Below are 144,179 nucleotides of genomic sequence, written 5' to 3' on the forward strand. Positions count from 1 at the left end.
CCCTTTATTTCCTCTTTCTGGAAAAAGCATTCTTTTAAATAAGATCTGTTAGAACTTCTGCTGCACTTTATGTTTCAAGCTCTCTATCTTACCTTCCATCTCTTTCTCTGTACATCTGTGTTTCTCCTTTAGTTCATAATCCAGTTTGCCAATGATGTCTCTAACTCTTATCTATATAACTTTCTTCTGAGTTTCTAATTTTGTTGACTGTATTTCAAATTACCTTTGGTACTATTTAGGTTTTTTTTTTCTTTTAATCTGCCTAGTATGTCAAGGGAGAGTTTCATCCTCTTCTTTTGTCATCTTTTCCTGTGGCTTTGCTCCTAATTGTTTATGGGAACAAAAGTGCATCTTTATGGTATATATCTGACCCATTCTTAAATTCTAAGAAAATTTGATTTCTTGCTTACTAAGCTTGTTGTTTGTCATGAATGACTTAAATGTTATGAAATGCTCTTTCTGTGTAAATTAAGATGGTTTTGATCTTAATTAAAACAGGAGGGCTTCCATATGACTTTTCATATATTTAAATGGAGGTGACATTGAATTAGAATATCACTTTTGGGGAAACTCATATTAAATTGACGGATAGAGGCATTAAAAGCTGATTGCTGTTAGATCCAAGACAGATGAGACATTATGTGCCCCTTGATGGAAGAACAGCCTACCTCCTCTGAAGTAGCTTTGGGAAAAAAGTCTGTCTAAATTTGGCTTAGCAATTTAGAGGAAGTACGTAGGATAGAGGATGAAATGAAACTATGCTATGGGGATGCACTTACAGAAATCTGGATTATATAAAATTCTCAAGGACAAACAACTATGTTTCTTCAAATAAAATGTAAGGAGAAAGAGTGCATATGAAAGATGGAGAAGGGGAGAAAGAAAGAGCAGAAGAACCAGCAAGAGAGGGCAAGTGAGCACAGAGATTAAAAGAAAAAGAAAGTATCTATCAATTGATAGCAACATGTGGACTTCAACTGCCTCCTGATTCAAATAAACAATTTGTGCCAAAAAAAAAAAAAATTGGCATTTTTGGGTAGGTGGGAGGTAGGGAGGTTCAGGAGAGAGAGGACATATGTATACCTATGGCTGATTCATGTTGATGTATGGCTGAAACCAACACAATATTGTAAGACAATTATCCTTCAATTAAAAATAAATTTAAGTTTTAAACAGTGACATTTATGAAACATTTGAACTTTTGAATATTTGGGGCATATTTGACATTAAGGAACTTTTATTCATTTTTCTGTCTACTAATAGTGTTGTGGCTATCTTAAAAATACTTATTCTTTAGAAGTAACATTGAGATATGGGAATTTGAAATTCATCAGTAAAATTATATGATATATGTTGTTGTTGTTCAGTTGCTCAGTCATGTCCATCATTTTGTAACCCCATGGGCTGCAGCACACCAGGTTTCTCTGTCCTTCACCGTCTTCCAGAGCCTGCTCAAACTCACGTCCATTGAGTTGGTGATGCCATGTCCATTGAGCCGGTGATACCATCCAGCCATCTCGTCCTCTGTCATCCCCTTCTCCTTCTGCCTTCAATCTTTCCCAGCATCAGGGCCTTTTCCAATGAGTTGGCTCTTACATCAGGTGGCCAAAGTATTGGAGCTTCAGCTTTAGCATCAGTCCTTCCAGTGAATAGTTAGGGATGATTTCCTTTAGGATTAACTGGTTTGACTTCCTTGTTGTCCAAGGGACTCTCAAGAGTCTTCTCCAAGACTATAACATGATATATGTGAAATGCTTCAAAAGAGCATGGGAGGAGGGTAGTGGCGGGGAGAATAGAAGAAACAAAGTGGCTGAGGCTATGAGATGTTAATTCTTGAAGATGGGTGATGGATAAGATTCATTACTGGTTTTTAAATTTTTTTTATTTTTGCATATATTTGGAATTGGCTTTCTTATTACTTGCCACTTAGGCCTGGTAATCTTGATTCTTATTGGGGAGTGGAATTTGCAAACTAAAGTGAGGTCAAAAAGAGTATTAATGAGTACATAGCTCATCCTGATGTGTAGACTTTCTAAGTTTGAATCATCTATGAAACTAAGGCCATGGTTTCCAAACACTGACAATTTCCCTAAATGAAATCATCAAATGCTTTTTTTTTTTTATGGTGAAGAAATGTGCTCTGCTATAAAATGTCTATGAAATCAAGCCCATATCCCTTTTTCAGTTATATGCTGAATTCTAAAATACTTTTATGTTTTACGGTTTGTTCTTTTTCAAAAGTTTTTTCAAAATACTCATTAGGTATAAGCATGTGCCAGGTTTTTGAGAATGGCAACTAAATCACCCCACAATTTATAGAAGGCTACAGTGTGCAGATTTTATTTTCTTGAGCTTCAAAATCACTGTGAACAGTGACTGCAGCCAGGAAATTTAAAAATGCTTGCCCCTTAGAAGAAAAGCTATGACAAACCTAGATAGCATATTAAAAATCAGAGACATTACTTTGCTGACAAAGGTCCATCTAGTCAAAGCTATAGTTTTTCCAGTAGTCATGTATGGATGTGAGAGTTGGACTATAAAGAAGGCTGTGTGCTGAAGAATTGATGCCTTCTAATTGTGGTGCTAGAAAAGACTCTTAAGAGTCCCTTGGACAGCAAGGAAATCAAACCAGTCAATCCTAAAGGAAATCAATCCTGAATATTCATTGGAATGACTGATGCTGAAGCTGAAGCTCTAATACTTTGACTACCTAATGCATAGAGCCAACTCATTGGAAAAGACCCTGATGCTGTGACAGATTGAGGGCAGGAGGAGAAGGGGGCAACAGATAATGAAATGGTTGGATGGCATCACTGACTCAACAGACATGAATTTGAGCAAACTCTTGGAGATGGTGAAGGACAGGAAAGCCTGACGTGCTGCAGTCCATGGGGTCACGAAGAGTCAGATATGACTGAGCGACTGAAAACAACAATGTCCTGGGGAAGACATACTACATGACAAGATGAAAAACCTCCAAAAGATACAAATAATCACCAAAGCAACAGAATAAATGTTATATGAGTTTTTTTGCCAACTAAAAATTTGAAACCCAAAATTCCTAATTTCTGCCATCTGAGGTATTTTTCAGCTATAATATACCCTGATTATTCCCTACCTCCCTAAGATAACAAGGGGGCATTAGTTGGGAAAAATAGGAGAGAATGGGAAAAAGGACTCTGTTAACGTTAATTTAGGCACCAACATAAGATCTCTACGTTCATTCCTTCTCTTGGAATATGTGGACTTTTCCTTATCATGGATTGAACAGTTAACAGGTAGTGGGACTCCAGGCTCACAGCCACCCACAGGCAGATCCCACTTTCCCTTTGGGGTTATTTATTAGGGCTATGTTCATAAAGTGTGTGAGAGGCTGAGAAATTATGATTTATCTACAATAACTGTACACACTCATCTTTCTTCTTCAATCTGTTAGTTGTTGATGAGTCACTCAGTCGTGTCTGACTCTTTGTGACCCCATGGACTATAGCATGCCAGGCTTCCTTGTCCTTCACCATCTCTCGGAGTTTGCTCAAACTCATGTCCATTGAGTCGGTGATGCCATCCAACCATCTCGTCCTCAGTCTGGTAGAGAAACAGTCTTTTAACGCTTGTACTAAATCATATAGAACACATTTGGCAGCAGTTTTATAGTTTGGTTTGCTGTATTCCCCTTTAGTTTGTCTATTGAAGGGCATGTTTTTGTAAAAGGGAGAAATAAGCTTTGCTCTTAATTGAATATTTAGGATCTTGCTCATCAGTGATAAATGAAATGAACAAGGTTGGTATATAACCATGTTTTGATGAGTGATTGATTACTTATATTTTCTGAGAGATGGACAGATACCTGCAGTGATAGAGTAGACAATGAATCAGATCTGACTAGTTCCTAGGAAGAAGGTTGTCAAAGGTAAATGGAGAAGTTGAGGAGATAAATGACATTTTGATGAATGATTGACTTCATGTACATGAAGACACATGGAGTCATTCAGAAAGTAAACTTTCTTTTTTTATGAAAACTGCTTTTAAAATCCCGTCAAAAGATTGAAAGAAAGTAGGTTTTAACATCATAGTTAAAACAGGGGAAAAAAGTGTCATAGGATTATCTAAGAAAATGCAGTTACCAGACCCAAGATTCAAACCAGGCAGTACATTTAATTATTGATTGAACACCTATTATGTAAGTAAGTTTCTTTTCCATAGTTCCTGGTTTTCCAGTGTATCTAGTTTGGAGAGTAGAAGTTGTACAAAAGTAAAATTACTCCAATAAATGGTCTGTGAGAAATATGGACCAGGTGGTTTGGGAGTACAAACAAGAAAATATTTACTGTGAGTTGGTCTGACCAGGTTCTTGGAAAGAAGTGATTTGAACTGGAAATGGATGGATGACTGAAATTTCAATAGGCAGAAATAGCATAGGTTTATACATTTACTTGACAATTATACATGGTAACTTTTATGTGTCAGTTGTTATGCTAAATAGACAATGAATCAATTATAATAACAGTGTGACAAAGTACTGTAATAGAACAAGGTATTTGTGGAACACAGAGGAAAGACAGATAGCAAATGAGCCAAATTGGAGTAAAGAGGACTGTCTTCCAGGTGGAGGGACAGCGGTTACAAAGGGCCAGCGGCAAGAAGGGGCCTACCCAGGCTGCTTGGAGCTGCGAGCCCAAGAACTGCTCTGCTCACTATGGTGGCCCTTGGTCACATGCAGCTGCTGAACACTTGAAATGGAGCAAATACGACTAAGAAACCAGATTTTTATTTAATTTTAATTAACTTAAGCTTAAAAATTGATATCTGTTTCAATATATTTGGAACAAATAACAACTTGATTATGTGAATCTGCTTTTTCAAAGTAAACGTTATTACATTTAAATAAAGAGTAAATATGTCTTATGACAATTTAGCATCTGAATTGAGGTGGACTGTTGGTGTACAGTACAGGCCAGATTCCAAAGATTTTGTTTGGAAAAGAATGTATAAAATTTCATAACTTTTTAATATTAACTGTATGTTGACATAATATTTTGGATATTTTAGACTACTTAAATTAATTTTACCTGTTTCTTTGTACTTTAAAAAAAATTTTATTTTGTATTGGGTATAGCTGATTAACAATGTTGTGTTAGTTCCAGGTATACAGCAAAGTGATTCAGTTATACATATACATGTATCTATTCTTTTTCAGAGTCTTTCCCCATTTAGGTTATTACAAAGTATTGAGCAGAGTTCTCTGCTATACAGAGGTACTTATTGGATATCTATTTTAAATACAACAGTGTGTACATGTCGATCTCAAACCCCCAGTGTATCCCTCCCTTCTACCTTTTCCCCTCTGGTAACCATAGTTTCTTTCTCTGAGTCTGTAAGTCTGTTTCTGTTTTATAAATAAGTTCGTTTGTGTCATTTTTTTTTTTAGATTCCACATGTAAGCAATACCATAGGATACTTGTCTTTCCTTTGTCTGACTTACTTTAGTTAATATGATAATCTCCAGATCCATCCATGTTGCTGCAAGTAGCATTATTTCATTTTTTTAATGACTGAGTAATATTCTGTTGTACATACATACCACATCATCTTTATCCATTCCTCTGTCAGTGGACATTTAGGTTTCTTCCATGTCTTGGCCATTGTAAACAGTGCTGCAGTAAGCACTGGGGTGCCTGTATCCTTTCACACAATGTTCTTCTCTAGATATATGCCTTGGAGTGGGATTGCTGGATCATATGGTAGGTTCCCTGGTGGCTCAGTGGTAAAGAGTCTGCCTGCAGTGCAGGAGTGGCAGGAGACTTAGGTTCGATGGCATGGCAACCTGCTCCAGTATTCTTGCCTGGAGAATCCCATGGACAGAGGATCCCAGTGGGCTATAGTCCATAGGGTTGCAAAGAGTCAGATATAACTGAAGCGACTTATAGCATAAAGCACACATGGTAGCTCTATTTTTAGTTTCTTAAGAAACCTCCATACTGTTCTCCATGGTGACTGTACCAATTTACATCCCCACTAACAGTGTAGAAGGATTCTCTTTTCTTCACATCCTCTCCAGCATTGGTGACATCTGTTCTGACTGGTGTGAGGTGATGTCTCATTGTGGTTTTGCTTTGCATGTGATATCTCACTGTGGTTTTGATTTGCATCTCTCATGAAATTAAAAGACGCTTACTCCTTGGAAGGAAAGTTATGACCAACCTAGATAGCATATTCAAAAGCAGAGACATTACTTTGCCAACAAAGGTCCATCTAGTCAAGGCTATGGTTTTTCCTGTGGTCATGTATGGATGTGAGAGTTGGACTGTGAAGAAGGCTGAGCACCAAAAAATTGATGCTTTTGAATTGTGGTGTTGGAGAAGACTCTTGAGAGTCCCTTGGACTGTAAGGAGATCCCACCAGTCCATTCTGAAGGAGATCAGCCCTGGGATTTCTTTGGAGGGAATGATGCTGAAGCTGAAACTCCACCACTTTGGCGAAGAGTTGACTCATTGGAAAAGACTTTGATGCTGGGAGGGATTGGGGGCAGGAGGAGAAGGGGACGCCAGAGGATGAGATGGCTGGATGGCATCACTGACTCGATGAACGTGAGTCTGGGTGAACTCTGGGAGCTGGTGATGGACAGGGAGGCCTGGCGTGCTGCGATTCATGGGGTCGCAGAGTCGGACACGACTGAGCAACTGAACTGAACTGAATCATTAGCAGTGTTGAGCATCTTTTCACATACCTCTTGCCCATCTGTATGTCCTCTTGGAGAAATGTCTACTTAGGTCTTCTGCCTATTTTTTTAATGCATTTTTTTTTAAACTTTGAGCTACATGAGCTGTTTGTAAATTTTGGAGATTAATCCCCTGTTGGTCGCATTGTTTGTAAGTATTTTCTCCCATTTTGCGAGTTCATTTTCTTTTCATTTTGTTTGCATTCCTTTACTGTGCAAAAGCTTCTGAGTTTAATTGGGTCCTTTTTGTTTATTTTTGTTTTAATTTCTATTACTTTAGGAGATGGGATGAAAAAGATATTGCTGTGATTTATGTTAAAGAGTATTCTATCTATGTTTTCCTCTTAAGAGTTTTGTAGTATCAGGTGTAACACTTAGGTCTTTAATCCGTTTTGGATTTATTTTTAGGTATGGTGTTAAAGAATGTTCTGATTTTATTTTATTTTATTTTTTATAGGTAGCTTTCCAGTTTTCCTGGCACCACTTATTGAAGAGACTGACTTTTCTGTATTGTATAGACTTGTCCCCTTTTGTCATATATTAACTGACCCTATGTGTGAGGGTTTCTATCCTGGGCTTTATATCCTGTTCCACTGATTTATATTTGTGTTTTTGTGCCAATACCATACTGTTTTGATGACTGTTGCTTTGTAGTATAGTCTAAAGTCAGGGAACCTGATTCCTCCAACTCCATATTTCTTTATCAAGATTGCTTTGGGCATTTGGGGTCTTTTGTGTCTCCATACAAATTTAAAATCTTTTTGTTCTAGTTCTGTGAAAAATGCGATTGGTAATTTGATAGGGATTGCTCTGAATCTGTGATTCCCTTGGATAGTATAATCATTTTGACAACATTGATTCTTCCAGTTCAAGAACATGGTATATTTTTCCATCTGTGTCACCTTTGATTTCTTTCATCTTATAGTTTTTGCCTTGGATAGTATAATCATTTTGACAACATTGATTCTTCCAGTCCAAGAACATGGTATATTTTTCCATTTGTGTCACCTTTGATTTCTTTCATCTTATAGTTTTCAGATTATAGGTCTTTTGCCTCCTCAGATAGGTTTATTCCTAGGTATTTTATTCTTTTTGATGCCGTGGTAAATGGGGTTATTTCTTTAATTTCTCTTTCTGATCTTTCATTGTTAGTGTGTAAAAATATCCACAGATATTTTAAAACAGATTTCTATGTATTAGTTTCATATCCTGCAACTTTATAGAATTCATTGATGAGCTCTAGTAGTTTCCTGGTAGCATTTTTAGGATTTTCTGTGTATAATATCATGTCACTGCAAACAGTGACAGTTTTAGGTCTTCTTTTCCCATTATTTGGATTCCCATTGTTTCTTTTTCTTCTTTCACTGCTGTAACTAGGAATTCCAAAACTATGCTGAATAAAGTTGGTGAGAGTCAACATTCTTGTCTCATTCCTGATGTCAGAGGAAATGTTTCAGCTTTTCCTGGTTGAGTATGATGTTAGCTGTAGGTTTGTCATATGTAGCATTTGTGAGGTATGGTCCCTCTATGCCTAACTTCTGGAAAGTTTTTGTCTGTATTACAAATGAGTGTTGAATTTTGTCAAAAGCACTTTCTGTATCTATTTAGATGATCATATGATTTTTATTCTTCAATTTTTAAAAATTAATTTTATTGGATTATATTTGCTTTATAATGTTTGCGGTGAAACAAAGTGAATTAGTCATATGTATACATATGTCTGATGCTGTAAAGAGCAATATTGCATAGGAACCTGGAATGTCAGGTCCATGAATCAAGGCAAAATGGAAGTGGTCAAATAAGAGATGGCAAGAGTGAATGTCGACATTCTAGGAATCAGCGAACTGAAATGGACTGGAATGGGTGAATTTAACTCAGATATAATTATCTACTACTGCGGGCAGGAATCCCTCAGAAGAAATGGAGTGCCCATCATGGTCAACAAAAGAGTCCGAAATGCAGTCCTTGGATGCAATCTCAAAAACGACAGAATGATCTCTGTTCATTTCCAAGGCAAACCATTCAGTATCACAGTAATCCAAGTCTATGCCCCAACCAGTAATGCTGAAGAAGCTGAAGTTGAACGGTTCTATGAAGACCTACAAGACCTTTTAGAACTAACACCCGAAAAAGATGTCCTTTTCATTATAGGGGACTAGAATGCAAAAGTAGGAAGTCAAGAAACACCTGGAGTAACAGGCAAATTTGGCCTTGGAATATGGAATGAAGCAGGGCAAAGACTAATAGAGTTTTGCCAAGAAAATGCACTGGTCATAACAAACACACTCTTCCAACAACACAAGAGAAGACTCTATACATGGACATCACCAGATGGTCAACACCAAAATCAGATTGATTATATTCTTTGCAGCCAAAGATGGAGAAGCTCTATACAGTCAGCAAAAACAAGACCAGGAGCTGACTGTGGCTCAGACCATGAACTCCTTATTGCCAAATTCAGACTTAAATTGAAGAAAGTAGGGAAAACCACTAGACCATTCAGGTATGACCTAAATCAAATCCCTTATGATTATACACTGGAAGTGAGAAATAGATTTAAGGGCCTAGATCTGATAGATAGAGTGCCTGATGAACTATGGAATGAGGTTCGTGACATTGTATAGGAGACAGGGATCAAGACCATCCCCATGGAAAAGAAATGCAAAAAAGCAAAATGGCTGTCTGGGGAGGCCTTACAAATAGCTGTGAAAAGAAGAGAAGTGAAAAGCAAAGGAGAAAAGGAAAGATATAAACATCTGAATGCAGAGTTCCAAAGAATAGCAAGAAGAGAATAAGAAAGCCTTCCTCAGCGATCAATGCAAAGAAATAGAGGAAAACAACAGAATGGGAAAGACTAGAGATCTCTTCAAGAAAATCAGAGATACCAAAGGAATATTTCATGCAAAGATGGGCTCGATAAAGGACAGAAATCGTGTGGACGTAACAGAAGCAGAAGATATTAAGAAGAGCTGGCAGGAATACACAGAAGAACTGTACAAAAAATATCTTCATGACCCAGATAACCATGATGGTGTGATCACTCATCTAGAGCCAGACATCCTGGAATGTAAAGTCAAGTGGGCCTTAGAAAGCATCACTATGAACAAAGCTAGTGGAGGTGATAGAATTCCAGTTGAGCAATTCCAAATCCTGAAAGATGATGCTGTGAAAGTGCTGCACTCAGTATGCCAGCAAATTTGGAAAACTCAGCAGTGGCCACAGGACTGGAAAAGGTCAGTTTTCATTCCAATCCCAAAGAAAGGCAATGCCATAGAATGCTCAAACTACCACACAATTGCACTCATCTCACATGCTAGTAAAGTAATGCTCAAAATTCTCCAAGCCAGGCTTCAGCAATATGTGAACCGTGAACTTGCTGATGTTCAAGCTGGTTTTAGAAAAGGCAGAGGAACCAGAGATCAAATTGCCAACATCTACTGGATCATCAAAAAAGCAAGATAGTTCCAGAAAACCATCTATTTCTGCTTTATTGACTATGCCAAAGCCTTTGACTGTGTGGATCCCAATAAACTGTGGAAAATTCTGAAAGAGATGGGAATACCAGACCACCTGATCTGCCTATGAGAAATCTGTATGCAGGTCAGGAAGCACCAGTTAGAACTGGACATGGAACAACAGACTGGTTCCAAATAGGAAAAGGAGTATGTCAAGACTGTATATTGTCACCCTGCTTATTTAACTTATATGCAGAATACGTCATGAGAAACGCTGGACTGGATGAAACACAAGCTGGAATCAAGATTGCCGGGAGAAATATCAATAACCTCAGATATGCAGATGCCACCACCGTTATGGCAGAAAGTGAAGAGGAACTAAAAAGCCTCTTGATGAAAGTGCAAGTGGAAAGTGAAAAAGTTGGTTTAAAGCTCAACATTCAGAAAATGAAGATCATGACATCCTGTCCCATCACTTTATGGGAAGTAGATGGGGAAACAGTGGAAACAGGGTCAGACTTTATTTTTGGGGGCTCCAAAATCACTGCAGATGGTGATTGCAGCCATGAAATTAAAAGATGCTTACTCCTTGGAAGGAAAGTTATGACCAACCTAGATAGCATATTCAAAAGCAGAGACATTACTTTGCCAACAGAGGTCCGTCTAGTCAAGGCTATGGTTTTTCCAGTGGTCATGTATGGATGTGAGAGTTGGACTGTGAAGAAGGCTGAGTGCCAAAGAATTGATGCTTTTGAATTGTGGTGTTGGAGAAGACTCTTGAGAGTCCCTTGGACTGCAAGGAGAGCCAACCAGTCCATTCTGAAGGAGATCAGCCCTGGGATTTCTTTGGAGGGAATGATGCTAAAGCTGAAACTCCAGTACTTTGGCCACCTCATGTGAAGAGTTGACTCATTGGCAAAGACTCTGATGCTGGGAGGGATTGGGGGCAGGAGGAGAAGGGGACGCCAGAGGATGAGATGGCTGGATGGCATCACTGACTCGATGGACTTGAGTCTGGGTGAACTCCGGGAGTTGGTGATGGACAGGGAGGCCTGGCATGCTGCGATTCATGGGGTCGCAAAGAGTCAGACACGACTGAGCAACTGAACTGACTGACTATGTAGACAATTGTGTTAGTCAAGTACTTAGGGAAATTTGTTGGACTTATGAACAAATTGGACTTACACACTCACTCTTGAAATGGCACTCATTCATATGTACTTGTACTGACTTTTGAGTTTTGATGTTCTTTCTTTAGTTGCTTTAGGTGTAAGGTTAGGTTGGCTGTTTGGGATTTTTGTTTCCTGAGGTACGATTATATTGCTATTCACTTCCCTCTTAGAATGGCTTTTGATGCTATTTGGATCATTGTGCTTTCATTTTCATTTGTCTCTGTGTTTTTTCATTTCCTCTTGGATTTCTTCAGTGATCTTTAGTAGCATATTGTTAAGCCTCCATGTGCTTTTGTTTTTAACAGGCTTGTTTTTTTTTCCTTGTAGCTGATTTCTAATCTCACAGATACTAAGATTAAAAGATGCTCAGTCAGAAAAGATGCTTGATATGATTTCAAATTTATTAAATTGACCAAGGCTCTCTTTGTGGCCTAGCATGTGATCAATCCTGGAAAGTATTCCAGGTACACTTGAGAAGAATATATATTCTGTTACTTTTGGATGGAATGCTCTATAAATATCAATTAGGTCTCTCTGGTCTAATGTGTCACTTAAGGCATGTGTTTCCTTACGAGTTTTCTGTCTGGATGATCTGTCCATTGATGAAAGTGGGGTATTAAAGCCTGCCACTATTATTGTGTTACTGTTGCTCTCTCCTTTTATAGCTGTTAGTATTTTCCTTACATATTGAGGTGCTCCTATGTTGGGTGCATAAATATTTACAGTTGTTTTATCTTCTTTGATTGATCTCTTGATCATCATGTAGGGTCCTTCTTTGTCTCTTGTCACAGTCTGTATTTGAATGTCTGTTTTGTCTGATATGAGTATTACAACTTCAGGTTCTTCTGATTTTCATTTGCATGGAATACCTTTTCTGTCCCCTCTCTCTCAGTCTGTATGTGCCTCTAGATCTGAAGTGGGTCCCTTGTTGACAGAATATATATGAGTCTTGTTTTTGTATCCATTCAGCCAGTTGTCTTTTGGTAGGAGCATTTGATTCATTTACATTTAGTGTAACTTCAATATGTGTGTTCTTACTGCCAATTTGTTGTTTTGAATTTGTTTTTATAGGCCTTTTTTATGCCCTTCTTCTTTATTCTCTTGTGATTGGACTATCTTTAGTGTTGTGTCTGAATTCCTTTTTCTTTTTTGTGTGTATATCCATTGTAGATTTTCAGCTTGTGGTAAACCATGAGATTTTGAGATAGCAGTCTATATATATAAATAGGATTAAGTTGCTGGTCTTTTAATTCCAAATACATTTCCAATTTCCTGTGTTTGTGCTCTCTTCTCACAATTGCTGGTTTTGATATCATATTTGTCTGCAGATTATTTCCTGTCTTTATTGTATGTTTGCCTTTACCAGTGAGCTTTTCCATTTGTAAGGTTGTTTCTAGTTGTGGCCTTTTATGCTTAGAGAAGTTCCTTTAATACTTGTTGCAGAGCTTGTTTGGTGGTGCTAAATTTTTGTAGATTTTGCTTGTCTGTAAAGCTTTTGATTTCTCTTTCAAATATGAATGAGAGCCTTGTTGGCTAGAGTATTCTTGACTGTACATTCTTCCCTTTCATCACTTTAAATATATTGTGCTACTCCCTTTTGGCCTGCAGATTTTCTCCTGATTCTTATGGGAGTTCTCTCATATTTTTTGTTGCTTTTCCCTTGTTGTTTTAATATTTTTTGTCTTTAGTTTTTGTCAGTTTGATTACTGTATGTCTCAGCATGTTCTTCCGAGTTCCTTCTTGGGACTCTGTGCTTCCTGGACTTGAGTGACTGTTTCCTTTCCCATGTTGGGGAAGTTCTCTATTATCTCTTCAAATATTTTCTGAGGGCCTTTCTCTCTGTCTTCTGCTTCTGGGACTCCTAAATGTGAATGTTGGTGCATTTATACTATTGTCCCAGAGGTCTCTTAGACTGTCTTCAGTTCTTTTCATTCTTTTTCTTTACCCTGTTCTATGGCAGTGATTTCCACCATTCTGTCTTCCAGCTCATTTACCAGTTCTTCTGCCTCAGTTATTGTTATTGGCTCCTTCTGCCATAGTTTTAATTTCAGTTATTGTACTGATTCATCTCTGTTTGTTCTTTAGTTCATATTGGTCTTTGTTTAAACATCTCTTATGTCTTTTTAATCTGTGCCTCAATTCTTCTTCTGAGATCTTGGATCATCTTTACTATCACTACTCTGACTTTTTTTCCTAAGCAATTTGTCTATGTCCACTTAGTTGTTCTTCCAGGGTTTTATCTTGCTCCTTCATCTGGGACATATTTCTCTGCTGTCTCATTTTGTCTTTCGTGATTGTGGATTCTGTTCTGCAGGCTTCAGTGTTGTAGTTGTTTCTCTTGCTGTCTGTCCCCTGGTGAATGAGGCTGTCTTGTGCAGCCTTCCTGGTGGAAGGGACTGGTTCCTGCCCACTGATGGGTAGAGTTGGGTCTTGTCCATCTGGTCGCAGCACCATGTCAGGGAATGTGATTATTGGTCATGTCAGTCAGCTGTGTGCTCAGGAAGACTTTAAACAGTCTGTCTGCTGATGGGTTGGACTGTGTTCCCACTCTGGTTGTTTGGCCTGAGGCATCCCATCACTGGAGCCTACAGGCTGTTGGGTGGGACCAAGTCTTCGTGAGAAAAACGCAGCTTCCAAGAGGACTCATGCCAGTGAGTATTCCCCAGAACTACCACCACAGTGTTTTTGTACCTGCAGTGAGCCATAGCCACCCTCCAATTCTGCAGGAGATCCTCTAGTACTCGCAGCTAAGTCTGCCCCAGCCTCTTAGGAGGTTGCTGCTTTTTCTCCTGGGTCTTGGTATACGTGAGACCCTATGTGCATCCTTCGAGAGTATAGTTTCTGTTTCCTCCAGTCCTGTGAAATTCCTGTGATCAAACCTCACTGGCCTGCAAAGCAGATTCTTTGGGGGCTACTCCTCCTGTTGCCAGACCCCCAGGCTGGGAAGCCTGACATGGTGGCCCAGAACTTTCTCTCCTGTGGGAGAACTTCTGTGGTATAACTATTTCCCAAGTGTATCCCATACACCCTGTGTGTACAAGATGTAATTTTATCATGATTGTGTCCCTTCTACCATCTTGTCGTGGCTTCTTTTCTGACTTTGGATGTAGGCTGTCTCTTTTGGTAGGTTTCAGTGTTTGTTTGCTTTTTTTGTCAGTGGGGTTCAGCAGTTAGTTGTGATTTTGGTGTTTCCATAAGAAGAGGTGACCTGGCTTCCTTCTACTCTACCTTCTTGTGTCCTCTCAAAAAGGACTTTTTTTTTCAGAACTGGAGAACTGGAGGCAGTGAACTGGCTGCTGGCTGACTGCTGGCCATCTGCACTTACAGTGCCAGACTCTGTCTCTTCCACTCTGATGTAGGATGGTGGGAAAGGAAGGCAGGAGGCAGCTGCTGCTGCCAAACAGCTCCTCCACTATCTTTTTACTTTTTAAATGTGGCTTCTAGAAGATTTAAAATTAAATATTGGTGCACATTATATTTCTATAGGCTAGCTCTGATCTAGAGTGCCATGAGGTGTGGGAGGTGAGAGAAGAGGCTGTAGTAGGCCAGAAAATGTTAGAACATGCAGGGCTTGTGATAAGGAAGGGGAAACTGTACATTTAAAAGTATTGGCTGAAAGCCTTCTAAGTGCCAGACAGACACTGTTCTGGTCATTTGGAATATGTATCAATGAATGACAGGATTCCTGCAGAGTTTACATTTTTGAGAAGGCAGTAGGGGGAGGGTATCAGCAAACAACAAAAACAAATAAGCAAACACAAATACTAGCATATGTTGGGAACATTGAGAGCTATGGAGAAAAAAGAAAAGTTGAGCCAGGAATGCTGGGGGTGTGTAGGGGAGTGAGGATCTTTGCTTTCTGTTAAGATATGATGGTTGAGGTTGACCTATCGAGGTTTATTTTGAGCAGAGAATTGAAGGAGCTGCAAGCCTGAGCCACATGTTTATCCGGGGTAACTTTTCAGGAAGAGGGACACAAAGCAAATACTTAAGGAGGAGAAGGCCTGGTGTGTTATAGGAAAAGTAAGGTTGGTGGTATGGAGCAGAGTGAGTTTTGAGGATAGTTAGAAAGGAATTCAGGGAGATAAGGGAAAGGTACAGGTCTCATGGAGAAGAGTAGAAGCTGGAAGACCAGTTAGAAGATTATTTCAGTAGTCAGATAAAAATTAGAGCAGCTCAGATCAGGGTAGAAACAGTAGATGCTGTGAGGAATAGTTTCCAGATGTGTTTTGATGGCAGAGTGAATAAAGTTTTCCTGGTGTGAATATGGCTTTTGAAGTGGCATGGATGACTCCATGTTTTTGGTCTGAGTAACTGGAAGGAAGGAACTGCCAACTGTGCAGGGAGGGCAGATTTGGGATGCAGATGAGAAATGGTCCCCAAAGTATGAGTGAAGATAGAAAAATCCAAAGATTGAGCCCTAAGGCAGGTAATGTTGAAAGATTAGGGAGGAGGAACAGCGGAGACTGAGTAGCAGCTATCGACATAGAAGAAAAATCAAGTGTGATGTCCCTGAAAGCCACGTGAAGAAAGTTTATCAAATAGCAGGAATGGATAAATGTATCAAATGCTGCTGATAGGAAAAGGATGAAGTTGGAGAGTTGACCTAGATTTACTAGAGATGACTTTGAGAATAATTTCGGTGGTATTGGAAGTGGGTTGCTGGCAAAATTTGATTTGGAGTGAGCTGAACAAAGAATGAAGACAAGTTGGAGACAGTGAAAATATATAACTCTTCAAGAGGTCATATTTCAATGAAAGTCAAAGCATTAAGACAATCAGTAAACAGAATTGTGGTCAAGAAGTATTTTTTTTTAATGGGAGAAAGAATAGCATATTTGTGCACTGAGGTGCAATGATCCAGTAATGAGAGATGGTTTGATTTTTAGAGAGGGTCAAGTGTCAGAGTGACATCTTTGACTAGGTAAGAGTTACAAGATCCAGTAAGTGGATGAGCAGGGAAAAACATCTATGATAGCAGTTTTCAAAGTGTGGCTTCAGTGTCACCTGGAACTTATATTAGAAATGTAAATTATCAGGCCCTATCTCAGATGTCTTGAATCAGAAACTCTGAACCCTATCTTATATCTATACTACTCACAAAAATTAAATTGAAATGAATTGAAGACCTAAATGTAAGACCTGAAACCATAAAACTGCTAGAATAAAACTTGGGAAAAATACTTATTGACATGGGTCTTGGCAGTGATTTTTTGAATATGACACTGAAATCACAAGCAACAATACAACGGTAAACAGATGGGACTACGCCAATTTAAAAGCTTCTGAATGCCAAAAAGAAACAGTCAACAAAATGTACGAGCAGTTTACAGAATGACAGAAGATATTTGCAAATCATGTATCTGACAAGAGGTTAACATTCAAAATATATAAAAAACCCCATACAACTGAATAGCAAAATAATAATCATCTAATTGAAAAATTGGCAATGGACCTGAATAGACATTTTTCTAAGATATTCAGATGACCAAAAGGTCATGAAAAGGTGCTCAACATTAGGGTACTGCAATCAAGACCACAATGAGATTACATGTCAGCCATTCCATCAGAATGTCTATCCTCCAAAAAAACAAAAAACAGATAACAGATGCTTGTCAGGATGTAGAGAAAAGAGAACCTTTGTGCAAGGCTGGTGGGAATGTAGATTGGTACAGCCACTATGGGAAACACTGGATGTTTGCAAGAATAAACAAAATCACTATGTTGAAGAGCTCTCTGCACCCCCATGTCCTTTTTTTTGCAGCATTATTCACAACAGCTGAGACATGGAAACAAACTGTGTACTCACTGAGGGATGAACAAAGAAAATGTGGTATATATAGAAACAATGGAATATGCTACAGCCGTAAAGCGCAGGAAATTCTGCCATTTGTAACAACACTGATGGACCTTGAGGGCATTATGCTAAGTGAAGTAAGTCAGAGAAAGACATATACTGTTTAGTCTCATTTACATGTGGAATCTAAAATAGAACACTAAACTCATAGAAACAGATCAGATTTGAGGTTGCCAGAAGTAGGCTGTAGAGGATAGGGGAATTATGTGGATGTGGTTAAATGTATAAACTCCCAGTTATAAAATAAGTAAGTACTGGGGATGTAATATATAACATGATAACTATAGTTAATAGTGCTTTATGGCATATTTGAAAGATGCTATGGGCTCCAAAATCACTGCAGATGGTGACTGCAGCCATGAAATTAAAAGACATTTACTCCTTGGAAGAAAAGTTACAACCAACCTAGATAGCATATTCAAAAGCAGAGACATTACTTTGCCAACAGAGGTCTGTCTAGTCAAGGTTATGGTTTTTCCAGTGGTCATGTATGGATGTGAGAGTTGGACTGTAAAGAAAGCTGAGTGCCGAAGAATTGATGCTTTTGAACTGTGGTGTTGGAGAAGACTCTTGAGAGTCCCTTGGACTGCAGGGAGATCCAACCAGTCCATTCTGAAGGAGATCAGCCCTGGGATTTCTTTGGAGGGAATGATGCTGAAGCTGAAACTCCAGTACTTTGGCCACCTCGTGTGAAGAGTTGACTCATTGGTAAAGACTCTGATGCTGGGAGGGATTGGGGGCAGGAGGAGAAGGGGACGACAGAGGATGAGATGGCTGGATGGCATCACTAACTCGATGGACGTGAGTCTGAGTGAACTCCGGGAGTTGGTGATGGACATGGAGGCCTGGCATGCTGCGATTCATGGGGTCACAAAGAGTCGGACACGACTGAGCGACTGAACTGAACTGAACTGAGCTGAAGGGAGCAGGTCCTAAAAGTTCTCACGAGGAAAAATTTTTTTTCTGTAACTATGGTGATTTTCTGTAACTAAGGTGATTGATGCTGAAGCTAAAGCTCCAATACTTTGGCCACCTGATGCCAAGAACTGACTCACTGGGAAAGACCCTGATGCTGGGAAAGATTGAAGGCAGGAGAAGGGGATGACAGAGGATGAGATGGCTGGATGGCATCACCGACTCGATGGACATGAGTTTGAGCAAGCTCTGGTAGATGGTGAAGGACAGGGAATCTTGGCATGCTGCAGTCCATGGGGTCACAAAGAGTCGGACACAACTGACCAACTGAATGGAACTGAATTGATGAGGTGATGGATGCTAACTAAACTTAACTGCAGTAATGTTTGCAATATATACATATGCCATTGTGCTGTAGATTTAAACTTACAGTATCAAATGTAATTTTATTTCAGGAACACTGGAAAAGAAAATGAACTAAAGATGTTCAGGCAAAAGATCTCTTGGGAGGACAGATAGACCGCCATCAAATATTAGAACTGTGCTGTGTGGAAGAGATTAGATGACGCCCAAACAGTTCCAGAGAAGGATAAATGAAAGTTACAGGTAGATTAATTTCAAAATTTAAGAGAAAGAATTTTTTCTAAGTATCCTTTGTCCACCAGTGGAATGGGTTATGTTGGGAGCACCAGTCAACAAGCTCAGTAGAGGCTGGAAGACACAAAGATAGAAAGGGGGACTGAGACACCAGGACAGAAATTTGTGTATAATTTAAGATGGCTGCAAAGCCCAGATTACGATGTCCCAGACTGAGGACTTTTAAAAAAGAAACTCTAGGGTGGCGCCATGTAGTCTGTTTTAAGAAGCCCTCCAGGTGCTGCTGATATGTATATTGTCAGAAATAACAAGAGAGGAGAAAAGAGTTTGGGGAATGGTAAAGGGGGGTATGCCTGGAAGTTCTCTGCTGAGGCTTCAGTTTTGTCAGTGAATAAGGAACTGAAGTTACCTGCTGAAAGTTGACATGGAGGGGAAGGTTCAAGAAGAGCCGATGAAGGTTTTATGTAGGAAAAATAAGATCAGATTTTCACTTACACAAATATAGATTGATCTTGTGATAATAAGTTCAAGGAACAAAGGATCTCATAAATAAAAAGATGTTTCATGATTTTATGGAGGCTTACTCAATAGTGAGATAGATTAGTCTATAACTGAATGACAGCCTTTTAAATATTTGAAATGCTCACATAAGATTTTCTCTTAAATGGTTAGACATACTCAGTTGCTTCCACCATTACATATGTGGGCGTTGTTTTCCCAGTTCCTGTACTTTTCTGCTGGTCCTTTTTGGTCAGAGTTCCCCTGAAAGTATTGTGCCCAGAACTGGACACACTGACCTGGACATGACCTAACAGAAATCAATGTCAGGCTAAAGAGATTCTTTTATATAAACTGCTACAAAGCAAGGTCTCTATTCTCCATTCCTCAAAACGTATAAGCATCTACTGATGCTTATGGTAAAAAGTCCAAACAGTACAGAAAGGTATGAGGTAGATAGTAGGTCTCTTGATTCATACCTCAGAGGTGGTCACTCAGCTTCTTTCCAGAAACTTTGTGGCCATAAAACATAAATATGCTATTCACAAACTGCTTTATTTCACATAATTTTCTGATTTCTACTTTTGTCATAGACATTGTTCTATACTGATGTATGAAGACACTGATTTGAATTAATGCATCTTATTTAAACTTCCCCACACCAGTGAGAATTTTAGCCGTTCTTAACTTTTGACCTGTTATGAACAAATCCAGGATGCACTGAAGCTAATCTGCAAAGTATTTTCAGTTCTCAAATGTAACCCTACTATTCCAGCCTTCTCCACTCTTTGGTTAACACTCTGCCTATGAACTATTCTAGTTATCTACTCCTCAAAATCATGAAAAACAATGCAAAATAAAAATAAGCAGCTCACAATGCCAGTAAAATATTTTTATGTAGATGCGGATGTACTAATTAGTAATTCAGCACTCTTCTAAGGGGCTGAGTTGCTAAGCTAGAACTTTTCTAATATTCCTATCATTCTCTGGAGAAACTCTGACATACTCAGAGCTCATCACAGTGTTTACTTATTGTTGTAGCTAAGAAAAGGAGTGAAGAACCATGGAATTAAGAAGTATTCCAGGGAGAAATGGTCAGCAAAGTCCTCAAGGATGAGCTATGAGGAAAATTATATTGTTGGTTTTGCTTAAGGAGTGAATGATGGCAACAAAGTAAGTGAACTGTATACTTCATTTGAGAAGTTAAAAATGTTGCAATAAAACACTACTGAATCAAGAAAATAACTTCTATAATTTGGAAAGCAAAAGTAGGAAGTCAAGAAATACCTGGAGTAACAGGCAAATTTGGCCTTGGAGTACAGAATGAAGTAGGGCAAAGGCTAAGAGAGTTTTGCCAAGGGAATGCATTGGTCATAGCAAACACCCTCTTCCAACAACACAAGAGATGACTCTACACATGGACATCACCAGATGGTCAATACTGAAATCTGATTGATTATATTCTTTGCAGCTGAAAATGGAGAAGCTATATACAGTCAGCAAAAACAAGACGGGGAGCTGACTGTGGCTCAGATCATGAACTCCTTATTGCCAAATTCAGACTTAAATTGAAGAAAGTAGAGAAAACCACTAGACCATTCAGGTATAACCTAAATCAAATCCCTTACGATTATACAGTGCAAGTGACAAATAGATTCAAGGGATTAGGTCTGATAAAGTGCCTGAAGAACTATGGATGGAGGCTCGTAACATTGTGTAGGAGGCGATGATCAAGACCATCCCCAAGAAAAAGAAATGCAAAAAGGCAAAATGGTTGTCTGACAAGGCCTTTGAGAAAAAAAGTGAAAGGCAAAGAAGAAAAGGAAAGAAAGACTTACCCATTTGAATTCAGAGTTCCAAAGAATAGCAAGGAGAGATAAGAAAGCCTTCCTCAGTGATCAATGTAAAGACATAGAGGAAAACAACAGAATGGGAAAGACTAGAGATCTCTTCAAGAAAATTAGAGATACCAAGGGAACATTTCATGCAAAGATGGGCACAGTAAAGGACAGAAATGGTATGGACCTAACAGAAGCAGAAGAAATTAAGAAGAGGTGGCAAGAATACACAGAAGAATATACAAAAAAGATCTTCATGACCCAGATAACCATGATGGTGTGATCACTTACCTAGAGCCAGACATCCTGGAATGAAAAGTCAAGTGGCCTTAGGAAGCATCACTACAAACAAAGCTAGTGGAGGTGATGGAATTCCAGTTGAGCTATTTCTTTTTTTTTTTCAGCAATATGTGAACTGTGAACCTGAGATCAATCACCAACATCCACTGGGTCCTCAAAAAAGCTAGAGTTCCAGAAATACATCTACTTCTGCTTTATTGACTATGCCAAAGCCTTTGACTATGTGGATCACAATAAACTCTGGAAAATTCTTAAATAGATGGGAATACCAGACCACCTGACCTGCTTCCTGAGAAATCTGTATGCAGGTCAAGAAGCAAGTTAGAACTGGACATGGAACAACAGACTGGTAAGGAGTACGTCAAGGCTGTATATTGTCACCCTGCTTATTTAACTTATATGCAGAATACATCATGAGAAATGCTGGGCTGGATGAAGCACAGGCTGGAATCAAGTTTGCTGGAAGAAATATCAACAACCTCACATATGTAGATGACACCACCCTAATGGCAGAAAGCAAAGAAGAACTAAAGATAGCCTCTTGATGAAAGTGAAAGTGGAGAGTGAAAAAGTTGGCTTAAAGCTCAACATTCAGAAAACTGAGATCATGGCATCTGGTCCCATCACTTCATGGGAAATAGATGGGGAAACAGTGGAAACAGTGTCAGACTTTATTTTGTTGGGCTCCAGAATCACTGTAGATGGTGACTGCAGCCATGAAATTAAAAGACGCTTGCTCCTTGGAAGGAAAGTTATGACCAACTTAGCATATTCAAAAGCAGAGACATTACTTTGCCAACAAAGGTCCGTCTAGTCAAGGGTATGGTTTTTCCAGTAGTCATGTATGGATGTAACAGTTGGACTGTAAAAAAAGCTGACTGTGGAAGAATTCATGTTTTGAACTGTAGTGTTGGAGAAGATTCTTGAGAGTCCCGTGGACTGCAAGAAGATCCAACCAGTCCATCCTAAAGGAAATCAGTCCTGAATATTCATTTGAAGGACTGGTGCTGAAGCTGGAACTCCAATCCTTTGGCCATGTGATGCAAAGAACTGACTCATTTGAAAAGAGCCTGATGCTGGAAAAGATTTAAGGTGGGAGGAGAAGGGGATGACAGAGGATGAGATGGTTGGATGGCATCACTGACTCAATGGACATGAGTTTGAGTAAACTCCGGGAGTTGGTGATGGACAGGGAGACCTGGCGTGCTGCAGTCCATGGGGTCACAAAGAGTCGGACACAACTGAATGATTGAACTGAACTGAACGGAATTTGGAAACCACCGTACTTTTGAAGGAACAAGAATAATGCCTACATTTCGGCCTTGACATCCTCAGATGTCTACCAAGAAAGAAGGATAGTAAGGCATAGCATATATTACAGGGTAGTGAAAACAATCATGGTGTACAGAGCCAGAGAACCCTGGGTTCAGATTCATCACGTCCTCTGTGGCTGTCTCATGCACAGAGCTGAAATGCTGCATCAGAGTCCAAGAGCCATACTTACATGTAACCCAGACAGCTCTGTATTAACGCTGAAGGGTAACTGGTTTATTATTTACAGTTAGCAGCTCATTATCTTGAAGACAATTCCTTAGACATAAACACATTCATTCTACATTCTCTTTAAACAGCCAAGAGATATACATTACTAAAGGACTGAGTAACAGACTACAGTGAGGAGTAATTCTGAGGGAAAAATGATCTCTCTCTGATAAGAAAACAAACCACATTCCTTTAAAATTAAGAATAAAAAACAGTAAGAAGCTTCCACTTTTTTATTTAAAAAAACTCAACTCATGTAAAATAATTCATCAAATCATGAAAAGGTGTAGAAACAAAAAGTCAAATACCAGTTTTAAAAATATCTCACACACTATAATGTGTGTATATGGTCTCTTAAATAATTTAAGATTAGCTCCATATTAAACACTCAGCTTTTCTCACATTGTTGCAAATCCAAATACTGTTCTAACCATACAGTCATTAATGGCCTTTTTAACAATATAAAGATGGAACTCAAACAGAACTCCTCTTAGCAGTGCCATTTTAACTTCTGTTGCATTACCAAAAACAGTGGGTTTTCAAGAACTGGATCTTTCTAATCCCATTTTTATTTCTAAAACTTCACTATTCGATTATATTCATTGTAGAAAAATGTGAAGAAATGGAAAAAATAAAATAAAAAATTATCCAGTATCCCTCTTCCCAAATACAATAACAGAAGACTGCATATATTTCTTTCTATTCTTTGTACATAACTATGTAGAATTTTAAAACAAAATCAGTATTGTAAAATGCTTACATATCCTCATTCCATATTATACAGCAACAATGTCTTTTGTACATTATGTGAAGCTATGATGTTCAGTTGGCTGCTTCACAGTCTAATTAAGAGCTTGACCATGATTTACCTCCATTTGTTAGATATTCAGATTGTTTTGAATATTTGCTATGATAACTATGTTATACATCCTTCTTTATTCATAATTATTTATATGTATCTCTGATAATTCCTTAAAGATAAATTCCTAGGAGTTTAACCAGCACAAAGAGTATTTTTTAAGCCTTTGATACATTTTACCAAACTGCCCTCAAAAAAGACTATACCAACTTACAGTCACACCAGTAAATAGTCTAAGAGCTTTTCTTCTTCAAATTCCTTGGCAGCACAGGAATATTACTGACTACCTTTATTGTTACAAATTTAATAGGGGAATGGTGAAAGGTGTCTTCTTTTTTTTCTTTTCTGGAAGTGTAATTTGCTTTCCTTCAATTATTTGAAGCAGTCCAAGTCTTTGAGAAGGCATCTCTGATGAGTGCAATGTCTTATCACTTCTTCCTTGGGGAGCAAGGGCATGAAAGCTGCATATCTTTTCTGTTTTCTCAAGCAGGAATTCCCAAAAGGACTGGAATTTCGAAGTCTCCTGGGCAGCCATGCTGTTTTAATGTCTTGGTAACAAAACAGAAAACTGGGCCATTTTCTGAAAGGAAGTAGGCACAGATTATGATTAATCAAACAATTAGTACAGGCAGGGAATTCTCATGCTTGGGGGCATGATAATCACCTGGAGTGCTTATTTTCACTTTGATTTTTATAGAGTGAGGACTCATGGGATATATACTTGATAAACTCTCCAGAAAATTCTCATGTTCACTGAAAGTTTAATAATCACTAACCACATATGGAGTTTTGGGCATAAATCTTTTTTAACTGTTCGTTCTTTATTCTCCTTTCATGTAAAGTGAGGTTTAGAATGTTTATCTCAGAGGACTGTTCTGATTCTCACTTATCTCCACCCCTGCCCCTTTACATCCACTGGGACATATTTTTACACCAACCCCTAGCCTTTGTCTTATTCCACTGAAAAATGTCATTGAAATTTTAATATGCGAGTATCTCCAAATAGACTAGGAGCTTCTCCATAACAGCGTCTTACATATCTGTGTAAACCATAGCTTGACATATAGTTGGTGCTCACTAAGTGATTCTGAAATGAATTAGTGAATTAATGATACACACTTCAGTATTCAGAGAGCTGAAAATACTGCCTTGGAATAAGGGATTATTAGTGTGGTATTCCTTATATGTTACAGAATGGAGGCTATGATTCTCAATTTTGTCAAGAGTAGCAATTCTTCATTTTCTCTCTTCTACACATATTAACCCGTTTAAAAAAAATGCCGTTTTACACACACTTTCAGAAGCTTCACAGAAGGAATAGAGAACACCAATCTACTATCCAAATATTTTTACTTAAAAATGAAGCTGAAATAATAAATTTATTCCTTGACAAATTATCTTTGAAAGTTCAAGGGGCTATGGTCAAATTGGCTTAGTAAAATTCTGACCAAGGATCAGAAACCTTAAAAAAACAAAAAACCAAAAAAAACCCAAACCCCAAAAAAACCCAAACCCCAAACCTCACCATCCCATCCAGCAGGTAACAGCCTCAGCAGTACCAAAAGAATGAATCACATTTCCTGCCAGTCAACAGTGTGTTTGTTTTGATAAGCCAAAGTCATACTGTTCAATCGCATTACACTCATTACGTTTCACCAACTGTTTCTAGTTTAAAGTGACATTCTCCAATTCCTAGAACTGATTTTCTGTTCCCTTTTTCTTCATCCATATAAAAAGAGTTGCCTATATTTCAATTATGATGAAATAATTCATGAGGGAAAGGACCTATCATTAAAGAACATTTATCTCCTGAGTAGATAGGCTGAAACCAACAGATGTGTTTCCTGTTCCTTATGGATTTAAAATCTAGTAGGGAAGACAGTACTCTTGCCTGGAAAATCCCATGGACGGAGGAGCCTGGTGGGCTGCAGTCCATGGGGTCACAAAGAGTCGGACACAACTGAGCGACTTCACTTTCTCTTTTCACTTTCATGAATTGGAGAAGGAAATGGCAACCCACTCCGGTGTTCTTGCCTGGAGAATCCCAGGGATGAGGGAGCCTGGTGGGCTGCCGTCTATGGGGTCGCACAGAGTCGGACAAGACTGAAGCGACTTAGCAGCAGCAGCAGCAGGGAAGACAGAGTACAAAATGCCAGTATTCCTGGTTTTGCCAGTCCTCAAGGCTGAGAGACATTTTACACTGGTTTTCTGGAGCCTGCTTGTACCAGCTTTGTAAAAACTCATTATGTATATCACTTCCCAGCTTACCGGTGGCTTCATGTTGATAGCTTGAAATGGGCTGTGCAAGAGCATTTTATACTATGGCAGTCAGCAAACTACAAATCATGGCTCCTCCATGCCCAGCAGTCGGCAGTCATTTACTACCACAGTATTGTCATCACACTAAAACAATGGCTGTCATTCCAGGGTTCCTCGGTGGTTATTCAGGTTGAGAGGGGCTTTTATCAACTTTTCAAATCCTCTCTCAACTCTAACACCTAAGAGTAGAGATGTATTCTAGGAGACCTTTGGATATGCTGGCTACCCTCTTTGGATACTAGGTGAATGTAACATCTGATCAATTTCAGCCAACCCCTTATCTAAGGTGGTTAATCAAGAGACACAAGAGGTCCAGATAAAAACCACACATCTGAGCTCAGCAATCAGTTCAAATCATATTCTGGGAATTAATACTAGAGTTGAAAAGCTACCAATCTGCAACCCTCCACATGTTTATTACTATCTTAATTTGTCTGATGCAACATTAACTATAAGTAAACAGTCCCTGGCACCATTTTGGTATTGTATGCCAGTGTTTTGGCTTTAAAGGCTGCCAGTACTTAGCATAGATCTGCCCACGGACCGAGGAGCCTGGTGGGCTGCAGTCCATGGAGTCGCTAAGAGTCGAACACAACTGAGCGATTTCACTTTCACTTCTCACTTTCATGCACTGGAGAAGGAAATGGCAACCCACTCCAGTGTTCTTGCCTGGAGAATCCCAGGGACGGGGGAGCCTGGTGGGCTGCCGTCTATGGGGTCGCACAGAGTCGGACACGACTGAAGTGACTTAGCAGCAGCAGCCAAAGAGAAAACAGCCTTGTCTGCAGTATAATACGTGTACAGAGCAAACACTACCAATCTTCTGAAGTAAAATTTACGGATACACTGCAAAGCAGGACAGTGTCAAGAACCTGATAGACTAGATAATAAAACTCCTTCACCTCAACTTTTAGTGCTCTTGCATTACCAGCCAGAATATATCTCTCTTCCATTTATGGTTAGTATGCTAGTAAATGACATGAAAATATGTAGAAAACATCTAGTCTAGTATAAAATGCATGAACAGATGGACCAAGGGTCCAATGCAAATTAGAGAAACGGGCAGCTGAGAGTCTATGGAAGTGTCTGCTTGTAGATGGAGAGGATACTTACCTTCATGTTATGGAGGGTTTCTGACCATTCCATGGATCCTATCTGAGGTATGGTAGTGAGAAGTAAGCTTTTGGCTTTATTGGCATTTTCTTTCAGGGTCTTTAAGACCCGGTCCACTGAAACCTAGAAAAACAACAGCACAGGACATTACCAGCAATTTAAAATTCCACTGCTTTTCACAGAACATTTTTTTCTGAGTTCCTACTTGATCTGTTGAAGTCAGTTTACTCCCAAGAACTTGAACCCAAGTTCTGCATTTATTAGGGGAGAGGTCATAGAGAAATCCAATGACATCTCTGAAAAGCACAACTAGTTTTCAACATGGTGTCTGAGAAACCTTTTCAGTTGTATAATGTGTTGGCATGGCCTAGAAAGCTTGTGGCTCTTCTCATGTCCACAGAATGGATTCCAGTTTTAAAACTGTTGCTATACTGGATAAATCAGAAGATAAGAACACTTCCCTTTAGAGAAGTCTTTAATAAAAATAATGGAATCAAAGCATCACCATTTTTATAGTCCCAGTGAATTAATGGATGGGCTGTTAACATCACAAAACCAGAAACCCAAACCAAACAAACAGTCCACTTTCATGAGCTTCCTTGTGGATTATGATGTCAGAATTAGATCAAATCTCTGGATCCTGCTGCCAATTTACAGAAAATATAGAACACTGCGAAATTGGATAAACCATCCTAAGGAGATGATTTCAGTAATCAGACTGTGGGAAACTCTATAGGACAAATGACCTGGTTTCTTTTAAGAACACCTGGAAGCAAAAAATCACTTACGCTACTTGAGATAACTAGAAAATTGAACTTTGCCTGGATATATTAAGGAATTATTGTTGGACTGTGATAACAGCAATGTGGTTATGTTAGATGTCTCCTAAAATGTTCACAGATAAGTTCATGGATCAGCATGTAGATGAAACATGGTTGGCTTAAAATTGTTATGTTTATGACTGAAGTTGCATTCACGGAAGCTTACCCCATTGCTTCTGTGTATGACTGAAACTGCTTCCTAAGGAAGCTGAAGGAAGTTAAGTATAAGACAGATGACCAGAAAGAGTACTTGTCATGCTTAACTATGCTTAGAAGAAACCCAAGATTCAGGGGCACCATGATTATACCTTCCTATTCCTTCCTAGACCCCTCCCACAATATGGAGATGTGTTTACAACAAAATGATAAGCACCGTAGCAGAGAGGAGTGCCATCACTGTGGGAGGGATCACAGCAGAAGGAGGCAGCCAGCTGGGTGCCTGCCAGGTAGGCAACGTCAACTGCAGCGTCGTGAAACAACCAAGAGATTTGCCTTATATTTTACTCTTTTCCTCATTCTTTGTGGCTGCTATTTCTATACAGATTCTGACCTCCTTTTCCTCTGTGTTTTTGCTGCTGTGCTCCACCCAGAAAGTCCTTTCTGCTTTCTCACAATAAATTCTCACTCAACATCCAGCTTAAATCTCCAGAGTTTTCTTCGGAAACTACATCCCTCCACCATTCCATCACACCTATCATCTGACTACGACCCTCTTAGGGGCCAGTACTATACTGTGCGTGCTAAGTCACTTCAGTCGTGTCCAACTCTGTGCGACCCTATGGACTGTGGTCCACCAGGCTCCACTGTCTGTGGGATTCTCCAGGCCAGAATATTGGAGTGGGTTGCCATACCCTCCTCCAGGGGACATTCTTGACCAAGGAATCGAACCTGTGTCTCATATCTCCTGCATTGGCAGGCGGGTTCTTTATCATTAGTGCCACCTGGGAAGCCCTAGTACTATACTATTGGCTCCGTATTTATCATGTTTAATTCTTCCAGTAATCCTACAAGGTCAGAAATGTAATTAACACCCCCCACTCATGTGGAAGGGTTAAAGAAGTCACCCAATATTACAAGTAAAAAGAACAATGGGAATTTGAAGAAGGGGTTAGGCAACTCTAGAACCTTTTTCTGTGCCAGGCTGCACATCTGGTTTAAAGCACAATGACACACATAGCTGACTGAGATGATGCCATCTTTGTCTATGCTTTCCTTGTGGGATTTAACATTATTTGCTTTCATGCCTTACCACTTACACAGAGCTTAGTTTTTTTGCTTTTAACTGAAGTAGCTCCAGTTGACTGTTTTCCAAACCTCATGTGGCCTACTAAATGAAAGCACCATTAGCTCTGCAAAGGAGACAAATGTTATGAAACCACGCAGAAAGCCACAGGCAGGAAGCAGTCTACTCTCGGGGAGTGGCAGAGGCTGGAGTCTCCTATTAATTGGAAGCAACTTCTCAACATCATGAGGCAGAGCTGCCACTGAGGTGACCAAAGCTGCCAAGTCAGAGACTACATTGGGTCAGGATTTGCAAATCTCTTAACTAACAAACATCCTCAAAGAATCTGTGTTCATCCATGACCTAAACTCCATACCCATGGATGGAGAGGCAGCTAGAATATCTTAGCCTGTTTTACATGCAACTGGATGGTGAAACAAGCAGCTCTGAGATGGTGCTACAGTCCCCCTAGAGAAGATGTCACCTCCCCTAAATGTCTCCAGAACAGCCACTGCCATACTCCTTCCTTCAAAATTTCTTGGCTGCAGTTTTGTCCTTTTCTCTTTTTAAGATGAGATAAATGACAAGACAAATGATCTGGTTTCTTCAAGTAAAATGCAAGCAATGAAAAGGGAGGAGAATATTAGGTTAAAGATTTAAGAGGCTTATCATTCAAATACAATGTGTGGATTATAAGGGATCCTGATTTGAACAGTTAAAAATGATGAGACAGGAGGGAAAATGTGACAAGTCTGGACATTTGATTTTAAAGAATTAATATCACTAATTTTTTTGTACAACAGTGATGGTGTGGTTTTAAAAAAATTATTTTTAAAAGAGAGGTCTTTTAGAAAAATTTACTTCAAAATCATAAGGGTAGGGGGCAGAAAACTGAATAGGGGCATATAAGTAAGTCAAGAGTTGGCACGGCTGATGATTGTGGAAAGCTGGGTGATGGGCACCTGGGGTGTTCATTACACTAAACTCTACTTTTGTAGATGTTTTGAAGTTTTCCACAAAGGACATATTTGTTTTGGAAGCCTGACCTCAGTGGCCCATTATCCTCAAATACCAGCTGGATCTTGATGTTTTTTTCTGCTTCAAAACCCTCACTGACCTCCCATCTGAAATCCTTACATAGTCTACACGGCCCTGCCTCCCTCTTCCCCCTCCTCACCTCTCCAGCATGGCCCTCTTTCCCATCACACTTAAGCCAGGCTTCCTGGATGTCAAGTATTTGGTTGGGCCCATTCGATACGTACTTCTGTATCCTACCACATTATTTCTATATAACCCCGAGCCTTCTCACACTGGTTTGTTTGACCTCTACCCAGTTCCTTCAAAACCCAAAATGTTAGCTCCTTATGGACTTGTCTGTCTGCTATTGTATTTTTATACCAAGCACAGTACCCATCCATGGCAGGTTAGACATGAATACAGAATCCTCTTACCAGGAAAGGTACATTAATAGGTTTCCCCGCTACATAATAAACAGGAGCATAAAGAACTTATAACCAAGAGTCTTTATCTGTAATGTAAGAGCTGAGTCTCAGTAAGATTCCCAACACACCTACATGTTTGCAATGTACTCTTCCCTGTTGATCCTTGCCTAAGTGTCCTTTCATTCTCTATGAAGATTTTGTTCTTCCAATGGGAACTACAGAAAAAAAATCTGGTAACACCTAATGATAATGTATCAAAAGCTGACTTTAAAACTTGGTATAAAGGCACTTTCTGGAACTAATGTAATAGAAACAAAAAGTTAAGACACTCTGTCACTGGCTCTCATGGCACTTGGAAACCCAGGCCATACATGTACCAAAGAGAATTCCACCTACCGCTTCCTCATGCTCCTTCCAGCAATCATAATCTGTCGCCATGGCGATACTTGCGTAGCAAATTCCCGCCTCCTTAGCAAGAACCACCTCTGGAACTGTGGTCATGTTGATAACATCTGCCCCCCAGGTCTGGAACATGATGCTTTCTGCCCGGGAGCTGAAACGAGGTCCCTCAATGGTGATCATTGTCCCTTTTGAGTGGCACCGGAGTCCTAACTTCTTAGCAGTCTCTATGAGGACCTAGAACAGAAAGAACCAAACTCAAAACATACAAACAGAAGCTAAGCTTTATTTTTTCTTCCCTGCTACTTTAAAAGATTCTTACTATAAATACCCAGTACCTGCAGGCCCTCAAAGAGAACCTGGGTGATCACAGAAGGGAGTTTCCTAGCTCCCCATCTATTTACATAACGCTCTGTCCCACCCAACCTCTAGCTCACAGCAATAAGAGCAAATACTGGGCTTTTTCTTTACACCAGGCATTTGTTTACATGCTTTAATCTCACTTTTTAGCTGCTTTAATAGATTATCATGGACTGAATGTGGGCTTGAGTCTGAGCTCTTAACCTTCAAAGCAACACAAGGCGCCCTCCTCATCCACGTCTCAGAGATGTGCAGAGTGAAGTTTCCAAGCTCCTGAGAAACCGATTCTCATTGTTCTTCTATATAAAACCTGAGGGCTTTTGTGAAAGCTTTTCTGGAGTAGAAGGTACTTTCATAATCTCTTTGCCTGCTGCCTCTCTAAAGACATACAATAAAAAACAGAATGCAGCTATGCTGATTTCTTCTATCCAGAGATAAACTTATCTTGGCACCCTTTAGAGGCAAGGCCATATATGAGTTTAGAAACATTATTTAAAAGTTTGATCACTTTTTCTAGTGTCTAATAATGTATATTTAATCTAATTTCATTTTTCTCTTACTCTGTGCTTAAACATTCCTGTTTAATTGAAAAAAAGTCCTTTAAACTATTAAAGTACTGACAAGAATTCACTTCCCTATGTCCTAGTTTTTTCATCAGTGATATGGGAGTAATAATATAACTCATAGATACTGTGAAGATTAAATGAGCTAAGGAATACACTTCCACTTCCCTGGTGACTCAGATAGTAAAGAATGCCTGCAGTGCAGAAGAAGCAGGTTCAATTCCTGGCTTAGGAAGATCCCCTGGAGAAGGAAATGGCAACCAACTCCAGTATTCTTGTCTGAAGAATCCCATGGACAGAGGAGCCTGGTGGGCTACAGTCATTGGGACTGCAAAGAGCTGGACACGACTGGGCAACACTTCCAACGAATAAATGGCAAGGAGTGCCCAACACAATATATAAGTGCTTAACTGGTCTTCTAATTATTTTTTTTTAATCCTTTTGGCTGCACTGGGTCTGGATTGCTGTGCACAGGCTTCCTCTAAATGCAGTGCCTGGGCTTCTCATTGAGGTGGGTTCTCTTGTTATGGCCCACAGGCTCTAGGACGTGCAGGCTTCGGTAGTTGCAGCCCACCAGCTCTAGAGCGCGGGCTCGCTCATTGTGGTGCAGAGCCTTAGCTGCACCGCGACACGTGGAATCCTCCCGGGCCAGGGATCGAACCCATGTTCCCTGCATTGGCAGGTAGATTATTAACCACTGGACCACCACGGAAGTCCTCTTCAAATTATTAACACTGGCAGCTTTTACACATTTCCCAAGTAATTGGTCAAAGTTCCTAGGTTACTGTATACAAAATGGAGTGACTCAAAGTCAATAGAAAGCTCCAATTTAGGCCAAAGTCTTGCCTGCACATGTCTGAAACACACAGGCAAATTAACCTATTTCCTTAAAAATAACATTGTCCTATGGCAATAGAAGAAAGAATTTTAGTAAGAGCCTTGGCAACTCTAAATTTAGAACCATGACAAGCCCTAGCCAATGACTAGTTGATGCTCCATCATGTTTATTTGGAGAAGGCAATGGCACCACACTCCAGTACTCTTGCCTGGAAAATCCCACGGACGGAGGAGCCTGGTAGGCTGCAGTCCATGGGGTCGCTAGGAGTCGGACACAACTGAGCGACTTCACTTTCACTTTTCACTTTCATGCATTGGAGAAGGAAATGGTAACCCACTCCAGTGTTCTTGCCTGGAGAATCCCAGGGACAGGGGAGCCAGGTGGGCTGCCGTCTCTGGGGTCACAGAGAGTCGGACACGACTGAAGCGACTTAGCAGCAGCAGCAGCATGTTTATTTATCCTGTACATGCTGAAAATAAGACTATGCTAAATCAAAACTGTTTCCTAAGGAGCAGAAGTTATAAATAATAAGCCTTATTAAATCACTCCTTCCCCTGCTGTCCCCACCCCCTTTCAAAATTAAGGTATAACCAGCCCAGTCCTGTCTTCATTAAATGTCTTTAAAAGTCCCAAATAACTGAGCTGTCTGTCTTGGCCAAACTTCAGAGTGCTTCTAAAGATGTGTGAAGGAAGATCACAAGTCTCGAAAGCCAGTGGCATATGGCATGTAAGTCTTCACTATCACCCTGGGGTGGGTGCCACGCTGGGGAGGAGGAAGTGGAGGCTATGGGCATGGCCCAGCCAGTGGCAGACCCTGAGGGCTTGCCACCCGAAGCAGCACTTGGCACTCTCACACAAACAGATAATGCCATTGTAAGGTGCCAGAAATACAGCTCCAGCCTGAGAGGTCTTTTTAATGTGTCAGGACTTTTTGAAGAAATTTGTTTCAGATTACTTTTTGACTAGAAGTGACAGTTTTCTGAATAGGTAATACTTGCACATGGTACAAAATGTAAACAGCACAAAGGTTCTTATTCTGTGACAAGTATTTCTTCTGCCTGTGTACAAGGGCTTCAGTTTCCCCATGGGAAATCACTGTTCCTAGTTCTTTGGTCAGCTTTCCAGAAACACGCTACTGCTACTGCTAAGTCACTTCAGTTGTGTCCGACTCTGTGCGACCCCATAGACAGCAGCCCACACACATAAATATTTTCATATTTATCTCTTTTATATACACATGCGTGAGCGCTCAGAGGCTCAGTCATGTCTGACTCTTTGCGACCCTATGAACTGTAGCCTGCCAGGCTCCTTTGTCCATGAGATTTCCCAGGCAAGAATACTGGATTGGGTTGCCATTTCCTCCTCCAGGGGATCTTCTGGACCCAGGGATTGAACCCATGTCTCCTGCATTGCAAGTGGATTCTTTACCACTGAGACACCAGGGAAGCCCATTATATACACACACACACATATTTAACGCAAATGATAAGATACAGTACAACCATTATGTACCTTGCTTGCCACTGGACAATTCATCTTGACAATCTGTCGTCAGTACACAAAAGATCACAAGGATACTGAAAGTTTAAGTGATGATTACCGAGGGGCAACACCATCTACTCTTTACATTTTTGGATAGTATTTTTAAAATCCCTTTTAGGGTATATAAGAATAAAATAATATTGTGAAGGCCTCTTCCCTCCTCCCCATTTTCTTAAACTGCCTTCCCTAGCACTCTTAATCTTTATGTGAGGGTCCTTAGCTTGGCTAGACTAATAATAGCTGAATTAATTCAGTCTCAAAAGAGGCCAAACTGTATTTATTACTGGAAACTATCACTCAGCCACCACATTTACATGTACTCTGAATACCTCATTAGCACTTCCCTTACACACCTCTACTCCTAGTACCCAAATCTCTGGGGCAATACCTCAGATTTACTATTAACATGCATATTCTCTCACTAGTCTATTTCTTCCAAGCTTCTCCCAATCTGAAGTGGACAAAAATGTTATTATACACTTCTAAGTTCTCTTGGAGAGCACATGTATTTTGTGGACAGATCTGTGTTTCAGAGGTTAAGACCAACATCATTCTGATATATTCTGCTGATAACTACCCAGGAACATATACAGTTGAGCCTTGAACAACACAGGTTTGAACTGTGTGGTGTACTCTTACATGTTTTTTCACAATAGATTCATGCTACAATGCTGTTCACTCTGTGGGTTGGCTGAATCCTTGGATGCAGAACTGCCAGATATGGAGGGCCAACTGTAAATTTATACTCATATTTTCAACTGCATGATGGGTCAGTGCCTCTAACCACGCCCCACGTTGTTCAAGGCTCAAATGTATATCTAAACGCCTACTTAAAAATGTGCTTTCACAGAAGTCACAAAGCATAAACATGCAGTGATATATCTGAAATAGCTCCCTTCAACGCCTGGCTTTGGACTAGATTTCTGAGACCAGGGTGTGGTTATTTAGGGCACTCTAGCTGCACCCCACTCCAGTACTCTTGCCTGGAGAATCCCAAGGATGGAGGAGCCTGGTAGGCTGCAGTCCATGGGATTGCTAAGAGTCGGACACGACTGAGCGACTTCACTTTCACTTTTCACTTTCATGCATTGGAGAAGGAAATGGCAACCCACTCCAGTGTTCTTGCCTGGAGAATCCCAGGGACAGGGGAGCCTGGTGGGCTGCCGTCTCTGGGGTCGCAGAGTCGGACACGACTGAAGCGACTTAGCAGCAGCAGCAGCAGCTTTGCCTGTAAAGAGGCTAGTTTTACATGATTATGCAAGGTTGAACATAAATCTGTGTTTCACATCACATGTTAAAATTATCTGAATGAGTAACATGTTTAGTTATTTGTATTGTCTAAGTAAGATTTTACTAGGCAGTTTGCTTCTGACAGTACTTTCGACCTACTAGGTGGCATCTGACTTTCAAATTTTGGGGTTATAAGAAAAGTACCATGGATGGACTTGTGAACCATGGTAGCCAGTTTTATTCTCTGAAAGCTAAGGCTAGGATTTCTTTCTTTATACCACCACTGGCTTTTGTAAGGGTTGCCTCTACAGTCCTGAGATCTTACTATAATCCTGGAGAGGAAAGGAGGCTGGACAGGAAAAGTCAAACTCAGCTCAAAGGCAAATGATGCCAATCTATTTATAGATTATTAATCATTTAATTCATAAAAGCAGTTACCAGTCACTAGATGTCTTATAACTGACAGGCATCATTCAAAGCACTTTATAAGTTACTCTTTTATCCTTCACAGTCCTGTGAGGTATCAATATGTTATCATTACTTTATTTTATAAATGAGGAAACCAGAGTCCAAGGTTCTGATCCAGAAACAAGCAACAATTAAGTTGAAGAATAAAGACCTGATCCTAAGAAATCTGGTTCCAGAGTGTATACTCCAAATTATGCTGTCTAAATTATTTTAAAAGGTATCCAGATATCCTGACACTAAAATCAAAACTTACTAAAAAAAAAAAAAGGCAGGTTGCAAATTTGAGCGATTCAGCTTATAGATGACTGAGAGTAGTGGAGGGATTATTAACAAAGGGAAACAACTCTTCCTAAAACCTTACATAAGCATCAAACTAGAGAGCGGAAGAGAGACCACATGCTTAGCCAACTAATTTGTCTGTAGATGCCACCCCAAGCCCTCATAATTTATTCTGGCGCACCTTCCAGAAAGATTACGAACCTCTCTTGTTTTAGGGCAGAATGGCTCAGCCATTGGAATATGGCACACTCCTCTGGCACAGGAATGATTTCCATCATAGAAGGTCTGAAGCCTTCTGGTAGTCCTACAAAATAAAGTAAAAAAGATTATTTTTTTAAAAAGTTACCTCTCCACCCTTTAGAGCTGGTAATCAGTTGTATCTAGGTCAGTATCTTGGTCCTCACTCTAGAATCAATAGTTCTGGATAAGCTGAAAGAAACTGTTTAAAAAAGAGAGAGAGCTTCTTGATAGTACTTGGCTTTTCTGGCTCTGAGTTGGTAGCAACCTGCTTCCCAACAGGAGTTAAAGTATCTGAGGTCTGGTGACTGTGACAGGATAACCACACTGAACAGTAGGTGAAAGTCAACTGTGGGCTCAGGAGGCCAGGTGAAACACTTAAGAAGTCAACTATGAACATTTTCCATCATCTCAGATATAGAGGATTGTATAGTGAACCGCTTATATATATTTAGATTCAACAATTTCCTAAATTTCGTCAAACCTACTTCATTTATTGCAAATCCCAGACTTTGTCACTTTATCCCTACTTCAGATGGACCAAAATATATGGATTATTTTCCATGGCAATGTCATTATCACAACTGAGAAAAATGACAATTCCCAAGTATTATCTAATACATAGACCATCTGCCAATTTCCCTGGCGTCCTCAAAAAATAAAAAATCTTTTTTCTTTTTTTAAAAACTGTTGCTTGGTTAGTTTCATATTCCAAACAAGGTCTAACATCTAAATTTTGCACTTGACTGCCCTGTCACTAAATTGAGAGTAACTCCTGCCCTCCACCCTCAACCTTATTTTTTCATGCCTTTGATCCATTGAAGACAGCAGCCATTCATCCAGCTCTGTATTTCGAAACACCTGTCTCTGCTGTCTTGCTTAAACTTGTGCGTCTGCCTGCCAGAATTAATTCTGAAGTCTCATGAAAGTTCTAAAGTTAACGTTCTGATAAAACATTTTTGAGTCCATAAGAGAGTCCAAAATTAACGCAGTGCCAAGTCACCCAGCTACTTCTCTCTCAAAGTTTTCAGAATAAAGCACTTTTTATATCCATTGCACTGTTCTAAACTTGAACTCATGAGTAATATAGGAAAGAGAGAGTCCTCATTTTCCTAGAGAGGGGAGAGCAGGGTAGCAACAGGGCATGGGAAACCAACAGCTGAAGGAACATCACTTCATTTCTACTTCTACCGGGAAGGTAGAGAACAGCATGGAGAAACATTCTGGTTCAGTTTACCCAGCTGGCATGTCCACCTCTCACAGTTAACCTGTCACTTCCTCCCCATCACACATTCAACAGTGATACCAGCTGGCATCAAAGCCACCTCTCTCAGAGATTAGGCCTCAGAGCTTGGGAGGAATGAAATCAAAGTTCATGTTCCTCTCAACCCCCTTATCACATGAGTCTTAAGGGAAAGGCTAAATTAACCCCAAGCAATTCCAGATGGGGTTGAAGAACAGGTCAAATGACTCTTCCAGCCTATATAAACAGAGGCTGTTTTCTTTTTGTAAAACTTACTAATAAAATGGTGCCACGTATTCCAGCTTTGGCTTGGTTTCAGCCTTCAGTGAGTCAAATATTAGCAATAATCCTATTTATAACCATGATTAAGTGTGAAAACAGGGCCACAGAACCCAGCAGGGGCTATGTCCCAGCAGACATCTATGCAGTAACACCCCATCTTATCTATTCTGTCCCTCTTTCTCTCCGTCCCTTCTTCGCCTAATTAGTCCTCTCTCTGTTCTGAACATTTACCTTAAGACATCATTATTGGGCTTCCCAGATGGCTCAGTGGTAAAGAATCCTTCTGCCAATGCAGAAGATGCATGAGATGCAGGTTCGATCCCTGGCTTGGCAAGATCCCCTGGAGAAGGAAATGGCAACCCACTCCAGTATTCTTGCCTGGGAAATACCATGGACAGAGGAGCCTGGCAGGCTACAGTCCACAGGGTCGCAAACGAGTCAGACCTGACTTGGTGACTAAGCAACAATAACGTATTATTCTTCAGCTCAGTTCACTTCAGTCACTCAGTCATGTCCGACTCTTTGCAACCCTATGACCACAGCACGCCAGGCCTCCCTGTCCATCACCAACTCCCAGAGTCCACCCAAACCCATGTCCATCGAATCGGTGATGCCATCCAACCATCTCATCCTCTGTCATCCCCTTCTCCTCCTGCCCTTAATCTTTCTCAGCATCAGGGTCTTTTCAAATGAGTCAGCTCTTCGCATCAGGGTCTTTTCAAATGAGTCAGCTCTTCGCATCAGGTGGCCAAAGTACTGGAGTTTCAGCTTCAGTCCTTCCAATGAACACCCCAGGACTGATCTCCTTTAGGATGGACTGGTTGGATCTCCTTGCAGTCCAAGGGTCTCTCAAGAGTCTTCTCCAACACCATAGTTCAAAAGCATCAATTCTTTGGCTCTCAGCTTTCCTTATAGTCCAACTCTCACACCCTTACATGACTATTGGAACAACCATAGCCTTGACTAGATGGACCTTTGTTGGCAAAGTAATGTCTCTGCTTTTTAATACGCTGTTTAGGTTGGTCGTAACTTTCCTTCCAAGGAGTAATTCTTTATGTTATGCTATAAACACGTGATGTTAACTGCCTACAGTTTAACATTTTACATTTTTCTCTTTAAACAAAGCTCCCCAACTTCCACCTGTACAGTTTATAGCAAAACCACTATATCTTTTTGATTCTTCATTTTCCAGTTATAAAATGTATTGTTCACCACCCATTTGTAAGAGTGCTACGAGGATTAAGTCAGCCCTGAGGCCCAGCTTCCCCACAGCAGCTCAGAACTGAGGTCTGAGCTGGAGGCTGAATCAGGAGTCAGCACCAAGGAGAAGCTGTAGTTGGTGCTCAGAACACCCAGCCTTGCAGGAGGGGTAGCCCCAGGAAGGCCCAGGGACTTTAATACCCATGTGTCTAATAGTTTCAGGGTTATACTGTTAAGATCCCAGGAAGGAAAATGCTGATAAGAAACATCTCTTCACACAGCCTGCCCTGTAGTCATGGTGTTCTACATAACTCAGATAGCAATACATTCAAGTAATGATCTGAATTTAAATTACTGTCAATACTCCGATACTGCATAAAATGAGGCATGATTATGCTGAGTGAAATTCAGATCAAGAACAATGAGGTATGCAATCACAAGTGAAGGTACTGAAGGACACACCCAAGGGAAATTCTAAAATGAAAATACATGTAATTTTAATATCTCCTATCCTCCTGAGAACTTTAAATAGAAGTCAGAGGTTCTACAAGTCTGCAAGAAGCAAGGGACATCCCCGGGGGGACTGTGACCTGATTGAGCCTGTGTTGATGGGCCTCCCCTGCCTGTTCACTCCTAATTTCTAGTCAAAAAAGAAAAGCTCTTCTGTAGACAGGATAGTGGCTCATCCTCAGTTTTGTACACGGATTTCAATCTTGTTACTGATTTTTCATGTGTCCTTGAGCAAATTACTTAACCTCTGTGAGTTCTTTCTTCATAAGGTATTAATAACATACACTTACACCCTTGTTTAAATATGAAAACATGGTCACAGAAATCTCCAGTAGTGACATCCCAACAGGCAGATGCAATAACTCCCCCATTTTTTTATGTCAAGTATGTGAGTTTGGGGATAAACAATAGTTGTTACAAAGCACTACTACTATTGCCCTGAGGATCAGTGGGGGAACAGACAAAGCATCCAGCACACAGATTCACACAAGTCACATTACAGATGGATGCAGGCGCAGCAGAAGCAAGCATATGGAGCCCATCAATGGAAGACACCTGCAGATTTCTCTAGATCTGGAGCGGTGCCCACGTGAGCATCTTTTCCTGATAAAGAGGGGCCCTAATGGGATATCTTTTTCCTTCCATCAAGAGATAGAACTGAAATACATTCCTGGGCCATAGGAAAAAAATTAGCCTTAGACCACGTCAGACTGGCTGGATCCATGGGGAAGCAGTGTTCTAGACTGTGGGTGAGAAGAACAGGAAGGATCACCAAGTTGCTAGAAGCAACCTAGACCAAGGATGACAGTTTGGGGGCAGTGGCTCCATCCTACCAACCTGTAACAGTGGCATGTGGTAGTAAGCAGAATAATGCCTCCCACCATACCCCTGAATATCCATACCCTAATGCCCAGAACATATGTTGTCTTCCATTGTAGATGGAAGGGGGCCAGGAGCCAAGAATGCAGGTGACAAAGAACAAGGAAAGGGATTCTCCTGAGCTTCCAGAAAGGAATTCAGCCCTTGATTTCAGCCCACTGAGACCCATGTTATACTCATACCCTGCAGAATTAGCTAATAATGTTGTGTTGTTTAAGCCACTGCATTTGTGGGAATTTGTTACAGCAGCAAAAGGAAGCTAATACACGTGCTCATATGGTTTAACCTGGTTAACACAGTGTAATTTCTCTGGTAGGAAAGATCTGATGCCAAAAGTCTTTCTCCAACTCTTGCTTCAACTGGTGAACCCTCCTAGCGGAGCAAAGGGACTGCTAATTCTCACTCCCAACCCCACCATCATCCTGGGACACGAACTGGAAATACACTTCAGGGACTGCCCAACTGGCTGGCTTTACTACTCCCTGGCTAGCTGTGTGCCTGCAGGAAAGTCAGCCTGACCTCTGTCTACCTCAGTCTCTTATCGGTCTTCTCATATTTAAAATGGGGACATGAAGAGGAAATACGGTCAGTGTGAAGACAGAGAGCACATGAAGCAAGTGCTCAGCCCAAGTCATCACTGCCCGTCGAAATCTGCTTCTGCACTTCTCATCTGCCAACCTCTGAGGGTGACTTGTACGTGGGCCTCAAGTCAAGGGTACCCCCCAAAAGGGATATGTGATAATAAAAGTTAGAAAACAAACAACTGCTATGGAGGAGTGAAGGAGACAAAATTATGGTGTGTATTGGCAAGGGAAATGAGTTCAAGGCCATCGAGGAGAGAACACCAGGCACTTTCAGACACAGCAGGGAACAAAACGCAGAGAAAGAATGACTGGTAGGTTCTTTCAGGATCAAGACCCTTGAATCTGCACACAAAGATTGCTATCTGTTAATAGTTTTCCTTTGAAGAAATGCTGAGTTGCAGACAAGTTGAGAGAAAACACTTGTCCCACAGCAGAAACACCTGTCACACACCTGCACACTTCCAAGGTAGTTCTGGAGCACAGGACGTGTCCATAAGCCTCAGCACACAGGGATACTAGGCAGTTAATTTACCAGCAAGGTGGTGCCAAGGCCTCCTTATGAAGAGCTTGGTTTCAGGGAAATGACTGCACCCACATCTCTTAAGGTCTATCCAGTCTGTCTCAGGAGAACCCCTAATTGAAAAACACATCCTTTGGTGCAGTTACTCATAAGATTACAAACTGCAAAAGGGGGAAGGCTGGTTGGAAAGGCGTGTGTACTTAAAACTTCAGTTATGTGGCAGACTGCCTTTTATGATTCTAACCATCTCTACCAGTAATACATACATGTATGTTAATTACCCAGGACCTAACAGCATCGCATAGATGGGAACAACTCAGTATTCCGCCCCCCCTTCATAAATATCCAGAAATAACTTCATGTTCCAAAGACCAGAGATGACCAAATAATAAACATTAATGCTTCACTGGGGAAAGGAACATGAGCAAGGATGCAAAGTACAAAAGCAGTGAAGAAGCCACCACAAAGGTGACGGGACAGTTTTCAGTTTATGTCAAAGATTTTACCATCAGTGACAAAAGGAACGAGGAAAAATTACATCAAATTACAGTAACAGATTTCAGGGCAAGCCCTCCCAGAGGCAACAGATGTTTGGGCTTGGTTTCCAGCTCTCTTGTGACTGTGTCTTTCTTTCTATTTCCAGGGAGTAGTAATGGAAACCAGGGAGTCGAGCTGAGAGAAGCAAAAATGTTAAGAAACATTAATAACCCAGATGAGGACAGTGGTGATGGACAACAGGGTGGATTCAGGGCACATACGGGCACGACTTGGGAGACCAACTGCACACAGGGGTGACAGATCCTCAGCAGTGACCACGGTGGATGGCAGTGCCATGGTATTACCAACGCAGCAACTTACCAAGCGGAGAGGAGGGAGCTCAGGATAGGGGGAGGTGTGGCTTAGAAGACAACCAAGGGGGATAATTCAGTCTTTTTAAAAACAGCTTTTTATTGGAGTATAGTTGCTTTACCATGCTGTGTTAGTTTCTGCTGTACAGTGAAGTGCTGAGTTATACATAACATGCCCTCTTTTTTGGACTTCCTTCCCATTCAGGTTGCCACAGAGGACTGAGTTAAGAGCTACCAGCGCTGTACAGCAGGTTCTCATTAGTTACCTGGTTTACACAGAGTAGTGAATATATGTCAGTCCCAACTTCCCAGTTCATCCCACTTCTCCTTTCCCACCTTGGTGTCCATACCTTTTCTCTCTGTGTCTATTTCTGCTTTGTAAATAGGTTCATCTGTACCAATTTCTAGAGTCCATATATGTATTAATATACAATATTATACACTTGATCTGATAACATACACATGAATTACAAAGTGTGAGATGTCTCTGGGACCTTGTCCTGTATCTGGGAGCCAGTGTGGATCTCAAGGGGGAGGACAGATCTGGGAAGTCCACAGATCAGGAGTGGCTGAGGTCAGTCTTTGGCGATGAACTCAAATTCAGATCCCATAGGCCCCACTTATTAGCAAATGACCAGTATTTCTAAGCTTAAGTAACGTCAATTTAAACAGAAGAAGTGATCCTTTTATGCAGTGGTGGTTTAGTTGCTAAGTCGTGTCTGACTCTTGCGACCCCATGGACTGTAGCCCACCAGGCTCCTCTGTCCATGGGATTTTCCAGGCAAGAATACTGGAGTGGATTGCCATTTCCTTCTCCAGGGGATCTTCCCGACCCAGGAATCGAACCCAGGTCTCCTGCATTGCAGGCAGATTCTTTATCAACTGAGCTATAAACAGGGTTAATTGATTTGTGGCACTTGGTGGAAACTCAAACACTGGGAGCTTATTAGCATTTTTAAACAAGAGTAAGGATAGAAGGTGAGAAGGTAGGTTGCAGAACAAGGAAAGGAGTTAACCTCACACAGGGAATAAAGGCCCCCACTTCAAGGACAATAGCATGATGACAAACAGGGATGCAAGTAACTGGTGAAAGGGAGGGTGAAGGAAGATGACGTGTTTGTGCTTAATAACATCTGTTTTCTTGTAAAGAGGCAACTGTCTCAACCAAGAGCGAAGGATATGAGCAGGAAGCTGTGAGAGAACAGAAAGGTTTTAAAATAACTGCTGACAGGAATGGGAGCAAAGGTTTGCTGTATAATTCTTTATCATAAACCTCCATTTCTATTGGTGAGAACCCACCCCTGCCCAAGAGGCGGAAGGACTCATGAACTGACATCAGTACACATCTTAACCTCCCCAGGCTGACCTCCCAAGGGTGGGGAGGAAGAACTTTGCACTGTGACACCGTCGGGGAAGCCCAAGGCTGGGCTGTGTCTTTGGGAGAGGGAAATAAACTGACATAATCCCTTACCACTGTTACAGCGGGACTTTCCTGATGAGTAAGTCTGCATCACCAGCCAACGCTTGTCCCAACCCCCAACCTCTCCTGACTCTAGCGAGAAAAGAATTCTCTTAAGAGGGTGGACATCAGAACTCTTAGGAATCAATCCAGCACCCTCACTTAGCAGATGAGGACACTAAGTGACACAGGAATTTGGGGGCAGAGCCAGGAAACAATTTTGGATGTCCTCACTTCCAAGCCAGGACTTCTACCGCATTCTTTTAATAGAACCTAACCGGGGGCTGCAGGCCAGTGTGTTAACAGCGTTTTGCAAAAAACACCTGGCATTAGGAATTACTTCCTGCCTTTTTTTAATCTTAATTTTTTGGTCATACTTTTCTCATTATTAAAAAAACAAACAAAAAAACACCCCTTAAGAGGCCACTATTAAAAAGACAGAATCTTATTCTTACCCTTATGGATGTTACCCAGCCTCACCTTGAGATATTTCTGGTAGAAACAGAAGCAATTTAAGAGATCCAACTAGTTTGCATTTTTTTAAAACCTAATATAATGTGGGCATCTTTCCAAACACTCTTCAGAGCCAGTTGTTCCTTTAATAAATGTGTAAGTTGAATTCCCTTCAATGATAATAATCAGGATTGATGGTGAAGAGGAGAAAGGTCATTTGTGGAAACTTCTAGAACCCCCTGCCCATGTGCGTCTTCCATGGCATGGACAGTTACTAGTTTGGAGTGAAAGGCCATATAATCAGCTCACCCCCCACCCCAAAGACAAATGAATTTGTGGAAGTACCTAACTGGTCCACAGTGGCAGGGATGGGCAACAGAAGGAAAACAGGAAGAGACAACAAAATGCCTCATGCTTTGAAAAAAGCAGCTAGTGGGAAACAGTGTTGCTTGCTCTGTAATGGCAAAAATCTCATCAGAGATCAGCTCTACACTCCATTTATAACGTATCATTAAAGTCAGGCTTTAAAAGTGGGGTAGGATGTGAGGGATGGTTATGTCTTTACCTGCAAGGCTGAAAAGCAAAAACGAAACAAAAGCCAAGTAAATGCATAGTCATGCCTCTAAATTTCTAAGTCTCATCTCAGAATTTGGTTAGTCTTATATGGAGCCATCACCAAACCTCAGGCAGGGAGGACCCAGCTCTATACAACAAGTATCACTGATCCTGCTGGGTTCAAAGGAGGGGAGCACTTCTATCAGCAGGAAGGGAGGGAAGCAGAACCAATGAACAAACAAAGCCAGCTGACTGTCCCAACTGCTTGCTGGGTGGTGGCAAATAGACATGGGAGAGCACCAGACCATAAGGATGCAGGCAGGTATAAAGCACAACAGAGAAACAATTTGAAAAGCGTAGTGAAAACCTGAGAGTAGCTGAGCTCTTAGACTGCTGTCTCAGTTTCCTGAGCAAAGCCAGATTCTGGGGAGGGGAATGGACTAGGATTTTCTATGAAATCTTTTCTCTCCCTCGCTCAGAGAGTCCTGCTTCCCCAGCAGTGATACTGTGAGAACCAGGTGTGCCCTGCTCAGGCACAGACTTGTACCACAGAAGTACCCCAGATTATGAATCTTGGGAGCGTGTCGCTTATAAGATCCTTTTAAAGTAGAAATAGCCTCACAGCTTTCTCTTAAGACAGATGAAAGGTCAGCCACATTCTGTCCACAGTTCATACGGACTGTTAAATGATGGTCAAGAAGCAAAACAAGCCCCATGCTTAACCATGTTTTATCCTGAATTGCCAAATGACTCATGACTCTGTTAGTGGAGGCCTCCACCAGGCAGAAGAAAGGGATTAACCAAACCAGTGCATCAGGAGGCCCAAGGCGCTGAGGACATTTACTGTGGGTGGGCCTCTTACAGGTCCCTGGAATGAGTTACTATTTTTGGTTTGTGAAGAATATTGCACATGTGAGCCAGGATGAGGGAAGAGTCACTGGGAAACCTGTCACTGTGTAACAGACATGGGAAAATGACAAAAGGACTCCTCCTTTCAGCTTTAAGTGCTAGATCCATGTCCGTTTTCCTTTATGCAGCAGCCCTAATCACAAATGAATAATTACTTTCACTTTGCGCGTTAGCAAAGGTTATTTCCTTCCATGTCTGAGAAACAGAAGGACTAAGAGGACACACCCCAAAATACTGCAACCACTCCTCTCCCCACCTGTCTGTTGTTCTGATTTCTCCAGGTCAGCCACACCCAGGATTCCCCTTTTCTCATGCCCAGGCTTTCAAGTTTTCACAGGCTGGAAGGTAGCATGAGCAATCCCAATGATTTTTAGAAGAGAATGATCTTATTTTCTTAAAAGAGCCTTCAGCCTGTCAGATACCTTTCAAGGATATTTTTCATTTTTAGCTTATAAAAATCTGATGATTTTAAAAAGCAACCATAAAAATCAAAGCTGCCTGTCACTCTTAAATGTTAATGACCTCTAAGGTATGCACAGCATAGGTGAGAGGCCAGGTTGATGTCTTTTTTCCCTATGCTAAGCACCAAGGGCAGAGAAAGCAAGAGGTTCCAGTTCTGTCACCTATTAAAAAAAGAATAGCCACACTCTTCCCTTTTGATTCTTTATCATGAATGTATGTCCGAGATTAAAACAATCCTTCTAGCCTTTGAAGACACTTTAGGACGAGGACATTGTTTCTTAGATGATGTGCTGGCAAAGTTATAGCAGTAGGCAAATATGTGTTTCCAGATCAATCCCTGGAGAAGAACCCATGGATCGTTCAAGGAAAAGGAGCTTAAGTGATAGAATTCAACTTGTAATTCCGAAGAGAGGACCAAAGCCCACATGGGTAAAATGATCTGCCTGAGGCCAAACAGAGCCAGGATGAATCCTTCTAGTCCAGGGCTCCTGCCCCCACAGCACTAATCCACTGTGCAGCTTGGCAGGATGTTGCAATTCTACTCAACATGTTGAGGCTGTGGTTATAGCTGTGGGCACTCAGTCTACAAACAGCACAGCCTCCAGCTCACTGTTCCTCCCTGATGACAGGAGTAAGTGGAGGTGCCTGCCTCAACACACCAGGATTTACTCCGTTAAAGTAATAAAGTACTATCAGTAAAACACATATAGGCCATTTCCACAAGGTAAAAAGTTCTGATTCTCCTATCCTATAAGACATTCTCAAGCCTGGTTAATAGAAACCACACAGCTCAGCCAGCAGCAGTAATACTTTCAAGATGCTCTCCAAGAGAAATATAATGCAAGTCACATATGTAATTTAAAATTTTCTAGCAGTCACATTAAAAAAGTATAAGAGAAATAGGTAAAATTAGCTTTATATCTTATGTAACTTAATATATAAAAAGTGTTACTGTTATATAATCAATATAAAATTTGAGATTGCATTCTAAATGATTCTTAGGGGATTCTTCCTTTTAACAGATCTTTTCTTCTGTCTTTACCAAGTGATGTTAACTAGTAGACATACTCCAGCCCAGACTCACAGTAAAGGTGTTTATGGGCAGGTAACACAAACTAGATTCCATTAAAGGCACTCTCTAAGTCGAGAGTAAGGAGGCAGGTTAATGGACATGGTACACAGAAGCAGATACCAGAAGACTTTAAGGTCACACAGCTAAGTGCCAAGGCAGGAAGAAACCAGGTCTGATGGCAACACTCTTTCTATCCTCTTTGTGTCCCAAATGCTCTCATGGGAGCCAGTATGTGAAACACCTACATTTACTACGTGAGAAAAAGGTCTGGGAAATACAACAGTGTATAGTTACACCACTTAAGTAACAAATTAATCCCAGGCTTAGTAACCAAGCCAAACTTTTCTTTCCAGTATCATATATAATACTTTATAAATCCGCATCATTCTAGAGCTTTGTGTATTGCATTATTAAAAAACCACATTACACCCATTTTCTTAAGTCATTACCCCCAAACACTCGTCTTTGACAGCCATAGAGATTTTTATCAAGATACCCCCTAAACACAGACTCCAGCCTCCCTCTCCCTTCGAACAATCATGTTCACGCACTCACTCAGGAACTACTGACTGAACAACCACAGGCCAGGTAGTGTGGTGGGTGTTGGGCATAAAGTGGCAAACAGGAGATATGGGGTCTGTAACCTTCACAGTTTACATTCTAGAGGGCAAACTGTAAAACATGTAGTGTCAGATGCAGAAAAATGACTGGAAAAAATCAAAGGGGCAGGTAATGATTTTACTCTGTCCTCACACTGAACCACATGAAACTGCTGGGATTCAGCCATTAACTTACAGAACAAACAGTTGCATTTGGTTCAAGCTAGGAGCTTCATTTCATCAGGAAACATTTGAGAATGTTCCTGATGGACTAGGGATCATTTTAAATCCGTGAAAACAGAAGACACAGAATAGGACTGAATAAACTTTCCTCCTCCTGTAACAGATGCGGTAGGAGAGGCATTGGGTATAGCGAGCAGGAAGAGCAGGACAGACAGAGGTGACGGTCTGGGTGACTGGGTGGGGGACTCCTATAGGAGCTACCGGGTGGTTTATTCTCTGTGGTACTTCTCCCCATCTCAAGTAGCAGAGTGCAGTTACCCATCTCCATCGAGTGCATTCCAGTAGGCGGTTACTCCCACCAGGAATGGGAGGTGAAGGCAGTATGTGGATGGGATCCCTAGGAGACCATCCACTCTCTCTCGTCATTTCTTCTCCTACTTCTAAATGCAAAGCCCAGGATATTGGCAGTCCATCCTCGTTTAATATTTTAGTAAAGGAACATTATATATTCCTTGTGCAATTCAGTAACAAAAAAATCCCCTAGTTCATGAACAAACTATTGATCTTAACATCAGAAAAAGACAACCAGACATTACATGCCTCCTGATATGACACAGAAAGATTCTTGCCAAGAATTCGAACCTGGTTCTGATCAGGCCTCCAGAATTAAGCACTGTTTTAGAAGGTAAATGCATGGGACAGAGGAACACACTAAATGACACTTGAGGATGCAATCAGTAAGATCTAGCATGTGGGGAAGACTAAAGGACAAAAAAACAGAAAAACAGGCTTCTTTGGATCTTCATTTGAACAAATCAACTATAAAAAAGTTTGTGAGACAACAGGGAAAAAAATATTGCCTAGATACCTAATTCTAAAGAAATACGAAGTAATTTGTTTTTCAAAGGTTCTTATCTTTAAAAGTTACAAACTGATAAATGTTGAAGCTGGGAATTAGGAACTTGAGAGTTCACGAGGATTATTCTGTTTTGTTTCTGTAGGCCTGTGCCACCTCTCCCCGAGGTCCCCACACTATCCCCCGGGGCTAGGAATGACCTTACAGGAGCCCGAAGCATCTTAGGTGACTGCTCACCTGTCAATGAACTGATCAATAATGATGATGTCGCCAGGCTGAATCTCTTCCTTCAAGGAACCGCAAGCTGTGGTCACTATGACGTGTGTGCAGCCCTCCTCCTTCAGAGCCCAGATGTTCGCCTGATAGTTGACTTTCGAAGGCATGATGGTGTGCTGCCTCCCATGCCTAAGGAAGGACAGTAGACACAGGAGAGGAGTGAGCAGGGCATTTTCACACTCCTGGAAAAGAAAACTCATTTCCAGCAGTGCCTTCCAGCCCTTTTCACCAAAGTGCTTTCCTTGGCAGAGGAAGAACGCAAACAGGTCAGGCAATTACCGGCCGACTTTAAACTATCTGGTTTTAAAGTGTGGACTCACTTTACTCTCCATATTGACTTTCCTATTGAGAGTAGGTAACAGCTAACTTAGAATTCACTCCCCGGGAAGACATGCCATATCTATCCTGTGGGGTACCAATACCCCAGAATCCGAGGCATCTGGTCTCCCCTAAGCCACAACACAGAAAACAAGAGGTGCCAATGAAGAAACACACAGAAATAGAAACTCCAGTTTAATCTATTCTTTTCTGCCTGATCACCCAAATAAATTTAAATTTTGAAACATTTAAAATACCAGATTTCCCAGTTGTTTGACATCAGCAGGTATGGTCCAGGAAGGGGTCACCTCACACACCACCACTGTTATGGGCTGAATTATGTCCCCTCCAAATTCTTAGACTGTATTTGGAGACAGGCTGTTTAATGAGGTAATTAAGTTAAAATGAGGTCATTAGGGTGGGTCCTAATCCAACACAAATGGTGTTCTTATAAAAGGAAATCTGGACAGACACACACAGAGAAGAACATGTGAAGATTCCTGGAGAAGACAGTCCTCTACAAGCAAAGAGAGGGCCCTGGAACAGAGCCTTCCCTCCTAACCTCAGAAGGAACCAATCCTGATGATCCCTTGGTCTCGGACCTCTGGCCTCCAGAACTGTAAGGAACAAATTCCCATTTCACTCAGCCTGTGGCTTCTTATTGTGGCAGCCCCAGGAAACTTCATACAGCCACTAATGATTTCCTGTCACACTTCACACAAAATCCAAACACCTTACCATGGCCCTCAGGTCATCTGGGCCCAGCCCACAAATGGCCGCTTCAGCCCTCGCCTTTCTCCTGCCCCGCCTGCTTGGCCTTGCTGGCCTGGCTGCTCAGCTGTACTCATGGCTGCTCAGGCTTGGCCCCCACGTCACCTCCCCAGAGGCGTGCTTTCCATGACCACGGCATCTACAACACATCACTACCCGTAACCTTATTTTTCTTCCTGGCACCTACTGGCCACTCAGACTATATATTTCCTTCTCAACACCCATCTTCCCACTAGCATCAGTGCTGAGAGGGTGAGCTCCTTATCTGTATTCTCTGCTGGTACCTAGAACTGGACTTGCCATGAGGAGTTCATTCATTGGACAAAAAACAGTACTCACACACACAATCTTTCCCCACTCTCTCTCTCTCACATCCACCCACACCCACCCACCCAGTGTGGGTGTGCCAGTGTTTCCAGTGCCACCCACCCAGTGTTTCCAGTGTGCCAGGAAACAGCCAGTGAAGGGAACCCAATTTCTAAAATTATTTTTTAAAAACTCACACCTTGTATATTTACAAGCAGTATTTCAGAGTTAAAATTATCCCGAGCTGCTTGAAAAACTACAGACATCACGGGTAATATTAGATTACAACAAGGCTAAGTCTCAGGAGACCAGTGGTCTTCACACATAATAACGAAATAAGCAGCCTCTCAAGGAAGTGACTGACACACAAAAATCTTGCTGTGTACCATAACGATTTAAAGCTTGGGCTTTGAAGTAAAACTGCTTGGGTTTAAATCCTACCTCTGTCACTTACTAGCTGTGTGACCTCAAAGTCACTCAGCTCTCTCAGCCCCGATTTTTTTGGTGGTGGTGGGGGGGGTGGATTTGTTAAAACAGATAATAAAAACCAGTACCACAGGGTTGTTAGTATCTCTTATATCATTCCATATTTATATTTTGAAATAACTTTATCTCTTCTGATCACTAACAACAGAATTAAGACTATCAAAATAATTTGTACGTTAACTGCAGATAAGCATAGCATATCAGGGTTTTTACCCCAAGGTCAAAAATGGCCTCTTAGTAGGTGGAAGTCCATGAATGCCCAGAAAGTACAGCCGCCCCTCCTTATCCACAGGAAATGCATTACAAGACCCCCTGTGGCTGCTATGCAGGTTTTTCCTACAACAGGTGGATACGCTGGATAAAGAGTGATTCCTGGTCCAAGCAGATGGAGCAGGATGGCACAGAAATGAAAACTTATGAATTCTTTCTAGATTTTCCATTTAATATTTTTGGACCACAGCTGACTATGGGTAACTGAAATCTCCAATGAGAGTGGACTACTACTCTACATGCATTTTTCTAAGGCTGGTCTCCAAATCTCTGATTAGATTTTCAACAGAAGTTCAAACATCAAAAGGAGTTATGAACCACTACACAGAGTGGTTCACAATTTGACACACTTCAGATCAGCTGGTAGGAGTATAAAACCTTCACCATGGGGCTACAACACCAACCACTTTCTCTTAAAAGTCTGGAAGAAATTAAGTGTTTCTCCAGCAATGACCACAGATTAACAACAAGGTTGCCTGAAACCAACCCTGTGTGACCATCTAAAACTAAAGTTTAGTTTCACTGGTTTCAGCAAAGCCACTTCTGTTTCAAGTGTGGCACAGACCTTAGGGTGGGCTTCATTTTCATGCTCTGAATAATTCCTTCCTTCTCGACTGTGGATGGACCTGAGATGCTTCTAACCAATAGAACACAGACACACAGGAGCTGGAAGTCACTCCCATGATCAGGCCCCTCCTTCCAGCATGCACCAGAGACCTCTCATTGGCTTTGCAGAAGCAAGTTACTGTCTCCTGAAATGGCCATGGGGAGGGCCACAGTGCAGGGAACATGGACAGCCTCTAGGAGTGACAGCCTCAGTCCTTCAACCCCGAGGAACTTAGTTCTGCCGATTACTATGTGAGCTTGAGCATGGACCCAGAGCTCCGGATAAAAACAAGCACTTAAATATACCCATGTGACCTTGTATGACCCTGAAGAAGACACAGATGAGCTGTGGCCACACTCTGGTTACTTGGAAACTGTGGGATAATGTATGCTGTTTTAGGCTGCTAAATCTGTGCTCATTTGTTATGCAGCAATAGAAAGCTAATATATGCAGTCTCACTAATTTCTAACCGTGAAAAATGACTTGTTCCTTTCTTTACGGAAGCGCATGAGCCTTGTCCAGGGAACAAGGGTATAGACACCATAGAGAACTCAACTTCAGGGACCTGAAACCCTCTCCCAAAGATCCAGAACTATTATTAAACAAAGGGTCACGAATAAAACAGTTTTTCTTGATCTTGATAAAAGACAAAAAAGAACAGAAGAAAACATTGCTTCTTACTGCTAGAACTGAAAGCAGAGCTTCAAGTTTAGTCAAATCATCACATCAGTTATTAGATTCTTCTAAGCATTTTCCCAACCTAAGTGTGTATGGGCAAGATCTTTAATCTCCTAAGTCAGTAAAACCTACCCCCAAACCATAAGCAATAAAGAGGACTCAGATGTTATGGCTCCACCAACACATTAAAAACTCATACCTGCACCAATACTCTTTTCAGAATTTAAGTTAAACTGTCCTTTAGTAGTAACATTCAAAAGATTGAAATACCTTACCTTGCAAGGAGGACGCAATCAACATTCTTTATCTTCCCCAAAACTAAGGCATCAGAAGGCTGCACATAATGAAAAATGGTTACAAGTCAGTGATTTGAAAATACATAGAGCAACCAAAAAAAGCTGCCCTTTCAATTGCTCACCTACAGGATTCATAGAAACTTGAGGTCTGAAGATATATTTTAAAGACATAAAAGAGTCTAGATTTGATGGTTCAACTTAATCACTCAGTATTACTGAGCCCTCTCTACTAGCACAGAGACATGTAAGACTTAGAAGGGTGCGTGGGTAGGTACCCTTTAGTAAGATCTATTTGTAGCAAGCACCCCTGGGGACTCTGATGCCAGACTGATCATACACAGATGTGTCAAGGGTTTTTGGCAGATTCAAGAACAGGTGTGTGAGAGTGAAATGCAAAGGAGTAGGAGGCCACTCTCGGGCAATTTATGAGCTCAGCACTGGGAGCATTCACTGTGTTAACTAGGTTTCAGATAAAGGTCTGAGAACCTAGGAGGTGAAGAAAACATGTCAGTGAGTTGACAGCAGGACTTGGGAGGATGAGAGATCAAATCTAAGGACCTGGCTGAAAAGAGGGATTTGGGTTGGGACTGCTGGGTGCAGGGATCTTTGTAGGAGGATCAGAGGAACCACAGGTTTGGAAGTACCCCCATGGAATTAGGAGAAGACAGACACCCTCCCCCTGGCTGGATGACGCATGGTCTGGGAAAACTAAACAGCCTCCTTTTAATAGACAAGGAGGAATGTTTTACTTCCAATTCTGTTCCGCAGTTGTGTTCTCAGTCCCCCCCAAAATCTCCCCTTGAGCCAGGGTTTACTAAGAAAAGACCATTTGATATTTCTTCCCATTTGTTAAAGACTGTGGCATGACCAACAGGCCCCAAATTAGAAGCTGATTTGAATGCATTGATCTAGAGGGTACAGTTCCTGTGTTTGAAATGAGCATCTGGCTTCTAGGGATATAATTAAGAAATTTTTTGTACGTATTTAAAAGCTATGTTCTTGGTAGTCAAGTACAAGGCATCCTTAGGGACACCGTCTCAGTTGGCAGAACTCCTGGCCCCTCTGTGCCTGGGGCAGGCAGCCCTGTGCTGCCAAGACAAAAGCAATTAAAATTTTTTTTGTAACTTAAAAAAATCAAGCTAGCAAGGAAAAAGAAAAAAGCTAGTATGTCTCCATAAATGGATACCTTGCCAAATGGAGTATCCACATATTTTTCGGTTCTTCCTTCTAAGATTTCTGGATCATCCAGGCCTGTTCCACCAATTATTCCAATCTAAAAGAGACAATAAAAAGATACCACATTTGATCATTTTTCAGTAGAAACAAATTCATCATTTTAAGCAAATTCATTTATCCATACTTATATGCTCTTCTCCATTCCTGCTAAGCCCTAAATTATTTTTAAAAATCTGAGCATTACTGAAAAGCAGTCATTTATTCAACAAGTATTCGAAAGCCTTCTGTATTTGAGAAATAACCAAAGCATGAGTCAGCTTTTTGGACTAAATCACATTTTTACTGACTATCTGAATAACAAATTAGCATAGAAAAGTACTTTAGTTTAAGTTATAAAACCAAACATAAAGATAAATAAATATGGTTGGAGAAAGTACTTTCTAACCAATTTTATTATCTTTATTGAATAAGTAATGGAATAAATGTTCAAAAGACAACTAGGATAGAAAATAGTTGGTATTTCCATTTGGTAAGGATTTCTCATTACCCCACTTGTAAAGAAATGAGAGATTTTCTTTCCTATGCCACTAAAATCAGAGCTGTAAGGGATCACAGAGGAATACAGAAATTTAAATTTAGCCTCATGTATATTTATGAAATTCAACTATCATTCATACATATGTAAATAAAAGTAATTCGAAGGCCATAGTCCTAAATTAATTTTAAGTGTTATATTACATTTTCCAGAGATTAACTTTATTGTGCTTATCCTCAGGGATTAATTTGAATTAAAAAAACCTGACATTACCCTCTAGAGTTAATCTAATTTGATGATTAAGACACATGAACAAAAACAATTACAAAGATAACTGATTAACTGTAAACTAAAAATTAAATAGCTAAAATCATTAGCAAGCCTTCCCTGGGCTGATACTTCCTAAAGGAAAAATATTAAATTGTCAGCAATAAGCTACAGAGATGACTCATGACTAGAAACCTAATGAAAAGTCACCTGAGCATTTTTTTTTCAATGAATAGCTTTAAATCTATTGTCACCTGAGTAAAATTTCTATTCAACGAAAGAAAGTAGCTCCTTGAGAAAAAAATTTTCCAAGTTAAGAATTAACTGAATATCTAAATAATTTTCAGATAGGGTTACACAAGTTGAATTATACTAATATGTGGGAAAGCATTTACCCTACTAGTTCTAGTCCCTAGAAAAAGACATCAGCACGGTAAGAAAAAGCACAATTGAGTAAGATTTTTACAAAGAACTTTAAAATTTTTACAAAATCAGGTTATATGACAGCACTTTGAAAGCATTCCCAATCAGGTGGCTAAACCAGTTTTTGAGGTTGCTGCCACCTTGTGGCACATTGTTGAAACCACAACAGGTTAAATACTGTATAGCAATTCAACATTTTCTGCTTTGTTAATCATAGGTGAAGACTAACCAGTACAGTATTGCAGCTTTCAAATCAGTGGAAGTGTTCATTCACTTAAGTCAGTGGGTTTAAGTCATTCTAGTTCAGTAGAAAATTTTAAAATCACACTGTTTTATGAAATTCTAATCCTTCCTCCAGTTGGCATCTCCATTTTATCATTTTATGTACTGCCAAAGCATCGCAGATCATAGCTGGGATGGGTAGGGGATGTAATGAACTGTTCAGCCCATGTCATCACCTAGACCGCCAAATTCAGTTGATGACTCTGAAATCACTCTCAGCCTACTTTTGGGGATTCTACTACGGATGCAAACTTTGGGTGCTTTTTTTTTTTTGGTTTCTTTTTAATTTTAAAAAAAATACTACCACTTTGACTTGACTGTTTCCTCGGGTCAAGACATCTCCCATTCTGGATTTAACAGTGGACTCACTCGTACATACAAAACAAACCTAACTTGGCTGTGAAACCACTCTCTGTTTAGGCAAGCTAGCCCAGGACCACAGCAGTGAATAAGAAATGCCAGTTGGGGTCTTGCTCAAGTTCAGTGCCCTGGAGCTCACCCTCAGCTGCCCTAAGCTTCAGCCCATACCACTCTGGCTGCATAGTGACCATGCACTAGGTAGCTATTAACTCAGCCCCGGTGGGCAAGATTTAGTTGCTGTTCGATTGCAAAGCTGTGTCCAAATATTTGCAACACCATGAACTACAGCATACCAGGCTCCTCTGTCCTCCACTGTCTCCTGGAATTTGCTCAAATTCATGCCCATTGACTTGATGATGCCATCCAACCGTCTCATCCTCTGCCACCCCTTTCTCCTCCTGCCCTCAATCTTTCCCAGCATCAAGGTGTTTTCCAACAAGTTGGCTCTTTGCATCAGGTGGCCAAAGTATTGGAGCGTCAGCATCAGTCCTTCCAGTGAATATTTAGTGTTGATTTCCTTTAGGATTGACTGGTTTGATATCCTTTCAGTCTAAGGGACTCTCAAGTCTTCTCCAGCATAATTTGAAAGCATCAATTCTTCGAAGCTTAGTCTTTTATGGACTGTCATATCTGTACATGACTACTGGAAAAGCTATAGCTTTGACTATAGAGACCTTTGTTGGCAAAGTGATATCTTTGCTTTTTAATACACTGTCTAGGTTGGTCATAGCTTTCCTTCCAAGGAGCAAACATCTTTTAATTTCATTTATTTAGTATTGGATGTGAAAACAAGAGCTGTTACAACTCAGAAAGGCCAGGATATGGTCTTTAGTACTAGAATTATCCGCAGGAGAGCCTGTCCAGTCAAAATGGCTTCAGTGGTTTATGAAAACCCATTATCTTATAAGGGATACAGAACAAGTGTAGCAACTGAGCCAAACCAGGGAACTGAATCACTCACCTTTTTCTTGCTGCCTATGGAGGCCAGCAGTGAAAAGATGTGGCAAAGTCGCCACCTGTTGGTTCCACGGTAAAGTACAACTAAGGGATGAAACTCCCAAGCACCAGTGGCATAATTCTATCATTCCCAGTTCAGTTCAGTTCAGTCATGTCCTGTCCAACTATTTGCGACCCCATGGACTGCAGCATGCCAGGCTTCCCTGTCCGTCACCAGCTCCCGGAGCTTACTCAAACTCATGTTCATCAAGTCACTGATGCCATCCAACCATCTCATCCTCTGTCGTCCCCTTCTCCTGCCTTCAACTTTTTCCAACATCAGGGTCTTTTCAAATGAGTTGGTTCTTCACACCAGGTGGCCAAAGTATTGGAGTGTCAGCTTAAGCATTAGTCCTTCCAATGAATACTCAGAACTGATTTCCTTTAGTATTGACTGGTTGGATATCCTTGCAGTCCAAAGGACTCTTAAGAGTCTTCTCCAATACCACAGTTCAAAAGCATCAATTCTTCAGCATTCAGTATTCTTTATAGTCCAACTCTCACATCCAAACATGACTACTAAAAAAACCATGGCTTTGACTAGATGGACCTTTGTTGGTAAATGTCTCTTCTTTTTAATATGCTGTCTAGGTTGGTCATAACTTTCCTTCCAAGGAGTATGTGTCTTTTAATTTCATGGCTGCAGTCACCATCTGCAGTGATTTTGGAGCCCAAAAAATTAAAGTCTGCCACTGTTTCCCCATCTATTTACCATGAAGTGATGGGACCAGATACCATGATTTTGTTTTCTGAATGTTGAGCTTTAAGCCAACTTTTTCACTCTCCTCTTTCACTTTCATCAAGAGGCTCTTTAGTTCTTCTTCACTTTCTGCCATAAGGGTGGTGTCATCTGCATATCTGAGGTTATTGATATTTCTCCCGGCAGTCTTGATCCCAGCTTGTGCTTCATCCAGCCCGGCATTTCTCATGATGTACTCTGCTTATAAGTTAAATAAGCAGGGTGATGATATACAACCTTGACATAATCCCTTCCCGATTTGGAACCAGTCTGTTGTTTCACGTCCAGTTCTAACTGTTGCTTCTTGACCTACATACAGATTTCTTAGGAGGAAGGTCAGGTGATCTGGTATTCCTGTCTCTTTCAGAATTTTCCAGTTTGTTGTGATCCACACAGTCAAAGACTTTGGCATAGTCAATAAAGCAGAAATAGATGTTTTTCTGGAACTCTCTTGCTTTTTCAAAGACACAGGGGATGTTGGCAATCTGATCTCTGGTTCCTCTGCCTTTTCTAAATCCAACTTGAACATCTGGAAGTTCATAGTTCACGTACTGCTGAAGCCTGGCTTGGAGAATTTTTAATATTACTTTGCTAGCATGTGAGATGAGTGCAATTGTGCAGTAGTTTGAGCATTCTTTGGCATTGCCTTTGTTTGGGATTGGAATGAAAACTGACTTTTTCCTGTCCTGTGGCCACTGCTGAGTTTTCCAAATTTGCTAGCATATTGAGTGCAGCACTTTCACAGCATCATCTTTGAGGATTTGAAATAGCTCAACTGGAATTCCATCACCTCCACTAGCTTTGTTCACAGTGATGCTTCCTAAGGCCTACTTGACTTCACATTCCAGGATGTCTGGCTCTAGGTGAGTGATCACACCATCATGGTTATCTGGGTCATGAAGATCTTTTTCTATAGTTCTTCTGTGCATTCTTGCCACCTCTTAATCTCTTCTGTTAGGTCCATACCATTTCTGTCCTTTATTGTGCTCATCTTTGCATGAAATGTTCCCTTAGTTCTCTCTCATTTTCTTGAAGAGATCTCTATCTTTCCCATTCTATTGTTTTTCTCTACTTATTTGCACTGATCCCTGAGAAAGGCTTTCTTATCTCTCCTTGGTATTCTTCAGAACTCTGCATTCAAATGGGTGTATCCTTCCTTTTCTTCTTTGCCTTTCGCTTCTTTTCTCAGCTATTTGTAAGGCCTTGTCAGACAACCATTTTGCCTTTTTGCATTTCTTTTTTTTGTGGATGGTCTTGATCACTGCCTCCTGTATAATGTCACAACCCTCCATCCATAGTTCTTCAGGCACATCTGTCTATCAGATCTAATCCCCTGAATCTATTTGTCACTTCCCTACAATCCCTGTAATCATAAGGGATTTGATTTAGGTCATACCTGCATAGTCTAGTAATTTTCCCTACTTTCTTCAATTTCAGTCTGAATTTGCAATAAGGAGTTCATGATCTGAGCCACAGTCAGCTCCTGGTCTTGTGTTTTGCTGACTGTATAGAGCTTCTCCATCTTTGGCTGCAAAGAATATAATCAACCTGATTTCAGTACTGACAATCTGGTGATGTCCATGTGTAGAGTCTTCTCTTGTGTTGTTGGAAGAGGGTGTTTGTCATTCCCCTCCAGTCTCTAAATTCAAATGGTCAACACAGTATCTGCCTTGATAAAGGAGCTGTGTCTTCTCATTTACACATCATAGGCACTGTGCTAAGTGCTTCAGTGGCCTTACTTCATTTACTTTCCACGGTCATCCTGTAAAATAGGCTCTATAGTGTTAATACCCATTTTACCAAAGAGCAAACAGAAACACAAAAATTAAGAAATTTTTTTCAAAGAGCAAAGCTGGGATAGGAACCCAGGTTTTCATACTAAACCACTATGATGTATTACCTCCCAATATACCCTGGAATCCATAATAACACCCTACCCTATTAGAACCAATGCAACGAACACGAACTTGAGCAAACTCTGGGAGATGGTAAGGGCCAGGGAGGCCTGGTGTACTGCAGTCCATGGGGTCGCAAAGAGTTGGACATGACTGCAACTGAACAACAACAACAATTAGAAACCTGTCTTCATGTTAGGAAGAAACTGATGCTCGGTTCAAGTTCTGGACTACAGTCACAGAAGCATGGAAATGCAACTCTGGGCACCTGAGTGAACCACCTCAGAACGGAGGGGGCAGTCCATCCACGACCTCATGCATATTTATCAGGTCTTCAAGGTATGGCATGCATCCAAGCAACCCTAGAATGCTCAGGAGAAGCGTTCAAGGTCTGAGATGGAATTTCTGTGCCAGTTCTGCCCAGCCAGGATTTCTTCACTACACAAGATAAAGTTCGGAAATAAGAATCCCCTGGTCATTTAAGGCCACTGCTAGATTTTAACATTAAGTTGATTCTGCCCACATTTTTTTTTTCCACTTGCAGTCCAAGTCAGACTCTTCAAAAACAAGAGAGGGCTTCACTTCTTCTGAGACTGTGAAAGCATTCTATCTAAATGCTGGCTTAGCTGGCAAGAATGGTTATTTCCAATGATGCCAGAAGGGTTCATGCTAACCCCTACTCTGTGTGCAACTCTACTGGCAACTGATTTCACATACCTCACTTGCTTTCAACAACCACTCACCATCACTTTGAAGCCTGGAAATATTACATGGAGGAAGCTAGAACTCCATGAAGGCACTCTCAAAAATACCATAACCCTAAGCAGGTGAGACTAGCCCCTGCCAGGGAGATGGGCTGCCTCTGAGTTCGTCAAGCCCATGATGAGGAAAGAGCCAAAGCTCCAGCTGGCGGCAACCCCTGCTCTGAGCACTGCAGTCCTTCAGCTTTGGTCACCACTGACAGGTCTGAAAGTACAGCAGACAAAAGTCCTCCTCTTAATGGGCTGACCTCGCTGTGAGGCCTTCTAGCCAGAGTCTTGCAAAATCTTGGAAGGTCAGCTGTATGGGGAGTGTGGCCAAATGTCTCAGTCTGGGAGCGTGGCCAAATGTCTCAGTCTGGGAGCCCGTCCAGAACATGCAATATGGTCCATGGTGAGAGCCAGCTGCTCCATCTCTGACAAGAGGCCCTTCTCTGTAAGCCACCCTAGTAGGTGATGGTTATGGATGCCATTGTGTTTTACAGATCCACATGTTGAAGTTCTAACTCCTAACCCCTCAGAATTTGACTATTTAAAAAATTTCTGAAGTACAGTTATGCTACAATATTTGTTTCAGGTGTATAGCATTGTTGCTGTCCAGTCGCTAAGTCATGCCTGACTCTTTGCCACCTCACGGACTCCAGCACTCCAGGCTTTCCTGTCCTTCACTATTGCCTGAAGTTTACTCAGATTCATGTCCATCGAGTTGGTGAAGCTATCTAACCATCTCTTCTTCTGCTGCCTCCCTCTCCTTTTGTGTTCAGGCTTTTCTAGCATCAGGGTCTTTCCCAATGAGTTGGCTGTTCACATCAGGTGACCAAAGTGTTGGAGTTCCAGCTAAGTGATTCAATTTTTGTAATGATACGCAGGCGGCTGCGACAGCGCACAAGCGTGGCTGAGAGGAGCTACCCCACGTCCGAGATCAGGGGCAGAAGCCGGGAGGACCCCATGCCCAAGGGGTGGCAGCCAAGAGGAGCTACCCCACATCCAAGGTCAGGGGCGGCGGCTGAGAGTGCCAGGCTGCGACGGCACAGGAATGGCCAAAAGGAGCTACCCCACGTCCAAGCTCAGGGGTGGTGGCTGAGAGTGCCAGGCTGCGACAGCCCCGGAGCAGCCGAGAGGAGCTACCTCCGGCCTGAGGCCAGGGGTGGCGGCCGGGAGGAGCAACCCCACATCCTAGGAGTGGTGGCTGCTCGGGTGCAGGAGTACCTAGAGGAGCTATTCCACATTCAAGGTCAGGAGGGGTGGCCGTGAGGAGCTACCCCTCGTCCAAGGTAAGGAGCAGCAGCTGTGCTTTGCTGGAGCAGCCATGAAGAGATACCCCACGTCCAACGTAAGAGAAACCCAAGTAAGACGGTAGGTGTTGCAAGAGGGCATCAGAGGGCAGAAACACTGAAACCATAATAGACAGAATAGACAGAAAACTAGTCAATCTAATCACACTAGGACCACAGCCTTGTCTAACTCAATGAAACTAAGCCATGCCCTATGGGGCCACCCAAGACTGGTGGGTCATGGTGGAGAGGTCTGACAGAATGTGGTCCACTGGAGAAGGGAATGGGAAACCACTTCAGTATTCTTGCCTTGAGAACCCTATGAACAGTATGAAAAGGCAAAATGATAGGATACTAAAAAAGGAACTGCCCAGGTCGGTAGGTGCCCAGTATGCTACTGGAAATCAGTGGAGAAATAACTCCAGAAAGAATGAAGGGATGGAGCCAAAGCAAAAAGAATACCCAGCTGTGGATGTGACTGGTGACAGAAGCAAGGTCTGATGCTGTAAAGGGCAATATTGCATAGGAACCTGGAATGTTAGGTCCATGAAGCAAGGCAAATTGGAAGTGGTCATCCAGGAGATGGCAAGAATGAATGTCAACATTCTAGGAATCAGTGAACTAAAATGGACTGGAATGGGTGAAATTAACTCAGATGACCATTATATCTACTACTGCGGGCAGGAATCCCTCAGAAGAAATGGAGTAGCCACATGGTCAACAAAAGAGTCCGAAATGCAGTACTTTGATGCAATCTCAAAAACAACAGAATGATCTCTGTTTGTTTCCAAGGCAAACCATTCAATATCACGGTTATCCAAGTCTATGCCCCGACCAGTAACGCTAAAGAAGCTGAAGTTGAATGGTTCTATGAAGACCTATAAGACTTTTTAGAATTAACACCCAAAAAATATGTCCTTTTCATTATAGGGGACTGGAATGCAAAAGTAGGAAGTCAAGAAACACCTGGAGTAACAGGCAAATTTGGCCTTGAAATACGGAATGAAGCAGGGCAAAGACTAATAGAGTTTTGCGAAGAGAATGCACTTGTCATAGCAAACACCCTCTTCCAACAACACAAGAGAAGACTCTACACATGGACATCACCAGATGGTCAACACCAAAATAAGACTGATTATATTCTTTGCAACCAAAGATGGAAAAGCTCTATACAGTCAGCAAAAACAAGACCGGGAGCTGACTGTGGCTCAGATCATGAACTCCTTATTGCCAAATTCAGACTTAAATTGAAGAAAGTAGGGAAAACCACTAGACCATTCAGGTATGACCTAAATCAAATCCCTTATGATTATACAGTGGAAGTGAGAAATAGATTTAAGGGACTAGATCTGATAGACAGAGTGCCTGATAAACTATGGACAGAGGTTGGTCACATTGTACAGGAGACAGGGATCAAGACCATCCCCATGGAAAAGAAATGCAAAAAAGCAAAATGGCTGTCTGGGGAGGCCTTACAAATAGCTGTGCAAAGAAGAGAAGCGAAAAGCAAAGGAAAAAAGGAAAGATATAAGCATCTGAATGCAGAGTTCCAAAGAATAGCAAGGAGAGATAAGAAAGCCTTCCTCAGCGATCAATGCAAAGAAATAGAGGAAAACAACAGAATGGGAAAGACTAGAGATCTCTTCAAGAAAATTAGAGATACCAAGGGAATATTTCATGCAAAGATGGGCTCGATAAAGGACAAAAATCGTATGGACCTAACAGAAGCGGAAGAGATTAAGAAGAGGTGGCAAGAATACACAGAACTGTACAAAAAAGATCTTCACGACTCAGATAATCACGATGGTGTGATCACTCACCTAGAGCCAGACATCCTGGAATGTAAAGTCAAGTGGGCCTTAGGAAGCATCACTGCAAACAAAGGTAGTGGAGGTGATGGAACTCCAGTTGAGCTATTTCAAATCCTCAAAGATGATGCTGTGAAAGTGCTGCACTCAATATGCCAGCAAATTTGGAAAACTCAGCAGTGGCCACAGGACTGGAAAAGGGTCAGTTTTCATTCCAATCCCAAAGAAAGGCAATGCCAAAGAATGCTCAAACTACCACTCAATTGCACTCATCTCACACGCTAGTAAAGTAATGCTCAAAATTCTCCAAGAGAGGCTTCAGCAGTACGTGAACCACGAACTTCCAGATGTTCAAGCTGGTTTTAGAAAAGGCAGAGGAACCAGAGATCAAATTGCCAACATCCGCTGGATCATCATAAAAGCAAGAGAGTTCCAGAAAAACACCTATTTCTGCTTTATTGACTATGCCAAAGCCTTTGACTGTGTGGATCACAATAAACTGTGGGAAATTCTGAAAGAGATGGGAATACCAGACCACCTGACCTGCCTCTTGAGAAACCTATACGCAGGTCAGGAAGCAACAGTTAGAACTGGACATGGAACAACAGACTGGTTCCAAATAGGACAAGGAGTACGTCAAGGCTGTATATTGTCACCCTGCTTATTTAACTTATATGCAGAGTACATCATGAGAAACACTGGGCTGGAAGAAGCACAAGCTGGAATCAAGATTGCTGGGAGAAATATCAATAACCTCAGATACGCAGATGACACCACCCTTATGGCAGAAAGTGAAGAGGAACTAAAAGGCCTCTTGATGAAAGTGAAAGTGGAGAGTGAAAAAGTTGGCTTAAAGCTCAACATTCAGAAAACGAGATCATGGCATCTGGTCCCATCACTTCATGGGAAATACATGGGGAAACAGTGGAAACAGTGTCAGACTTTATTTTTCTGGGCTCCAAAATCACTGCAGATGGTGACTGCAGCCATGAAATTAAAAGACACTTACTCCTTGGAAGGAAAGTTATGACCAACCTAGATAGCATGTTCAAAAGCAGAGACATTACTTTGTCAACAAAAGTCTGTCTAGTCAAGGCTATGGTTTTTCCAGTGGTCATGTATGGATGTGAGAGTTGGATTGTGAAGAAAGCTGAGCGCTGAAGAATTGATGCTTTTGAACTGTGGTGTTGGAGAAGACTCTTGAGAGTCCCTTAGACTGCAAGGAGATCCAACCAGTCCATTCTGAAGGAGATCAGCCCTGGGATTTCTTTGGAAGGAATGATGCTGAAGCTGAAACTCCAGTACCTTGGCCACCTCATGCGAAGAGTTGACTCATTGGAAAAGTCTCTGATGCTGGGAGGGATTGGGGGCAGGAGGAGAAGGGACAACAGAGGATGAGATGGCTGGATGACATCACTGACTCGATGGACATGAGTCTGAGTGAACTCGGGAGTTGGTGATGGACAGGGAGGCCTGGCATGCTGCAATTCATGGGGTTGCAAAAAGTCGGACACGACTGAGCGACTGAACTGAACTGAATGATACTCTATTCAAAGTTCTTACAAAATATTGGCTCTATTTTCCTGTGTTGTATATCCTTGTTGGTTTTTAATTTTATATATAGTAGTCTGTATCCCTTAATTCTATACTCCTATCTTACCCCACCCTCTTCCTTCTCCCCAATGGTAATCACTAGCTTGTTCTCTGAGTTTGTTTTTTTTTTGTTATAGACATTTGTTCATAGATTCCACATACAAGTGATAAAGAGTATTTGTCTTTGAGTTATTTCACTAAGCCTAATACTTTCTAGGTCCATGCACACTGTTGCAAATGGCAGAATTTCATTCTTTTTTGTAATGGCTAATATTCTATTGTGCACACACACACACACACCATTTCTTTATCCATTCATCTGCTGATGAGTACTTAGGTTGCTCCCATGAACATGATATTTGTAGACCCTTCATTTATTTATTTTTGGCTGTGTGAGTCTTCATTGTTGCATGTGGGCTTTTCTGTAGTTGCGGTGAGCAGGGGCTACTACTTTTCACTGTGGCCCGTGGGCTTTACTGCAGTAGCTTCTCTTGTTGGGGAGCATGGGCTGTAGGCGTGAAGACTCAGCAGTCGTGGCTCTCGAGCTCTAGAGTGCAGGCTCAGCAGCTGTGGTGCAGGTGCTTAGTTGCTGCACATGTGGAATCTTCCCAAACCAGGGATCAAACCCATGTCCCCTACACTGGTAGGCATGTTCTTAACCACTGGCCCACCAGGGCAGTCCTGTCGATTTTTTGATGATAGCCATTTTGACAGGTATGAAGTGATCTCATTGTGGTTTTGATTTGTATTTCTTTGATGATTAGTGACATTGAGCAGAATTTGACTATTTTTGGAGAATGGTCTTTGAACAAGTAACATTAACTGAGGTCTTGGGGTGGGGGCGCTAATCCAAAATAACTGCAGGGTCAGAGCATCATGGTTTTAATTTAACCCAGCTCTCCTTGCAAAGTCAAGGTATTATTCTAATGGGTCAAAGTGTTAGTCACTCAGCCCTGTCCAACTCTTTGTGACACCATGGACTATAGTCTGCCATGCTCCTCTGTCCATGGAATTTTCCAGGCAAGGATGCTGGAGTGGGTTGCCAGTCCCTTCTCCAGGGGATCTTTCTAACCCAGAGATCAAAAAAAAAATGCAATCTGCATTGCAGGCAGATTCTTAGCCACCAGGTAAGCCCAGCCTTTCCTTAATCTGTACAACTGTGAGAATCAAATGAAATAATGCATGTATATCTGTCACTGTTCCTATACACCTTCTCACTTCCAGCAAAAGTAAAATAAAAAAAGCTTTCCTTAATGCAACAACAACAAGCCCCTTATCTCTGTCTTTCTCTGCTACTCAGAACACAACCCTGGCTGTGTCGTCTCCTCACCAGGTGGTCTGTGCCTCAGGGGTGCCCAACCAAGTGCGGAGGCTCTCCCGGGAGGTGCCTGGGAACCCACAGGGATATTTCTGGCCGTCACCATGACTGGGGGGAGTGCTACCAGCATTTTGTGGGGAGAAGGGACCCAGGATGTGTTTGTTTTATGTCCAACAGTGCTCATGACAGTTCTACTAAGGGAGGAACCGTCCTGTCCTTGGGTCTCTAGGCAAAAAACAAAGGCTCGTTGTCATCTGGTTTCCAGTTGGGGTCTGTGGGTTGTCTACCAGTTTTTAAGGTCACTCAAGGACTTTTCAGTGTAAGGTCTACACTCAGCCAGCAAAAAGGAGAGTTTCAAAGGCCTGTTCTCCACAGTCTACATTCCATAACTTGCCCATCATCCCCCTTACTACCATTTACAGCCCACTACCCGACTATGATGGGACCACATCCCCTCCTTGTCATAGCAGTCATGTAAACACGATAGATTTTTAATCTCTCAGAGTAAAAGCTGGGCAGCTACCTAAGGGAGCCATGGCCCATTAAAGGAGCCCCTCAGAATGGTAAAGACTGGTTCAAACCTTCTACATGGTTAAGCATGCCACCCGCCCATGCCTGGTGCTGTAGGATATGGTATCTCTGAGGTCCTCTCAGACAATGGCTGCTATTAATTCTGTGGGAGAGTGTCCAGAAGGCACTTGGGAGGCTGCTTGCGTATGGACACACTTTGTAACCCCTCTTCTTTAAAGCTGCATGATCTTTCTCAACACAGTAAAACAGGGCACAGGGACCACACGTGTCAGAGTTCAGAAATGGCTCACAGCATCTAACTGGTGGAATATCTACACCAGTTCAATCACTGTCTAGGTCCAACTGTGTAATTCTGGACTCTTCAGGTGAACTTTCTGGGCCTCTGAAAAAAGAGGTATGTGTGGTTATTGGTCTTAAGAAACACTCTAGCTCTACATTTTATGAGCTGGGGCTAGGATATGGTTTTCATTAGCTTATTTTGCTCAGGACATTAGCATCTCATGTTCTTTATATAGGATGTTGCCTCAACAGTCTGGCAGAAATGGTGTAGGAATGAAGGAATTGCAACAGCAAAGTTTTCACCTGTTCTGATTCCAAAGAGAAATCAGCAGGCAGGCCCAGCACTATTTGTACCTATTAATTTTATATTCAGCAGCTGGTCAAGAACAAATATATATCATTCAATATTTATATCAGAGTTTTAATCACAGTGCCCATTCTTCACTTAAATACACTGCACTGATTTTACAGGGAAACTGCGTGGTAGGGAGAATGCCAAACGAGGTTAAAGTGATCCTGTTTTAAATATCACCCCTCTCTATCTTTAACATCACTTTAAGTGTATTCCTGTAAGAGAAAGGCAATAGTTTCTTGCTTGCCCACTGAAAGCTGCAACCTAATTTAATTTTTGGAAAAAAGACAATCAAAATTAATCTCAACCCTCTCACTTGAAAGCGCTACCACTGAATAAGTTTCAGCCATGTGCTAAAAGACAATACAATTCTAATGTCCCAGCAAACCCTACAGTAAGGTTCCCATTTTACTGAAATGAAGAAGAGCTTCATAAAAATTCTGCTTTGTTCTCGATGCCTGATAAGGAAGAGGCAGTCTACAAATACTTGTTTAATGCAAGATTTTTTCAAAATGGAAAAAGGAATTTAGTATCTTAAGTGTGACTGCAACTCTGTCCACCCCACCCCCTTTTCATCTAGTGTCTCTGATAGCTGCAAGGGCTACTAAGGTAATCACTCTGGCTGAGTACACACTGACCACTGATTTGCTTTCTCCAGGGGAACTGAAAACTGATTCCACAAAACATGGAATCATAGACCTTCCTATCTCATCAGCCAAGAATGTCTAAAGCCAGACAAGTTAACTGACCTCTTAACTGGTTAGGCCTGAAAGCAATGTTAACTTTGATCATTAATTTACTTCTGTGGACTGTAATTCTACATTCTCCCCCCACCCCTGGCAACCGGGACCAACAGGAAGAAGTGCTTAAAAGCCCCTGGGAAACTCGTTGCAAACCTTGAAACTAGGGCCTTCCTCTGGTCAAAGCTCCCACAGCACAATGATCCCTTATATGTTGACTCCTGAGGACCGAGGGCACAAGGAAACTGATCTCCACCTTTCAAGGTTCCCCACAAAGCAGTTTGGGCTTCCCTGGTGGCTCAATGGTGTAAGAATTCGCTGCCAAGGGGGAGTCGGGGGTTTTATCCCTGGGTCGGGAAGATCCCATGGAGAAGGAAATGGCAACCCACTCCAGTATTCTTGCCTGGGAAATCCCACGGATAGAAGAGCCTGGTGGGCTATGGCGGTCCATGCGGTCCCAAAGAGTCCCACACGACTTAGCGACTAAACAACAGCAAAGCAGGTTAAAGCCAGAGGCCTCCAAACAGGGAGCGGCCCAGTACTGCTATACTCCATTTCCGTGTTGTAAAAACTCTCAAGAGTCCCCAAAGCGGAGAAGGCCTACGTTTATAACACAAAAAGCCGGAAGCTTGCAAAAGAGCAAGTATGCAGTTTTCTCACGTGGGCCGCGGGCAGAGGGCCAAGTCAGAGCGGAAGCGTTTAAGTCGGGCAGGGCTCAGGGCTCGAGGAGACCCTCAGGGGTTGTAGGTGCCCACCCACGTGGTACACGCAGCCCCAGCCTGACCCATCTGCTCAGAAAGGTACTTGCAGTACCGATTCGCGGCTCCTCTCCGAAGGGCGTGCCTTCGCCCTGCGTGAGCAGCTGAGACCAAAGGCAGGGCAATGGCAATGGTTTCCTGTCCCTCGCTCGCCGCTCCGGGCTAAAGAGCCGCAGACCCTCCCCGCCGCGGCGGGGGCGCCCCGGCTAGGCGCACGGCCCAGAGGCGCTGTCCCTCCGGACGGGAGAGACAGCGTACAGGTCAGGGAGCATCGCAGCAGCCAGGACGACTAATCTCACCTTCACGGCAGCGGGAGTGGCACCTGAGGACATGTCTGGCGAGGAAGGAGCGGAGGCCACGCTCTGAATGCAGGCGGGGAACAGAGCAGCTGCGCGGGTGCTGGCGCGCGGCGCGGGACTGAGCAGGGAGGTCCCGGGGTCGACGGTGGCTCCTCCTCTTCCTCCCGGGGACAGCTGGATTGGCTGCTGGCGTGGGCTCTCCCCCGCCTCTCCTCTCAATTCCAGATGCCCGCCTCCCGCCTCTTTTGCGACCTTTTCGGCTCTCTGTTGATTTCCCCGCACCCCGCCCTACCCCGAGGTGTAGCTAACGGGTTCATGATAGTGATAATAATGGGGACCGTTGATTGACAGCTTATGCTGTTCCAGACTTTGTGCTTTGCACTCTCATCGGCTCCGTTAACTTTCACAAGAACCCGACAAGGAAGAGCAGCGCTTCTGGCGCCGTCTCGTATCCATGGCAAGCTCGGCCTCATCTGTAGAGCCAGGCCCATCTTGTTCCAAAAGTTCTCGGGGTCGGGGGAGGGAGAATCGTGGCGATGAGGGGACAGACTCTTCGCTGAGGCTGCCTCCAGCTGCGAATGCGGGGCGGGGTGCGGTTGACTCGTCTCATCCCCGCGACTCAACCGGCGGTTTGCTCCTTTCTGTTAAGTCGTTGGAGACAGAGCAGAGGTGCGGTTGGCTGGCCCAAGACTCTGGGATGACAGAAAAAACAGAGTAACGTGCTGTTGGATAATGATAACCTTTCTGACCTACAAACTCTGGCTATGGGGCAGGTTTTCCAGGGGATAAAACATTCCTTAACTTCCAGCCTGGGTCCACAGGGCCAGGGCTAACTTCAACCCTAACTACCCCAATCAAAGTCCAATTCAACTAGATTCAGAATCCAGATTTCTGTCTTCATCACTCAACACTAGTTGGGCACCCCCTACCCCCACCCGCCCTTTCACTTTGCACCAGCCCTCCATTGGGATAATCCAATTTAAACTCTGGATGGATTGAATTCTCTTCAACAAAATGCTGGGTGACAGTGATATTCTGATAGACAGAAATGTTGCAAAGATTTTACTCTGGGGGTGTGAGAATGGCTGTGGAGGGGTGAACTTCCTTTTTTCCCTACAGCAGTAAAACACTGAAACCCCACACAAGTATAATTTCATTCAGACATCACTGGGTGCTTCCCATATCCTGTTTACTTAAAACAGTAAAAATTTTCACTCATTATTTGCTCAAGATTTAAATTTTCTTGCAGTGTAAAGTTTTCTTCTGTTTCTTTTACATTATAAAATGAAATGGCAAAGTGAAAGACTGGAGTGTTCCTTTGAAAGGGCAGGAGGCTGGGAGTTCCTCCTGAATGTGGTTTCCTAGGAGCTTGTCTGCTGATTGTCCTGTTGATAGCTCACTACTCAGAGGGGAACCATTGCAGGGACACAGAGACCTTGGGTTATATGGTGCCTCACAGTTAGGGAATCTTGACCAACTTAGGTGCTCTGATGTAAGATAACTACCACCAGAGTTTGAACCCTTATCAATAAGAAACAATAAAACACAGTTACAGCCCTTAGGTAAGAGGTCTGCAAGCCTTGCCTACAAAGAGGCAAAAAGTAAGGAGTGTGTGAAGTTAAAAAACACAGACAATATCTAACTGAATGAGCCTGGCTGTATTCCAGTACAACCTTATGGACACTTAAATTTGAATTTCATATACTTTTCACCTGTGACAAAATATTCTGTAGATATTTTCAGTTCAGTTCAGTTCAGTCGCTCAGTTGTGTCCGACTCTTTGCGACCCCATGAATTATTTACCCAGTCACTTAAGATTGTAAAAATTATCCTTAGTTTGAAGCTATGCAAAAACAGATGGAAAGCTGGGTCAGCGGTGGAGAACCTGTCCTGTTGCTGATAGCCCACTACTCATAGGGGAAAAACATAGATAATATCTAATTGAGTGAACTTCTCTCCTCCCAGAAGCAGATGACCTTTGGGCTGACTTGTCAGACAATGCTTTGATAGGCAGGCAATAATCTTTTTGGCTTATTTCCAAGTTTGGATAATTTTTTTTCTTAACAAGGCCCAGAATCAAGGTAGGCCAAAATTTCTGATTGTCAATGGTCTCTCCCTTTATGATTGGTATAGAGAATCTGGAACAAGATAAGGTGTCTATAACCTTTTTGGCCCTGCTGTTCTTGCCCTGTAAATTCCCTCTATTTATTTGTACCTTATCGTTCTGAAGACAATTCTAAAAAAGTACCCAGGCCACCTTACAACAGTTATGATTAAGGTACTATATAGATATTTCAGTGGTTTAGTTGCTAAGTAGTATCTGACTGTTTTGTGACCACATGGACTGTAGCCCACCAGGCTTCTCTGTCCATAGGATTTCCCAGGCAAGATTACTGGAGAGTGTTGCCATTTCTTCCTCCAGGGGGTTTTCCCTACTCAGGGATTGAGTCTGAGTCTCCTGCATTGCAGGCAGATTCTTTTACTGCTGAGCCACTAAAGAAGCCCCAGAAATCCCATATTTAATAAAAATGGAGTGTCCAGCAATAACATGTAATTTGTATCTTTGATTGAGGGAGGTATCATATGATTTGAAATGAGATAATAAGGGTCAGTTTTGACCAGCTATTTTGAACCTGATGTGCTCGAGATAGTTGGAGATTCCCTTATTAATTGTCTTATTTCATCCAATCAATTTCTACTTCTTTATTTTTTTCCGTTACTTATTTCTACCATGAGTTCATTTCGCCCTAAAATGCCTAGAAATAGCTTCCATTCAAGTCATCTTGTCTCTTCTTCCATGTTCACTTCAAATTGTGTCTGTCCTTTCATTTCTGGAGATCCCACCAAAGGTGAACTGTTACGTATTATTTGGATTTGTTGAAGGAAAATCTTGACCACTCTCCCTAGAGCAGTGCTGCACAGGAGGAATGTATTCAGGTTAACAGAATAGCTATCCATCCTGGAATTCCAAAATCCTCACATCCTCTGAGGTAGTTATTATTGTTTCTATTGTAAGAAAAGGAATATCAAGATGAATTCCTAAAGCCTATTCACCTCCCCTGGTGAAGCAAAGAGTATTCAATGTTGTCATAAAGAGACATGGAACAGACTTAGAGAATGAACTTATGGTTACCAGTGTGGAAGGGTAGGGGAGAGTAAGAGTTTGGGATTGACATGTGCACTCTACTGTATTTTAAATACATAACTAAAAAGGACCTACTTTAAAAATAAATACATTTTAAACAAGATAAAAATGACATTACATGAAAATGCTTCAAAATAAAAATATGTGCCATAGAGTATCTATGTAACTAAATCATTCTCTGTATCTTCTTCTTATTGTGAAACACAGGCATCACGAATTCTCCAAAAAAAAAAAAAAAAAAAATAGAAGGAAAGAAAAGAGAAAGAGACACAGACATTTCTGTGCTCTGGAAGAAAAAGGACCAGAATGTTTTAAGTGCTCAACTATATTTTAACATACAGTTGTGATGTAATATGCTCTGTTCAGTAAGTCAGTATCTGAACTATGACAAATGTTACATGCTGAATGTTTGTGTCCTTCCAATATTCGTATGTTGAAATCCTAACCCCTCTCCATGTGATGGTATTAAGAGGTGAGACCTTTGGGAGATGATTAGGTCATGGAGGGGGGTATCTCATGAATGGAATTCATTCTCTTATAAAAGAGACCCCAGAGAGCTTCCTTACCTTTTCTGCCCTGTAAGAGAACAATCACCTATGAACTAGGAAGCAGACCCTTACTAGACGCCAAATCTGTCAGAACTTTGAGCTTAGACTTGCCAGCCTCCCGAACTGTGAAATATGCTTGCTGTTTGAGCCCCCCAATATGTGGTATTTTTGTAATAGCAACCTGTGGTATCTTCTTTTCATTCTGCTTTTAAAACATGAGGCACACCTGTGGGCAATGGAGAAAAATTAAAATATAGGAAATAACTTATGTTTCCTTATTTCCCTGCTAAATCCATGTGCTGTCTGGAAATAATATCTTAAAACTAAATTGAGAATGGGGTCATGTTTTTCTTCTGCAAATCTTTATGAACAACAATAAGAACAGCTAATATTTCTTGAAAATTACAAATTCTTCATTTAACCCTTACAAACACCTTGGATGCTGTTATAATCCCCATTGTAGAGCTGAGGAGACTGAGAAAAGCTGACTCACCTTCACCCCTCTTTTTCTGCTTATTTACCTTTTTCAAAAGCTTCCTTGTCTATTTGGGCCTTCACTCTTCTCTCTCCCACCCCCACCTGCCATCTAAAAGTCCATCAAATCTATCACTGTTGATAAATTTTAAATGTCCAGTGGCAGTTTTTAATGTCACCTTTCCTAGGGATCTGGGAATTTTACAGAGATTAAAACAAACTAAGATAATAAATTTCTAGGTGGAATGTGATGTTAGAGAAGGCACAAGGGTATGGTGTTATTATGCCAATTATCACATAAGGCTCAGTACATTTAAGAAGTTTTCTCAAATTTATATAACTAGGTAATTGGGATTCAGTCCTCAATCTAACTGCAAAGTCTAAATTCTTAACAACTGTATTATCCTTCCCACCATGTGCTGGGCCTTAAGCTAAGAGCTGAAGAGAGAAAGATGTATAACTTTATCCCCTCTCAGCCCTTAACGAACTGCCATCTGGTGAGAGGAGTCAGAAAGAGAAGTCAGATATTCTAATACATTGTGGTGAGGGTGAGGGTAGAGACTGCCACTAGGTACTATGAAAGGACGGAGCAGAGCACATTTCCTGGTCTTCCTGGAGAAAGTTAAAACATCAGACAGAAAACTTGTTCCAAAAGGAACATCCTTGTGTTAAACTCATCTAGCTCCTTACTAAAAAGTTTTATGCTTGTAATGGATTAAAGAGGGTGCAGCAAGTTGTCATGACTGGATTTCTTCATGTTCACGGTGCCTACCTACACTCTGCTTTTCCCTCTCCCGCTCCTTACCTGTCCTCCCCTTCCATTCTCTCTTTCTCATCCTCATATTATTACTAAGCCCAGGCATCACAGATTTTGTACAACTGATTTGATGAGTTCTCAGTTCAGTTTCGGAGAAGGCAATGGCACCCCACTCCAGTACTCTTGCCTGGAAAATCCCATGGATGGAGGAGCCTGGTGGGCTGCAGTCCATGCTAAGGGTCGGACACGACTGAGCGACTTCACTTTCACTTTTCACTTTCATGCATTGGAGAAGGAAATGGCAACCCACTCCAGTGTTCTTGCCTGGAGAATCCCAGGGACGGGGGAGCCTGGTGGGCTGCGGTGGGGTCGCACAGAGTCGGACACGACTGAAGTGACTTAGCAGCAGCAGTTCAGTTTAGTTCAGTTGTTCAGTCGTGTCCGACTCTGTGCTACCCCATGACCGCAGCACACCAGGCCTCCCTGTCCATCACCAACTCCCGGAGTTTACTCAAACTCATGTCCATTGAGTCGGTGAAGCCATCCAACCATCTCATCCTCTGTCGTCCCCTTCTCCTCCTGCCTTCAATCTTTGATGGGTTCTAGGGACGTGTAAAAACAGATTTCATGTAATTTTGCCTTGAAATTCTTCTTTGTTCTCTCCTTGTCACATTGGTCAGTTTTGTGTCTCAGTCACCTGCAGACAGCATGGTTTGTAGGTGCATAGGATGGCTTACGTTCTTTAATTTAATGAAAAACTGAGTGAACAGCTATGTGAGTGAATGAATAGAGGAACGAATGCGTTAATTACGTTTGGTTTCAGCGAGAATTAAAGTTCAGAAACGCTAAGGAATTTGAACAGCAGGGGGCAGCAAACGTTAGCTTTTTTGTTGTTGCTTTTAACCCTGCAAGTCAACATTGTCTAACGCTTGAGTCATATTAGCTTCATATGAGAAAGAGAGTGTGATAATTTAAAGGTTAAACAACTGTCCTCAGCTTCCATTGCTTGTATAGAACAAGGAGCCTTTTTTTTTTTTTCAGAGTTCTTTCCTCAAAAATCTCAAAACTGTTCATATGGAGTTATATGTATCAGTGGCCAGCAGATGGCAGCACTTTTCATGGGTCAGGAATATAGAACACTATTTTGTGGGGGGAAAGGATACAGAGGGTATGAAAACTTTATTTTAAAAATTACCGAAGTAAAAATACTAACTAGAGGATTAGACTTTCTATGTCACAAATATCTAGATTAAAGGAAGGTAGAATTTTAACCATGAGTACATTGTTCATTTTGAAGCAAGGTGATAACAAAAATGTTTTAAAATGTCAAGTTTGAGCCTTACAAAAGGTGAGCTGTAATTGATGGCAATCATTTGGATTTTCCTGCGTACTTCAACAATGTTCCCTTATCAGATTTTTCAATGATCACTTCACAGATGTTAGCCAAGAAAAAGACACTTGCACACAGACACAATGCTTTTAGATTACTGATTAATAGCACTAAATGACTCCCTAAGTTGTCCTTGGCTACATTATTTGAGTGTCAACAGAGTACCTCAAAGTCTCTTACATATTATCAGGTCTTCACCTTTTCTAAACATTTAACTGCTTTAGTTGGACATTTATAATCAGATTAAAAACAGTAACAACATCTATAGTTTGAGTACTTGAGCTGCAAAGGAAAATGCAGACCTACTGGTTTTTGAGACTGACAGCACTTACCCTGAAACTCACACAGGCCTGCGAAACTTCCATGTGGGTAAAAGAGCAGAGGCCAGTCTAGCACTTAGTTTCTTTTTAGATTTTCCATTCCTTAGCTGTGCAGAAAAATAATAACTGCTTGAATGGGAATACAAAGCATTTCATTGCGTTTCTGTATATAATGAAAAGTCCCTTTCTTTGGCTCTTTGATTTCCCACATGAAACTCAAACTTGGATTTTACTGTAATAACAAAGAGCACTAGAAAAAACAGAAGGGCATATTTGCTTAAATTGCTATTTGCACCAAATGAAACTCCCTAATGGGGTTATCACTAGGTCAAGCTGCACTCTGTTTTTCACCAAGGCTGAATCAAGGGCAGATGAATTCAGAAACCTGGGTAGGTTTAGATTCTTTAAACATTATTTTAGTGAAGTTTTGCCTTCTTGACAAAATAGTCTTTCAGCTTTTCTATTTGATTAGCAACTGAAAGATACATTAGAAAAGCATTAGAAGTACTAAAGAGTGATCCTGTATTAGAAAATGACTGTTAGATACAATTTTATTTCCAAAGAATAATGCTGCTCCATGTAGTCTAATGTGGTCTAACATCTAGACCATGCTTCTAGATTAGTGTCTAGAAGTGTCTAGATTAGTGTCCAATTCCAGACTATTCGGTGTTGAATCTTCTTGCACTCTGTGCTTCAGTTTCCTCATCTGTCAAATGAGGAGGATATTACTAGTCTGGTGTGAAAGTTCAGGTTAATACTTGCAAGGCATCAGGAACATGGTTAAATACTGAGTGTGCTAGTGATGATGGTGAGGTACCAGGCCCTGCATTGAGAGAGAAATTGATAAAATACTGCTCCTGTCTTTGGGGAGTTTAGAGTCTCTTAGGAGGAGTCAGATAAATAAAAAAGAGCAATACATCACAGATGTAAGGGAGAAGATACATGGAGTTTGGACAGAAGGGTACAAGGGACAGTGTGGTGAATATGGTCTGAGTCAGGGTCAAAGGGTATCTTGAGGAAAGGCCCTTGAGCTGAATCATGAAATATGACTTATATGTTCACAGGCAAGAAGGGGCTGGTGAACATGGGACTGAAGGCTGGGCATTTACAGAGCTGCCTTTCTCAGAACGTGACCTGAGCACAGGGTATGCGCTTAAGGGGTGAGTGAGAGGTGATGCCCTACAGGCAGCAGATGTCAGAGTCCAGCCTTGCAAAGAGGGCCGTGTGGCCTGAATTTGAAATTAGATTGATTTTGTTTGGCTCATTCAGTGTTTTCCTTAAATCAGGGACATTTAAAATTTAGCATGTTTTACATGGGAAAACAGGGATTCCGGGCTTTCCAGAAAATCTAGAGGATCTGGCAATACTGCTGAAGTTCCAGCACAGCGACATGGGTGACATGTGCACCGCCCAGCTTGCGCCGGGTCTCTCCGGCTTCAGCACGGTCATCAACCTCCTGTCCATCAGCAGTTGCGTCTTTGATCTCTATGTTATATACACTAAGAAGTTCTGACTCTCTTCTGGAGGGCGTGCAGAGCATTACAGTGTTTTAAGTAGGAGATTCTGTGTGATCTAATTGCATTTTCATGTGGAGGATAAAGCAAACATTTTATCACGAGAAGTGACTGGATACACAACAGGGCAATGGAATATCATTGGCTTTTACTATATGATTTTATTAGTAAATCAATTCCATTCTTTGAAAAGCATGACTTTTAATCTTGTTATGGAGGAGTGATCAATCTTCCAGTCACCTCTGTGTTATTTTAATTTTTAAAGGTAGGCCGAAGTCCAGGATTTTAAGAGGAGAACTCAGTCTAGTTTGACAGCTCCTTTAAGGATCAATAGATGGTCCCCTCAGAATTGATAGTGAGATAAAATCATATCTTAGGACATCTGGAAAGGGCTAAAGGGAATGCATACATTTCAGCAGGGGAGGTGGATGGTACAAAACAACAGTTATGGAGAAGCAGCAAAGTATTTCTAGCAGAGGGGTTTTGCTATCTAAAAGGCACTCTTACTATAAAGACAACTTCTCATCTTCAAATAATCCATGATTTTCTGGGGGAAAGGCACCTGAGTTAAATTGAGGTGATCAGATCAGATCAGTCGCTCAGTCGTGTCTGACTCTTTGCGACCCCATGAATCACAGCACGCCAGGCCTCCCTGTCCATCACCAACTCCTGGAGTTCACTGAGACTCACGTCCATTGAGTCAGTGATGCCATCCAGCCATCTCATCCTCTGTCATCCCCTTCTCCTCTCCATTGAGTCGGACTGATGTGATAGACATGAGTTTGAGTAGGCTCCAAAAGTTGGTGATGGACAGGGAGGCCTGGCATGCTGCAGTCCATGGGGTGGCAAAGAGTCGGACACGACTGAGGGACCGAAGTGAACTGAACTGATGAGTCCCCTATGAGAAGCAATCTCAGACTCATTCTGTTTACAGGTTCCCCCCTTTCATTGCGAGATGCCCCTGGGATAGTCTTTGAAATCTAACTGGACTGAAGATTGGTGAACATATCTAGGTCCAAGGATACCTTCTTCCTTTTCAGGCCCTAATCGGCAGTCACACTGATTGCTGCTTAACAGGCCCAGTCTGTGGCAGACTGAAATTATGATTCTGTATGTTCTGGAGGCAGGAGGTGAAGAAGTAGGGTGAGCCTTCCAAAGTTGAAAAGAGTAGGGAGGTGAGGGGGCCATAAATGATGGTTAGCTGAGAGTACTAGGTGTTATAACACAAATCTCTTTAAGTATCCGTGGCTTAAATCAATAAGAAATGAAGTCATTTATTTCAAAGTGATCTGAGAGGGAGATCATTAAGAAAGTAGAGCTTTCTGGTCATTAAGAAAGTAGAGCTTACACGTGTCCACCCCTGACACAACATGAACTTTGGATCCAGGCCTCTGGAGACCACCTAGAATTCCTTATTCCTTAGAGATCACAGCCTAGCAACCTATCTGCTGCCAGCAAGTGACTGAATGCCTGCCAGCACCAATCACAGCTCTGTAAAGATAACCTGTGTAATTTCTCTTTGTTGCCTTTTAAGCTCCCAATGTTTTCTTCCCTCCACCAGAGCACATTGGAGTTGCCATTCAAATTGGTGCCTCCTATAATGCCATTTATAGGATTGTAAAGAAACTCTTTTTCTTATTTGTAGATAAAAATAAAGAACATTTGAAAAGAATATTGATTCTTAGGAGTGAGCTAGAGAACAGGGCTAGTTTGGAGTGATGAATCAGTATTCCGGGTCTGCTGAAAATGCTTCCACAATCCCGTAGTCTCGTGCTATGCCAGAGACACCAGCGGACTGTTCCTCTAAAATGAATCTAAACTGCACGTGTGTGCTGGAGGACACTCAGATTACCTTTGTTTTTGAGGGAAAGCAAAAGAAGATTGCTATGATATTGGGCAAAAATGCTCAAGGCGAGGTTTCCTACAGGCTTTTTATTTTTGAAAGAGGGAAAAGAAATCCAATTGTTTTAATATAATCTTAAAAAATTTTATTGAAGTATAGTTGATTTACAATGTTGTATTAATTTCTGTACAGCAAAGTGACTCAGTGATACATATATATATATATATATATATATATATATATTGTTTTTCGCATTCTTTTCCACTATGATTTGTCACAGGACATTGAATATAGTCCCTGGTGCCATACAGTAGGACCTTGCTGTTTATCCATCCTATATGTAATAGGAACTCGCATTCCTTCCCTCTCCTACCCTCCTCCACCACTGGCAACAAGTCTCTCTATCTGTGAGTCTGTTTCTGTTCTGTAGATATGTTGATTTGTACCATATTTTAGATTCCACGTATAAGTGATATCATATGGTATTGTTATCTTTTTTTCTAGCCTGTGCCTTTGCATTTCTTCATTTGCCCCCAGGAAGCATGATTTTCTATGATTTGACTGTAGTTTTTTCAACAGCTGGATGGTAACAGTACTCACCACATGGATGAGCACCTATCAGCGTTACCTTTATTTCAGTATGGAGATAGGGCTGATTGTCCCCTAGAACTGCTAAGTTGCTTCAGTTGTGTCTGACTCTGTGCGACCCCATAGACGGCAGCCCACCAGGCTCGCCTGTCCCTGGGATCCTCCAGGCAAGAACACTGGAGTGGGTTGCCATTTCCTCCTCCAATGCATGAAAGTGAAAAGTGAAAGTGAAGTCTCTCAGTCATGTCCCACTCTTAGCGACCCCATGGACTGCAGCCTACCAGGCTCCTCTGTCCATGGGATTTTCCAGGCAAGAGTACTGGAGTGGGGTGCCATTGCCTTCTCCCCCCTAGAGCTGACGGTATTAACTCTCCCTGAATCAGTTATAGTGGAGACTGGTTTATTAGGAATGATAGCAGGAATGGAGAAACAAGGAATGCTCCTTGGTTTCCAAGTTCCTTTTAAATAAATAATTCTTAGGAGTTAGAGAAATCCCCATGGCAAAGAATTAAAGAGATCTATTTTCCATACCTTTAGCTTTATCTGAGTAGAATAGTTTGCATAAAAACCCTTCTTTGTTAATCATTTAAGCAACATCTCAACCATAGTATAAAGCAGCTTGAAAAAGAAAATAGTTCATTGTTATGTCATCATGAGGCCAGATTGGCAGGGGTTGAATTCTGACTCTCTGCCTTCTGACCTCATGGTAGCTGAGTGACCATGAGAAAAGTTATTTAACATTAAACCTCTTTGGACTCCCATTTCCTCATCTGTAAAATGGAGATATTAATAATACCTACTTAATTGGGAGGTTTGAGGATTACATTAGATAAAACACGTAGCGTACTTAGAGCAGATCTTAGCCCAAGTAAGTGCTTAGTAAATATTAGCTGCTACTATTATTCATTTTGAAATAGTTATATTAAAAATGTTAGTTCCTTTTAATCTTAATCCAAATTCCACATATTTATTGAGTGTAATCTCAGGGCGTATATAAGTTTAAACTTCTCATTTTTTGTTGATCTACAGAAGTACTTTTTCATGTGGCTAAATAGACTTTGTAAACTTATTTAATTATAATAATTATTAATTATAATTTCTATAATGATAATGAATATAACTCCATGACATTGTTCCACTGTCATATACTACTGCAGTCCCTTATGTGGGGTGCATTTCAACATCCTCATTGAATGCCTGAAACCATGGACAGTACTGAACTCTATATATACTATGTTTTTTTTCTCTGCTGCTGCTGCTAAGTCGCTTCAGTCGTGTCCGACTCTGTGCGACCCCATAGACGGCAGCCCACCAGGCTCCCCCGTCCCTGGGATTCTCCAGGCAAGAACACTGGAGTGGGTTGCCATTTCCTTCTCCAATGCTTGAAAGTGAAAAGTGAAAATGAAGTCGCTCAGTCGTGTCGGACTCTTAGCGACCCCATGGACTGCAGCCCACCAGGCTCCTCCATCCATGGGATTTTCCAGGCAAGAGTACTGGAGTGGGGTACCATTGCCTTCTCCGGTTTTTTCTCTATATATGTATATATTGTATGATCAAGTTTAGTTTATAAACTTGGCACAGTAAGAGATTAACAATACTAATAATAAACTAGAACAATGATAACAATATACTATAATGGATGTTATGTAAATGTAGTCTCTCTCTCTTAAAAATATCTTACAATATAAACTTAATGTCTTTTCCATCCTGTGGTGCATGCCTGCATGCTGAGTCGCATCTGACTCTTTGTGACCCCATGGGCTGCAGCCTGCCAGGCTCCTCTGTCCATGGAATTTCCCAGGCAAGAATACTGGATCAAGTTGCCATTTCCTTCTCCAGAGGATCTTCCTGACCCAGGGTTTAAACCCACATCTATCTCCTAGCGTCTCCTGCATTGGCAGGCAGATTCCTTACCACTGAGTCACCAGCATTTTCTATCCTAACTAAGCATTTATCACACAATGTGACCATAACTTTTGTAATCTGAGGTACAATAGCAAAACCAGCATGAATTTCTTTTTCTTTCTTAAAATTTCACAGAGAGATTAGTTCTGACTTAGATTTTAGCAACCTCTTCATACATTTTTTTTCTTTCCTTAGTAAGTCAAGAACTTTAACCTTTTCACTTACGGTAATCTTCCTACAGCTTCACTTTGGCATATTCGAATTGCCAGCATCACTACTCCTGTGCTTTGGTGTCATTATTAAGTAAAATAAGGGTGACTTAAGCATGAGCACTGCGACAGTGCGATAGTTGATCTGATAACTGAGATGGCTGCTAGGTGAGTAAGAGGCAGGATAGCTGGACAAAGGGATGACCCACACCCTGGATGGGACAGTGAGATGGCGCAACCTTTCTTCTTGCTACTCAGAATGGTGTGCAATTTAAAAACTTATGAATTATTTCTGAAATTTTCCATTTAATACTTTTCAACTATGGTTGACCATAGGTAACTGAAAGTGAAACCATAAATAAGACGGGTTTTTCTGTAGAGCAGTCAGTCTACGGATTTCATATAACTTTCATAGTACTCTAACTATAACTATCCCTTTGTTATAATTTATATGGATTGTTCCTATTATGATTTTACAATTGAAAATATTCAGTGGACATCTTGGAAAATTTTGTATCCACTCTATTGATTTCTTTTTTTAACTGAAGAGCTAGAATTATTAAATATAAAGGTAGGAATGTTAAAACAATAACACTTCAATATAAGTTTTTAAAATGGTTACCCTAAATTACAATATTATAAGTTCTGTGCAAATATTTTATACCACACTTTCACTAGCATATGTATTTTTATTAATCTAGTTTGGCTCATTTGTTAAGTATAAACTAGTATTTTGATTGTCATCTTAAGTTTATTTCCTTTACAATTTATATCTCTTTGTGAAGTTGTCATTCATATCTTTTGATTATTTAACTATTGAGGTTATTTTTCTTATTAACTCTTTTTCCTATTTAATGAAAATATTTTTCCTTTCAATTGTTTTGTGATTTGCATAGTTATGATTTTATAAATTTTGTATATTTGAATATTTTCCTTTGTATTTTTTTTTGCACTTGGGTTGCATAAATTTAGGATGGTCTTGTTCTATTTTCCTTATTTTTTTCCTCTCATAATAAATCTTTATTTTAATATATAGCATAAAAAGGATTTTTTAAAAATAATATACTAGCAAATCACATATTAGATTACACTTGGTACCTGGATTTTTGAAATATATCATTATAAATGAGGAAGAAATACAACAGGGTTCTACCACAAAAACTGAGATCAGACGGCAGATTTTTTGAGCAGAGATTCTCTCCTCTTTGCTTTTGCTTTGTGTTAGATTGCCCAGAGTCCAAACAACAAATTCCAAAGAAAGGGAAAACCTGTGCCCCAAATAGAACAAAAAGTTTTGAGCTAAAGACTATGTTGAGGTCTCATTTTCTCCTTGGGTTAGCTGATCTAATTTATCTTTTCGTGAAATGAATCTTAAGCTCACACACTGTTCACGCTTCTAAATTAAGGGATGCTAATGTACTTAGTGCAAGCTAGAAATATTGATTTCTTAATGTAATACTTAACCATATATATTGTGGCACCAGTTCCTGGCAGAAACTATTTTAATTTAATTATTTTAACAAGTGAAAAATAAAAGTGCTCTTTGTGGTTAGAAATGTAAGTGTACTTAGCAGTGGGTCCAGCCTGGTAAGATTACAATCTAGAATTGCTAACAAAATATCGTGCCTCACTTGTTTACTTAACTCTAGATGCAATAAAATCTTGTCTTTAGCTTTTTAAGCAGTTCATTTCAGTACATCAAACATTTATTAAGCACTTCCTTTGTAGCCAGCACTGTGCTAGGTGCTAAGGGTAAAAAGTTAATAAAAAAAGATTCTGCTAGGGCAATTTAAAGCCTAGTTGTAAACAGACACATAAATAGATAATACAACAGGACTCATTAAGTTCTGAGATTCAGGCCATTTGACTGCTCATGTCAAAGATTTTAAGGAAAGCTCATAGCTTACACTTGTGGGACTATTCTACAGCTTTTGACACTGCTCTCAGTCCAACTTCAGAGGGTTTGAGATTCACAGATTCCCACTCCACCTACCCAGTTCCTCCACTTGCTTCATCACCACATGCTACCTAAGCAACCTATCCCAAGAAGGAAGTGATCCTTAGAATTAATTTTCCACATTTCCCTGAGAGACCATGGGACTAATCACTACAATTCAAGCCTCTCAGATTAATATAGGGACTCTCATCCATACATTTCTGAATATCCCTTTACCTGACCTACTCTCTCATTCCATCCCAAACTGCAGTCTTTGCCAGGCAGCCTTTGGAACTCAGGGCTTGAACCTCTTTTACCTTCACACTCTTTTCTAAATTGTTTTTTCTGAATTCTTGTCTCAGACTATTCTCTGGATACATCACCTTCTAAGACCTGACTCTCCCAGTTTCATCCAGCTTACCTGCTGCCCTTTTAAAGGATGGTTGTTTTGCTTCCATGCCCCACATTTCCAGATCAGAGGGAGGAATAGAATAATAGTTATTCTCCTTGTTTCTCATCATTGCTTCTCTTTCAGAAACCCCAGTTCCCTTGAGATTGTTAGAGTGCTTTCATTTCCTATCTACTCAGTCATTCTGCTTCATGCATGAAAGATTTTAGCAGCTGGCTTACTGTGTTTCCCTTCACCACTACTCCTGAAATTGAGTTCCCTAAAACCAAGTTCCCCTGCCAAGTTTATGATTAACATCTCTATTGGAAACTTTATTCCCTTTTTTGTCTCACCCCTGTTCCCCTCCGGATTGAAGAGTATCAAAGAGAAGCGGGGGTTAAAACCAAGTAGGACCCTATGAAGTTGTCTCAGGTAAAAAAGCCCCCCATGTTCTCCATTTCTTGTTTGTAGAGAAAGGCATTACTCTTCTAGATTTTCCCTGAGGTTGCAAAGAACAGACTCAAGCAGTTACCAATTATGGAAGATGGGGATTGCAGAAAGGAAAAGCAGTCAAGCAAGAAAAGTAACGACAATGGTTCAGATAAAATATTCCTTCTCAAGGAATATACGTAACAATCTGTCACGTACCTTTGAGTTGTTTAACTAAGACCTTCTGGGGGAGGATGCTTATTACATGCTGACCGCAAGCAAGCAGACCCCAGACTGATTAGAACCAGAAGGCGGATGATTACGATTCCTAAATCATCACCCTGTTACCTCACCATTAGCCAATCAGAAGAAGGTCCACAGGCTGCAACACTCACCCCAAGTGATGCCTTTAAAACCCTCCCCTGAAATCCACCAGGGAGTTTGGATCTCCTGAGCATGAACTACCTTGTTTTTGTTGCTTGGCATGCTGTAAATGAGCACTGTACTTTCCTTTATTACAACCAGTGCAGTAGATTAATTAGTCAAGATGGAATTCAAGTACTCGAGGTTTTTTTTTGTTTGTTTTTAACTCTCAGGTTGATCTGAATGAACAGAAACGATTCAGAACCACTTACTTGGGAGATCAATTCTAGTTCTTTGACCTTGTCACTCCAATATCTCTTCCTCCCTTCCACCCCCACCCCCAACTGTGTTCACCTACTCCCACAGTCATAGCCTAGATTTTATGATTATCAGTAACCTCCAAATTCTTCTTTTCCATCATCCCACTTTCTGATATCCAGAGCATCTCTTCCTGTGTCCTCAAGAACCCTACCACTCCAATAATTCATGGGTCCACCCCATACCTCTTCTCTGTCCAGTTCTCCCCTTTGTCCTTCTTTAATTACCCATCTTAGATTCCACAGATGTCACCATAACTGCCTTTCATGTACTGTCAATTCTTTCGTTCTTCCCTGTCTCCATTGTGCTTCTTTGGCAAAACCCAAACCCAAACTCTGTTTACTTGACACTTTCATTTAAGCAGCTAAGTAAAATGGAGGAAAAACACATTTGCTTTTTGGGTATTGCCACAGATCTCAAAACTGTAGGACAGATAATTTTGCTAGAATCCTCTCAACAGTTTCCTGTCCACTTTTTCAAATGAGCGCTTTATATCTTCTCATTTGTCAAAGCTCCAACATTCCTTCCCAGTCCTCACTCTCAGGTGATAATCTTGACTTTTAAAAATTTCACTAAGAAAATAAAAACAAGAACAAGAGAATTGCTTCCTTTCCCCTTTACCAAATCTACCAGCCTCCTTGATCCTACCCTTATGCTCTTCCCTCTAGATACCAAGGACGAGCAGGTCCAGCTCTTCTGAAGGACAGTCCCTCCACTCTTGCTGTACCCTGTGAACATCCACCCCCACCCCCCTAGTATTGGATCATTCTCATCATCATACAAATAGACCTCTGACCTCAATAAAATAAAATGACCCTCCTAGACTTATGATCAAACTCTGGTTCCAGCAGCTTTTCTGGGCTTTGCTTTATGACAAGACTTCTCAAGAGGTTTCTGTATTTAGCACACACATCAGTTCAGTTCAGTTGCTCAGTTGTGTCAGACTCTTTGCGAACCCATGAATCGAAGCATGCCAGGCCTCCCTGTCCATCACCAACTCTCGGAGTTCACTGAGACTCACATCCATCGAGTCAGTGATGCCATCCAGACATCTCATCCCCTGTCATCCTCTTCTCCTGCCCCCAATCCCTCCCAGCATCAGAGTCTTTTCAGTGAGTCAACTCTTCGCATGAGGTGGCCAAAGTACTGGAGTTTCACACATCAAGTTAAATAATTACTGAATTACACAATCAAATACCTGGTTTATTCTCTCAAACATTACTTCTCTTCTATCAACAAGTCTGGTCTGCTGTACTTTCAAACATACCTTGAATCTGACAATTCTCATCATATTCATCTGTCATGTTGGTCCAAGTTATTATTATAACTGGCTGTGACATCAATTAAATTCCTAATTTGCCTTCCTATTTTTGTTACTGCATTCCTCCAATCATTTGCCATACAGCAGCAGATTATATTTTCAAAATATAAATGTTCCTTAAAATCCACTTAAAACTGTCTTTTGGCTTGCTATTACATTTTGAACACTTGCTATTGCACTTTCAAGAAATTAATCCTTATCACATATTACAAGGCCCTCTGTAATCTGGCTCCTGAATCACCCTCCTGACTTCATCTTAACCAGCTTCCCTTTGCTTAGTCTACTGAGTCAAGCAAGCTGCTTTTGTTTTCCAGAATGCACCAGGCTTGTTCTCTTTCATGTCTTTGTCCTTGTTGCTTACTCTGCTGAGAATGCTAATCCCCTAGATCTTTACATGGCTCTCCTCCATTTAATAGAAGGGGTACCTCTAATGAAAATATATACTCAGATCTCTCTTCCTAAAATGAATCCAAGCCTACCCAGTCATATTCCATTCTCTTCATTTCCTCCTGAACTTAAATATTTGTTCACTTTTTAATTATTGTTTCTCTTGCTAGAAAGCAAGCCTCCTGAGGTTAGAAAACTTACATCTTGTTTGTACTGGCATTCCCCATGCTTAGAAACAGAGCCTAGGATTTAGGAGATTCTCAATGAGAGTTTGTTCAAAGAATGTATGAAAGGCACAAATCGTCAATGAAACTGACTGAAGTATTCATGCAAAGAGTTACCCTATTGATATTATTTTATTATGCATTAAAACTAGACACATAACTATTCATGTGTTCCTATACCATCTAAAACCATCTTGCCTACCTTTGAATACTATTGCAGTTACCACACTTTGATTAGCACTATTTTCAACACTGTGAACATATGATCTCTGCTGACTTTGACTAGCTCAACCAGGGGTGAATACCTGGCTAAAGAATCACCACTCTATTGTTTGATAACTGACCAACAAGTTGTCCTGGTTTGAAAATCTGGCCAAAAGGAGCATTACCACTTAATTAGGTTGAAGCCTGCTTCTGGGTAGAACAGAATAGCTGGCAGCAGACAATAATTACTGTCTCATTTATAATATTATAAAATTTAAAATATCTTAAATGACCAACATTAGAGGATTGACTAAATATGTAGTATAGAATGTTATACAATCATTAAAATGATGCAAATAAAGAACTTTGAAAGATATCCTTCTTATATAGTATGTATTGTTGAGTGAAAGAAAGAGAGAGCAAAGCTGTTTACGCAGTATTTATTAATCCTCCCCCAACCCATATAAGCTTCCCAGGTGGTGCTAATGGTAAAGAATCCTCCTGCCAATGCAGAAGATGCAAGAGATACGGGTTTGATCTCTGGGTCTGGAAGATCCCCTGGAGTAGGAAATGGCAACCCACTCCAGTATTCTTGCCTGGAAAATTCCATGGGCAGGGGACCTGGTGAGCTATAGTCCATGGGGCCACAAAGAGCCAGACACGACTGAGTACATACACACACCCACCCTACCCATATATGTATACTCATAGTAAAAGAAAAAGAAATATACCAAAAATGGAATAGGAATATTTTTCCTGGATGGTGCCAATGAAGTGTATAGGAATATACCCATTATATACATTATTTTTGTTATAGTTTTATAAATTTTTTTCCCATTAATGTAATTAGAATAAACAAATGTTACTTTGAAACCTTGTCACAAAAAGGACACTCTAAGAGTTAAGGCGTTCTTTGAAATTATATTTAAACTTTTGTATTATAGGTTCATTGTATATTAAACTATGTGAATAAAATATTACCTACGATTACAATATTACCTATCATTACCTATGATGGATTAGAGTATATTGTGTATGTTATCGGAGAAGGCAATGGCACCCCACTCCAGTACTCTTGCCTGGAAAATCCCATGGATGGAGGAGCCTGGTGGGCTACAGTCCATGGGGTCGCTGAGATTCGGACACGACTGAGCGGCTTCATTTTCACTTTTCACTTTCATGCACTGGAGAAGGAAATGGCAACCCACTCCAGTGTTCTTGCCTTGAGAATCCCAGGGACAGGGGAGCCTGGTAGGCTGCAGTCCATGGGGTCGCACAGAGTCGGACACAACTGAAGCGACTTAGCAGCAGCAGCAGCAGCAGTATATGTTATGTCTACACACATGTGTGTGTGCACACACATACGCACTCACATAACTTCACTGTTTAGTCAGTTCCTTAGCAGCTCTTGAACTGTTGCTTCAGTTCAAATTCTGAAATGCGATATTATGATAATCCCTTTAAATGATTGCCAAACATTTGCTTTTGATTCTAAAGCAGGTACAATAAATAAATAACAATAAATACAATAAATACAATAAATAACCCTAGATGCAAGACTTCTTTTAATTCATGAGAATTAAAAAGTTAAAGTCCAATTCTTTTAAGATCAAACTATGGAATAATGAAAACTTCATTTTAGCATTATTATTCATTTTATAATTTCAAATATATCCCTGGTTAGATTATAATGACCTCCTCTTCAACCCCTAAAATGCTGCATGCATGCTCAGTATAAAACTGAGCTATTACACAGTAAATCTCAAAGAGTAATTTACTATACTCCAAATATTAGGGCCTAGGACTGATAGTTTGAAATAGCAGCTTAAAGTCAATAGAAGTGAGTGATAAAATGGATTTTGAGTTGAGAAATAAAAATAATGGGCTTAGTTTAGTTTGTATTTAATTAGAAGTTCTATAGTTTGTTTTGTTTCCCTTGCAGCTCAGTTGGTAAAGAATCTACCTGCAATGCAGGAGTCGTGGGTTCGATTCCTGGGTCAGGAAGATCCTCTGGAGAAGGAAATGGGAACCCATTCCAGTATGCTTGCCTGGAGAATCCCATGGACAGAGGACCCTGGCAGGCTATAGTCCATGGGGTCCCAAGAGTTGAACACGATTTAGCAACTAAACCACCACCATAGCTTTTTAAAAATTCAATCATTAATTCTTTTATTTATTTGGCAAATATTTATAGAGCATCTGTTGTGCCAAATGGTGCAATTACAGTGGTGAGAGAGATGAATCCAACCTTCTTAAAACAGACTGTGGTTTGTCAATTGATTGCACTATTTTTTTGTGAATTAGAACACGTATTAGGAAGTTAGAGTGGAGTTAAACATTAAATTTGAGGTGGTGTTATAGGCGCTCAAGGAATCCTTTCTTATAAAGGAAGTTTTAAACTTCTAAACCCTGTAGACCTAGAGCACCCTGGCAGGAGGTGGGATCCATTTTTCTTGCTTGCTTAGCTGAAAGCTGATTGTACAGTTAGATTTGACATGCCTGAAATTCTATACTTATATTTTCTAAGATACTTCACAGGAATGAGAGGAAAACCAAGAACTTGCCAATTTGTGAGAAAATTCTTTAGATGGTGTGCTCCTGATAACCCCGAATGGCTTGGCTCCAAGTTATTATTTGTTTACTGACAAATGGTCAAAGTGGACAGATGGTCAGATGTCCACCAACTATTCTGAACCAACAAACAAATTTCTATGGCGGATGCTGGGCGAAGGACAGAGAGAAGGGGAGAGATGAAGGACAAATTATAAGAAAACAAGTTCTGATTTTGGACTCCTACTATGTGCCAGAAGTATTACATGTGTTATGACTAATCTTTACAAGAACTCAACAGCACAGATATTACCATAATTTAAAGATAAGGAACCTTAAGCCACAAAACACACAAGGACCTACTCAGGGTTACTTCACAACTACATGGTAGATCTATGGTTAAAATTCAGGCCTTTCAAACTCCAAAGCTGGCACTATTTTTAAAACCCTCAATGCTAGTAGCAGGATGCCTACACAGGTAGAAAATGGGACAGTAACTATAAAAGAAGGTGTGGATGAATTGTAACTATGCTAAAAATGCAAGGATTAAGGCTGCTAGCAAATAAAACCTATCGTATACCTGTTTAATTTGATTTATTGCTGGAAACTCATAGTTATTCTAACTGCAGTTTGCTTTTTTCTTTTTTTAAACACTTCGCTACCCCTCTCCTTCCAGGAGTTGGTTCACTAGGAAGCCCAACGTTTTCTGTGGATATGGGCCAGTGTGGTAGATTGAATTTTTGGTCTCAATTCTTCCTTCTCCCATGAGATACTTATATCATTTCCTCCCTTGCCTTTCCCTCATGTGTGTGAACTGTGTTCTTCCTAGTCTCTGACTTTGGGCCTGGACTTGTAACTTGCTTTAGTAATCAGATGTGGGTGACATAGCAGAGACCAGAAATGTGCCTGAATGGTCCTGTTTGCCTTCTTATGCCCTGGTGCTCCACCGTGAGAGGAACATGGCCTCGACAGCTGTTTCTCCATGAGCCTAGCCCCAGAACAAAGATACTTGAGACAGACTTGAACTGAATCTACAGCCAAGAGCCAAGGCTAGCCCACCCACAGCCTGAAAGAAAGCCTGGATTAGCCAAACCATGTTATGCACAGATCCATAAATGTAAGGATAAATGCTTATTGCTGTAAGTCACTGAGTTTTAAGGCTCATTTGTTATGTAGCAATATCATGCAGCTAGGTGACTAATACAGCCACAACGTGTACATAAAATAATTGGAGATACATAAGATGAAAAATAGTCTTCTTGAGTCATCATAGACAAAGTCAGAAATGAAAGGCTGTGATTAAGGGACTTGAATACATGGCCCAAGCACATGAGAACTTGTTCAGGAGTGTTTGTTTGCTGGACCTGGGGACAGCTTGAAGATGAGGGGTAGAGAAAGCCCCACCGGTGTGAAAGCTTTGCCCCAGGCAGACTCCGAAGCTTAGCCCTACTGCTGCTGCTAAGTCGCTTCAGTCGTGTCCGACTCTGTGTGACCCTATAGACGGCAGCCCACCAGGCTCCCCCGTCCCTGGGATTTTCCAGGCAAGAACACTGGAGTGGGTTGCCATTTCCTTCTCCAATGCATGAAAGTGAAAAGTGAAAGTGAAGTCGCTCAGTCATGTCTGACTCTCAGCGACCCCATGGACTGCAGCCCACCAGGCCCCTCCGTCCATGGAATTTTCCAGGCAAGAGTACTGAAGTGGGGTGCCATTAGCCACCTAAATGACGCCCTATCAGTGGATAGAAACAGGATAAGGAACAAAAGATTAAAGCAATTGTTGTTTTGGCTCTCTGCTCTGCAGCCTAACAAATGAAATTAATAAATTGCTAAACATAGTTTTTATGTTACTAGCTGACTTCATACCATTAAGCACATTTCATTTCCCTAGAGAATGTCATTTTAAGCCAAAAAGGGTTTAGGCACCATTAGATATATCAGTATGTACTCTGCTGATGAAATAAGCTATAGATTAAAGTCCCTGGAACAAAGTGCTGAAAATGAAGGTGCTTGAGGCATTTTTTTGTCTCAGTATAGATCATTGCCTGGTGAAGGATTTACCACAGAAATATGTTATTCAGAGTTATGCAGGTGAGGATTTACTGTGATATTTAATAAAAACACACATAGGACTTATCATGAAATATGCTCCTGTGATGTGTCTGACACCCCTAAGGAATTTGGCACAAACACTGAAGTTCTGTTATATACCAGAGATACTAATATGAACTGGTTGATTTCAAGAGATACAACTATTTGCTTTATATAGTCAACAACAGAAAATGGCATTTTATCTGTTAAAAACATCCATATGCTCTTCCCAGTTTTAAGCCATTTTCTGATAGATTTAAAACATTTTCTGATAGATTTCTTTGCTTGGCTGACTCTCTTCTACTTACTTTCTTTAAAGTTCTTGGACTTCTTACATGGAAATTTTACCAGTTCTGGGAAGATGCTTTTGTCGCTTAGTTACATGAAATATTCATCCCATGATTGTGAAATGAGATTTTTTGGAAAAAATTCCGTTATTATATACAGGCCAGTTTTATAGTTTTAAAAGCCATGTGCTATATGACAAGTGCAATCAATCATAGCTTCACACCCATTTTTAGGTTAAGGAGTAGCTGAAATAATAATGTCATTAAAGAAAATAAACAGACATTTCACTTTCTTCATATCCCAAACTATGAGACTGTCTCATTACCAAGTGTGTGTCCATTGAGATAATTAACTCTCCTTACTTGGGACCCAATATTTCTCACTTTAAATTCAGAGAAATAATAGTACCTGTTTGTATAGTTTCCTATTGCTGCTGTACAAATTATCACAAATGTAGTGGCTTGAAACAACACACAGTTATCTTTCAGTTTCGTCAGTGAGAAGCCTGATGTGGGTCTCACTGGACTGAAATCAAGATGTTGGCAGAGATGTATGCCTTCTGGAGGCCCCACGGGACAGTATATTTCTTGCCTTTTTCAGCTTCTAGAGGCTGTCCACATTCTTCATGTGGTGATGCCCTTCCATCTTCAGAGACAGCAATGGCCATTTAAGTCTTTCTCACATTGTATCACTCTTGACACTGACTCTCCTGCCTCTGCCTTCCACATTTATGAACTCTTGTGATTACCTCCGGAGAAGGCAATGGCACCCCACTCCAGTACTCTTGCCTGGAAAATCCCATGGATGGAGGAGCCTGGTAGGCTGCAGTCCATGGGGTCACTAAGAGTCGGACACGACTGAGCGATTTCACTTTCACTTTTCACTTTCATGCATTGGAGAAGGAAATGGCAACCCACTCCAGTGTTCTTGCCTGGAGAATCCCAGGGACGGGGGAGCCTGGTGGGCTGCCGTCTATGGGGTCGCACAGAGTTGGACACAACTGAAGGGACTTAGCAGCAGTAGTAGCAGTGATTACCTCGAGGCTACTCAGATAACCCATAATATTCTCCCTGTTTTAAATATGCTACTTTACTTCTCCTTGGCATTATAATGTAATGTTTTCTTAGATTTTGGGGATTAAGGTGTGGACGTCTTTTGTAGAACATTATTCTGCCTACCACGCTCCTCTTTTTTGTTTGTTTAAATTAATTAATTTATTTTATTTGGAGGCTAATTACTTTACAATATTGTAGTAGTTTTTGCCATACATTGACATGAATCAGCCATGGGTGTACATGCGTTCCCATCCTGGACCCCCTGCCACCTCCCTCCCCATCCCATCCCTCAGGGTTGTCCCAGTGCACTGACTTTGAGTGCTCTGATTCATGCATCGAACTTGGACAGGCGATCTATTTCACATATGGTAATTTACATGTTTCAGTGCTATTCTCTCAAATCATCCCACCCTCACCTTCTCCCAGAAGTCTGTTCTTTACACCTGTGTCTCTTTTGCTGTCTCACATACAGTGTCATCATTACCATCTTTCCACACCCCTCTTTTATGGTTGCTGTGAGAACTAAATGAGACAATACATGTATAAATCTGGCCCATACAAATATTTAATACATGTTAGTTATTATTATTGTTACTTTGTATATGTAAGGTTTTCCGGGTGTTACCTCAGACTGAATGCTCACTAACCACAAATACTACCACAAATATTCTTCATATTCAGATAAATATTCCTTGGGATTGGACTTTGAAATCTTAAGCAGGCTCTGCTGTTAAGCAATTGTGAACCCCCATGTTTACCTGGTGCTTAAAAGAAGGAATCAGGTAATTGAGAAATGCTATGATTTTCAGGATATGACTTTCATTGATAGGACAATCATACATACATAACAGAACATTTTTCAATGCCCATATGACCAGAAAGTAGACTGATACTCAGTCTAGGCTGGTGTTTCATAGCATGGGAGATAGGGAATTTTTCAAGTCATTAGTGTGGCTTCAAATGGCCAATTTGGTTTTGATCAGGGCCCTTGCCAGTGGTTAAAGAGGGTAGAGCCCACTCATACTGAAGGGTAGATGTCTTGTGACTGGCTTCAGCCAACAGCAGCCCCAGGCCTAGGTAGGCAAATGGAATTCATCAGTTCAGTTCAGTTCAGTCGCTCAGTCATGTCTGACTCTTTGCGACCCCATAAATCACAGCACGCCAGGCCTCCCTGTTCATTGCCAACTCCTGGAGTTCACTCAAACTCACGTCCATCGAGTCAGTGATGCCATCCGGCCATCTCATCCTCCTTCGTCCCCTTCTCCTCCTGCCCCCAATCCCTCCTAGCATCAGAGCATGGAATTCATAGTAGTAAATTAAAATAGGAGTTCAGTACTGATCTGTAAAACAAATCAGCCAGATGCTGGGCAAAGAAAGTGGCATGGTGGTTAATACTGGTTGACTAACTACTCTGTGTAAGGAAATAAGATGAATTATAGACTGAATCAGTGAATGAGTCTGAAACTACAAATATCTAACTGCTTTGGCCAGCTTTGGCTTAGGGAGTGTGTGCAGACATAGCTTTACTTGCTGGTTTCAGGACACATATGACCAAACTCAGGGAAGGCCAGTGAGTAACATGTCTCTGGATTCCAGATAATAGTTTAGCATTAGTTGTTAAATTAACAGATAATTATTGAACTCTGTGTATGGATATGTATATTTTGAGAGGGTCTAAGGTAAACATTGGAAAAGACTCTAATGCTGGGAGAGATTGGGGGCAGGAGGAGAAGGGGACGACAGAGGATGAGATGGCTGGATGGCATCACTGACTCGATGGACGTGAGTCTGAGTGAACTCCGGGAGTTGGTGATGGACAGGGAGGCCTGGTGTGCTGCGGTTCATGGGGTCGCAAAGAGTCGGACATGACTGAGCGCCTGAACTGAACTGCACTGCACTGAAGGTAAACATAGTAGGAAGAGTACAGGTTTCATTTATAGACAAACTTATACTTAAATGCAAGTCACAAACTTCTGTGAGCCATATAAAATTCTACATGTAGTAGAAACTTGATAAATGATAGATGTATACAAATTTGGCAACAGAGAATAAAGTTCATCGTTTTACTTTCCCAACTCCTTTATCCAGGAACCAAAACTTTGTCCTTATGGAGAGGTGAGCACTGTTTTTTAAAGAAATTAAATAGTTTATTCTTGACTGTGCTGGGTCTCCATTGCTGTGCGGGCTTTTCACTAGTTTGTGGCAAGCAGGGGCTACCGTCTAGTTCCCGCGCGCAGGCTTCTCATCGCGATGGCTTCTCTTGCTGCGGAGCACGGCGGGCTCCAGGGCACACGTGGACTCAGTAGATGTGGTTCATGGGTTTCAGTAGTTGCAGTGCTCAGGCTTAGTTGCCCTGCAGCACATGGGATCTTAGTTCCCTGACCAGGGATTGAACCCATGTCCCCTGCATTGGAAGGTGGATTCTTAACCACTCTACCCCCAGGAAATTTCCAGAGCTTTTATTTTTTACTTACTTTATAGTACAGTTGAAATGTTTAAGCATCTCTGTACAAATACTCAACTGTACTATCCTTGGAGACATGCTATGAGTTGGGAAACTGTTTCTGTAAAGGGACAGATAATAAGCAATTAAGGCTTTGTGGGCCACTTATGGGTTTTGTTTTCTTCTGCTACTGCCACTCCTGCCTCTGCTTCTGCTTCCTCTTCTTCCTTAACCCATCAAGAGTGTAAAAACCGTTTTTGTCTTGAAGATCATAAAAAACAAGCCCTAGACTGTAGTTTGATAACCCTCACTCAGAGTTAAGTTTTATTCTAGTAGACAGTTAAATTATAGACAGAACATTTTGAACTTACAGGGTTTGGTTCAACAATTTGCTTAATCAGGCCTGTTTTAGTTTTGTCCTTAGTTCAAGAAAAAATCCCTTAGTCCTGGAATGTCATATTTATTTTCAATGTGTGACTTTCTGGAATTCAGTGGAAAACCCCCAAAGTTTACCTAGCCCCTCCAATTTGATTGGACGTGAACTCTAAATTGCCTCTCTGCAGCAGGTAGCAGCTAAAATATTCGGTTAGTTCTTTTGGGCTTTCAGTCTTTCAGTCATTTTCCCTCTTACTTCCTTGCGCATGCAGCTGGGGGGACAGGCAAGGATTTAAGGGGCCATCTGTACGCAACTTTTAAGACATCCTTTTCTATGACGTCATCTTTTCTTAGAGGAAGGTACTTAATTTCAATTCTCAGGTCACTAAAGCTGCAGATTTTTTTTTTTTTTTGACTCTATATTTCAAATACCACAGAGACCAGAGAGAGCCTCAGGGGAAAAGCTACATAAACCCAATGTGATCCCATAATTTCAAGGGTCACATCACCTCCCGTTTCTGCTGCTCTTGGCCACTCTCCATTGCTTTTAAAGTTTTTTGTGCAGAGTTTATAATTGTTTCCTGAGGAACTGTTAGTCTGATATAAGGTGTCCTGCCATTGTCAGGCAGGAAGTCTCTGGGATCACGATATTTGAAATTCCATTAGAACCCTTCAAAAAAGAAATAAAAGCTATCTACTGAAAGGAGCACGGAAAAGTGATGAAGGAGTTTAGACAGAGTGTGACCTGGTCTGATCTGTGTTTCAGATAAACCTGTCTGGTGGAAGTATAGATGATGGATTTGAAACAAAAGAAAGAACCTGAACAAGGGGGAACCCACTTAGGAAAATGTTGCAATCATTTAGGTGGGAGACATCAAGGGCTAGAGGTGATTCTAGAGAACAAAAGATTAATTTGAAAAATATTTAAGAAATACAATTGGTTGAAATCAAGAGACCTAGTAATTGTCAGTGGTGAGGTCTAGCATGCTTCCCAGACTTTTATTTTGGTGCCTGACAGCAAGTGGGAAGTATCTCTGAAACAGGGAACACAGGACGATAAGCAGACTGAAGGGCAGAAGAGAGAAGGATTTTGTTATTATTGACGCACATACATACTCAGGATAGGCTTCCAGACCCTTTACTATTGTAGCTGTGTAATGATTATTTTTTCATAATGTTCATGGGGTTCTCACAGCAAGAATACTGATGTGGTTTGCCATTCCTTTCTCCAGTGGACCACGTTTTGTCAGAACTTTCCACCATGACCTGTCCGTCTTGGTTGGCTCTACACCTCACGGCTCATAGTTTCATTGAGTTAGACAAGGCTGTGGTCCATGTGATCAGATTGGTTAGTTTTCTGTGATTGTGGTTTTCAGTCTTTCTGCCCTCTGATGGATAAGGATAAGAGGCTATGGAAGCTTCCTGATGGGAAAGACTGACTGAGGGGGAAATTGGGTCTTGTTCTGATGGGCAGGGCCATGGTCAGTAAATGTTTAATCCAATTTTCTGTTGGTGGGCGGGGCTGTGTTCCCTCCCTGTTGTTTGACCTGAGGCCAAACTATGGTGGAGGTAAAGATAATGACAACCTCCTTCAAAAGGACCCATGCATGCACTGCTGCACTCAGTGCCCCAGACCCTGCAGCAGGCCACTGCCGACCCACGCCTCCACTGGAGACTCCTGGACACTCATGGACAAGTCTGAGTCAGTCTCTTGAGGGGTCACTACTCCTTTCTCCTGGGCCCTGGTGTGCATAGGTTTTGTTTGTGCCCTCCAAGACTCTGTTTCCCCAGTCCTGTGTAAGTTCTGGCAGCTCTGTGGTGGGGTTATTCCAAAAGGGCTTATGCCACACAAGGTCTGCTGCACCCAGAGCCCCTGCCCCTATGGCAGGCCGTTGCTGACCCGTACCTCTGTAGAAGACACTCAAACACTCAAAGGCAGGCGCGGCTCAGTCTCTGTGGGATCTCCTGATGTGCACAAGGTTTTGTTTGTGCCCTCTGAGCATCTCTGGCAGGTATGGGGTTTGATTCTAAATGTGATTTCACCCCTCCTACCATCTTGCTGGGCTTCTCTTTTGCCCTTGGATGTGGGGTATCTTTTTTTGATGGGAATCCAACATTCTCCTGTAGAGGATTGTTCAGCTGCTGCCAAGTCGCTTCAGTCATGTCCGACTCTGTGTGATCCCATAGATGGCAGCCCACCAGGCTCCCCCATCCCTGGGATTCTCCAGGCAAGAACACTGGAGTGGGTTGCCATTTCCTTCTCCAATGCATGAAAGTGAAAAGTGAAAGTGAAGTCGCTCAGTCATGTCCGACCCTCAGCGACCCCATGGACTGCAGCCTACCAGGCTCCTCCATCCATGGGATTTTCCAGGCAAGAGTACTGGAGTGGGGTGCCATTGCCTTCTCCTGGTTGTTCAGAAGCAAGTTGTAATTTTGGAGTTCTCGCAGGAGAATATGAGCACACCTCGTTCTACTCCGCCATTGTTCTGGACGCTGGAAGTCCAAGAACTAGTTGCTGTCAGGATTGGTGTTTGGTGAGGAATTTCTTCCTGGGCTTGCAGACAACAATTTTCTCATTTGTCCTTAAATGACCTTCCCTCTATGCTGGGGAGGATGAGCGGGGAGTGGAGTGAAGAAAGAGAGCATGAAAAGGTGAAAAGATAGGACACTGAAAGATGAACGTATGCTACTGGAGAACAGTGAAGAAATAACTCCAGAAAGAATACAGGGATGGAGCCAAAACAAAAACAACACCCAGTTGTGGATGTGACTGGTGATGGAAGTAAAGTCCAATGCTGTAAAGAACAATATTGCATAGGAACCTGGAATGTTAGGTCCATGAATCAAGGTAAATTGGAAGTGGTCAAACAGGGGATGGCAAAAGTGACTATCAACATTTTAGGAAACAGTAAATTAAAATGGACTGAAATGGGTGAATTTAACTCAGATAACCATTATATCTATTACTGTGGGCAAGAATCCCTTAGAAGAAATGGAGTAGCCCTCACAGTCAACAAAAGAGTCTGAAATGCAGTTCTTGGCTGCAATCTAAAAAATGACAGAATGATCTCTGTTCGTTTCCAAGGTAAACCATTCAATATCACAGTAATCCAACTCTATGCCCCAACCAGTAATGCTGAAGAAGCTGAAGTTGAACAGTTCTATGAAGACCTACAAGACCTTCTAAAACTAACACCCCAAAAGATGTCCTTTTCATTATAGGGGACCGGAATGCAAAAGTAGGAAGTCAAGAAATACCTGGAAATAAGCAAATTTGGCCTTGGAGTACGAAATGAAGCAGAACAAAGGCTAACAGAGTTTTGCCAAGAGAACACACTGGTCATAGCAAACACCCTCTTCCAACAACACAAAGGAGGACTCTATACATGGACATCACCAGATGGTCAGTACCAAAATCAGATTGATTATATTATTTGCAGTGAAAGACAGAGAAGCTCTATACAGTCAGCAAAAAACAAGACTGGGAGCTGACTGTGACTCAAATAATGAACTCCTTATTGCAAAATTCAGTCTGAAATTGAAGAAAGTAGAGAAAACCACTAGACCATTCAGGTATGACCTAAATCAAATCCGTTATGATTATACAGTGGAAGTGACAAATAGATTTAAGGGATTAGATCTAATAGACAGAGTGCCTGAAGAACTATGGATGGAGGTTTGTGACATTGTATATAAGGTGGTGATCAACCATCCCTAAGAAAAAGAAACACTAAAAGCCAAAATGGTTGTCTGAGGAGGCCTTACAAATAGCTGAGAAAAGAAGAGAAGTGAAAGGCAAAGGAGAAAAGAAAAGATATACCCATTTGAATGCAGAGTTCCAAAGAATAGCAAGCCTTCCTCAGTGATCAATGCAAAGAAATAGAAGAAAACAATAGAATGGGAAAGACTAGAGATCTCTTCAAGAAAATGAGAGATACCAAAGGAACATTTTATGCAAAGATGGGCTCAATAAAGGACAGAAATGGTATGGACCTAACAGAACCAGAAGATATTAAGAAGAGGTGGCAAGAATACACAGAAGAACTATATAAAAAAGATCTTCATGACCCGGATAACCACGATGGTGTGATCACTCACCTAGAGCCAGACATCCTGGAATGTGAAGTCAAGTGGACCTTAGGAAGCATCACTGTGAACAAAGCTAGTGGAAGTGATGGAATTCCAGTTGAGCTATTTCAAATCCTAAAAGACGCTGCTGCTAAAGTGCTGCACTCAATATGCCAGCAAATTTGGAAAACTCAGCAGTGGCCACAGGACTGGAAAAGGTCAGTTTTCATTCCAATCCCAAAGAAAGGCAATGCCAAAGAATGCTCAAACTACCACACAATTTCAATCATCCCACATGCTAGCAAAGTAATGCTTAAAATTCTGCAAGCCAGGCTTTAACAGTACATGAACCGTGAACTTCCATATGTTCAAGCTGGTTTTAGAAAAGGCAGAGGAACCAGAGATCAAATTGCCAACATTCGTTGGATCATCAAAAAGGCAAGAGAGTTTCAGAAAAACATCTACTTCTGCTTTATTGACTATACGAAAGCCTTTGACTGTGTGGATCACAACAAACTAGAAAATTCTGAAAGAGATGGGAATACCAGACCACCTTACCTGCCTCCTGAGAAATCTGTATGCAGGTCAAGAAGCAACAGTTAGAACTGGACATGGAAGAATAGACTGGTTCCAAATTGGGAAAGGAGTACATCAAAGCTGTATATCATCACCCTGCTTATTTAACTTTTATGCAGAGAATATCATGTGAAATGCCAGGCTGGATGAAGCACAAGCTGGAATCAGTGTTGCTGGGAGAAATATCAATAACCTCAGATATGGAGATCACACCACCCTTATGGCAGAAAGCAAAGAAGAATGAAAGAGCCTCTTGAGGAAAGTGAAAGAGGAGAGTGAAAAAGTTGGCTTAAAACTAAGAATTCAGAAACCTACTATCATGGCCTCCAGTCCCATCACTTCAAGGCATATAGGTGGGGACGCAATGGAAATAGGGAGAGACTTTATTTTGGGGGGCATCAAAATCACTGCAGATGGTGACTGCAGCCATGACATTAAAAGACATTTGCTCCTTGAAGGAAAAGTTATGACCAACCTAGACAGAATATTAAAAAACAGAGACATTACTTTACCAACAAAGGTCCATTTAGTCAAAGCTATGGTTTTTCCAGTAGTCATGTATGGATGTGAGAGTTGGACTATAAAGTAAGCTGAGCACATAAGAGTTGATGCTTTTGAACTGTGGTGTTGGAGAAGACTCTTTTTGGACTGCAAGGAGATCCAACCAGTCAATCCTAAATGAAATCAGTCCTGGATATTCATTGGAAGGACCGATGCTGAAGCTGAAACTGCAATCCTTTGGCCACCTGATGCAAAGAACTGACTCATTGGAAAAGATCCTGGTGCTGGAAAGATTGAAGGCGGGAACATACGGGGATGACAGAGGATGACATGGCTGGATGGCATCACTGACTCAATGGATATGAGTTTGAGTAAGCTCCTTGGAGTTGGTGATGGACAGGGATGCCTGGCATGCTGTGGGTCGCAAAGAGTCAGACAGAACTGAGAGATTGAACTGAACTGAATTGAATGACTATTTTGGGGGGAAAAGTTAGAAAAATCTCAGTATTTCACAATGATATGTTGATTACTAGGACTTCATTGCATTCCTCTCTATTAATGTTGGGTTTCTAAAATATATTCCCAGTATGTTGATACTGAGAAGGACAAAATTCCAATGTTTATTTTCAGCATTTTTATTTCACTCTTTCTATAACATTCATGATACTTATAGGAACTGTTGGTAGACTGCTTTCAGCATCTTTTTCTCATCAGTAATATCTGTGGCTATAAACCATGAAATTAATGTTTTTAAAAGAATCATATATAAATATCAAATATTCTCTGTGCCTTGAATATATTAATATTCTGTATTCCTTTGATAATCTTTTAAAATGGAATATAACTTGGAATTCATTAAGATTTTTTTCAATTGTTTTTATGTAAAGAATATATTAATTCTTCATCTGTTATAGAATATATAATGTCATGTAGATAATATACTTTATTGCTTTATTCAAACTATTTTGCATCAAAATTATCCCAATTTACAGTTTCTCAAATTATTCTAAGTAGATCAATATTTACATAGAAGTATTTTATAATGTTAAAATTGTGAATATTGATTTTTCCCTACATGTAGGGGTGGCTAATTGAAGTCTGAATTTGATGATGGTTGGTTTACAGATAGTACTGTGGATTTAACTCAGAGCTCGAAATGACTTGAAAAATGAAATTTTCTCTTAGCACCAAATGACTAGGAGATATATACCTATAGAATCATTGAACAAAAAAGATTCTGAATCTTTTAAACTGTTTTTAGACTTTGATGAATACAGAGCTTTATGCTTAAATTCCTCAAATCATATTTTTGAGTTCAGTAATAACTTCACTTGCAAGCTATCATCTTGATTCTTCCTTATCCTTTTCCCATTTTTCTTCTCCCTTCCCTTCCCCTCCAACCAGTTTATTTGACTTTGTAAAATATCTCCAGACTCCATTCATTTCTCTTTCTCATGCCACTCTGTGAGTGTGTGTGTGTGTGTGCTAAGTTGCTTCAGTCGTGTTCGACTCTTAGGGACCCCATGGACTGTAGCCCGCCAGGCTCCTCTGACCATTCATTCTCCAGGCAAGAATACTGGCGTGGGTTGCCATGCCCTCCTCCAGGGGCTCTTCCTGATCCAGGGATTGAACCTGCATCTCTTTCGTCTCCTGCACTAGCAGCTTTACTGCTGGCACCTCCTGGCCAGCCCTCCCTCTGTCATTTTCCAAATCTGAATCATCATGACCTTTCACAGCCTCTTGCCTGGTCTCCTACATCCTAACTTGCCCCTAGTCTGTTGACCACATTGTTGCCATTGATGTGTTTTTTTTTTTTTTTTCCTAAAATAAAAATCCCTTCAATAACTTCCTGTATCCCTTGGGGGGAAATTCTTTAACCCGGCTTGCAGTTTTCTCCTCTCTCTCAGCCTTGGGTTTCAACTTCATCTAATGTCGCTCCACCCTCTCCTCTGAATTCCAATCATTCTGAACTTCTGTCAGCTCCACGTCTTCACTGTGCTTTCATTTGCCCAAACAAATGCTTTGGAGAATGTTCCAAGCATCCTTCCATCCCTACTCCTTTCCCAACGTCAACTCACCCACCCTTTGGTAACTTCTTATCTAGCACTTCTTTCAGAAGACTCTTTTTCTTGACTTTTACTTGACACCAGACTGCCTGAATTTCCTCTGTCATAACGCACATCAGTCTTTGTCCTAACTTCTTGTTCAGTTAGCTGCCTTGATTCTATGTTGCAAGCTGCATGGGAACTATGACAATGACATTCCGGTTTTAGTTGCCAGGTATTTAGTGGATTCTCAACAAATACTTATACAAAAACAGTCTATTCTAAAACCTCTTAAAAATAAGACAACTATTAACTATGATACTAAAGTTAAACCTTTAAAGTCAAGCATTAGATCCTTAGATTGAAATCGAACCCTCATTTGTACCAATCTTAGACTTCTGAATTCCTCTGGCTTTAGTGGGAAAAGGGGAGTTTGACATCCCACAATCAGTTTCTGTTTTAATTATATCCAAAGGTGCTAAGAAACTTGGGGAAAGTTTGTTGAGTAAATTGGGGTGTGTAGACTATGTTCCTCATTAAATAATTAATCAACACCTTTCAAAAATGTTCATTGAGGACTAAGAGCTGGTTAAGAAGCCAAGTTATGATACACTAATCTGAGATTCAGATCAAGAATGTGTCTTACAATGTTTTATGTCAACTATATCTCAATAAATCTGTAAAAAATAATAAATAATAATAATAAAACAATCCTACTTAGAATTCAACACTAACGGCACCTTGAGGACAGTGCTTGAGTGAGAGCAGGGTTGATTAATTCTGAAAGCTACAGCGGTGTCCCAACGCTTCCACCGTTATCTGGTGATCCAGGCAAGAAGGCTTAGAGCATTTGACACTAGTCAGATGAAAGTGTCACCTCTACTTCTTGCATAAGGACTTATAGAAGAGTAATTCAGAACAGAAACAGAAATAACAAGAACAATAGAAATGTGGTTGATGAAGCTCTGATGGCTGAGATGGAAAGCTTGGATTTGCAGCTCTGAATTTGAACAAATGCAAAGTGTACAAAACTGTCCACCTTGAATGTATTGTCCTGTTACCTGAAAGTGACTACTGTGGAATAGTGCAGTGTGAGGGTGTTGGAAAAAAATCAACAAGTCTTAGAAATATAAATTTAGGACAGGAGAAAGACAAACCCAGACTCAGTACTGGCACAGCTGTTTAGGTATATCACCTATAATCTGGTGAATAAGAATTGGAGTTACCATTAGAGTATATTGCAGTTATATGTTATGCTATTTGTGATTTATTTTATATTTGTATGTTTCAGAGAATCTTAGAATAACTTAAAAGGCTATATCAAAAGATTTCCAATTGTCTGGGAGAAAATTAAAAACTCCAGTCTTTAAGTTATTGTTTCAGTGCAACTCATTATTTCTGAAACTTTCTGATGTTGATGGATTGTTTTCTTTCAGGTGTTTAAATGGATAGTATATCAAGTATTTCAAATAAATGGACAGGTTCAGTATCTGCCCTCCAAAACCTATTTTCTATAAAATGTAAAAATAAGAACAGATCTTGAAAACTAGACATGGAAATAAAAGTTTCAAGCAATAGCCATGGTCCTCACTCTTTCCTTCTCTCCCTCCATCACTGTTTTCTTATTCCTTCACTATCTCTCTGATAGGTATTGGTGCAAGGAACTCAAATATAGAGTTTTTGCAAAATTTAAGGCTATTTCTATTTATTCATAGCCCTCCCAACACTCAAGAAAGTTAAATCCATAAATAATTAAGTTAAGGCAATGTATTACAATTTTTTTCAAACTGATGGACAAAGTTCAGTCCCTTATTGAGAAATGAAAGGTCTAAAGTATTTGGGGAAATGTTCCATAAACTTTGTAAATAAGTGTGTTTATTTCTTCTAATACATGGGCGTATTACTCTCTGTACAAGAAAATGCTACTATATATAGTATTTCAGTTGAAAATCCTTTAATGCAAATCAAAACCACAATGAGGTACCATTTCATGCCAGTCAGAATGGCTGCTATCCAAAAGTCTACAAGCAATAAATGCTGGAGAGGGTGTGGAGAAAAGGGAACCCTCTTACACTATTGGTGGGAATGCAAACTAGTACAGCCACTATGGAGAAAAGTGTGGAGATTCCTTAAAAAACTGGAAATAGGACTGCCATACGACCCAGCAACGCCACTGCTGGGCATACACACCAAGGAAACCAGAATTGAAAGAGACACGTGTACCCCAATGTTCATCGCAGCACTGTTTATAATAGCCAGGACATGGAAGCAACCTAGATGTCCATCAGCAAATGAATGGATAAGAAAGCTGTGGTACATATACACAATGGAATATTACTCAGCCATTGAAAAGAATACATTTGAATCAGTTCTAATGAGGTGGATGAAACTGGAGCCTATTATACAGAGTGAAGTAAGCCAGAAAGAAAAACACCAATACAATATACTAATGCATATATATGGAATTTAGAATTATGGTAATGATAACCCTGTATGCGAGACAGCCAAAGAGACACAGATGTATAGAACAGTCTTATGGACTCTGTGGGAGAGGGCGAGGGTGAGATGATTTGGGAGAGTGGCATTGAAACATGTATATTATCATATGTGAAACGGATCGCCAGTCCAGGTTCGATGCATGATACAGGATGCTCGGGGCTGATGTATTGGGATGACCCAGAGGGACAGTATGGGGAGGAAGGTGGGAGGGGGGTTCAGGATGGGGAACACATGTACACCCGTGGTGGATTCATGTCAATGTATGGCAAAACCACTACAATATTGTAAAGTAATTAGCCTCCAATTAAAATAAATAAATTTATATTGAAAAAAAAGAAAACCCTTTAAGTCAGTGAAAAAAGTAGCTATCTGCTTAGGAAAATGGAACATTTAGGAAGGAGCAATTTCTTTTTTGTTTCTGTTGAACAGATTCTTGGCAGTCAGATTCTTTACCAGTGAGCCTCCAGGGAAGCCTGGGTTGGGAAGATCTCCTGGAGAAGGAAATGGCAACCAGCTCCAGTATTCTTTCCTGGAGAATCCCGTGGACAGAAGAGCCTGGCGAGCCGCAGTCTGTGGGGTCACAGAGAGTCGGACACGAGTGAGCAACTAACACTTCAAACAGATTCTTGACTTAAGGAGCCTTGTGATGATACTAGCAAGTGACAACTGCCAGACAACTTGATCGGAGGCAATTATCCTTCTGAACCTATCGGAGGTGACATCCCAGCCTCACCTCTTAGGAGTACAAACAAATTTTTTTAGAGTTGGAGACTAGTGCAGAAGGAAGTCCTGAGGCTAGACATGAAATAACTCTGTCAGCTTGTTATATTTTAGAAGTGTTTGTTCTACTTTCTTATCTTCAGTAGATTTCCTTTTACCATGGAGACAGGGAATAGCTAAAAGTAGCACATTCATTAATGGGAGAGAAGCTGTTCACCTTGATGTTCAAATAAGCTTTTCTTTTGTTTTTGTTTATTGCTTCTTTTAAAATTTGCATGTATTTTGACAAATGAAAATTATATTTAAGATGTACAATGTGTGTATCTCTCTCTCTCTCCATATATATATATATATAAATATATATATGCTGCTGCTGCTAAGTTGCTTCAGTCGTGTCCGACTCTGTGCGACCCCATAGACGGCAGCCCACCAGGCTCCCCCGTCCCTGGGATTCTCCAGGCAAGAACACTGGAGTGGGGTGCCATTGCCTTCTCCAAAAATACATATAGGTGAAGGTAAATATATGGTGTATATATATGTGTGTATCTATATATCCATTGGTGAAGGTAAATATACTGTTAAATATATTTACCTTCACCAATGAGTTTTATACTTTAATATGGTTTCATGATACTAGTTAGTATCCTTCCTTTTCAGGTTAAAGTACTTCTTTTTTTGGTTCTTTCTTCACCAGTTATGGATACTAACTGCTTATGGTGTCCCAGAAATCATTTTTTACTTTGACACATATTCATTCACTTACTTCTTCCTTGAAGAAACACTTGTAGAGCATCTACTGTGTATGAGGGATTGTATTGAGGAGATGTGGCATGATGACTATAAAGACAGTAACATCTATTATTAGAGACAGAAGTATAAACAAAGATTCATAAGATGTTAAGATGAATAACTGAGACAGTGATAGACTGGAATTGGGGATTGCAGATGGATAAGCCAGAATTTTTGATGGGGTGAGAGTGGGTCAGGGGAACTATATTTCAAATTACTTTCATGTCCTGGAAATGAGAGGCACTGTCCCTCACCCCTCACTCCTTTCTCATATAGCATCCTACTGAGCTGCCATTGCTAACAAGATCATGCCAGATCCCAGGGGTGCCTATGTGCAAAGAAGCCTGAAGGACATTGAGCTAAGAGGATATACAAATCGCTTTGGGACACCGAGGACTTCCTGGATGATTTTATTGACAAGGAACTGTTTTTGCTTTTTTTTTTTTTTTGAAGGATAGAAGTTTGTCAATTCAGAGAAGAATATCCTTAGCAACGGATACAGTGTGCAAAGGCATGGAAAAAAGAAAGAGGGAATTTATTCTCTTTAGGAAGTGTGAAGGATTTGCATAACTTCAGCAGTGAGTGTGTGTGTGTAAAGGGACTGGACATGGTTGATATAGGACTATATTTCAATGAATGGTGTGTACTCCACTGGAAAGTTTTTACTCTGCTTTTTGGAGAAAGTATCAATTGTCCCCATAATCAATACCTTCTTCATAGTCAAATTCAAATTTCAGGAATAGCCTGGATTAGAATTGTCTTTCTGGCTGTCTCCTATCCCTATCTCTTCTTTTCTAGACAACTGAATTTGCAGATTTGATAGGAACCAGTGGCTGAAGAAAATTTCCTCTGTCAACCAGTTTATCTTGTTACTAACATGAATAATCAAATTCAATTGGATTAAACAAGTTGTAACACACTGTCAGAAGCCATTAGCAATATAAGAGTGTCCAGCCATAAAGAACTCTTTTTGTATATCTTAGAGTTTTCCTCATGTAGGGAAAAACTCAAACTAAAGGAAACAGTGTGGTTTCATTTACAAGCTCTGAGTCCTCTAGGGTCTTCTCATAAGCACTGTGGTTTGATTTTTTCTGGAAATAGCAGTAGCACGGTCTTCCTGATAATCTCACATGTGTAATGTTTTCTTGAAAAGGATTAAAAAGCCTGGTATATCTAAGTTTGCATATTATCCAGATTTTCAAAAGGAAAAAAGTGAGGAGACATAAATCAAGACCAAGGCAGAGGAGCCTGATACCCCTGCTGTCTTCTGAGAGTTTATCTGCTTTCTGGAGCTGCTGTTGTGCTTTTCCTGACTCAGTGTCATGCTACAGCTCCTAAGTTCACATGGCTGCTAATTCCCTGTATATACACAGGTAGAGAAGTTGGCTATTGTAATTGACAAGATGCCAGTGACTCCCTGGACTATCGGAAGTAGAAAACATTGGCAGAGCTACATAAAAACATAAATGAGCTGCAGATGGACCCACATTGAACAATCCTGGTGTACTTTGCACTGATCATTTTCCTTTAAAGACAATCCCATTGCAGGCAAAAACAATATCTGATGCCATCCATTTAGTAACTTTATTAAAATGCCTAGAAAATAGAGATTACTTACACCCACTCGATGCATTTTTGAATGTACACACTGTCCCTGATGAAATGATCAATCAAGCCAGATACACAAGATGAAACTTAAATCCACACCACCATTTTCTCTTCTCTTCTGGACCTAATCATCTCAAACATGTGTTGATCCTGGGTTCAAGTAAATAAAATGCAAAGAGAGAAAAAAACAAACCCTAAGAGAGGAAGTTTTGATGCTTCCTATGGATTCATTTTCACAAAGTGCTAGAGGACAATAGCATAAATAACAACTGTGCATCAGGTACCTTGCTCTCCAGCACCTCAGACAGATTTTTTGTCTTATGAGATTTAGGAAGGAAAAGGTGAACTCCAATCTTAACTGAATCCCTTTGTATTAGAGATTTAGCTAAATTAATCTTTAAGTTTGATCCTGACCTTTGTTTAGAAAATAAATGGTTGACCTCCAATGGAAGCTCTGAGAGTTCTGTCTGCAGGGTGTTGCCAAGGATCCTTAAACACTACTTATGTTCTTCTTGTGAGAAATGCCTTAAAAGCATTACTTGAAGTACATGGGAAATAGATTGCTGGTAGGCTTCCTTATTCCAACCTCTGTGTTGGGAATAGCCCCAGATAGGAATCAGGCCTGCTAAGAAGGCTCGGTTTATCTTCCCTATCCTACTGGGTCCCCAGGTGGTGCTAGTGGTAAAGAACCCATCAGCCAATGCAGGAGATGTAAGAGATAGGGGTTCTATCCCTGGGTTAGAAAGATCCCCTGGAGGAGGGCATGGCAACCCACTCCAGTATTCTTGCCTGGAGAATCACCATGGACAGAGGAGCCTGGCGGGCTACAGTCCACAGGGTTGCAGAGTCTGACATGACTGAAGTGACTTTCTACACATGCAGGAGGGCTCTGGGCTCTGTTTATCTTCCTGCCCTGCTGAGCACCAGAATCTTAACTGCTGTGGTCAGTTGGGATTCCCCTCACCTGATTTCCCATCTTTAGTATAGCCAGTAGGGTCTTTTGTCTCTAGACTTTATGAGAAAAATGAGGAATTAGTTAAAATAATTTAAACTAGGTAGAGTTTACAGTATATTACCCTAAGCATAATTACTTATAAGCTCTAAATAAAATTTGTAGGTTTCTGCCAAAATCTTCAAATCCTTTCTTTCTAGGGGTAAGCCAAGTGTGTGTTGGCTAATTGTCTCTGGTTTGGTCTTATTTGGATTTTCTTTTCCTTTTTCATTTAGATACCTCTTACTCATCTGTATGACCTTGATACCCCCAACTGAACTTCATTAAGGTGGCTGTTTCTCTGTTTTTCAATGTTTTTTAGTAGTAATAAAAAATTCTATTTTTAATTAAAAAGTTTTTAATTGAAGTGTAGTTGATGTACATCATAAGTTGCAAGTATACAACATAGCAATCTATAATTCTTAAAGGTTATACTCTATTTATACTTATGATAAAATATTGGCTGTATTTCCTGTGCTGTATAATATATACCTATTGCTTTTTCATTTTATACTTAATAGTCTGTACCTCTTAATCCCCTATCCCTTTGGCCTCTTCCACCTCTCCACCGATATCCAGTTTGTTCTCTGTATTTGTAGTCTCTTTTTTGTTATATTCACTAGTTTGTTTTTTTAGATTCTACATATAAGTGACATCATACAGTATTTGTCTTTCTCTGTCTAGCTTATTCCACTTACCATAATGCCCTCCAAGTCCATTCATTTCATGCAAAAAAATACTTGGTCATTGAATTCTTTCATTTATGATCTTTATCAAGTATATTCAAGTGAAGTGAAAGTCGCTCAGTCATGTCTGACTCTTTGCGACCCCATGGCCTATGCAGTCCATGGAATTCTCCAGGCCAGGATACTGGAGTGGGTAGCTTTTCCCTTCTGCAGGGGATCTTCCCAACCCAGGGATCAAACCCAGGTCTCTCGCATTGCAGGCAGATTCTTTACCAGCTGAGAGTATACTCAAAGATAATGATATTTCCCCACACTGTGGCCTCTGGTTATCTCTGGAACAACTTCTCTTTCCATCTGCCTGGATCTGTTGCTTTCTGCCTCTGTTGCACAGTTTCTGACTGCTCTCTCTCATTCTCTCTGCTCCCTCCACATTCTTCTTAATAGAAGAACTGTTCAATTTTGCTTCCTTGAGAATGAAGAATATCTTTCAGACTGAGTTTGAATTGAAAATGAACCTTCCTCTTGCTGGAAAGATGGGTATTCTGACATTCCTCATGTAAATATTATCAAATTTCCTCCTTAGCTGCAGAGATTCTGGGGTATTGTTCTTTAAAGTCATTCTTAGCCTTATATGTGATATTCCATGATGATGCAAATAGTTCTTAGGAATCACCAGAAGTATTTCCCAAATATTCTTAAAACATAAAAAAGCAGGTAGAAGACATTTTCTGATACTTTAGTAAGAAATAGGTCATGAAATCAAAGTTTAATAATCAATCAGCAAACAAACATTTGTCGAAAGCCTATATCCTACCCCTGTTGGCTTGTCTATATTCTATAGCAATGATGGATTATGTACAAATCATATTTTTTTGCTGTCTGTTGTATCACTGTGATATAAGGCAACTTTCACATAATTATAAAATACACTTTAACAATGCTTACTGTGCAGATTCTATCAAGTAAATATGATATTAATATAATAAAGAGGAAGTGTTATGAACGCCAATAACATAGCCTATATATTGAAGATAAATTATGTGCAAGTGTGTGTGGGTATGTACATGTGCACCAAGATGGCTATGTTCCCCTCATCATCACTAAACATTGGACAGTCTTCTTCCTCACTTGAGGCTCTGACTTCCCTTTTTCTAGGGCAGTTACATAAGAAAACTTATAACTGTACCTTATTTCTCTGCTCCTTTGAGTTGTTGTTCTTTTTAAAATCCTTTTTCCTGTTTTACAACCCAGGAATGTCTTTCTCAGGAACCTCAGAGCCATCACTTTGGAATGTAATTATCGTGGAAGCTAACACCTATCATCTCCCAGGCTCTGAGGAAAGGTAGGAGCCTATGGGCACTACTAATTAGCAAACACAGATGGCTTGATCACAGAGAAAAGCATTTGCACACTCAATGTGCTCCATATAATATCCCATTGATCAGTCACTTCCCAATGCCTGAGCATCTTCCAGGGCTTTTTCCACTAATCATCTTGGCCCTTCAGACTGAGTTCTGGCTTCTCTCTCCTATTGTAATAGTCTTAAATAATATTTTACTTGCTTCAACTTCCATACAAGTTTTCCTTTGGCTGCTCACAGAAAAAAGCAAAGGATGTTATAGCCTCCTAATGTTGTAGTCTCTAAAGAGTTCAAGTTTATGCACACATTCTGGGATATTCTTTGAGAATTTCTGCACTGCTATTTCAATAGTGTTTAATTCTTGTATTGTTTTACTGTCCCACTTCTCAGTTTTATCTTTCTCCATGCCAGACATGCAATATATTTAAATGATCTATTTATTTTCTGTCTTTTTTTACCGAGAATGAAACTCAGGGGCAGCATTGATTTTTATCTCTTTGGTTCACTGCTTTCTCTTCAGCATTTGGCTCATGGAGTAGTTGCACGGAGAGCTATCTGTTGAATAAAATGACTTGGCTATTAATATTTTGTTATTATTATCATCCATATTATGTTCTATTTATTTATCTAGGAATTATAAAAGCTAGCCCAGGATTAAGCCAGAATTCCAGAGAGTATGTCAGTGTGGGTTCTTCCCAGAATTACTTTCTATGATTATGTTCTGGTGTGTTGTCATTAGTCTACTCTGAGGGAAAAATGTATGCATTGCTAGAATATCGTGGAGGATGCTGCTCATTAATTCTGTAATGTCCTCTGTGTGGAGACTAATTGAGAAATCTCTCTCTGCTATCAGTGTCAGGATTATTTAGGCAACTGGTTGGTTTTCAAGTTGTGGATGCTAGGAATCCAGTAACTGATGATGTTGAAAGTGTAAAATAAAATGTGTATTCCTCTACCAGCAAAGATAAATAGCATTTATGCTAGAGGTCTTGTTCCTAGATCTATTTGGTTGGCAACACTTTCCTTTGCCTTATTTTTATTGATTATTTCAAATTTGTATGATTTTGTTATATTCAAGTGTCTTCAAAAGTCTACTTCAGTCCTTTTTTGGGGATATAAAAAACTGATATAAATTTTCATAATATTTAGTAAGCCTTTTGTTAGTAGAATTATTCTTATTGAGGTAGTAGTAATAATTCAGTATTTAGAAACGTTTTAATGAATATGACTTACTCAGTTCTTACAAAAGTCATGTGAAGCAAGCAGTTTAGGGATTATACATTCATGCTATAGCTAGCAAATGGGTACAAAGTGGTTATATGATTTATCCAAATTCAAATAGCTAACTAAACTGAGGAAGCCAGAGGGAACCCAGACCTCCCAAGTATTCCTCCAAGGCCTCTGGATGGTGATCTTCCTTTACTTGATTCAAGTTTTATAATTAGACAAATATCTCTCATATTATGTCTGACTCAGCAGTACTCTCTTGGATAATATGTGGCAGCCTTTTTGACCCAGTGGAATTGGCACTATCTATACATTTAACCATAAAAACAGACTTGAAGACCAATGCAACTGCAGATAGAGCATAGGGCCTTGTCCCTAGAGGCAAACCATCTGTGCTTCAAATCCTAGGTCTGTCATTACTAGCTATAGAACTTTGTGAAAGATCCTCAATATTTCTATGCCCCAGTTTCTTACCTGTAAAACAGAAATGATCGTACTAAGGATACTGATGTCATTGAATTGTTTAAAGAATCCAGTGAGAATATATTTAAAGCTCCTAGAAGAGTGCTGGGCACCTAGCTAGTACAGAATAATAAACTAGTTTCTCAGCTCAGGTCCAGGAAAACAGGTTGAAGCTGAAACTGTATTTGGAATTGTGATTCCAGGGTAGCAAGAGAAAAGGACAAAAAGGAAATGAGGTAGGGATAGAGGGAAAGTAAATGCAAGGTGGTATGTTTTTGTGCTGGCCATAGTGTCACAAGAAAAGAGAGACGGGCACTCAGTCTTGTGGGAGTTAACGCAGATAGGGTATGTGGAACCTCTGCATTGTGGGACAGTCCATTGAAGGGGAAGAAGTAGGAGAGGTTTCTTTACTTCATCCTTTTAATCTTCCATTTCTCACTGGTTAGAATTCAGCCTTTGGGGCATTAATTCTCTTGTACTTTGAGCAGGCTGGGTTACTTGGCCAGATCCATGTTTTCTTGGGGTGGGCCCTCATCTGAGTTCAGAAGTTAGGCAACCAGAGCCTCCGTGGGTCTAACTGACTGAGGTGAGCATCAGAGCTGCTGCCATTCCCACCATGGTGGATGCAGCAGAGGCCAAAGGTGAACCTGGCCTGCATACCAGGGGAGGCCAAAGCTACTGGTACAGGAGATGAGGGGATTTTGAGGGTGGCGGAGGCTCTTTCTTGGGAAAGTGGCTAAAGTCCAGGAACAGGTAGGGGCTAAGAAAATGTGAGGAAGTACATAATCTGGGTCTGCTATACACTGAATATTTGTGTTCCCCAAAGTCCATATTTTGAAATCTAATCCCCAGTGTGATAATATTTGAAGGGGGGCTTTTGTGAGGTGATTAGGTCATGAAAGTGGAGCCCTGATAAATAGCGTTAGTGCCTTTATAAAAGAAGCTAGGGAAGAAGCTTGCCCCTTCTGCTATGTAAGAACACTACAAGAAGATGACTACCTATGAACCAGGAAGCTGGTTCTTACCAGACACTGAATTTGCAGTGCCTTGCTCTTGGACTTCCCTGCCTCTTTCATGAGAAATGAATTTCTGTTGTTGAGGTGCCTCCCAGCCTTTGGTATACTGTTATAGGAAGTTGAACAGGGTCCAACTCAGACAGGGTCCATTGTTGACATTATATCTCCTGAAGTCTTCCTGTGGCAGACACATTCATGCGCTCTTCAGATGTTCCTCTGAGAATGGACTTGCTGCCTAGCTATGAGAAATTCCACTAGCTGAAGGCCTCCATCTAACTCCTTCACAGTCCATGTCAGCTTTCAAGCTGAGGACATACCCATTTTGAAGTGCTCTGGAATTCAAGTAAGCCAAGTTAGGGTTATGTGCTCCTCAGGATGATTCTGAGCAGTCATTGGTCAAGGCAGGGTATGAGGGCCCAACCCTTATGCCCAAGCTCATGATGACACTAATGAGCAAATCTTGCTCTGGGCTCTTCTTTGGCCTGGTGAGACTGAAGGCTGCTGCTGCTGCTGCTAAGTCACTTCAGTCGTGTCCAACTCTGTGCGACCCCATAGACAGCAGCCCACCAGGCTCCACTGTCCCTGGGATTCTCCAGGCAAGAACACTGGAGTGGGTGAGTCTGAAGGCTAGCCCTACCTATTCTGGCTACTGTCCTTTGGTTTTATTTCCAATAAACCTTTCACATTCCTCACAGTCCCAGGTAAACCAACCCCAGCACTTCCCTCAAACAAACATATGTATCAATATATATTAAAGCTATAATGGCTAAATATCAAAATAGGGATGAGGAAGTGCTACTGGCGAGAAGAAAGTCCCCAGGAAATTTCTAATACAAATAAAGGGATAATCATAAAAGTATTTGCCCTGTACAAAAGGGCCAACTTCAGGCTTTTATTAAATATCCAGAATGTATTCAAAATTATTTCACTCCCAAAATTAATTTTTTAAAGTTTAGAAAATATGAATAAATTTTTCTTTAGTATGATTTATATCCGAGAAGGCGATGGCACCCCACTCCAGTACTCTTGCCTGGAAAATCCCATGGGCGGAGGAGCCTGGTAGGCTGCAGTCCATGGGGTCGCTAAATTGGGCATGACTGAGCGACTTCACTTTCACTTTTCACTTTTCACTTTCATGCATTAGAGAAGAAAATGGCAACCCACTCCAGTGTTCTTGCCTGGAGAATCCTAGGGACGGGGGAGCCTGGTGGGCTGCCATCTATGGGGTCACACAGAGTCGGACACGACTGAAGTGACTTAGCATATAGCATGATTTATATACTCATCTCTTTTCTTTAGTGTTTATTTAGTATGACTTATATATGCACAATTGCACTCATCTCACATGCTAGCAAAGTAATGCTCAAAATTCTCCTAGCCAGGCTTCAACAGTACATGAACCATGAACTCCCAGATGTTCAAACTGGATTTTGAAAAGGTGGAGGAACCAGAGAACAAATTGCCAACATTTGTTGGATCATTGGAAAAGCAAGAGAGTTCCAGAGAAACATCTACTTCTGCTTTATTGGCTAAGCCAAAGCCTTTGACTGTGTGAATCACAACAAACTGTGGAAAATTCTTAAAGAGATGGGAATACCAGACCTCCTGACCTGCCTCCTGAGAAATTTGTGTGCTGTTCAAGAAGCAGCAGTTAGAACTGGACATGAAACAACAGATTGGTTCCAAACTGGGAAAGGAGTACATCAAGGCGCTATATTGTCACCCTGCTTATTTAACTTATATGCAGAGAACATCATGCAAAATGCCAGGCTAGATGAAGCACAGACTGGAATCAACGTTGCTGGGAGAAATATCAACAACCTCAGATATGCAGATGACACCATCCTTATGGCAGAAAGTGAAGAAGAACTAAAGAGCCTCTCGATGAAAGTGAAAGAGGAGAGTGGAAAAGTTGGCTTAAACCTCAACGTTCAGAAAACAAAGATCATGGCATCCGGTCCCATCACTTTATGGCAAATATATGGAGAAACAGTGGAAACAGTGGCAGACTTTATTTTTGGGGACTCCAAAATCACTGCAGATGGTGACTGCAGCCATGAAATAAAAAGACGCTTACTCCTTGGAAGAAAAGTTTTGACCAACCTAGACAGCATATTAAAAAGCAGAGACATTACTTTGTCAACAAAGGTCAGTCTAGTCAAGGCTATGGTTTTTCCAGTGGTCATGTATGGATATGAGAGTTGGACTATAAAGAAAGCTGAGTGCTGAAGAATTGATGTTTTTCAACTATGGTGTTGGAGAAGACTCTCAAGAGTCCCTTGTACTGCAAGGAGATCAAACCAGTCAATCCTAAAGGAAATCAGTCCTGAATAGTCATTGGAAGGACTGATACTGAAGCTGAAACTGGAATCCTTTGGCCACTGATGCAAAAAACTGACTTGTTGGTAAAGACCCTGATGCTGGGAAAGATTGAAGGCAGGAGAAGGGGTCGACAGAGAATGAGATGGTTGAATGGCATCACCAACACTATGGACATGAGTTTGAGTAGGCTCTGGGAATTGGTGATGGACAGGGAGGCCTGGCGTGCTGCAGTCCATGGGGTTGCAAAGAGTCAGACATGACTGAGTCACTGAACTGAATTGACTGGCTGATGATTTAAATAATATTAATAATAACAAATTATGTTATTTTTGAGTACCTACTATGTGCCAGATATTGTGGTTATCACTTTACATATACTTCTTTCCTCAGTAGATTTTTTCCAGTTTGAGGTATAGTTTCTAATTTATCTTCACAATGATTTTATGTTCCTGTCCTGTTTATAAGTGAGGAAACCAAAGCTTAGAAAGTAAGTAAATTGCTGAAGATGGTACAGCAGCAGGATTCAGATTCAGATGGGAACAAGAGGATACTCAGGGTCTTCACCACTTCTCTGCAATAGCAGCTCACATATTCCAGTGTCATACAGGAGCCAGATTGAATACACACACGGTTTTATTTCATCCTCATAGTAGCCCCTAAGGCAAGTACAATGGTATTTTACAGATAAAATAATTGAAGTCAATTGAGTTTGTGTGGTTCAGAAAGAGGTAGGTAGAAGAGTTAGGATTTAGAACAGGGCAATCCGATTTCAGAACTTATCACTATTCTGTGATGCTTCTATCAGGTTTGAACAGTTTGACCTTGACCTGTAGTAATCCAGTTTACATAGATTCATGAGAAGAACAGTTATTTTGAAGTTAAAGTCATCACAGAAAATTGGAGGACTACTTTGATAAAGGAAAAACTACTTAAAACTTAGACCCTACTTAGTGTTGACATGGCAAGATCCTATCAGGCAACGTTATTTTCCCTTTAAACCTGTCCTCTGCTTTCATAGAAACTGACATTAAATGTGTGGTAAGGCCCAGGAAGTGGAGCATATTTTGATGTGCTTAGTGACTTCCCAGCTGTTCAAATGAGAAATGACAGGCTGGTCTTAACTTTCCACTGAAGTGTTTAACTGGAGCAGTCTCTGGATCTGAGCCTTGGGTCTTCAGGAGGTGACAGAGAAAAGAACAGACAGAATGTCGGCCCACCTGCCATTCCTCCAAACACTGCTCCCAGGCCTGTGGGCCAGTCTTCAGGATATTCCCTCCAAGTAGAACGCCTTTAACTTCCTGCACTCTCTGAGCAAATGCTTCCAACCTGTAAGAGCTGGCTCAAAACCTCACTTTTTCGTGAAAACTCCCAAGCCCTTTTCCTGTGTACAACCACCAACCATATTCTTTGAAAGAATGAAGACTTCTGTGCTCCCACTTTTTATACCTCTATTCCAGAGTCTTCCATCATGTCTATGGTATATGTGCATCCTATAGTTTATGGTATTGCACAAGTATAAAACAAACACATGGAGGGCTTCCCAGGTGGCGCTAGTTGTAAAGAATCTGCCTGCAGTGCAGGAGATTCGGGAGATGTGGACTGATCCCTGGGTTGGGAAGATCCCCTGGAGGAGGGCATGGCAACCTACTCCAGTATTCTTGTGTGGAGAATCCCATGGACAGAGTAGCCTGATGGGCTACAGTCCATAAGGTCTCAACGAGTCAGACACAAATGAAGTGACTTAGCATGCATACACGCAAGCACTTCCTAGATTGTTAGTTCTTTAACAGCAAGGACCATATGTGGCAGTTATTCTTGAACTTGCTCTGCCTAGCGTAGTGTCTGGTGAATATAGGTGCTTAGTTGTTAGACTGATAGTTAAGAATCTAAGAATATTGAAAAGTGTAAGAGAGAGATTACTTATCTAACCAGATTCTATAGGACTAAAATACTTAGTAGATGTGTCAGGAACAATTCACTAGCCCACAAATCAGTCTGGGACAGGTGAGGCAAAGACTGCTAACTGCTAAGTTGCTTCAGTCTTAGTCTGTACGACCCCATAGACAGCAGCCCACCAGGCTCCCCCGTCCCTGGGATTCTCCAGGCAAGAACACTGGAGTGGGTTGCCATTTCCTTCTCCAATGCATGAAAGTGAAAAGTGAAAGTGAAGTCTCTCAGTCGTGTACGACTCTTCGAGACCCCATGGACTGCAGCCTACCAGGCTCCTCTGTCCATGGGATTTTCCAGGCAAGAGTACTGGAGTAGGTGCCATTGCCTTCTCGGGGGGCAAAGATTATGCTCCTCTTATTTCACAACAGCACCTCTGGCATATGTAGCTTGATGTCTGGCACATAGTAAGTGCTCTGCTTATTACATAGTTGCTGAGCCAATATTGTGAGACCATTATTCTTATAAGCCTGCCATAGGGATACAATATGTGTACCCAACCTGTATATGGTTACTATAAGAATGCCCTTATTTTAAAAACTGCATCCCCATGCCAAAAAAGGGGAACTTTAGTCAAAACAGGGAATTGGTGACCTACTCCATCAGTGTAGGCATAAATTTCTTCTTTCAGGCTCTCCATGATATAATTTAGCAACAATCAAGATCCTCTGACTTTCCCACTGTTTATTGGCTCATGTTACAACTAATGGGTAAATAGGATTTGAATAAATTACATCTTTATGTGAGCACTGAAGAACAGCCTGATGAGCTAATGGGCCAGGTGCACCTCATCTAACTCAGAAGCCTCTCCTTTTCTGGCAGAACTTCAACGACTGCATTTCAAAGCAACGTGATTTGGCCAGCCCTTCCACACCTAGGGAGACCTTTAATGCTTCTGAACACAAATACAGCTCCACACCCACCCACTCACTCACCCACACGTCTTTTCCCAGACTGAGCTTCTAATGGACTGATGCTCCCTTTACAATGACACTTTTATTTTCCCCTGAGGGTCCTCATATATTCTTCAGTAAACTCGATGCCATGCAGTTGTTGAACAAATCAACCGTGAATCAGTCTGTGAGAGTGGATGATGATAGCTTGTTTAAAATAAGAATGATGGGTAGGCCTGAGAGAAAATAAGAAAGGTGGAAATTTGCCAGAAACCAACTCAAGGAAATAGTGAGGCATTTTTGTCCATTTAGAACAGGTTTTAGCTCCCCACAAACACAAGGTTTTTCCCCTTACAAAAATTTTTTCTACACAAATGTTGAGAGTTGCATTATTCATAATATCCCAAAGATGGAAACAACTCAGATGTTTATCAACTAATTCATGGACAAACAAATGTGGTGTATCCACATAATGAAATAAGCCAGTCACAAAGCACTGTTCATTATATGATTCCATTATATGAAATGTTCAGAATAGGCAGATCTAGAGAGGTGGAAAGTTGATCAGTACTTTAGAGGGATAGAGTGTTAGAGTGTTGATAGCTAAAGGATATAGGACTTCTTTATGAGGTAAAATGAAAACATTTTAAATTGCCGTGGTGATGGTTGTGTGTATTTGTGAATATGCTACAATCTATTTAAATGAGTGAACTGTATGATGTGGTAATTTGCTAGGGCTACCATAACAAAGTACCGTAGACTGAGTGGATTAAACAACACAAATTTATCTTTGAATGGTTCTGAAGTCTAGAACTTCAAGACCCAGGTATTAGTAGGGTTGTTTTTTTCTGAAGACCATGAGGGAAAGATCTGTTCCATTCCTCTCCCTTTGACTTGTAGATCACTGTCTTCTACTGCGGTGTCTTCTTATGTTCTCTCTGTTTATGTCTGTGTCCACATTTCCTCTTCTTAGAAGAACACTAGTCATTGGGGTCAGGCCCACTGTAATGACTTCATTTTAACTTAATTACCTCAATAAAGACCCTATCTCTGGATATGGTTGCATTCGGAGATACTGGAGGTTAGGACTCAACATACGTATTTTGAGGGACTAAAACTCAGCGTATAACATATGGTATGTGAATTATATCTCAATAAAAGTTTTTTTAAAAAAAGATTTCCTATAGACACTGAGCCTGCTTCCCAGGGTTGCCCTAGGTAAGAGGAAGTTAAGAAATACCTATTTTCCAGAGTTGTCCCTTGCTGCTTCTTTATTGGGCAGGGCTCCTTTTACCCCTAAACCCACAGGTGTGCAATGTGAGAATATGGTAGGAACAGACCAAGGTTCATAAAATTTGAATCCAATAACTGACATGTTTCATTTAGCCTGTGGTGTTTTCGTAATTTTTAAAATTTATGTCTCTGAATTCAAGGCATGCAGGCATGCTGCAGTTTGCTATAGTCCTTACCACCCCCTATTTTCTTACACATCGCATGCTTCAATCATTGTTTGAATGTTTGAACGTTTGAGTCTGAGGCCTCAGGAAGAAGCACATTGACAGGCTACAACATCTCTTGGCACATCTATCACATAGCATTATTATTTAAAAGTATTAATAGATGTTTTATGACTTCCTAATTAAAAGTCACAGTTCAGAGGAACACATATGAAAGTTTGAATTTGAACTTGCTATCTAGGCTATATAGTAAGTAAGCTATATGTGTGTGTGTGTGTGTGTGTGTGTGTGTGTGTGTGTGTTGGACTGCACAACTGTTATAGGCAAATCTAAGTCTGTAACATTCAGTTATCAAGGGAGGACTGAATGATAGAGGTTTTGGACACAGCTAATAAATTTCATTTGAAATTTAAAGCCAAGGTCCTTAAAATCAGAAACTAAGATAGTTGAAGGCATTTTCCATCTTAGTTTAATATTACAAACATACAGCAAGTAGTTCAAGACTGTTATGGTATAGTCCCATATATTTTGATATACCACGGGTTCCATTATTTTCTTCCTTTGGAGTAATTTCATATGGAAAAGACTTGTGAATCAGGGTTTACTCACACCAGTGTTTTTCAAGGCTAAGAGTGCTTCAGCATCATCTGGAAGGCTTGTTAAAACAGATTCCTGAACTCCATCTCCAGGATTTCTGATTCAGTCAGTTTCAAGTGAGGCCCAAGAATGTGCATTTTTTTTTTTTATAAGTTTCTGGATGATTTTGCTGGTCCAGAAGCCGTACTTGGAGAATCATAATGGCCTACACAATGAATGTGAACCCTGTCTCTCAATTTCATCTTGAATACAACTCACCCTGATTTTTAAAATTTTAGAAGAATTCTGGGGAATGAATTTAACTCACCACATTGTAAGTGTCCAGCCCTACCATCAATGAGGCAGGTGGAGTCTGTTTGTAGAAGGACACAGGGAAGGCATGCGGAGCAAGATAAAATCGTCCATGTTCACCACACTCTTTCTTTGGTTAGGAGAGGATAGAGTTTTTAAAGAAACTTCCTCTTGATTATTGTAGAATCACTAGCTTAGCTTGTTATGATACTGAATTTTGAGATAATTAAATCCAAGGGCTTGAGCAAGTGATTAGTGGCCACAGTCTTTTGTGTTTGGAATCATGAACTAGCAAATAAAATTCAAAAATGGCAACCCACTCCAGTGTTCTTGCCTGGAGAATCCCAGGGACGGGGGAGCCTGGTGGGCTGCCGTCTATGGGGTCACACAGAGTTAGACACGACTGATGCGACTTAGCAGCAGCAGCAGCATGTATGTGAAACATATGATGCCCTGCATGGCTCATAAAAATGAGGGGAGAAACAAGAGATACAGAATAGTGGTAACTAATTTGTCCTTGGAAGACAGGCCTTATTTTATGATAGAGTAGAATAGATAATCTCAAAACTGTGTTTCTCCAAAAATGTGACTGTGTTCACTGAGATTTTGTTTTTATTTACTGAAAATGTTGACAGTAATAATTGTTCCTGTCAAATCCATATTTTTTACATAGGTCCTTTACACATTAATTCGAGCTTACAACAACCCTGTTAGATATTATTATCCAGTAATATTACCCATTATTATATTTTACAAGAGTTGAGAATTAGACTCACTTTCCCTTGGTCGTATTTCCACTGTCCGATTTACTCCAGGGCCTGGGCTTTTTCCACTTTCAAAACTTCTTCCACGTGACTTCAAAAGTACATGGTAGATATTCACGGCAAGAAACTGACCGAGGGCATGAGAATACTAAACCAAAGTGGTGATTCTTGAACTTCCCTCATTTTTATTTCCTTGAAAATCAAATTAAAAATTGGCATTGTCTTCGGAAAGTGTGATCTAGTGGTTGAAAAAATGGATAACATAAATTACATTTTTTGTTACTTTTGACTAATATTTTTTAAATCACTTTTTTGTTCAGTTCAGTTGCTCAGTTGTGTCCGACTCTTAGTGACCGCATAGACTGCAGCACGCCAGGCTTCCCTGTCTATCACCAACTCCCGGAGCACACCCAAACTCACATCCATTGAGTCGGCGATGCCATCCAACCATCTCATGCTCTGTCGTCCTCTTTTTTGTTACCTTGCCTAAATTTTGAAGTGCTGAGGACTATGGGGAAGAAAGGAAGATACACTGTGAAAGAAAAGATATTATGACTGAAATTTTACAACAGGATAAAGTTACTTTGGTATTAAGTCTTCAGCTTTATAGTATTCTGCAATATTATTTCATTTGTGTTCATGGATTGAAGTTTGCATTTTCTCTTTCCGTAACTCCTGAATTTAGATTAGGTAAAAGACTACCTTATTTTCTCAAGGCTTGGGAAAATCAGTAGCATTCTCTGAGCAAGACTCAACCACAGGGTGACTGAGGGTGATGTCAACTCCCAATTAAGGAGACAGGAATAGTATTTACTATTATGAAGCTTAAATGTGTACAGACCATATCCTGTCCTTTAAATGACATGCCTCAGTAGTTAATTCATGCTGATTTATGAAAGACATAAGAAAATAGCCACATATTAGCTTTCTTTTGCATGTGGGCATTAAGTATATAAATCCAGCTTGGACCTGGCTTGGTTTCTTTGTCAGGTGATTCTGAAAGTGAAAGTGAAAGTCACTCAGTCGTGTCTGACTCTTTACGACCCCATGGACTATACAGTCTGTGCAATTCTCCAGGCCAGAATACTGGAATGGGTAGCCTTTCCCTTCTCCAGGGGAATCTTCCCAACCCAGGGATCAAACCCAGGTCTCCTGCATTGCAGGCAGATTCTTTACCAGCTGAGCCACAAGGGAAGCCCCAGGTGATTCTACTTACACACAAAAGTCCAGGCTTCCAGATGCTCACTGTTATCCAACTTGACTCCTCCCATTTTCTTCCACTCCAATCCTGTCCATCAGCTAATCCTGTCACTGTTAGCTGCCAAATATATAGAAATCTGACCATTTCTCACCACTCCCACTGCTTTTACTCTGGCCCAAGCCACCATCACCACCATTTGGATAAGTGCAATGACCTCTGGACTAGGTTCTCTGCTTCCAGCTTTGTACCCCTGGAGGTCAGTTCAAACAAAATAGCTAGAGAGAGTCTTAACAGAGTGATCACCCAACGTATACATATATATATGTGTGTGTGTATGTATATATTTGGCCATGCTGCGCATCATGTGAGATCTTAGTTCCCCAACTAGGGATGGAACTTGGGCCCTCTGCAGTGAAAGCATGAAGTCTTAACCACTGGACTGCCAGGGAATATATATATATATAATATATATATATATTATATTTATAATAATTATATTAAATTATATTTAATTAAATTTAAATTTAATTTATTTTTATTAATATTTAATATATTTATAATTTAATATATTTAATTAATTAAATTAAAAACATATAATTTAATATATTTAAAATATTTATTATATTTAATTAAATTATAATTAAATAATTATAATATATTTATAATATATATTATATATATTATATATATTAATTTTTATTGGAATAGAATTTATTTACAACATTTAATTAGTTTTGAGTGTACAGCAAAGTGAGTCAGTTATATGTGTACAAATATAAAAAAATCTTCTTTAAAATTCTTTTCCCAGGTAGACCATTACAAAGTGTTGAGTGGAGTTCCCAGTGCTATACAGCAGATTCTATTTTATATAGTAGTGTGAATACGCCAGCCCCAATCTCCCTATTTCTCCTTCCCCTCCTTTATCTTCTGGTAACCATAAGATGGTTACCTTCTACATCCATGCCTCTACTACTGTTTTGTAAATAAATTCCCTTGTACTATTTTTTTAAAAAAAGATTCCACATAAAAGTGATATATGATATTGGTCACATATATATATTTTAAATATCAATATTCTCCATAGGATTGATTTATTTATTTAGGCCACACTGTGCAGCATGTGGGATATTAGTTCCCCAAACCTGCACCCCCTGCCTTGGAAGTGCAGGGTCCTAACACTTGCACCACCAGGGAAGTCCCTGTCACAGATTTTTATGAGTCATTAGTCATGCTCAAAATCCTCCAAAGGTTTCTCATCACAGCACAGGGTAGAAGCAATAGGGACTTGCAACAACTTACACTGTGGCTCCTCTCTTTCTCTGAGCACATCTCTCTGCCCCAGCCAAAGCAGCCTCCCCTGATCTCACCCTCACCTTCTCCAGGTCCTTGCTGAAATGTTGACTTCTCTTGTGCAAAGTCTTGCTTAATTACCTTATTTAAAATTGATCCCCGCCTTGACACCCCTTTTCCTACTTTATTTCTATTACTCTCATCATTGTTTTACACACTTTATACATTTTATGCATTTTAAAAAATATGTCTCCTTCCTCTGGAATGTAGGCTTCAGCAGGGTAGGGAATTTATGCTCACTGTTGTCTTTACGGTACCTAGAATAGTGCTGGATGTATAGTAGGTTCTCAACAAATGCTTATGAAATTGAATACTTCCCAATTGTATCTGACTGCAATTAATTAAGACACCTCAAGGGACTATTAATTTGAGGGTAAATCCAAGCCAGAGATTAAAATCTTAGCTTCTTCCCCTCTCCCCTTGATGAGCTAGGAAATTTGCTTATCATATTACATGATGGTATGGTAAGGCCATATGGTATGGTAATATGGTATGGTAAGGCCCAGTATGGTGGGCAGTGTTTCGTAGTACGGAACACTTCCTGGAGGACTTATACCCTTCCAACTGCACACTTATGCTCCATCTCTGCAATTCTCTTGTGAGTTGGATAGTTGGGTTATGGATTTAATTAGGATCATGAAAGACAGCAAGTTTAAAATGTAAAAGAACTGAGACATGTCCCTGATTTTGGAGAACTTTTTTTTTTTTCCCCACTAAGCAAGTTAACTGATCCCTGTACTGTTAATTTCTAGGTGGTGCTAAGTGCTGATATCTAATCCAGATCTAGAGGAGCCAAAAGGAACCATCCCCAACAAGGCAATGGCATGTGAGTAGAGTGAAATGATTTCCCTAGGTAGAAGTTTGCATGCTAGCACCATGGGAACATCTGGGCTATGAAATCTTCACTCACACCTTCCAAGGTTCTGAGCTTTGGCCAATGACTGCCAAGTGCCAGCCTTCTTGATCTTGTAAGTTGTCACAATCACTAAATAGGCTCTTTTTTCTTTAAAAAAAAAAAAAAAAAGACATGAGCTTTTATGCTTCGTAATCCCGAACAAACATGCCAAGCAGCTTAAGAAATTATGCTGAATCAGAAACAATACAGGCTGCCAATTTACACATGTCAAAGGTTTCTTAGTGCCACTCAGTTTGCTTTGACTACCAAAGCCCATGATGGTAGGTCTGAGTTTCCAGCAAGTCTGAAATGAAGGATCTGGCAGAAAGCTTTATGTTTTTGGTTTTTTTCATTGACAAATTTCCCCCTGCATTTTCCTGACTCTCCTGATACCTATTATGTCATGCCCCATCATGTCAGGCCAAGCAACATCGCACAACATAGTGGAAAACAGTTCTAAAAAAAGGAGGGGATTAGGTGTCTGTGTGGAGCCTCAAAGAAATAGCTCCTGGATATACAGTTTTTGTGGTCATGGGTACTAACACCTGAGATTTCTGCAGTGGTCACTCTGCTGCTGCTGCTGCTGCTGCTTCTGCAGTGGTCATTCTACGGGGTTGTAAATCTAGCAGTGAAGCCAAACATTAAATCCAATTGATATGGTATTAATGAGTTGCACATGGGCCAAAAGCTAGAACTATGGGGAAAAGAAGCAGAGATTAGAAAGAACATGCCCATATATAAATATATATATGTATGTCATATACATATATGTGTGTGTGTATATATATATCAGTTCAATTCAGTTCAGTCGCTCAGTCGTGTCAGACTCTTTGCGACCCCATGAATCGCAGCACGCCAGGCCTCCCTGTCCATCACCAACTCCTGGAGTTCACTCAAACTCATGTCCATTGAGTCGATGATGCCATCCAGCCATCTCATCCTCTGTCATCCCCTTCTCCTCCTGCCCCCAATCCCTCCCAGCATCAGAGTCTTTTCCAATGAGTCAACTCTTCTCATGAGGTGGCCGAAGTACTGGAGTTTCAGCTTTAGCATCAGTCCTTCCAATGAACACCCAGGACTGATATCCTTTAGGATGGACTGGTTGGATCTCCTTGCAGTCCAAGGGACTCTCAAGAGTCTTCTCCAACACCACAGTTCAAAAGCATCAATTCTTTGGCACTCAGCTTTCTTCACAGTCCAACTCTCACATCCATACATGACCACTGGAAAAACCATAGCCTTGACTAGACAGACCTTTGTTGGCAAAGTAATGTCTCTGCTTTTCAATATGCTATCTAGGTTGGTCATAACTTTTCTTCCAAGGAGTAAGTGTCTTTTAATATATATATATATATATATATATATATATATATATATATGTAAATATATGTATATATATGAACCAGTGAAAAGTCCTTAATGTAAATGAGTTTCAAAGGGTTAGGTTTCCATGGATTTTAATATTTATCTTCTTTAACTTTCGGAAATGGTAATACAACTGCATAAAAGAGTTCTTAAAATAAAGGTAGTAACCCCTGCTTTGGGTTTTAGACTCTTTTTAAGCATTCTATCTCATCAGTCCTTCCTGCTCCTGCAACCTTTTTATCCACCTTTTCTGCCCTGCTCTGCGCCTGGTTCTCTTGCTAGGCCTCTGGATGATATAGTACTTGGTACCAAGGGCAGCGTCAGAAAACAGACCTTCTGGAGGAGGTTCTGAAACTAGGATTGCTCACATATGTGTTGTTTTTGAACACATGCATGACCTCCTTGTTAGGTAGAAATTGAACCCTGGTAGTGTATGGCATGTTATAGAGTCACAATTCCTCAAATTATCACTGGCATCAGTGTGAGACGGTGAGCTGATGGAGAGTATGGTTCTGAGTGATCAAGTAGAGGTTGCATTTGATTGGTGTGCAACAGTGATGATTAGAAAGATTTTAGAGTGTGTTAACTGCTTCTGACTGTGTTAGAGAACTTATAAAAAGAAAGCAATAAGTTTGGAGCCTAGAACTCTCAACTCAAAGTGGGAATGAAGAACCAGAAAACTTTTATAATGGTAGAAATTAGATGCATGACCTCAACACCATAGAATTCACATCATCAAGGCTGAGCTGGCTATGGCCATTGCTGTAGCACAGAGGCCAACAATAGGTCCCTGATATATCATTATTCCTAGGAAAAATAGCTGGCCACCTGGAGAAGGAAGAGATGTGTCCTCATGGAATAGATATGAATTTCAGATTCAAATTTTCTTTTCATGTTTGCAGTGTTTTTGCCAAGATCACAATTTCTATTGTGGGGCCTGGGTCTTCAAAACAGTTTATTCCATAGTGTCCTTCCATTCATGGAAGAGTCTCTTACATTCTTTTCCATTCTGAAGTATAACGCTTTGCATATGCACCTGAAAACTATACTTTAAAAAGAAGTCAATTAGAGTGCCAATATCATTTTAGAAAGAGGATCTTTGTATCTCTTGAGTTGGATTCAGGTCATTAAATAAGAGAGAACATTTGAGGTTAAAATGTTGGAGACCATTGTTGAGTAAGAATAAATCAAAAGGTAAGATGGACAAACATAAAATTATAACAATGGAAATAGAGGAATCTTGAAAAAACCATTTCTTTTATCAGATAGCTAAATACTATTTTATTTTATCAGCTAAAATACTCCTCTGCTGTGTTTAATTCTGGAGATGTAGCAGCTTCCTCAAGTGTACCAGACTCCATGAACAATTCTTGGGTCTTGGGCTAAAGGAGGAAAGAAGATGATAAAGATGGAATTAGGTTGGGCTGAGGAAGGGGGAGACCTCTTGGCAGACCTATGATATGCCAGAAGCCATCTGGATTTCAAGGCTTATTTCATCTCTTAGGTGCTCCAGGCATGGTGCTTGTGATCTCTTCAAAACCTTTTGTGCAGGACTGTTTTTTCTTCCCAGATGCCCTGTTCCCAGTCTCTCTCACCAGCCCTATGCTCCTGTCCCCCAGCCACTGTATTCTTTGCTGATAAAGGCTCCGTTATTTCCATCAAAGGACTGTTCTTGAACACATAGCTGCCTTACCAGTAAGGGAAGTACCTGGGAATATTGCTGTCTACTGGCTGCCAGCCAGTGACTGACTGATGTGAAAGTGCAAAAGCCCAACTCCATTGCCTCAAAAGATAGGACAAACCTTCCTGTGTGGTGTTTCAGAGCTCCCCACAGGATCAGGCTGAGGCTGGGACTTCATCTGAAATCATACCCATGCTTGGCTTCCTGTTTCATCCCCACCTACTTCTCCCATCTACTGGAAGCATTTCCACAATAAATCACCTGTACGTGGTTGCTCATCTCAGATTCTGCTTAAGAGGAACCTGGACCAAGACAGCTAATACAAATATTTGAGAGCAAAAGACAAACTGACACCAAAACATGGAAGCTGCCAAATTGAAATAAGTAAAAACATATATTTTTTATAATATATATGCAAACATTAGAATAAATAAAACTACCAAGTGAAATAAATTCCTACAAAATTTGACAGTATATCAATAAGCCTGTTGCAACTAAATTTAGTTGACATAATTATATATAATATATTTAATCTATAATGTGAATATATTTTAATATATCACCTAAGATGAGGAATTTCATCTTCAAAGGCAAGAGGGCCACCTCCATGCCTGGTTCCAGAAGCTGGTGAAAAAAAACACTGCCCTTTTACTTGTATCACCTAAAGTATGGATTCCACTCAGGAAGCAGAGTTCCGTCTGGGTAGGGGAGGGGGAGACTACAGATTTTCCTTGAAGAAAAGTCTCTTTTCTCTCAAGGGAGATAAGCGTAGTGTGACTTGCAGTTTTCTAAAGTCTAAAATTATAATCAAAGTCAGAAAGTAGAGATGCAAATACTCCTTAAGTAGTATATCAACTGACAGTCATGTTATAATGTAATTGGTTAATTTATCAACTTGGGTAGATAAATCACATCAGATTCTCTCCATTTTGATTGGAGTTGAGATCAAACCTGGCAGACACACTGAAGGAGTCTGGATCCCTGAAGAAGGGGTGGAGGTAAGGAGCAGAGGGAAAAAAGGCACCAACAGGGAAACTGTGGGACGTAATACAGTCTCAAAACATTTATGTTCAAGCATAATTTAGCCTTTCTTCAATTTGGTAGCAACAAAGGAACTTGTATTTTGAAACCTAACTCCAAAGAGATTCAACATAACACCTAAGGTAGTTCAATATGATGAGAAATCACTGTAGCTTTCTCCTGTTTCCTAATTTAGGTCTTATTTTGTTAGAGTGGTGATGTTACGTTAGTTTTGAGAGATCCTTTCAACAGGATGCTCATCCAGAAGCTTAATGAAATATTAATAGTAATAATGCCCACTTAGTGCCAGACTGCTTCAGGCATCCCAGCTGGTGCAAGCTTTCTCTAGGAAACAGGGTTCAACTTACGTTGTTCAAATGTCATCTACAAATTCTTTACATTGTCCTTTTTACTGGAAAAGACTGAGACTCAATATTTGGTGCAGATACTGCAACATATATTTGAATGCTGATTGTTTGCTGGCGATTTTATTCTTTTGCAAAGAACAGGAACACATGGGACGCATTGTATTGATTGCTTATGTGAGGTTTTTAAAAATTATGAAAAACACTTTTTTCAGATGTTCTTGAAATAGAGTCATTCTCCAACCAACCCTTTTTACATTGGCAACCTCAGGATAACATTTCCTTTGATCTTTTTGGTTAGTTGCTAAGTTGTGTCTGACTCTTTTGCGACCCCATGGACTGTAGCCCACCAGACTCCTCTCTACATGGGATTTTCCCAGCAAGAATACTGGAGTGGGTTGCCATTTCCTTCTCCAGAAGATCTTCCTGATCCAGGGATTGAACCTGTGTCTCCTGCATTGGCAGGTGGATTACTTTACCACTGAGCCATCAGGGAAGCCCTTCCTTTGATATATCGTGTCCTTATTCTGTAGATCACGTTGCTCTGGGGCTTCTCACTCCTTGAGACAATGGGTTTTAGTGCTTCGGGTGAAGGGTGTCAGGACACCATCCCCAACAGAACACAGGGAATCTGCTTAATTTTAACTGTCAAATAAGATTTAGGTTTGCGTCTAAAAATTAAAATAAGCTCAAAATCTAGACTTTGTCAAGAAAAAAGATGTCATAAATCTCTCCAGCACATCCAGACTTAAGTCTGGTGGACTCATCTCATATTTCTCCCATAACACAAAGAGGATGCCCTTTCCATGATTCTAGGTGTGACGCTTGCTTAATAAAATTAGATAGATAGAGGTTTCGTACCTCTCAAATTCACCATGAGGAAGAACCACATTTTAAAAGCTTTTAATACACCTTGCATCTATGATTTTTAAAACATACTAAAAATTAATTATGAGAAAAAGCAAATAGAAAAGCATTAGATTTGATAGATATAAAATTACTCTGCCAAATTGCTATTAAGAGTATCAAAATCTTCACTTTCAATTTCTGTGCATGTCTTGATGTGGACCATTATTGGCCCATTATTGGCATCTGAGTAGCACTGGTTTAGAGGAATTGGAAAGCCAGATACTTGAGAAAAGAGGAGAGAAGCAGAATAAGATGGAATATAAGGTTTTTATGTTCTCCGCATACCTCTGTTCTCTGTGTTGGCTTTGTAGAATTCTGTCCCAGTAGCAAGTACCCCATCATGGCCAAGGGCAATGGCATATCTCATTGGCAGAGAGTAGCAAGGGAAGCAGACAAGGAACTCAAGGGTGCCTGCATGCCCCTTGGCAGATGCTGAAGAAAGCTGAAGTGTGGGGAGTTGGGTCTACTATAGGTCCCTGAAGCAAGACATCTAGTGACTATGATAGAGGCTGTGTTGGGTAGCCTAGGGCCAAGCTATAGACGAAGAATATGCTTGAGTCTTAGAGGGGTTTGCTGTACCAGGGTGGCCCACTGTGGGGCCAAATCACTCAGGAAGAGTAGGATGTGACTAAACTGAGAGAGGGGCTCTAGGCTATATCTGCTTCAAACTTTAGCAGCAGATGCCTGCAAGCTCGGTGGTTCCTGGTGGTTCCTGAGAGACACCAGAAGCAGCCCTTCTTCAGAAAAGAAAGGAGAGGACAATACAAAGTAGGATTCCATTCATCCAGGGCCTTCTTGGAGAGGACCTGGGTGGAGGAAGAACCTGTAGGACTGAGTCTTTTATTTGAAAGAGATTAAGCATTTAACTCAACTGACTATTGTATCAGACAATTTATGAAGTTGAACTAAAGACTCCCTCTGATAGACATCAAGGAAAATCCAATAGGCTGCAAAGAAAATAAAGAAAATGTATTTTCTTTGCACATCTGGCTGTAATGTTTAAAACTATAACCGCTCTTCCCAAGGAACGTGCATATCTGTGGGCAGGAGGAATGAATCCTTGGTAAATTAGCCACCCTCTGCCCTCCCTGACATCTTCCTTTGAAGAAACGTGGAGACAATAACTTTACTCACAGTTATATCATTTCTGGAATAGGCATGGTCAGCAGATAGAGTTTGAATTTCCTAACCTCACTATAACTCATTTTCTTAAAGAATGTCTGTAAAAATGAATCTTCTACCTTCCAGCCAAGTCATTTGGCCTTTCTTCATGCCATTCATTTAGAGTTTGCCTACAAGTGAAAGTACATTGGCAAAAGGGAGCACAGGATGACTCAGATTCCCAAGGGCTTTGTAGGCTCTAAAATAATAGTCAGAACCCCACCTTGAAGTAAGTAACAAAAGGATTACTAAAGGGACCAATTTCTAGATTTAGTAAATGCAATTCCTGGTGAATGACATCTCTTCCAACCACCAGCAGAGGGGAAGGGAGACTCATTTTCTTTCATGTATCAATTTATCTCGACTTTTTTTTAACATAACCTTTTAATAAAACAGTATGAAAAAGAAAAGTTGTGTGAGAGACATTCTAAAAACTATTTGATACCTAGGACTTAGAGAAGTTATAATCCCTGAATCAATTATTAAGGAGAGGATTTACAAACCAAAGGGGAAATTAATTTTTACTGTCTCAACTGACTTAAATATAGTTAAATAACTACTCAAACATCAAGACAGATAATATTTTAGTAAGCCTTCTAACAGAGTATATCTCAAAGCTTAACATGCAAAAGAAGCACTTGATCCAATAGTCCAAGTTGGGGCCCAAACACCTGCATTTCTGCATGCTCCCAGTTAATACTAATGGTGTCGGTGTAGGAGCTACACTTTGAGTAGCAGGCTATAGAGGAGTCCCTGAGCTTTCTATAGTGCAGAACTACTTTTAATATTTCTGAAGTCGGACATTGAACAGTGGAGTCAAACATGTTTGACACAAAAAGTTCTTAAATAGAGTAGGGGAGGAAATTCATTGCCTTACCTGTCAATCTTGGCATATTGCTTAGAGGCCTTCCTGAAGGAGCCTGCCTGCCGCCCCCACCACCCAGCGTATTTCCCCTGTTCCTGCATTCCCCACTGGCCTAACATTCATTCTCCTGATTTTCTCCATGGCAGATATTTTCCCTCTCCATTTCTGATCGAGGTGGTCATAGAAAAGCAGTTAGTTCTAACACATCAGATTCCAAAATTTCAGTGCCCTTTATGGAAGACGTTGGCTGGCACAGGGATCTGCCTCACAGGCAGATCTTGGGTAGAACAGTGACCACTATCACTTTGTTCACACGTGTAATCTATAACTCGTGATGCCCAGTGGTCTATTTTGAAAAGGGATGATGCTGCCTGCCATAGCACTTTGTATTGCTTTTTCACACTCTTTTTTCCTGCTGCTGCTGCTGCTAAGTTGCTTCAGTCGTGTCCGACTCTGTACATTTGCCATGAATGGTAGAATGATTGCTTAGTATGATTGCATAGTTCATTCATTTATTCACCTATTCATTCATTCCTGTTTTGTTGAGAAAAACAGTATATACTAGGTTTTTGTGAGTAGAAATTGATAAGAAATCATCGTGATTAATTCTGGGATTTAATTTTAGCCCAAATGTAATTGAAAACCTTAATTGTGTTGGTTTCAAAAAACGTGTTATTTTTCTCACCTAAGTCTGGAGATTGCTAACATTAGTTCCACATCTTGAGTGTTCAGAATAGAGGTCTTTGAAATTCTCTCAGCTTTTTCTTCAGATTACCTGACAACTGTTGTGGTACAGCCCTAGACACTGAGTTCATGAATTCCTGAGAGGAGTACAGGGAAGATGGTAGTGTTTATTCCAGGAAAATAATTGTAATTGTCAAAAACTTGTGCTTGACTTCTGCTTACATTTCATTGAGGAGTCCTATGTCACATGACCTGTCCTCAGCTTCAAGAAACACTATCACATGTCTGTATTTTTTTGTTTGTTTTGTTTTGTTTTGAGCTGAGCACACTGAGATCTCCAACAAGATCATGAATGTTAGGGAGATGGGTAGAATGGATTGTAGGTAGGCATTTAGTCACATCCATTTAAGGCACTTAAAGTCCATGGGATACATTATTAATTCTGCCTAGTTCTTGTTGTGTTTGCTTCTAAGGCCTATAGAAAACTCACTCACTGCACAAAGGTCAAACCACAGGCATTTAAAAAAATGCTTTTAACTAGAAAATCAAGAGTCACCAATGGCAAACTCTGACCTTCTTAGATCATCTGCTTAAATATTTACCAGAAAAAATATTGAGAACACATGTGTTCAGTTGAGGAGGTTTGTTTCATCGTGTATATGAAGGTTCAGGCAGTATTTCTGTTCTACATTGCTGGTGTTAGTGGCAGGTTTTATCTCTGCATGGCTGAACATAGATTATTTGTACAGACTTCATCTATCTGTATGCAGGCCAGTGCGTTGCACAAAAGAACAACTCAGTATTTTGTTTTCATTTGACTGTGAATATTGTTTACTTTCCCTGTCCTGATCCAGACACAAAGCAACATGGAGAAACACTGATCTCAAACGCTGATGTTTTACTCTGAAAATTATAAACCAGTTGAATGTATTAAAAAACTCACTGTCTTTTATATTTTCCCCATCACCAAATCATAATATAAACAGCTACCACTTTCCTCTTTTATAGCACCCTTTTAACTGACTTCAAGGTCAAAATTAGTTACTGAGAATTTTCCTTAGCTCAAATATATTCCTGCTGTAGCATTTGATGATCCAAAAAATGTGATTAAAACTAGAAGAAAGCAGGGATGGAGAGAAAATGGCATGATGGACCTTGACTAATAGTTAAGCAAGTGTCAAATCATAGCAAAATCTGTACTCATCTGGAGAATGGTCATAAAGGCTTCTCCATCCATCTGCTCATCCATCCATTTTCCATTTATTCAGTATTTGTTGAGTAAATGATGAAACGATGAAAAAGAGAGGACATTCTTAAAGAATTTAAATCTTAATAAGCAAGGTGACATGAACACATATTTCTTTTATGAAAGAGAGGTTATCACAGTATGGACTGGAGTATCAGGGATGGTTGCCGGTGTATGGCCAGGGAAGGGCTTAAAAGTTACAGAGGCACTGAAGGTCAAACCTGAAAGATTTGAACATGTGAGGGAGGTGAGGTAGAAATCATGTTTGCATTTTAGGCAGAGAGAATAACATGAGCAAAATCCTAAGTGAAGAAGCAACCGGCTATGTTCAAGAAACCATGGACTATTTGATTTTTCAAGAACAAAGAATGTCTTAAGGGGAGTAACAAGAGATAATTTATGCCTACTTCTTTCTCAGGAAACTTTGTCCCATGTCTCCAGGATGTCTGGACACCCTTGTTCTGTCTTCACCAGTATCCTGTGCTTATCTGCCTCACAGCTAAATGGCTAGAATATATGGCTCAGAAGTCTGGTAGGAGCAGTATTTTTCGAAATGCAAAGTTGTAATTTGAAATTATTTTATTTATTTTATCTGTTATTTTCACAATTACTATTCATTTAGGTCTGCATATCTATGTATTCATTCTTGCGGTCTTTCTTTCTTCTTGTATGATTGAACTTCCATCTGGGATCATTTTCCTTTTGTTAGGAGAACTTCATTAAGTATTTCTATAGCAGCAACAAATTCTCTTAAGTTTTTGTTTGTCTGAAAAGATTTTCACTTTGTCTTCATCTTAGAAGGTTATTTTCCCTGAATAAAGAATGCTGCATTGGCAACCATCTTCTTTCAGTGCTTTAACGATATCATTTCATTTTCTTCTGGTTTCCAATGTTTCTGTTGAAAAAGTTGAAAAGTCAGCACTTAGTTTTTTGTTACTCTTTTTAAGATAATGTATCTTTTTCCTCTGAGTGCTTTTAAGATTTGTTTTGTTTTGTTTGTAGCTTTCAGTAGTTCTATTGTGATGTATATAAGCTTGGTTTTCATTGTTTTCTCTTGCTTGGGATACAAAGAGCTTCTTAAACTTTTTGTGTTTTTCGCTTTTATAAAAGTTTTGGTAGGTTATTTCCTCTCTTCTCCTTTACAAAGTTCAGTCCCACATATGTTAGATATTTTCTCTAAGTCCTGGATATCTCTTATGTTCTTTTCTATATTTTTTCTCCTTTTTGTCTCTATGGGTACCAATTTTAATATTTTCTGTCAATATCTATTCTGAATCTTGTTTTCTACTGTCCTGATATTAAACCCATGTATTGAATTTGAGTTTTTAATTATGGTTAAATTCTGTAATATCAATTAGATATCTTTTTAGTAGATTCTGATTCTCTGGTGAAATTCTATGTCTTTTTTTAAACCTCTTTTGTTAAAAATATTAATCATGGTTATTTTAAAGTCTGTGTTTGATGACTTCAGAATCTTGATTTTTGATTTGTTGATATTGTCTATTTTTTCATGGCCTTTAATAATTTGATCCTTTGTACATGTATGCCAGTTGACTTAATATTGAATATTTGATACTGTCTATGAAAAACTTTAGGATATATTAATTTTCTCCAAAGAGATTTTAATGTCCATCAGCAGATGAATGGATAAGAAAGCTTTGATACATACACACAATGGAATATCACTCAGCTATTTAAAAAATGCATTTGAATCAGTTCTAATGAAGTGGATGAAACTGGAACCTATTATAAAGAGTGAAGTAAGTCAGAAAGAACACCACCAATACAGTAAAATAATACATATATATGGAATTTAGAAAGATGGTAACGATGACCCTATATGCGAGACAGCAAAAGAGACATAGATGTAAAGAACAGACTTTTGGACTCTGTGGGAGAAGGCAAGGGTGGGATAATTTGAGAGAATAGCATTGAAACATGTATATTACCATATGTGAACTAGATCGCCAGTCCAGGTTCAATGCCTGAGACAGGGCACTCAGGGCTGGTGCAATGGGATGACCCTGAGGGATGGGATGGGGAGGGATGTGGGAGGGGGGTTCAGGATGGGGAACACATATACACCCATTGCTGATTCATGTCGATGTATGGCAAAAAACACTATAATATTGTAAAGTAATTAGCCTCCAATTAAAATAAATAGGAAGATACAATACTAATAGGGTACCTTGATTCAATCAGGGACTGAATTGATTCAAAGTTATGTTTCAGGACTTGTGAAAACTAGCATGTTTATAATTTATATTTGGTCTTAGGATCTAAGGCTTTAAGAATATTAAATGAAATCCCAGAGTATTTACTAGGCTCTATCTCCTTAACAGGATATGAACTTCAATTTTTGTCTCTCAATCACCAGTGCACAGCTTAGGGATTGGCAAATGTTTTAGGGGTGAAATGCATTCAGAACGTTAGGCTTTCTTTTCTTCAGAATGTGCTGTTGTTTAGTTGTGTTTTGTGTCTGACTCCTTTGTGACCCCATGGACTATAGCCCACCAGGCTCCTCTGTCCATGGGATTTCTCAGGCAAGCATACTGGAGTGGATTGCCACTTCCTTCTCCAAGGGATCTTCCCAACCCAGGGATCAAACTCCTGTCTCCTGCATCTCCTGCATTGGCAGGCAGATTCTTTACCATTGAGCTACCAGGGAAGCTTTTCTTCAGAATATTAGTCCCTTAAACAGTGTCTGTCTTGAAGTTCTGAACTCTGATTTTTCATCTTTCTGATCAGTGAGACTGCCACAGACTTTAGAACACTATTTTTGGTGACTTTGGTGCCCTGAGCTATAAATTAGCAAATGGCTAGGAGGAAGAAGTAGCAGCAAGTAGAGGATAACTGCAATCCTTTTTCCTTCTCTCTACATGTTATATTCCTGGCTGCTTTGGTTGTTCTTTAATAGCTTCAAACCCACAATTAAGTTCTGATTGCCAACTAATTGTAAACATGAATGGATAAGCTATACACACATCATAGGACTAGAGAAGTAGCTATATCTGCTGATATAAAACTGCATGACATTCAGCATCTTGTGCCTGAATACTTCTGTGGTATTTTTATCAGCAAAATACATTTTCCACCATTCAGCAAGATTTCTCATATATCTGGAGCATACATCCCATTCAATTAAGAAGGAAGTGAATATGAATTCCTTTCTTTATTATTTTCCCACCAGTTTCAGTTTAAAAAGATAATAGATACTATGAGATGCTATTTAAATAAAAAATTGGGCAAATAAGCAAAACACAATTATGATAAATGAAGAAGCAATTATTTAACTTGGTAAGTGGCTTTTTTCTTTTTAAAATGAATTTCTATTGTTTATGGTGTCCTTCCTTGATTATAAAGGGTAAGAATTCTTACTGTTTTTCAAAACTAGGAATGTTCTAGAGTTCTTACATAAAAATCCTGAGACTTTTGCCACTTTAGCAAGTTGAGCTTGTAATTTATTATCAGAATATGTTTTGCTATAAGCTGTGTAAACTTTTGTATAATTTTTGAGGTCACTTTTCCATGTTAGCAGTATTCTATTTTGATCTCAAGGTTAGTACTATAGCTCCAAACAGATAGGAACATGAATTCAGCTGGACCTCCTTTAAAAGTCAATGCTTTCTTAAAACTTTATTGTTTTTACAAGCCATCCTGAAATGTAGATAATAATTGTTTAATTCATCCTTGTCATTTGCCGTAAACACCAGCTGCTACAATTGTTGGTATTCCACGTGGAGCATTTTTACCAACTGTTAGAAAAATATTTTTAAAAGAGCTCAAAGCAATCTGGAAGTATGAATCAAAAGCACACAATGCCTTTAAATTTTAGTCCATCTGTAGCTTCCAATTTATATTTGTTTCTGTCTGATAACTTTGGACTGTCAGTTTCTCTTTTATTATATCAAAAATATATTTAAAACCAAGAGAGCTCAGACAATACAGTCGTAGTTGAGGATTAGAAATAATTTATGTTTCCAGGAAAGGAGTAAAAGATTATTTGCAAATTTTACTAAATTATGTAAAAGGGATTCTCTACTAGTATATTCCTTACTGATGTAAGACAATAGTATGACAGTATGACAGAGATATACTTTTTCAATATACATTTTGCATTTTTGTATAGAATGCTAACTTTAAAAACATATTAAGAAACAGTCTCCTCTTAACATATCTATTAATATAGTCGTATCTCCCATTTTTCAAGTGTTCTCTTCCCCTGGGATCCTTATTCTGTGAATGGTTCATCATTTACCCAGTTCATCCTTGCCTTGCTTTGTCTTACCTCTTCCAACATACCAACTACCAAATCCTGTTAATCTACCTTATAAATTCTCCCTGCTTCTCCCTGTTCACTTTGCTACTCCCTTGGCATAGTTATCATTACCTCTTCCTGGGATGACTGCAACAGCTTTCCACCTGGTCTTTGACTCCCTCGTATCACTTCTCAACTTTGCACCCAGCACTTGTTAAAACATGTCAGTGGCTCCCAGTCCCATCAGCGTAACCCCCTGAATCCTTAACGTGGCTCTCATGGTCTTTTGCAATATAGCAGCATTGTCACTCTAGCCTAGTCTCTTACCCTTTATACTTCAGATGCTATCAATTCCTCAAACATGTCAAGTTCTCTTTAATCTCATAGCTTTGAAGATGTTCTTCTAGTTTAGAACCCCTTTTGCTGAACCTTTTCACCTTCACCTAAGTCCTACACATCTTTTAGGGGTCTTAAATATCACTTCCTCTGTGAAATAGTCCTAGTCCTCCTCCCATTCAAATCTGGGTTACTTGTCTCTCATCTGTAGTTTTGTGTCATCCTATACTTATACTGCATTATTGCCTGTTCAGTAGTGGGTATACCTTATAAGACAGTAAATTCCATGATGCCGAGGACTGTGTATGGTTTGCGGTTTTAGCCCCAGGGCCTAATACAATGCCTAGTATATCACTGGTACTCAATGAAATGTGGGCTTCTCTAGTGGCTCAGATGGTAAAGAATCTGCCTGTAGTGCAGGAAACCCAGGTTTGATCCCTGGGTCAGGAAGATCCCCTGGAGAAGGGAGTGACAGTCTACTTCAGTATTCTTGCCTGGAGAATTCCAAGGAGAGAGTGGCCTGGCGGGCTACAGTCCATAAAGTCACAAAGAGTCAGACACGACTAGATGACTAACACTTTTACTTTTAATGATATGTGTCGAATGTCTTTTGTTATTGCTAAATTTCTTGTATCTTATGTCTATAGTGAGTTGATTTTCCCAGAAAAAAATGGAAAAATATGATCTAAAAGATATGTGCACTTCATGGATGAAGCAAGTGAGAGAGCTTGCTTCCTGTCTCTCTATCTTTGTTATCCACCATATGAGGATATGACAAGAAGTCAGCAGTGTACAACCCAGGAGAAAACTCTCATGAGAATCTGCCCATGCTCTTGGACTTTTGGCCCCAGGAACTATGGGAAATAAGTACCTGTTTTTAATGTCACCATTTTATGGAATTTTGCTATAGCAGCCTGAACTGAAACAGCAACTGGTACCAAGAAGTTGTGGTGCTGCTATAACAAATATGTAAAAGGTGGAAGTGACTTTGGAACTGGCTAAATGGGTAGGGTTAGGAAAAGCCTACATTGCTGCAAGTGGACCATTAAGTACTATTCTGGTGAGAGTTTAGAAAGAAAAATGGAGAGTTGTAGACAAAGCCTCAATCCTCTTAGAGAGTACCTAAGTAATCATAAACAGAATTTTGGTAGAAATATGAGGTAATAAGGTAAAAGGCAAAATAAGGTAAATAAAGTAAAAGCCTTTTGATGAGGCCTCACGTAGAAATAAGGAGCACATTATTGGACAATGGAGAAAAGCAGATTTTTGTTATAAAGTGGCACAGAATTTGGCAGAACTGTGTCCATGTTCTACTGTTTTTTGGAAGTGATTTCTAAGGAAAATTTTCAAGGTGCAACTTGACTCCACCTGACTGTTTATAGTAAAATTTGGGAAGAGAGACATGACTTGAAGATGGAATTATTAAGCAAAAATGAACTAGAACTTTGAGACTTGGAAAATTCTCAGTCTATCTGTATTGTAAAAAAGAGAGAAAGTATATTCAGAAGGGAATGCTAAGGGTGTGGTTAAGCATCCTTTTGATAAAGGATGGAGGTATGAAACCTGCACTTAAGCAGCCACCTGAGCAGGAAAATGGCTAGTTGGAACTGAAGAGGAAAGAGATAAGAAGGAATTAAGAAGTTTATCAGACTCCTAGGTTTTTATAGGACAGGACGATAAAGCTGTTTGGCTGCAAACATGTGCTATTCTTGAAGACAAGGGAGGAAGACTGATCCCAAAGATGACGCAGAGATCATCTGGATTGCCTCCTTGGTCTCAAAAAGGGAAGTCATCACCTTGCTTTCAACAGGCCAGACATCTTCTGCCCAAAGTGGGGCTGAACCCTGCCCAGCAGAGCTCTGGGGGCAAAACCACCACCCCAGTGGGTCTGGAAAGTGAGACATCTGCTGCAATGGGCCTGCAAAGAGTATTAAGCCAAAGAGAATTATTCTCCAGCCTTAAGATCTCATGAAATTTGCTTGGCTGGGTTTTGAACCTCCTTGGGACCCACCTTCCTTCTTTCCAGTTCCCCCTTTTGGAATGGGGATGTCTATCCTATTGTTCTGTCGTTGTAGTTTGGATCACACAACTTGTCTGATCTCATGGGTTCACATCTTGAGAGGAGCTTTGCCTTTTTTTTAAATTGGAATATAGTTGCTTTACAATATTCTGTTAGTTTCTGCTGTACAGCAAAGTGAATCAGTCATACGAATACATATATGCACTTTTTAAGATTTCCTTCCCATTTAGGTCACCACAGACCATTGAGTAGAGTTCCCTGTGCTATATAGTAGGTTGTTACTAGTTATCTATTTTGTACATAGTAGTGTATATATGTCAACTCCAGCCTCCAGTTTGTCCCACCCTTCTCTTCCCTCCTTGGTAACCATAAGTTTTCAGAATGATTCTTACCTCTAGTCTCACCCATATTTGATTTACTAGCTAATATGGTCTATTGATTATTATAAGAACCAAGAAAGGAATGTGGCTGGACCCACTCAAAGATATTGAAAATTTGGGTATGAGAACTCGAAGGTCCTGGTGTACCATGTAAATCTTCATTCTACCACATGTATCTGGGACTCTGGGCAAGTTGCCTCTTCTCTATAGGTCATATTTTCCCCTTCTGCAGTGTAAGGATGGAATTAATTCAAGTCATCTTCCATGGAACTCAAGAGTTTAAAGAGTGTTCTAGGAAAAACATTTCCATGATCACATGCATTTGGAAATGTGTTCCTTAATCTTAAAAAAAATCAACTCTATTAGCACATTAAATGTGCTCAGAATTCATGAAGTAAAGCAATCCCTTTTATGCCAATGCCTAATAATAACCTGTGTACATACTTTTGAAAACAACAGACTGGGTGATTTTTAACACCAATTTAAATTTTCCATAGATATAAGAGTTTGGGTACAGGGCTGTGGAACCTGCTGAGAGAATGCAAAAATTTTATCTCATCATGTTATATTAGAATAAAATGAAAGTTGGCTCCAAAATCACTGCAGATGGTGATTGCAGCCATGAAATTAAAAGACGCTTACTCCTTGGAAGGAAAGTTATGACCAACCTAGATAGCATATTCAAAAGCAAAGACATTACTTTGCCAACAAAGGTCCGTCTAGTCAAGGCTATGGTTTTTCCAGTGGTCATGTATGGATGTGAGAGTTGGACTGTGAAGAAAGCTGAGTGCCGAAGAATTGATGCTTTTGAACTGTGGTGTTGGAGAAGACTCTTGAGAGTCCCTTGGACTGCAAGGAGATCCAACCAGTCCATTCTAAAGGAGATCAGTCCTGGGTGTTCTTTGGAAGGAATGATGCTAAAGCTGAAACTCCAGTACTTTGGCCACCTCATGCAAAGAGTTGACTCATTGGA

At 40.5% G+C, this 144,179-nt stretch overlaps 1 protein-coding gene across 1 annotated transcript; it reads right to left on the bottom strand.

Moving 5' to 3' along the window:
- Positions 1-22,876: 22,876 nt before the first annotated feature.
- Positions 22,877-69,857, bottom strand: MTAP (methylthioadenosine phosphorylase). Its single transcript, XM_027549125.1, has 8 exons — positions 69,590-69,857; positions 54,393-54,479; positions 53,186-53,244; positions 49,436-49,603; positions 36,549-36,651; positions 31,065-31,304; positions 27,184-27,306; positions 22,877-24,331 (listed from the first exon to the last, which is right to left on the bottom strand). The coding sequence occupies exons 1-8, from the start codon at positions 69,620-69,622 to the stop codon at positions 24,293-24,295; spliced, it is 852 nt and encodes a 283-aa protein (XP_027404926.1). The 5' UTR covers positions 69,623-69,857; the 3' UTR covers positions 22,877-24,292.
- Between the last annotated feature and the right edge of the window lie 74,322 nt (positions 69,858-144,179).

The sequence above is a fragment of the Bos indicus x Bos taurus genome, chromosome 8 (assembly GCF_003369695.1).
Source record: "Bos indicus x Bos taurus breed Angus x Brahman F1 hybrid chromosome 8, Bos_hybrid_MaternalHap_v2.0, whole genome shotgun sequence".
NCBI lineage: Eukaryota > Metazoa > Chordata > Mammalia > Artiodactyla > Bovidae > Bos > Bos indicus x Bos taurus.

What these genes read in the sequence shown, in the direction of transcription:
- MTAP (XM_027549125.1), bottom strand. Translation starts at nt 69,622, where the DNA reads ATGTCCTCAGGTGCCACTCCCGCTGCCGTGAAG. An exon ending in TCTGCCCTAAAACAAGAGAG is followed by an intron (nt 31,305 to 36,548) that starts GTTCGTAATCTT and finishes TTTCTGTTCTAG; the next exon opens with GTCCTCATAGAGACTGCTAA. An exon ending in AAACCCTCCATAACATGAAG is followed by an intron (nt 24,332 to 27,183) that starts GTAAGTATCCTC and finishes ACTTCCTTTCAG; the next exon opens with AAAATGGCCCAGTTTTCTGT.